Below are 144179 nucleotides of genomic sequence, written 5' to 3' on the forward strand. Positions count from 1 at the left end.
ACTCATTAGCAAAGACTCCACCAAAAAGTATGGAAGAGCTCATAGCAAGGATCAAGAAATATGCCAGAGCAGAAGAGGATACACCAGGAGCAAAGGCACCGAAGCAGGAAAAGAGAAACGGCTCGCCGAAGTGAGGCCGAGGTAATACTGGATTCAATAGACAAGAAACAGACTAAAGGCTACACAGGAAGTCACCACTGTGTTCTGGATCCTGGTTTATAAAGTACTAGAAAGGATCAAGAACCAGCCATACTACAAAGCGTCGGAGAGGATCCCTGGCGAATTTATTGGGAGAAGTCTATGGAAGCACTGTGCTTACCACAATGAAGATGGACACCTGACGTAGGGTTGTAGAGTCTTAAAGGCGTATTTAGAAGATCTGGTCAGACAAGGTCACTTAAGGGACCTAGCAGATAAGGCCAGAACGAGGGAAAAGCAGGCAAGATTACCCCAGGCACCAGCAGCACCACCTCTACTAGCACCACAACAGCAGGCAGACGAACCTCGAGTGATCAATGTGATTCACTCAAGGGTCAACGAGAACAAGGTACGTGGGGAGACTCAAAGGGTGAAGTATTTACAACATGTGTATCAGGTCCAACAAAAGAGGCCTAGGACAGACGAGTGCCAAGGACCAATGGTGTCCTTTACTGAAGCAGACCTAGACATGGTGCAGGAGGAAGTGGACAAATTGTTGGAAGCTAGAGCCATTCGGGAGGTAAACTACCCAACTTGGTTGTTGTAAAAAAGAAGAATGAGAAGTAGAGGGTCTACGTGGACTTCACCAGCTTGAATAAGACTTGTTCCAAAGACAGTTTCCCACTCCCCAAGATCGATCAATTAGTAGATGCCACTTCAGGGCATGGAAGGATGAACTTCCTACACGCTTACAGGGGATACCATCAGATAGTAATGTATCCCCCCGACGAGAAGAAGACTGCATTTATCACCCCAAAAGGGTTGTACTGCTAGAGAGTAATGCCTTTCGGGTTGAAAAATGCAGGAGCAACCTACTAGAGGTTGGTGACCAAGATGTTCATTGGCAAAATAGTGAAAATGTACATTGATGACATGGTCATGAAGACCAAAGAACCTGAAAAATACCTGGCTGACTTAAAAGCAGTTTTTAATATCCTTAGAACATATCGGCTCTGAGTCAATGCTTCGAAATGCGCATTTGGATTTGGGTCTGGTAAGTTCCTAGGATACTTGGTTACTAGAAGGGGCATTGAGGCAAGCCCAGATCAAATCAAGGCTATCCTGGACTTGAAAAGCCCAACATCGGCAAAACAAGTGTAGATGTTGACTGGAAAGGCTGTAGCCCTGAACAGATTTATAAGCAGAAGTTCAGATAAGTGTAAAGCATTTTTCAGTTTGTTGAAAAAGGCCACAGATTTCTTGTGGACAGAGGAATGCGAAGTCGCCTTGGCCGACTTGAAAAAGTACCTGGCAACAACTTTAGTTCTGTCAAATCCAGTACCTGAAGAGGAACTATTCTTATAGTTGACAATTTCAGAGCACGCAGTGAGTGCAGTGGTAATCAGAGAAGAGAAGGAAAAACAAAGGGCAGTATACTATGTGAGTAAAACCCTCCTAGGTGCAGAGACCAGGTACTTACCCCTAGAGAAATTGACACTGGCTTTAGTGATGGCTTTCAAAAATTTGAATCATTATTTCCAAGCCCACAAGATTGTGGTGTTGACTGAGCATCCCTTGAAGTCCCTGTTGTAGCAAGGAGATTTGACAGGTAGGGTAGCAAGATGGGCAGTGGTATTGGGCCAATATGACTTAGAGTTTAGGCCCAGAACGGCAATCAAAGGCCAGGTTTTGGCCGACTTTGTGGCCGAGTACACACCTAGTGCCATCCCACATCGGGCTCCGGTGAACCGCGACTTAGGGTGTCCAGGGGAACAAGAAGAGACCAGTTAGGAATGAAAAATCCCACAGCAGAGCAGAAGAAGGTAGAGAAACCAAAGCCCTGCGGCATTTACATCGGTGACTCATTCCGCCTATTTGTTGATGGAAGTTCAAACCATCAAGGAGCAGGGGCAAGAGTAGTGTTAGTATCGCCAGATGGGCAAATGTTAGAATAATCTATTCGTTTGGGGTTCAAGGCCTCAAACAATGAAGCAGAATATGAGGCACTGACCACAGGGTTAAAGTTAGCACCAGCAATGGAAGCCGACGAGGTGGTAGTCTACTGTGACTCCCAACTTATTGTGAACCAGGCAACAGGCGAGTACACAGTCCGAGATGAAAGAATGATATCCTATGAAAAAGAGGTTGTTAGACTGCTAGTTTTGTTTCAGGATTGCCGACTACAGCAGGTTAGCCGAGATGACAACAGCCATGCCGATGCCTTGGCTAACCTGGCTAGTGAAATGAAATCAGGGGAGGCAAGGACAATAATGGTTGATTATTTGTTAGGCCCAAGTGTGACGACCGGTTCCTTTTCTCCTTTTCTTTTTCCTTTTCGCTTCGTTTCCTTTTATCCACGTTGGATTTGAAATGTCCGGGAATGATTTTCTGGTTCGTATTTTCATTTGTTGTTAAATTTCGGATGTTCCGGAGGGTGCGCGGGTGATTCTGGGTTGCCGGGAGCGAGTTGGAAGTTTGAGTTGCTGGGCCAGGACCACATGTGCAGGGCCCAAGGCCGTACGTGCAGAGAGGGGCCACTCGAGCGGTGGGTGGGGCTGCACGAGCGGTCAAGCTTGGCACCTAGAAATTTCGATTCTGTATAGAGCGCACGAGCGGAGAAAATGGGCCGCACGAGCGGTCAAGGTGGGGCGCTCGAGAGGTGGAGAAGGCCGCACGAGCGGCCAACTGGGCAGTCCGTGCCCTGTTTTCTTATAAGGTTTTGGTCTGAATGTCTCACCCATTTTACACATATTACTCTCACTCTAAACCCTATTTCTCTCCCCCTTCTCTCTAGAAAACTTCCCCAAACACCAAAACACTTTGATTTTGCAAATTCTTGGGTCAAGATCTTCATCTTCTCCCTCTAGATCTTGAAGATCAAGAACTAGGGTTTCACTTGTGCTGAAGAAATCAAAGCTCTCTCTCATCTTTCAAAGCTGTGGTTTCATCTCATCTTGCTCTTCATCAAGATTTGAGGTAGGGATTTCTTGAGTTATATATATAGGTTTGCTATTTGTTGTTGATTTAAAGTGTTCTTGAGTTTGTGTTGATTTTATTGATTTTGATTCAAAATGTAGAGAGAGTTTTGAATGTGGGTTTATATCTCAACCTTTTTCTTTTATCTTGAGGGTTTTCTTCTATTAAACTCATGAAAAATGGTGTGATGGAGTTCCTCTTAGAAAATGATGATAGTTTGTCAATGATGAAAACCCTAGAAATTGGGGATTTTTGGTAAAATGGAAAATGTCTTTGAAATTACTTATTTTCTTGTGTTAAAAGGATAAATGAGAGGTGTTTCATCAATGTTTAACAAGATGGCAATTTTCTTGATGTATGAGGAGGAAGTGCTATTTAAATATTATTGCTAATACTTGAATAAGCAAGCTTGTGTGTGATAAATTGTTGGATATCATAAATGGTGGAAAAATTGTAAACATCGGGGATTTATATTTGAAATATGTCACTTGTAGTCATGGAGAGACTAATTTGTTAGGACATGTGAAAGGAGAATTGTGGTAACATGTTGATGACACATGTTAATTTTGTGGATGAACATTGAAAGGAGAATATGAGAATGTAAATGTTGGCATTGTTGTAGAGATATTCAAAATGGAGAAGTGTTATGAGGTATGAAGAAGGTTATTGCATTGCATATTACTTCATTTATCATTGTGCATTGTGAATCTAAATTGAAGAGATTTACATCATGACGAAAAATGTTATTGTGATGAGAACTAATGGAAATGTGTATGGGGTAAATACGTTGGTAAGTCCGGATAGGGGTTGTAGATGAATTTGATAAGTTGGCCTGAGTTTCCAGGGTGAAAGACCCGAAAGCTGCGTGGATAGGTGTCGAGCCTTCCAGTTAATACCGGTAAAAATGACAGTTTGGTAGTGCTCGTAGAGACTACTTACAGACACCAGCCTAGAGATTACCAGTGTCTTATTTACCGCCCCTGTTGATTTAAATATTGAAAGTTTGAAATTGATGAGATTGCATAACATTATTGAGAACATGGTGGATTTAAAATAGTGCATTGAATATTATTGGGAACATGATGATTTTGAAATGGTGAATTGAAATAAGATTTTCCTTCACTATTGGCACTTGCATGGCATCACATATGCATTTTTAACATTGATGGTATTGGCATAACTGTATATACTTTGTGAGGAATCTCTACTGGGCTTTATGCTCACCCCTATGGGAATTGGTGCAGGTAAAGATGTGGTGACCCCGCCAAGCTAAGGGCGTGGAGATGTTTGAAGAAGAGTAGTTTGACTCTTATTTTGTTGTGATATTAGTTATAAGCCGAGGGCTAATGTGTTTGGGTCCGAGAGACCATTATGTGTAACCTGGCTATTGCCTTGGAACTTGTAAGCCCTTGAGGGCCTTATTTGTTGTGATTCAGTGATTTCTTTTACTTGCTCTAGATTCATGTACTAGTTTGTAATAAATGTATATTGGCATGTGAGAATACTTTAGTAAGCATTTGGAACTATGTAAATGATTTTGGTTAATATCTCATTTTAGAAGAGGGTTGATGTAATAGTTATGTGGGATTATTTTCAGGGCGTGACACCAAGTATGGAATCATTAATCACAGAGTATGAAGCAATGCGTGTAGAGATGGGTCCAAGTTGGATGGATGCAATAGTGATGTTTCTTATGGATGACATGTTACCAGATGATCGCAAAGAGGCGCATAAGACCAAACTAAAGTCGGCAAGGTTTAGCCTAACAGCAGAAGGACATCTCTACAGAAGGTTTTTTACTGGTCCCCTTTTGAGGTGTGTGCATCCCTCCCAAGTTGAAGACTTTTTGTATGAAATACATGAAGTGCATCCCTCCCAACTTCATATAGAAGAACATTATCACCAGGTTTGGGATCCCAAGGGCAATAATAGTAGATAATGGTACACAGTTTGACAATAAGCTAATCAAAAGCTTCTGTGTAAAATACAAAATCAAGAACTACTACTCTACTCCAAGTTTTCCTCAGAGTAATGGTCAGGCAGAAGCATCCAATAAGACTATCTTGGATGGGATCAAAAAGAGACTGAAAGCAGCAAAAGGAAAATGGGTGAAGGAGTTGCCCAATGTACTCTGGGCATATCAGACTACGTCGAGAAGATCAATTAGGGAGTCTCTATTTGCCATGGCTTTTGGCACTGAAGCAGTATCCCACTGGAAGTCGGCATTCCAGGGATCAGAACCCAGGGAGTGGAAAATGCTACTAATGAGGCATTTCTAGCCCGAGATCTAGACCTACTGGAGGAGAAAAGAGAGAGCGGGAGCAGCAATTCGGCTGGGGGCATACTAGCAACAACTTGCTGGGCTTATAACAAGAAGGTCAACCCAAGAGAGTTCAAAGTTGGGGACCTTGTGCTGAGGAAAGTAGTTGACAACAAGAAGGATCCTAGGGAGGGCAAGCTAGGCCCAAATTGGGAGGAGCCTTATAGAATCATCTCGGTCGGCAATAGGGCATATCGGCTTGAGGACAGTGTTGGCAAAGAGTTGCCGAGACCCTGGAACACTTGTAACTTGAAGTTTTTCTATCATTAGATCTTTGTTTTTCAAATTTTATATTATTAGCCGAAGTAATAATAAAAATTTTAGTTTGATTTTTGTGAATTTAAAATTTGTGCGATAGGACTGACTAGTCCTATGGCGATGTTTCTGAATGAAACATGACGAATAACTTACACTTATTATATGGAAGAGTTGAATTATACTTGCATATAATAGAGTTGAACTAAGTTGGCAATGTTTCCGAATGAAACATGACGAATAACTTAGACTTATTATATGGTAGAGTTAAACTATACTTGCATAATATAGAGTTGAACTAAGTTGGCGATGTTTTTGAATGAAACATGATGAATAACTTAGAATTATTTTATGGCAGAGTTGAATTATACTTGCATATAATAGAGTTAAACTAAGTTGACGATGTTTCCGAATGAAACATGACGAATAACTTAGACTTATTATATGGCAGAGTTGAATTATACTTGCATATAATAGAGTTGAACTAAGATGGAGATGTTTCCGAATGAAACATGGCGAATAACTTAGACTTATTATATGGCAGAGTTGAATTATACTTGCATATAATAGAGTTGAACTAAGTTGGCGATGTTTCCGAGTGAAACATGACGAATTACTTAGAGTTATTATATAGCAGAGTTGAATTATACTTGCATATAATAGAGTTGAACTAAATTGGCGATATTTTCGAATGAAACATGACAAATAACTTAGAGTTATTATATGGCAGAGTTGAATTATACTTGCATATAATAGAGTTGAACTAAATTGGCGATATTTCCGAATGAAACATGACGAATAACTTAGACTCATTATATGACAGAGTTGAATTATACTTGCATATAATAGAGTTGAACTAAGTTGGATTAACCTGGACTTGCCATATCGGTAGAGTCAAGCTCAGAATAGAACTCAGTTCATTAATAGAGAAACCAAGGTTGAAACACCTCGGGAAGTCTTTGATTGAATCTGACTTCGGCGAAAGACCATAGACGCATGCTTAATGGGAGCTTAAGTGGAACATAGATTCACATTAGGGGGCAGGGAGCAGGAATGATAAATAAACTTAAGAGCTTGGGACTTGTTGAAATTTTCAGAAAAATTTACAAGTAAAAATAGGCTTAACACTTGTTGAAATTTTAGAGAAATTTACAAGTTGGAGTTAGCCGAGATGATTATGAATAAAGTATCCGAGAAACATATTACCCGAGGTGACCAACCAGGATGTCAAAACTTGGAAAAAGTGAAGTCTTAATAGAAGATAGCATATGGAGGTAAAAAAGCAATACTGAATAACACTTGTAAAAATATTTTGATATTTTTATATCCTGGAGTTATTATACAGTTAAGGTATACTTTGAAGAAATACAAAAATATTCTAAGTATGGAAGCATGAAAGGCATGAAAGAAAACAGTAAACAAGCATAGAAGAAAATAAGGCATACATTCAACATTTGGAAGAAAACAGAAGACTTCCATTAAGAAAGAGATAACTTGTTCAAGTACATAAGCAGGCACATCAGGCTGACAAAAACAAACACTGTTCAAAACAAAGGAAAAAGTACAAAGAAGAGATTCTAAACAGACTGTTCTGCATCGGCGGTTGGCTGTGTTTCGGCCTCAGCAGATAACTGGGAGAGCTTCTCGGTAGCCTTCTCGGCCTTGATCTCTAGAAGAGTCTTGTCAAGGCTCTTCTCGGCGCTAGCAACCTCGGCTTTAGGGATGCTCTTGGGGACCTCGTCTTCATCGTCTCGAGTCAAGTCCATGGCGTGCTTATTCAGAGTTGGGTACTTGGCCTCAACAAATTCAGTCTTCTCAGCCTTGTCGGCCTCAACTTCTTCATCCCCCTCAACCTCATCCTCAGATTGGCTTGGAGCGGGAGGGAATGGCATGACAAGTCAGCTCTTGTCGCCGAGGGGCGAGTCATCAGGGACAGCTAACTTCTTCAAAGAAGCCATCCAACCAAGGGCGTAACTCCAGTTGCATGCCTGTTTGACTTGCTTTTTGTATTCATCACGGATGCCAGCTACCCCTTCGGCATAGGCTTTCTCATCCGCCTCCTTTATCTCAGCCCCTTGGTAGCAAGTGTTGCTTGCAACTTGATTTGGGCTTGAAATTTCTTATCTTTGGCCTCTTTTGCATCAACCTGAGCAACCTCGGCAATATTTTTCGTAGCCTCGGTGCGGTCTTCGGCTTTCTTCAGGGCCAACTCAGTAGCCTTGGCCTGATCTAGGAGGCCTCGGATATGAGCCTCGACTTTGTTTAGTGAAGTAAGGAGTTTGGCTGCCTCCTTTGTTTTTTGGGTTAGTTCTTTCTTGAACTTATCGGTCTTGACTACAAGGGAGTGACCATTCTGGATAGTCTGCAAGAATGTGAAGAAAATTCGTTAAGTATGAAAATAGGAGTTGGAACTAAACTAAAAGTTACAAGTGTTGCCACTTACCAAGACACAGCGCTGCATTATCATCGCATAGTTTTCATATGTCGGAAAGCTCGTCCATCCGATTTTTGTCGGCTAGGAGCAGAATGGCGATGGAAATGGCGGCACCGACTTCCAGACTGTTGAGCGCGCTGTCCCCATCTAGAAGAAATCAGTCTCCGACCGTGACAGATGGAGTCCTGGGAGCGTTGGTGCAGAAACCAAAGGGATCCGAAGACCCGTCGGACCTTGGCTTTTTGGATTGTGGTGGTTTAGACACCTCGGCCTCGGCTGGCCTCTTGTCGGTAGCAGGAGTACTCTTTCCAGAGTCCGCCAGTTTTGAGATCAGTGTAGTGTCCTCAGAATCAATTTTAGTCACTATAGCCTTGGCCTTAGCTTTTTTGACTCTCTTAGGCTTTGGCTTGGGTTGAGAGGGAGAAGAGGAGGACTGAACAGTCACTACCCTAGGGATATCGGTTAGAAGGTCCTCGATGACAGCTGGTTTGCAGCCTATTTCGTCGACAGTAGTAGCAAGTGTAACTTTGGTGTCAAAGTGAATAACGGGAAGGGCGATGAGAGGATTGGTTGGATCATAGGCCGACGCCTCAGAATCTTGTCATTTGCAGCTACGAGTTCGGCCTGCTGGTACATTTGGTAGAGCGCAACATCGGCGTCGGCACTGAGATGGTGGGATTAGTTGAGCTGGAGTAGAAGTGGATGGTTTCTCTACTAGGTCTGATGAAGAAGCCTAATCTGGCCTTGGCGATAAAGCAACTGTGGGAGTTATTGCTAATGGAGGAGTCTTGTTTTGACGTGGGACGTCGAGTAACGCGGACTTGTAGGTCGGGATATAATTAAGCAGCAAAAGGGCTTTACGCTTATTAATATCCAAACCTAAAAGCCTTTTTAGATTGGAGCTGGGGAAGAAGGTCTACCGAAAATCCTTTGCTGGCTGGAGAAGAGCTGCAAAAAGAAGTGAGAAGAAGAACATTACAAAAAACACATATATATTGACAAATCCTAGTTGAAATATGATTAAAAAGGTAGCTCAGCTCTTACCATCACCCTCTTTAAACACCGATCGGTGTAGAAGATAGAAATGAAGGTCGTCGTCAGGTGCAAATTCCCAATTGCCTGAGACGATGAAGTAATCATCTCCAGCACCCTTGTTAGAGTCTGGGAGGTCGGCTATTAATTTGTAGGCAGTGGACCTGGGCTTGAGGTAGTACATGTAGCCTTTTTCAAACTTAAGGCCACATATGGTATAGCAGAATTGGATGTCGACTAAAGTGATCCTAGCTTTTTCTCGATGTGCTAGTTCAATTATGCTATTAATGACCTGATATGAGTTTACGGCAAGTTGCATGGGGTTAAGTTTGTAATAATGGAGGATTTCACGAAAGAGAGTATCAAGGGGAAACCGAAGTCCACATTCGATAAAGGCAACCACTGGGAAGGGCATGGAAACCCCATTCGGCATAATAGAGTCCTCCTCCCCAGCTAACCTAAGTTAGACATCGGCTGGGATAGAAAACTCTCTCCTAAAGTGCTCAAGTTTTTCTGGGAAATTTACCCTCCACCTAAACATACTCATTATCTCGACTTAGAGTGTTTTGGGAGAAATGTTAGAGAGGAGAAAATAGTAGGGATTGGGAACCTCGGCTAAAACCTAAGCTGGAACTGAGGCGAGGGTTTTTGAAGATCTATGGGGAATTTGTTTCAATTTTCCTAGAGAATATGATTTCTATCAATTCCCAAAACCTAAAAACAAAGGCTAGAATCTGGAAGCAAGTCAAGGAAAAACAAAAAAGAACATGATTCAAAATCAAGAAAAGCAACATTTTTCAAGAAACTTTGAGTAGGTGTGTGCGGATGTGCAAAAGCCAAGAACAGTGGCAAAATTGTTAAAGCTTCAAATTTATGAACACTATGTGTGTGCGAGAATCCCGAAAAATGTGAATAGACACAAGGATATATTGTACAATGAAGATTCAAGAACAAAAACTGATTTACAATGGCAACGAACAGCATGTAAACAGGTAATAGATACGCAACAAATCAAAAAATAAAGGATAGAGATTACAAGACAAGAAATCATGAACCTACCAAATAAAGGCTGGAAAGAAGTTCGCCGGAGTCCAATGTTGGTATTGTCTAGATCCCGGTGGTAAAAAGCTCGCCGGAAGCGGAAGTCAAAGGCTAGAAAAAAGTTCACCGGAGTCCAACATTGGTATTGTCTAGATCCCGGTGGTAAAAAGCTCGCCGGAAGCGGAAGTCAAATGAATGCAGAAAGCTCGAAAGGACGGTAATGGAGGTTTGAGGGAAATTTCATAGACAAAGAAAACTTTGAGAGAGATTGCGAGAATGTGAAGTGAAAAGATAGAGAGAGAGAAAGTATTTTTGATAAAACGTGAAAAGGCAGCAAAACATAATTAAACACCTTGGATGACGTGCTTGTTAGGCGGCGTGCGTAGAAGCGATGCAACCTGATAGCGCGTGTCAGGTATGAACTGATAAGGAAAGGACGCGAGGTAGAAACGGTTAAGAAAAACCGTGCGTGACAGCTCATGAGCAGATAAAACTCTTAGAGTTCTCGATTTAATGAAACAAAAACCTCGGCTAGAGGAACGATCTCAGTTAAGTGCTTGGTATTTGATGCCGACGAGTAATGATCTCGGTCGATGGGAAGGAATGAATTTTTAGCCGACATAGTAGTTGAACAAACGATGTAGGTTCTATCACCTCAGGATGCCGTGGTAATAGAACCAAGAGGGCAATTGTGGGGACGTATTTTGTGAGTGACATCACGTGGCCAAGGTGATGCCGGAGTGGAAGCTGAGGTGCCACGTGGTCTGGTCAAGGTGATCTCGACTAGGCCAAGGTTGTCTGAGGAGATATCGGAATCTGAGATGAGCGGATAAGGGACAGGAGTCCTAGAATAGGGGATGATCTTAGTTTGGATAAAGATAAAACTCTTAGGGAGTTTATCCCTATCTAGCTGAGAGTCTAAGGTGAGCACTGAGCCAAAGTCCATTGAAGTTAGGCTTCTATAGGGATCAAGTCAGTACTGGTTATAAAAGTAGGGCACCCTCGTGGGTCAGAAGTATGTGTGATAAACTGTAAGCAGTAAGTTCTTTCTTGTGAGTTAAGCACAATTGACTATCTTTGAGAGATAATTACTGACTTGATTGTCGGAGTGCCCCCGAGTGGACGAACCACCGCCGGATTCTTATCTTTCTGTGACAGGTTGTTCGGGCTTAATCTATTATGCCGGTGCTCTCCAGTTGAGTTTTCCTGTTTGATTGTGTGGTCAAAAATTAACACCCACAGAAAGCAATATAATGTTGTATATAATGAATATATTGTGTTTGTCAAAACTATATAGATAACTCATAGAAGTTAAATACAATTGAGAGCTTATATAATATTACCTACAACAATACATTCATCAAATTGTGCTTCCATACAAATATGTAGTACAGGATGAAATTTATAGGGCTGAGTTAATGAATTAAATCCATGAAAAAGCTATAATAAAAAAAAGAGTCAATTTGTCACTAAGAATATAACCAACTAATTTGTGTTTAGGCCAAATGGGTCCTGTTATATCGTCCCTATGGTGTGAGATTATGACATTACATGAATGCAACCACTAAAATTTTGACATAAGCATTTGATAATGTTTGTAATGTTTCTATGATCTCAAGTAAAAATGAATAATCTTAAAGCATGGAATACCTTGCTATTATCGATTTAGTCTACATAAGTATATCAATATGCTTTACAAAAATGGCCGTCTACAGATTGGCCACAAATCCCTAAGTTTTTGTTCATCAAAAATGGATACAAATCACAGAATCAAATATAGATATACATACATCTTCATCCATTCATTTGCATATGAAACTAAACAACAAAGCCGAACCGTAACATTGTGGTCAGTTCCGTTCCTCAACTAACAAATCAAAGGTTCAATTTGGTGCTAAATTTTTCCACAAAACAAAAAATTAAGGACTATTCAGCCTAACACTAATGCACATTGATTCATTGACTCAAATGGAAGAGTAAAATGGACCAAAAAACAACAAATATAAAAGGAAACCAACCCATCAAACCCATGAGCCAAAACCACAAATTCAACTTTTAAAAAAAAATTAATTTGTTAAATAATAAAAAAATCGCATTTTGTTTAATTAGACAACAGAAGAGGGCAAACCCATCAATTTAAAACTAAAATACAGGATTATAAACTTACTCGAAGACATCACCGCCTTGATTACAGAATTTGAAGCCGATTCAACAATGTCATGGACAACTTCAATTGAAAATTCTTGGATTATTTCTATTGCGAGGTTGTTAGGGCTAGAACAAAGAAGACACAACAAAAATGATTTCATTGGTGTCGTCTCGGAGGGAATGCATTCAATATCTCAATTGGTGGCTCTATGAATCTGACAATCCAAAGTGGTGGTGATATGGCTGAGTGATACAGAACTGAATTTGAAGAAACAACATGGCATGGGTTTAAAGCTACCCACTCCATTCCTTTACCTACATATATGATCTAGGGCTAAACCTTTTTTTTTTTTTTTGAACATGAAAAAAACATGCTTTGTCGGACATCACAGCATCGCGGGCTGGATAATCGGTTTATGGTCAGATTTAACTCAATTTAAAAGAAGGTATCCATCACCGAGGCACCCAATAGAGCTTAGCCACGTGCCACAGAAGAGGCCAAGTATCGATCAGAGTATTGCGCGTGGTCCCCAAATAGGGTCAGCTAGACAAATTTAGCAGGGCTGTAAGAATGGTAGAGAGAGAGAGAAAAGAGAGAGACTGAATGAATGTTATATTCAATATGTTTTTGTTACAAGGATGATGATTCTCATTTATAGAGAAGAGCATCGAAAGACTATGAAGCATAATAATTAAAGTGTGTGTAGTGTTGTTCCCTTTACATCCCTTTACAGCATTTACAGCATATAGGTGTGTGAGTGTGGTTTCTTTACAGCATATACAACATATGTATATTATATAATACTAACTTCCCTCCGTAAACTCAAAGAGGGTAGGCATCCACCAAGTTGAGTTTGGAAACAAGATCACTGAAGTGCCCAGGAGGATGAGCCTTGGTGAAGATATCAGCAGGTTGATCGGTAGAAGCAATAGAGAGAAGATGAACAGTACCACGGGTAACATGCTGGCGAATGAAATGACAATCAATCTCAATATGCTTGGTGCGATCATGAAAAACATCATTGTGAGCAATCTGAATGGCACTCTGATTGTCACAATAGAGAGAGGTAGGGCCAGAAGAAGAAACACCATATCAGCAAGGAGCTAGCGAAGCCAGAGAAGTTCCTGAGTAGTATCAGCAAGAGCTCGATATTCAGCTTCAATACTAGAGCGGGCAGTGAGGGATTATTTTTTGCTACGCCAAGTAAGAAGAGAATCCCCTAAGAAGAAACAGAATCTCGTGGTGGAGCTTTGATCCGTAGGACCCCCAGCCCAATCAGTATCAGAAAAGGCACGCAGTTCAAGAGAGGAGGAAGCAGAGTAGTGAAGGCCATGGAATAGAGTGCTTTTGAGGTAGCGAAGGATGCGGAGTAGAGCAGTATAGTGGGGAGTGCGAGGAACCGACATGTACTGACTGACAATGTGAACAACATAGGCAATGCCAGGACGAGTCACTGTGAGATAGACAAGACTTCCGACAAGCTGGCGAGAAAGAGTAGCATTAGAGAGGAGATCCCCATCGAGAGGAGTGAGACGAATCTGAGGATCAACTGGAGTAGAGGTAGTTTTGCAATCGGTAAAACCAGCACGAGCCAGAAGATCGGATGCATATTTGGCCTGGGACAAATAGGAACCAATAGAATCATAAGAGACTTCAATGCCTAAGAAGTAGTTAAGAGTACCAAGGTCCATCATCTCAAACTGACGGTGGAGAAAACGTTTGAGGTGGAGAATACCAGCTGCATCATTAAGTGATAATCATATCATCCACATACAAAAGGAGAAGAGTGGTACCATGAGGAGTAGTTCGTTTAAAAAGAGTAGAGTCATAGGAGCTAGAGGTGAACCCGAAGTCATGAATGGTAGAACTGAACGTAGCAAACCAAGCTCGGGGCGCTTGCTTGAGGCCATAAAGGGAACATTGTAGTCTGCAAACCTTATGAGGTGGAAAAGTGGACCCAGGTGGAGGTTGCATGTAGACCTCCTCAAGAAGATTACCATTAAGAAAAGCATTTATGACATCCATCTGAAAGAGCTCCCAGTGACGAGCAGCAGCAACAGCAAGTAAACTGGGAACAGAGGTAAGCCGAGCAACAAGGGAGAAGGTCTCCTCATAATCAATACCATATTCCTGGTTGAAACCCTTGGCAACAAGATGAGCTTTGTAGCGTTCAATAGAGCCATCAGAATGAGTCTTGATTTTGTAAACCCATTTGTAGCCAATCGCAGTCTTGCTAGGAGGAAGATCAACAAGATCCCAAGTATGAGTTTTGTCCAAAGCCTGGAGTTCATCAGTCATAGCTTGCTGTCAAAGAGGATTAGTACAAGCCTCACGATAGGAGGTAGGTTCTTAAGTAGAAAAGGCAACAGACCCAACAATATAATCATGAAGATGGATAGGAGGTTGAGTTACCCGGTGTGGTCGACTCATAGGACGATCGGTGGAAGGAAGAACCGGTGGAGAATGAGGTGGTGCAATGAGAGGTGAACCTTCAGAGAGAGCAGTCTGGACGGGATCAGGAGTGAACACGGGCATCTCGATGAATGAGGAACCTGTATCAAAATCATAAGAGAAGAGATCTATGGAAGGATTAGTAAACAGTACATTAGTGGAAAGTGCGGGTAAGTGAAAGGAGGACAGGGAGGAAAACATTTTGTACTCCCAGAAAATGACATATCAGGAGATACGAAGACGTTTAGAGAGAGGATCCCATCAGCGAAAGCCTTTATGTTCAATTCCATACCTAAGAAAGTAACAAAGACAAGAACGAGGTTCAAGCTTGGTGTGTTCATGGGATTGAAGCAGAATAAAGCAGGTAGAGCCAAAAACCTGAAGATTGGTGTATGGAAGGGGAGTGCCATGCAGACGTTCAAAGGGAGTTTGATTATGGATGACAGGGGCAGGAGCACAATTGATAGTATAGACAGCAGTGAGGGCAGCTTCCCCCCAAAAGTTTTTAGGGCAAGAAGAAGAGAGAAGGAGAGCACGAGTAGTGTCAAGAATATGCCTATGTTTCCGTTCAGCACGACCATTTTGCTGGGACCTGCCAGCACATGAACGATGAGGCAGTGTGCCATGACTCTGAAGAAAATAAAGAAAATCTAAATCCCGATATTCCATAGCATTGTTAGAGCGAAAAAGTTTGATGGTTTTTGAAAATTGGGTGTGGACCATTTGGGCAAATCGGTAATAAAGGTGTTTAAGTTTAGACTGAGTTTTCATGAGAAAGAGCCAAGTAAACCGGGAAAAATCATCAATAAAAACAACAAAATGACGAGATCCCCCCATAGTAGTAGTAGAGGAGGGGCCCCAAATATCCGAATGTATAAGATCAAAAGGTGCATGGGAAATAGAAGTACTTTTATTGAATGATAAAGCAGGTTGCCTGGCAAGTTGACAGGGTATACAATCGAAATTATCTGGAATTACATGACCCAATTGTCCACTAGAAACCAAAGACTTTAAGCGATTAACAAAAATATGCCCTAAGTGACAATGCCAAAGATGAAAAGGAGAAAATGACGAAGCAGATGCAGGAGCAGCGATCTGAGTAGAGTCAGAAACATGATGGTGAATGAGTTCATAGAGACATCCGTGCTTACGGCCGATCCCAATAGTCTGCCCCGTCTGAGGGTCCTGCACCAAACAATCAGTAGCAGAAAATGTGACAGTTAGACCAAGTTCACATAATTGACCAATAGAAATAAGGTTTAAGGTGAGAGCAGGGATATGATAAACTTAAGGTAAAGATAAAGAAGATGTGGAAATAGTACCAACATGGCGGACGGACAGACATGAGAGAACCATCAGTAGTATGAATTGGGGAATATGAGGAGATGGAGAGATGGAATAAAATATGGTAGAACTGGAGGTCATATGATTACAACAGGCAGAGTCAAAATACCAAGAAGAGTTACCTGGGATCACAAACAAAGCAGTAAGAGGAGGTATACCAGAAGGGGAGAGAAGGTGTTTGAACATGACCTCTACATCCGTTTAAGAAAAGAGAGAGGTAGATGGAGGAGGTGACTCAGAGAAACCCTCAGTGGCAGCAGTAGCAGTGTGATGAGACTGATTCCCAGAACGATAAGAGCTCCCCCGGGAAGAACCACAGCGAGAGGAGTGGCTATTGGAGGATGATCGAGATGGATTGCGAAAACAATCCTGTTGCAGATGACTAGAACCAAGTTTGTTGCAGTATCGGCATGATCTGACGGGCAATTGACCAAGAGATGTGTTGAAGGAAGGCCCCGATTCTGACAATAGAGGCAGGTAGTGGTCCGCTGGGTAAATGATGGCCGGTACTGAGGAGTGGCAAGAACATGGTCCACATGATGAGTTTGGAGAGTACCAAGACGAGTCTCCTCTGATAGCAGCTCAGAAATAACTTGTTCAAGAGTGGGCAATGGATGGCGATGGAGAAGAGAGGCACGTACGTGCTCAAAAGAGGAAGTGAGAGCCATGAGAAAGTGCACCAACCTTTGCTGATTATGATAGATAGTAAATAAAACAGCATCTTCTCGGTGAGGCCAAGTCGGTTCTGAAAGAGCAAGCTGGTCCCAAATAGAATACATTTGAGAAAGAAAGTCATTAATGGACTGACTGCATTCTTGGCGCATGCGGTGAAGTTGGCTCTGAAGTTGATATTGATGGGCAAGACCAGTAGTCTGGTATCATTCTTTCAAAAAATCCCAGATGTCTTTTGCAGGAGTAGTTACAAAGTCAAGCTGAAAACGACCAAACTGAAGACTGATAGAGGTAACAGAGGTATTTCGAAACCAGGTAATGATCTGGTAGTTCTTACTGTCCCATTCCTCAAGTCGGTCTTCATATGTAGCAGTAGCAGTAGCAGTAGCAGTAGCAGTAGTAGTGGTTTCATTAGTGTCTTTCACCGGTTGGGTCACATCCCCGGTGATAATGCGCCAAAGCTTCTTTTCTTTGAGGAAGGAAGACATGGCTTGGGCCCACAGAACATAGTTGGAACCATTAAGAATAACAGAAATGGGATGGAAGGTATCATGACGATCCATAATAATAGGTTAGTAGGGCGAAATAAATAGGAGCAGACCTGTGGGAGCAAAATTAGGTAAAACAGAGTGTACCAGTGAGTCCGGAAGGTCGAAAATAGCTAGGAAAGGTGTGCTGTGTAAAGATGATGTCAGCAGAGGCTAAAAATGATGTTAGCGGCGCATGTTAGCAGAGTGCAGTGAGGAGCACGATAGCATGAAGGCGTGCGGCGCACGGTAGCGGACTGGCGTACGAGTGGCGCACGGGAGCAGGTTTGGCGCACGCGGGTGCACGGTAGCGGACTGGTGCAGGCACGGCGCACGAGAGCAGGTTTGGCACACACGGGTGCACAATAGTGGAGCGGCGCACGTAAAAAGCAGGGCTGACGCCAGACGCAGACGTAAGCAGCAACAGAGGGTGCGTGAAGGCGAGTGTGAGAGTGGTGGCGGAAGCTGAGACGCGCCGAGCACAAAGGCAGCGCGTATGGGCGCGTGACGGCGTTTCTGAGGATGGGCGCGGTGCCGTTGGAATCGTGAGGAGATTCCGAGCTGTTTGGTGTAGTGCCACTGTGTACGGGACTAAGCACCAAAACTGAAAATTGCGAGAAATGTATAACTGTGCTCTGATACCATGTAAGAATGGTAGAGAGAGAGAGAAAAGAGAGAGACTGAATGAATGCTATATTCAGTATTTTTTTGTTACAAGGATGATGATTCTCATTTATAGAGAAGAGCACCGAAAGACTATGAAGCATAAAAATTAAAGTGTGTGTAGTGTTGTTCCCTTTACAACGTTTACAGCATATAGGTGTGTGAGTGTGGTTTCTTTACAGCATATACAACATATGTATATTATATAATACTAACCCAAGTATCGATCGAAGTGCAGCACCAGGTTTTCGAGTAGAGTTTGTTAGACAAACTTGCATTCCGAGGCCAAATATCGATCAGAGTGCAGCGTAAGATTAGCTAGACAAAGTCAGCATTCCATGCCTCCTAGGAATCAAACCTAGTACACCCCTAAGGAAAGGACTGCCTTTTCTACAAAGCCACCACCCCCGGTGGTAATCAAATTAGTGGTGTTTGACTTGTTAAAAGTTTATTATACATTTATTAATTACTTAAATAAGTCAAATGAAAATACATTTTGAACAAAAGTATATCGGTAGTTCTTACATTTTATCTCTTGTGTAATTTTGGTTATTATATTTTTAATTACCTTCATTTTAACCCTTAATTTTATATTTTGTATCAAATTTGGTCCAATTGATAATGTTGTTAGTATTTTCAAAGAAAATTCATCACTTAATTATTTGAGGTTAACTCACTAAGTTGAATAAATTTACAATTTTGACTCTAAAAGCATGAAATATCTATCTTACTTTTTTTTTATCAGCAAAAAACCAATTTATTGATGAATAATGAATAAAACTATACATCAATAAAGGAGATGGATGCACATGCATTATAGCAAAGTAATATGATCCCAACTAGGTTGGCACTATAGAACAAGCCCAATGATCTGTAGCATCACATCAAGTTGGTGAGTAACCAACCAAAATGCATATTTAATTAGAGACTAAAATTATCTTTTATCCTTAAAAATCTTAAGAATGAAATTAACAAAATTAAATCTTAAAGGATCAAAATAAGACAAACACTACAAGAAATTGCATTTTTCGCAACGCAACAAAATATGTTGCTAAAAGGAAAAATTCGTTGGCAAAGAGTTTTGCCGACACACAAAGCTACGTTGGCAACCCGTAGGCAAAAGTGAGTTGGCAAAAGTTTTTGCCGACGAAATTATCATTGCATTGGTAAAAGTAATGCCTTTAGCGACGAACATAGTCGTCGATAAAAGCCTTCATCCATCGTTGGCAATTTACCTTGCGTTGGTAAAAGTCATTCAAATATGATGATTGTGTGGCACTTTTCGCGACACAAATTTGCATGGGCAAAAAATATACTTTTACCAACAACATAGACGTCGGCAAAAGTAAACTTTTTGCGACACATTTACGTCGGTAAATGTTGACATTTGTCGACGATTTGTTTGTCGCTAAAGCTTTACTTTTGGCAACGACAAATTGACATTGGGAAAAAATACACTTCTACCAACACAATATGATTGGGCAAAAGTAACTTTTAGCGACACATTTACATCGGTAAATGTTACCATTTGCCAACGATTTGGTTGTCGATAAAGCTTTAGTTTTGGCAATGACAAATTGGCATTGGCAAAAAATACACTTTTAACAACACAATATGAGTGGACAAAAATAAACTTTTGGCTACACATTTACCGACAAGTTGTTTGTCGAGAAAGCTTTACTTTTTGGCAACGACAAATTTGTAGCGGCAAAAAAAATTGAAAATCATATATATTTTTTTATAAGATTTACATATTTACAAGAGGCATCCCTCAGGCACTGCTATTACAAACTAATAGCATTGATATTAAATCACCTAAAGTTGATGTGTATGCAAAAAAAACACTGCTGAAAAATATGCTTTTGGAAGCGTTGTATAAAACCTAAAAGGGTAAACTCACTAAAATACTCAAATCCATCCAAATTGTGAACCCATAGTAAAAAAAGCAGATAACAAAATGAAAACATGAAACTAACAACAACCCAAATTTGCAGCAGACCAGCATCTAGTAGCAGCCCGCTTCACAACAACATTGCAGCAGCAGCAGCCTAGCAAAATTCTGCAGCAGCACACCGACAGCAGCAGCAGCAGCAGCAGACCAGCAGACCAGTTTTATGAACTTGAGACCTTCGTTGTAACATCCTACATTTGCTAATATTTTGTTGGGAAACATAAAAGCTAGAGTAGTCCAAATATTTTTTTAAAAAAAAATCGCATGATGTGCACATTTACAAAGAATTTTACCTTTTCTCCTTCTCGATTAGGGTCCAAAAGTGGGTTCTGCTCAGAAGCTGGCAAAGCAGGTGCACCATTCCAAATTTTTCGCCACAAATTCCCATGCTCAGACATTCTCTTTGAAAGTCATCCTCGAGGAGGCCGATTGTTTTTTAACGATTCCATTGCATCATTTGTAGACACTTCTCCACTCTCTTCGAAGTCATCATTCTCCCAATCTCTAGGTGAATGCCAGTGGATAAAATCTTCAAATACAGCAGCTAGATTTGCTGCTTTGAATGCTGACATGTCTGATTCAGATTTTCACAAACATCTAGCACCAAATTAAATTTTGAAAGGAAATTAATAATGGGTTATGTATTTAAAACATTCTTTTTTTTAATAGGAAAGACATGCATGTTCACATATGATATGATCCATAAGTCCATAGCTATGAATGACGAATCTAAAAATAATAAAAAAAAAAGAACCATACAGCTGGAAAAATGCAAAAAAGATTTAACAGTAAAAGAAATTCATGTTATGAAAACAGGAGAAAAAATTTGCACATGTTCTCAAATTTTCTGTGAAACAAAAACCAAATGCAGCAAAACAAAACGAAGCTTCAGGTCATGTTTAACAAGGCTGAGAAATAGTAAAACAATCTCATTCTGTTAAAGGGGAAAAAAACATAAATATTTGAAATGCTATTGAGGGTATGCTCATGTTTTAACTGAATTATGCCCCTTAAACAAGCAGAATGGCAAAACAGGATTCTTGTAGCTGACCCCCAAGTAGTTGGGACAAGACTTTGAAGAGTTTAGTCAGCATTACATGGATTTTTTTAATTTAATTTGTTACACTAAAAAAAAGGTATTTTCCGAATATGTTTTATTTTTTTCCAGCCGAATTTGTAGACGGAAAAGTATGTATGTTCTATGATCATTTGTGGTTTTTGTTATATGGGCACCAAATGTTACGTTATGTTTGTGCATAAGTTCATGGATTTTTCAGTTTTTACTATAAGACTCTTTAACAAATGTTAAATTACTGGTTTTGGGATTCATCCAATACATTTTGAATCTAATCTGTGCCTTTTGGCACTAGGATGTAACCTTTCAACCTTGAATCTCCAGTTTTTGTCATCTTCACACCACCCCTAAAATAGCACCTCAGAGCAACATCATCTAGAACATTGATTTCAGTTTTTATAAATATGTCCAGGCTTTATGTATGCCACACTCTCTTTTCATAATTATGATATTTTTGTTGTTTCAGGTCACTTTGGTCAAGTTCGAATTTTGTCAATTCCATCCCTGAAGTTTCCAATTTCAGTCAACATGATCCGTTTGAAATGGGCCATCTAAATCATCTATGTAACTGTTCCATTCAATGTCATTTTAGTTCCCAAAAACCAAGCCACCATCACAATAAATCTACCATATCAAAATCTACCCGTAATTTTATTCCTTAAGAACTAAATCCAAACCCTCAAGACACTTCTCCAACATTCCCTCATTTGCCTGAACAAAGTCTAAAAAGCCAAATCTTAAGTTGAACAATCAATCAGATATCATTCTGGCCAACTAGGAGTTGAGGTAAACATAGAGTTAAAGAAACAATCCTCTACTGTCCTATCAATGTACTGCACACACAAATAAAATAATTACCCGATTATGTATTGAATTCATAGGGCTAACAACAACCCAAATTTGCAGCAGACCAGCATCTAGCAGCAGCCCGCTTCACAGCAACATTGCAGCAACAGCAGCAGCCTAGCAAAATTCTGCAGCAGCAGACCAGCAGCAGCAGCAGCAGACCAGCAGTAGATCCTGAAATAAGAGAGTACTCAAGAGTGTCCCACATAATTAAGAGTGTCCCACATAATTACGGAGTGGCTTACCCTTACAGATCCTGAAATCCTATCCTGTTTGCCTGGAAAATACATTCCAGATAGTACACGAAACATGGATTCAGGATTTGGTCTTATCCTTCCAGTTCGATGCATTGGAAAAGCTTTTAGGATTTCACTCCTCCCGGCAACATCAGCAGCACTATGTAAAAGAGACCAGGCTTCCCGAAAGCGAAGGAAATCAGTTTCCCTGTTTACAGAGGATAATTGGCCTGTAGCATATGGCCAACTGACAGTTGAAACCATTGCTGGTCTAGAAACCTTTTGAGAATCTCCAGGTAATGCGGGCAATGCTGAATTTGCAAGTCCATGGTTCCCACAGGGCAGAGAAACTCCCCCTGAGATAAAAAGTTCATTATTCAAGATAACAAAATAAACAATTGCTATCAACTGCAGAAAATGAGAGACTAAAGCAGACTGCTACCTGATCTGGATCTACAATGAGTCCTCCTTCAAAAACAATTCGTCTAACATACCTGTTTTAGCAGCGTAAAATCATTACATATGCCTTTTCAATACATGCACATGTCCAGCAACATGTTTAAAGAAACCCTACTTTATCAATATTATCGCAACTGTGAAAAGACAGATAGAAAACTTTAGTTACAAGTGTATGCCTATGTAGCAATGTTCAATTAAGTATGCATGTTGAAGGAACCTTGAAATAAAGGCAAGTTTAAAGCTTGGCTGCAGAATCAGTTAATTCGTTTTGGTTGTTGGGATATCATGAAAGAATTCTGGAAAAAGGGAAGTTAAGAAAGCTTGCTTTTTCACGACTAAAATCTCCTGAGAGGCATTTTCTTATTAAAGTTTAAAAATACATTTAAGAAAATACTCTATTGGAGGCATAGCCACAAACAAACACTCAAAATTGAAATAGTTAAATTCACATTTTCATTCACTGTTCCTATTACGGAGCATCACATCAATTGATGCTTTAGTTCATGGTTCCTTAGTATAAGCTTTAAAGTCCTGGGATTCTCAGTGCTTGAGACATAATTATATTTGAAACAATAGTAAGAAACAGTTTTGAGCAATCACTCTCAAAAAAATAAACTTCCTTCACACATAGAAGATCATAAGTCCATAACCCTTAGGTCATAATCTAGGAACAAGAGAAATAGCTTCAAAAAATTATAACCCCAAAACTTACTATAAAATTTTTTTGGTGTTGCATCTCAAGACATTCAAAAGACTCATCTTTCAAGGGATAAAATCCAGCGCCAAATAAAATATATGCAGATTATGCTGAAAGTGTAACATAATAGTGCCTAGGATTTTGGGATGGAGGACTTAAAAAATAAATATCCTCAAGGGCGTGTAAGTGTAATTTACCCAAATGGTTGGTGAGTGAGGAGCTGCTATCAAGTTGAAGAAAGACCTAGTTTGATTTCAGACATGAAATTAAAGCTTTTGAATGAAAAATTGAAGAAATGGAATCAGGATTCAAAAGCCAACAGCTCTTAAGGACACAAAGGCCTTTAATGAGATTGAGAGTGTTCGTAATCTCATTATCGCAAAGGGGCATAGAGAGTACTTGAAAGAAGAATTTGGTAGCATTGCAAAGATGGAGAAAACGAGATAAAACCAGAAGGCTAAGGCTTTATGGCTTAAAGAGGGTGCTGGAAATACCCATTTTTCTTAAAGAATGGCTAATGCTCATACTAGGCAAAATTCCTATTGGGGCTAGGGTGTGGACGGTTGAGAAGATTAGAACTAGTACAGAGGATTCCTATGAGGAGCTTTACTCAGATCCAGGAGGATGGGCTGGACTTTGGTGGCATCGTGACCACTGATAAGGATTGGTTAGAAAGACATTTTCAGAAGAGGAAGTGGTTGTGGCATTGAAGTCTCAAAAAGGAGATAAGCTCATGGGTAGGTTGGTGTGTGAGTATGACTATTGCCTTTTTCCAATAGTGTTAGGAAGGCATTAAATAAGCCTACATAGTTGTGTTGGGCATGATATCCTTATTTTTCGAGCATGGTGTTTCTTAGAAAAGTTTCAATGTTTTTGTGTCATTGATTCCTAAGAAAGGAGGGTAGAGTATACAAAGGATGTTAGGCCCATCTCCTTATTGGAAGGAATATAAGATCCTAGCTGAAGTTTTAGCTAGACCATTGAAGAAGGTACTTCTAAAGGTAGTGTCAGAGGAGTAGACAGATTTTGAATGTTGCTTTTGTAGCTAATGAGAGTGTGGATTTGAGGTTGTGGTAACCCAAGGGTGGTTTGCAAAGTGGATATTGAAAAAGCGTATTATCATGTAAACTAAGAATTTTTGTTATATGTGATGAAGAAGATGGGTTTTGGAGAAAGGTAACATAATTATATGCCAGTGCGAGTTTTATTGTTGGTTAATGGATCTACCGCAGGTTTTTTCTAGACGTCTTGTGTCAAGGAGATCAATTGTCATCTTTTTTGTTCACTTTGGTTATAGAGGCACAATATGAGACTTTCCCAAGGCAAGAGCTTATTATACATAGTATCTCATTAGACAACCACTATTTCTATATTACTTCTCATAGAAAGTCTGTATACACTTAACAGAACGACTTCTTCTTTGAACAGTAAGGAGGGAAACAAAGAAAAAAGAAAAGGGTCTGGTCTCTCTCATTATCCATCTATAATTCTTGATAAGAACAATTCAAGGTGGTTTTCTTGACAATTTCCTTGTGGGGCGAATGAGTGGTTCACCTAAAATATTATCTCATTTATTATAAGCAGATAACACCATTATATTTTAGATTTCATATAGTCTATTAAGTAAAGAATGAGGTATAAGCTATTTTGAGATCCCCTTTTGATGCTCATTCTCATATTTAGCTCTGTTTATCAAATATATATATATATATATAATGAAAGAGAAAAGAAAAAGATATGAAACTTTTACGTGTGGGCAAACATTTAAAAAAGTAATAAACAAGACCAACTAAAATAGTGTCTATGAGAAATAAGTCAATGAAAGGCCTACCTTGAAATAGCATCTTTTGCCACTGTACATGTCAAGTCCAGTTTGAAGAATTTTCATGTCACACCCCAAGCAACCTACTGGCCAAACAAATTGGACATAGTGGGTATACCAAGTTACCAACATGGCCCAAAAGCTTAAGCCCAAGTAATATACCAAATTAAGGTTTCATATTATAAAGAGAAGAAGAAGAAGAAGAAGCGATAGAGAAAAGCTGAAAAGAAAGAAAATGGTATGCCGATGTATCTTTCCAAAAAGATAGTTGGGCAACAATCCCCCACTCGTTAATCTTGAAAACGACAATGACTGAAGGCGTATTAAAAAATTCAACAGAAGATGAGGCTCTGTGAAACACATCCAGTGCAACAAAAACAATCAGGTTAAGGTTTGAGATTATGTTTGGAAGCAAAGATCAACACTGAACAGCTACATTTTAAAAGTTAAAAGTAAAAAGCTTACCACCTTCAATAACAGTAGATCCACTATTTTTGACGAGTTCAGAATTTTATGAACCTTCAACCACTTGAAAAGTAGAAAAAATATTTTATCACAGTACAGAGAGTTCAATAGGCTTTGCTTATGTATTTTTGTCATAATTTACTTCTTTGCCATAATTTTTGTGTGATATTCTAGAAGCATACAACTCAACATCTTATTATAAAATTTGAAAAGAAACAAAGGTCCTAGTAATGCTAAACAAGCTGATAATTCATAATTCAAAATCAATGACTACCTCCTGGAAGCAAATGTAAGAATCCGTTGCCGAGACTGACCCTCCTCATCAGTGCCAGTCACACTATTGATCAATTCCATGGAAGCATTGTTCTGGTCTACATGTTGCTGTTGTTGTGTACTCTCTCGACTGGAACAATTCAAATGCATGAAAATGAAATGATAAGCATTTGTTTATGAGATAACCACATTGACTAAAACGCACGGGCACGAACACAAACACTGATAACACTACTTTAACATGAAAAAAACACCCAGATTTTACGTCCCAAGAACTAAGTATGAACAAGCATATATGAGGGGAAAAATAAGTACGAACTAAACAGGGGTCAGATTAAAGACACAAGAAGTGAACAGGATGAAATGCCCAGCCTTATGATCATTCTCTTCTTTTCTTTTTCTTTTTTCATATCCCACCTATTTGTTTTCAAATTACTACATCACTCTACCAAACCACCTTTCCAAAATTATAATAAATCCCAAAACATGTCCTGTGGTGTGTCCAGAAATAGGACGTGTCCTCGACGTGTATCATTATTACTTACCACAACTACCTAACCAAAAATTATAGTATAATCTCCTACACAACCCGTAGGAGCAGGTACTAAACTACTGGATATAGTAGCAGCAACATCAAAGGGGAATGTAAACAAAAAGTATTGAAAATTATAGAATGATCCACTTCACTGACACATCATGGCGAAAAAGGTTCCAGCCACCACCAAACTTCAAAGCCAAACCATTGAACATCAAAATGACCAAAGAGCATCAAGTAACCCTGTCCATTATGAAGTAGCAGCTAAGTATTACCAAGATGATACAGGTAAAACCAATCATAAAGCAACAAGAAGAGCATCTTTTTTTTTTTTTTTTTTTTTTTTGGGTAAGTAAGGAATATCAATCCAATATAGATACAATGATAATGACAACAATGATGGAGATAAAGCATTCACCAAGTCAGGTCTCAATTTCCCAACCTATGTATTTCTTACATGTAGAAAGAAAGTAGCACATTCATGTGATTTATAAGTTCTAGACAGGAAAAAAAAAAAAAAAAAGAGTGGTCATCATCAAGGAAATATGTAAAAGTTTGTAATAGACAGCATCTTAATACCCTATCAACTAAAAAATCAGCAAATGAAATAGAGCAAAATGAATATCACAAAGAAATAAATAAGTCAGTTGCATCCAAACACAATGATCCAAAGGGACATAGTAAATTATAGAAAATGTGACTGAATTTTAAGTGGGGGGCGGGGAATGACCTTCTTAAGTGTTCGATAGATTTCTGTAAAATCACCGGGAGCTATCCTTTTTGTGGATGATAGCTTAGTTAGCTCAGCGACAATCTCCTTTCACTCTAACCACCTGGCAGCTTTCTAATACATAAAAAGTGGCAAAATAATTCTAAAAAATACTAATAAATTGGATTTTCCTCACATTAATCAGAAAGCACAATTACAAACTAGAAGTACAGCAAATATAAAATTTAAAAGCCAGTGAATAACATGAAAAAAAAGATTGAGAGGACTTACCACTCCATCCCAAAATCGTGTCTTCTCTAAAGGAGTCAATATATCAACAAGTTCATACTCGCCAATTTCCTGAGGAGCAGACAAACAACACGGATATCAAGTCCAAGCATTCAATGGGAAAAAACTAATACAGAAATACTTCTAAAAAAAAATTAAAACAAGCATTCAATGTCGAAATTCAGTACTATTTCTTTCAACTTCATTTCATCCATCAAACTATTGTGGATGTTAATCGATGTAAAAAAGTAAGCAATCGACATACCAGCTTGATTGGAAGATCAAGATCTGAAATGGAAAGTGTTAAATCTTTATTCCATTCTGGATTGATATACTTCCTTATAACATGAGTCTTTAGTTTCTGCGACAAATTGAATGTATCAACATCCATGTAATATTTGAAAATTAGGTAACAAAAAGTATACACATTACAAAGAAAAAATATCACATAAAAACAATTTAAACTTCCATATCAAAAACAATGCTATAACGACTTACATAATGAATGCAACTTCAATAACGGAAATAAAACACACACACACACACACCCAAAAAAAAAAAAACATATCGTCAAACAATTTTAGCCATATGATCTTGTACATAACGATTTCACAGTCAAAATACATTCAAGAAGTTTCAAAAACCTGTTTGATGAAAAAAATAAAAAAACAAATTGAAATTCTTCAGATCAAACTGAGTTTTTAAGATTAACCGCATTTGGGAAAAATCTATACAATACTTGGTCCTGATTTTTGAAAATAAATAAATAAATAAATGAATAATGACATAAATTAGAATGTCTGTAAATGACACATTTACTAACAGCAGCAAAACTCAACCCCATAAAAAAAAAAAACTTGAGTAATCAATTTTTCCCAAAATATAAAAAGAATCTAATTAAGCAAACTCCAAACCAACAAACCTACCAAAAAAGAAAAAGAAAACAATCCAAAACCACACAACCCTTCATCTCTTGTACTTGTTAGTTATAATTCACCCCTTACCATTGCCATAAATAAACCCTAAAGTTTCAAACGCTATACCTCTCTAAAATGAATTGTCTTCATAGCACATGTTCCCAATTTGCACTATATGCTGCTTTCCATTGAAATTTGCAAAACTATCTAGCATTGATGGATTAATACCAATTCTGGTTCCTCCCTCAGCTTCTCTTATGTCCAGTCTCTTATATATGTTACACACCAAGGACTAGTTAGATTAGTCATAAGATTCAACTTTCAAGCAAGTTTTGAATACCTTGATGCATAAATAACATAACCGTTGAATTCATTTCAACCACGTAACTATATATATGTTTTCATGATTTTTCTTGCATGATCGTATAAATATAAGTCCGAAATGGAAATCATACAAAATTATTTGAACCATTCATTTATATAACACCCAATTCTGATATATCAAGAAACAGGGGTAAGAGTTAGATATTTTGTAATGACACCAGGTTCAAAGCATGAGGAGAAAGTGTCTTCGAATGAAGTGTATTCATAAGCATTTTAAGTCAACGGAACAACTCAATTTTATTGTAAAAAAAAAAAAACCCAAGTAGAGCTTGAAGTGAAGAGTTTCTCAGCAAACATCATAGGAATAAATAGTCTAGCCCAAGGATATACATTTGGTCATCATAAACAAAAGAAATGGAATTAATTGACAAATAATTGTTCTCTAAAAAAAAATCCTTTCAACTATGAAGGAACAAAATGAATTTCTGCCAATTTGGGAGACACCCTAATTTTAGAAATTTCTCTATATTTTGTGGCGCCGTTGTGTCATATTGATGAACCCAAAGAAAGACTGAAGAACCAGATGGAACATTAAAATTCTACTTTCCAGTCATCCTAATAAACCATTTCATAAGTCTTTGAAGTTGAAGAAACCCATCTACTTGAAATACTAAAAACTGAATAAAGAAAGTGTACTAACTGAAAACATATTTTATTGCTATCTGCCATAGAGCTTGTGGGCAGAAGTTACATGGGGTTTCCTTGCTACTTCAAACCCCATCTCTAAAAGCCGAAGTGTGACAGAAACAAAAAATTTAGAGTTTAGCGAAAACAACATCATAAAGAACCAGACATGGAAGATTGAGCAAATCTGGCCAAATAATCTGGTTGAGGAGATGTGGTGGTAAGATTTGACACCGGTAGACAAAGATCTGAAATCGTGAGATTTTTGGTGTTTCTACAACTCCGATTGCCGAGAAATAGGTGAGATCTTTCATCATTCGCGTAATTTGAATGGCAATCGCCATGAATGGAGATCTGAGGAGCAGTTTGCGCACCCAAAAATAAAAAAATAAAAAAAAGGGTTTGTGCCGAAAACGATATGAGAATGAGGGTGAGAGAGAGAGAGAGAGAGAGAGAGGGAGAGGGATAGAAGACATACCTATGCCGTGAGAATGAGAGAGAGGCGAGAGAATGAGATGGAGCTTCAATTTGAGAGAATGAGATGGAGCTTCAATTTGCTCTTTATAAAAATAAAATTTTAAATATATATATAATCACAAGTTAATTAAATATAATTACAAGTTAATTAAAAAATGTGATTAAAAAAAATATAATCATATTTAATTAAAAAGTGATTTAAAAAATAAATACTATCACACTTAATTAAATTAGCTGTGACTAAAATATAAATTTGATTTTTTTAATCATATTTTTATTAAAAGTGCCATTTTTTTTTTTCTTCAAGTGTAATCTTTAAGAATTTTTTGTAGTAGTGAATTTTTAGAAGATCACCAAAATAAAAAATAAAAAATAAAAACAATTTTTAGCTTTTTTTTTTTGAAAAAAATTAAAACTAATTTAAGAAGTATAAAAGTCAAAAATATATTTTAAAAATTTTAAAAATTATTTATGACCTCCTAAAATATAAAATTATACAAAAATAATAAGTATTTTTTATTTTTTTGCCAAATTTGTTTTTAGTTTTTTAGAAAAAAAAAATTCAAACAAGTTTTTGAAAATAAAACCAAACATATTGAAATTGATAATCTAACCACATTCTTTGGGAAAGTTTAGATTATTTCAAATTAGCCATCTAAATTTAAGAGTGTGTTCGAGCTTGATGAGTTCATTTTGTGATCTAATTCGATAATCAATTTAATTTTACAATTCAATAACTAGAATATTTAAAAGTCCTTGAAAAGTTATAATAAAAACATAAATTACTAAATCACCTCATTTCACTAGCAAAATTTTTATCGATGAATAGTGTTATCGTCGCTAAATGTTTAATTCTTTACCCACCCCAACTTGTCGTCGCCAAAAGTAAGCATACTAATAGCGACGCTTATTCTGTTGCTAAAAAATAAGTCTCGTGACTAAAACTTTTGAAATTTTGGCGCCAACCAATAATTTTGGCGCCTAATGAATGTTATGCTTTTTTAGCGACGATTGTAAATTGCGTCGGTAAAGGTCTACTTTTACCAACGAAATTGATCACTGCGTCGCCAAAAATATAGCTTTGGCTATGAAAAATTGACATCGTTGCCAAAAGTAGTCGCCAAAAGTGCAATTTCTTGTAGTGAAAATGCATACTTTAAACACCATAAAGATAATTTATCCTTCTAAAAACTAAACTATATGACTTTGTGGGTTTTTGGGAAGTTATTATTTTAGTAGACTATTTTAGGTTTTGGCTATTTTAGTAGGCTAAAATTTTTGTGTTTGGGAAGATAGTTGGATTTTTTGTAGTTGGATGTGATATTTGTGAGAGAAAAAGTGAAATAATTATAGGTTTGATGTGACATTTTATCTTATTGGCTATTTTAATCTATTTTGTCATTTTGTGAATTTTAGCCCAAAAAAAAAAAAAAAAAAAGCCTTTTCCAAACACCCCCTTTGTTTGACAATGCAAATTTCTTATGACAAAAATTGTTTAATTGGTAAACTTGAATAAAAAAATGTAAACTCTTCTAGAACTACAAGTCAAAAAGATATCAATAAAAAAAGTTCCTATGTTCTGTTTACTATTTGATTGTGATGAAAGCGTAATGAAGAAAAAAAACTACACATTTGAAACATTAAACAAAGACTGATTCAACAAATTACAAGACTTTGGTAACATTGGCCTATTTCTGTATTTATAAATTACACAGAAAAAATGTTTTTGTTTTTATTTTTTGGCGTTTGATTGACACTTGAAACAAAAATATTTTTATTGCCTAAAAGAGAAATTTTGATTCAATAAAGTATTATTTATAAACTACTAATTTTATAATATAATGTTTGATTCACCCAAACTGAATGAAATGAAGTAGTTATTCTTTAGACTCTCTATAAAATGACTGTTCAATGATGATTTATTTGTAATATATTTTTTATTAAACCAAATGTGAGAATAAATATTATGATAGGAATGATTATTTTATTCTAATGAACCAACATAATATAAGAATTAAAATTAAGGAACCTATATTTTGAGGATTCATGAGTCCAAAGTGTGCTACCTAACCGGCCTTCCCTAAGGCTGGCCTTGGACCAAACTTAATTAATTGCAATATGAGCAATGTTATATTTGCCGAATTTTGGCTTGTTTGAATTGTCCGAATTTGTGCATGTCGGTTGTCCAGCCGGTCATCCAAGAATAATGGTGACAAATGTGGTTGACAAGAGTTGTACTGATTGTTTGGGCAGATATACGGCTTACAAAATTCTGAAAATTCGGACGAACTCAAATTTGGTGTATCAATCATTTTTGTTGCAACATTAGGTTTTCAAATGTCGCATGAGAAGGACTCCAACATGAATAATATTAAAAAAAAAAAATTCCCAAGCAATGCTTTCTATTTTTTTTTTTTTTTTGTGATTAAAAAGAATACAGGCAGTGAAAAGAAAATTACATCTTTGAAGTAGTACACAAAAAGACTGATGCAACAAAGTTGCAAGGCTTCTGTTCCCCAAAAAAAAAAAAAAACAGAAAAAAAAAGAAAGAAAGTTGCGAGACTTTTGTACAAACAATGATCTATAGTTATTTCCTAATTTACATGTCAAATTCACCCACCAAAAACTAATTTTCCTCACAAGCAACCATGGCTATGGCTGTCTGCAACTCTTGGAACCCCCTTCGATCACAAAAATTACTTTGCTTTCTCTTTTTCTTCTTCTTCAACGCAATCATCTGTTACTACTTCCTTGTAGTAATCCCTCTTCATGCAACTGCACTGCGCTTCAACTTGACTACTATTGGTCCACAACAAAATGCAAAGATAGAGATAGATCCAAGAGGAGATGCTTATGTCTCACCCCAAGGCATCCAACTCACCGCAAACGAGATCAGCACAGCCCAAAATTACTCAGCTGGTCGAGCCACATACAAAGACCCTCTTTTCCTTTGGGACAACACTTCTGGAAAACTCACGGACTTCAACACCTATTTCTCGTTTGTCATCGATTCGCAGAGAAGCGATGTGTTTGCAGATGGGCTCACATTCTTCCTTGTTCCTAATGGTTCCACTCCCAATATCATAACAGGTGGTGCCGTTGGTCTTCCAATCGGCTCCTCGCCGACATTTAGTGCAACCACTCCCTTTGTTACTGTAGAGTTTGATACCTTTCATAATGGCTGGGACCCAGTCAACATCACACCAATAACTCATGTAGGTATCAATATCAACTCTCTCAATTCTAGTTCTTATGCAATATGGAACAGTGACATAATACATGGGTCAGAAAATGAGGCTTGGATTAGTTATAATTCTAGTTCACAAAACTTGAGTGTTATTCTTCGTACTGGTTCTGTAAATAACAGTAATAGTGCTGAAAGTTCCATTAGCTTTGTGGTTGATCTGAAGACCATGTTACCAGAATGGGTTACAATTGGTTTTTCAGCTGCAACAGGACTTTTTTTTGAGAAAAATAATATTAAATCATGGGCGTTCAATTCGACTTTGCATCCCAGCCCCAGTCCAAGCCCCAATGGAGTTACTCCTAGCCCTGGAAAGAAGATGGATGAAAACAGAAAAAAAGCATTGGTAGTGGGATTTACTGTTGGCTCAACTGTTTTGGTTGGTGGATTGGCTTTGCTTGGTTTTGTCTTGTGGAAGAAAGGTACAAGAGCAAAACAAGAAGATGAGTTTGATATTGAACTATCCATGTACAATGACTTTGAGGCAGGTACCGGGCCAAAGAAGTTTTCGTATGATGAATTATTTCGGGCAACTGTAGACACCCCATTTTTGACCGTCCTCAAGACTTGGACGTCACCGTTTGAACACTTGGTGATCATCCGTGTTTGTGTTCGTCTTGAGTTTCCAGAGGTCTCGGCCACGCGCCTTGCCTCAGGATTGCTCGACTCGACTGTTTTGTGCTTGGTTTTGCACCAAACACTTGTGTTTTTGCTTTGGAGGATAGGGAATGGCTTGTTGCCCACCCCCACACCTCACCGGCCATGGCTTGAGGCCACCGGCCATTGTTTTGTTGCCATCGGCCATATATTTGGCCAGTCGGCACTATGGATGGTCGGCCGACCATGTATTTTTCCATTTTGTCATTTTTGGCTGGCTGACCACTGTGCATCTGCTTTTGCAGATATTTTTATGCCAGCTGTGCTAGCTGGCATACACCTTGCACCCCCTTCATACACGTGTATGGAGGGATTTCACTCTTGCTTAGCTAGTCTTGTAAGCTTTGCAAGAGTGATCCTTTATAAGAGGAGGGCTTCTCCTCCCTCCTCAAGGGTTAGAGGGTTGAGTTCTAGAGGTCTGGATTAGGGTTAGCCATAGTATATCTATTTTATCTCTATATCTCCCTCTCTTTGTGTATAAGTGTGTGTTTGTCCTTACTTTTGTGCACAAACACCTAGTTTTACACCTTACCTTGGTTGCTGAGGAGCCATTAGGTTGTTCTTGAAGTTTTGAGCTGGTTTTGAGCTAAGGAAAACAGCTGGAGTGCTGTTCTTGAAGGGGTCTACAAGGGTAAGAACTTTACCTTTAAATATCCCATTTTTGCATAGTCTTTTTGCCTACCTTGCATCTATTTTTGAGCTTAGTGTATAACATATAAAAGTCTTGTTTTACTTGCTCTAAAGAGTTGCTTAAGGTCACTTTGTTGTTTGGGGTTGTTGACCCCTCATAGGCCTTGTTTGGCCCCCATTTTGTGCTATTTTGGTGAGCTCCGGGACTACCTTGTTTGGGCCTCCTCACCACTGAAATCTTGAGGGATTTCAGTGGTGGAGATGGTGCTTCAAGGTCCTAAGAAGGAGAGGGCCATCCCCTCTCCTTGTTGCCTTCAATATTGGCCATTTTAGCCTTATGTGTGAGCATCTTGTTAAGACCATGTTGGCCATGTCTTAGTGGGTATTTGGTAGTATTTTGCCATATTTTACCTCTGTTTTAAATTGGTTTGGACACACCATGCTTTCTTTTCATACTTGTCTTGTAATGCCATGAAATTGCCTTAACATGTGCCTAGTGTTTAGACCACTATGCTTACTTGTTTTGGCTTAGCTTTGTGAAGCTTTTGCGCATGTTTTAGTATGCCTAAGGTCTGTTTGTGGTTGTTTTGGCCATCCATGACATGCCTTGTATAGCCACCTTGCATTTTGGCTTGTTAGCCTTGGGTGTGTGAGTGTTGAGCATGCATTGCTTGCATCATTGCAGTGGTTTAGAACCACTTAACATGTCATTTTAGTCCCCATGGGATGCTCGTATGCTTGCATTTGATGTTCCTTTAAGGCCTTAGAGGGTTTGTGTTTCATGCTCCATGAATGTGCCATTGCGTATGCCATCATGTTTAGGCCTTTAGGATGCCATGTCAATGTGTTTTTGGCTTTGTTTTAACATGCTAAAACTCTGATTTTGGTTGTTCAAATCATGCCATATTTGGTTTTGCTAAATGTAGTTCAATACCCCTTTGGTGAGCCTTAGGCCTTGGACCATTGTTGCATGCTTGGCTTGTCTTGTTTACTTGGTTTGGCACCTTTTATAACATGATTTTCAGAGCTCAGCATGCATGCCATATGTCCATGTTTGTCCCTTTTAAGTGTGCTTAAAAGCTGCTCTTTGATGCTTAAGTTTTGAACCATGTGTGCATGCATGTTTGTGTGTGTTTTGGCCTTTATTTCCTTAGCATTCGGCCACTGTTTTGGACCTAGTAGAGAGCTGTCCACCTTGGTGTAAGTCCCTCCCTTGCATGTGGTCGCATGCTTGCCTTGTGTGTTGTTGCATATTTGGCCCATCGCATGTTATGGCATGCTTGAAACACTTTGCATTTGGCATGCATTTCCTTGGTCAAGTTGCTTAAAATGTTATATGTCTTGCATACTTGCATGTTTTAATTGCATCTTGTATGCTTGTCATTAGCATAGTTGTTCCATGCCTTGCATGCTTGTTTGCTTAGGTTGAGTGCCTAGTGCACATTGCTTGCTTGCATGCTCATGTTGCATACTTAGCTAACATGCTTAGGTTGCATTTGGCATGCATGCCTTGCCTCTTGATCAAGTGATAGAGGTTGGGCCTTATGTGTTTAGTTGGTTTGCATTTCATTTGAAATCAAAATTCACAACTTGGCATCATGGGCCATCACGCATTGAAATGCGTGATTGGTGGCCCGAGTACCGAGGACCATCCTCCTTTGAGTCATGAACATGATAAGGAGGGTGTTGGTGCATACATTTGCTTGAAATGCATTGCCATGCCATGTTTTGCCCTCTGCTGCTGTCAAAACAGGTTTCTGCGGACAGATTTGGCCGGTCGACTGAATATAGTGCCGGTCGACCAATTATGGATGGCCGAGGGCTCAATAAATGGTCGATGACCATTACCTTATGGCCGGTGGTGTTCCCCCTTGGCCGATGATCCTCCACAGTGTTCAGAGAGTGTTCTTTGGGAATTGTGCAATTTTCAGAGGAGCAGAGCAGGGTAAACAGAGGCAGCTTGTGCATGGCATTGGATTTCCGGGCGAAGCCAATCTGAGCATGCGTGCATCCCTCTTCCCGAGGCCCTTTACTGCTTTCAGTAGCTTAATTGTTTTGTTAATTAGTTAAGTGTTGTATAATTTAATTAATTAGCTTGTAGGTTAATTAATTTGTATATTCTTTTGGTCCCTCCGAGCGAGGGCGAATGTGTAATAAGTGTGGGTGCGTGTGTGCATGTCTTCCAACCCCACTTCTTTCTCCCTTTTACTTACCTACTTTTGATGGTTAGTATTAGGTCATATTTAATTTAGCATCCTTATGCTATGCATGCGTGCATCCATTCATTTGTATTGCATGAACCGGGCTCGACGCATCATACTAACTGCATTTGTATTTTAATTCTAAGTTGAATACGTGTTAGCTGTAGCATCATCATATGTCATCTTAGAATAGCCGAGCCTATTATAGTGGCATCTTGCATGTGTTGCATTAGCCATCTTAACATGAACTAGGATCATGCATTTGATTACTAACTAGTTTCTGTTTTGGCACGGAGTACGATGTAAGTTTTTATGCTTTAGCATCTCGCATGAGTGTGAATGTTAACAGCATGCTTACCATGTGGCTATATGCTTATGTGATATTACTGCCTGAATGCCTGTGGGTGAAGGTTGGATTGTTTGAGTTGGAACAACTCATTGAAATCCGTGTTTTAGCCTACTCGCGAGTAGCAAATTTCAAATCATTTCCAAACAAACGGATATGCGATGCTTTGTTCCAAATTAGGCGATCCAGTCTATACTTTTGTGTTGTGCGCATCACATAGTAAATCTAGGTTAATAACCGGAATAAGAATGGTTAGTAGAGGCCGATCTTCGGATCGGGCGAGAAGGGGTGCTCATAGCTGACCTTCCCCAATCATACCCAAGTTCCCAAGCCGAGGCAACTTTGGTGATGACGGACACGTGGCCTTAGGCAAACGAGTCAGGGTTTCCTAAATTCCCCCAATAAAAAATATTTAGGTGGCGACTCTGTATCTGACAGAGCAGTCCATGTTTGGCACTTCTTTCTCAAAATCTGTTTTCCAGAATGATTTGCCGGATTTGGACTATTTGGTTCAGATTTAGAACCGTGACAATTTGAGTCCGAACTGTAGTGACCCACAAATGAACAGAACGGGACTCATCCTCCCGGGGTGTTCGGGGATGTCTACAGCAACGAATTGCTTTGCTGAGGAACATAAGCTTGGAGAGGGAGGATTTGGTGGGGTTTTTAAAGGTTTCTTAAGGGAATTGAATTCCTACATTACCGTGAAGAGGATATCAAAGGGATCAAAACAAGGAATAAAAGAGTACGCATCCGATGTGAAGATCATTAGTTGGTTGAGACATAGAAATTTGGTGCAATTACTTGGTTGGTGTCATGACAAAAGAGAACTCCGACTTGTTTATGAGTTCATGGAAAATGGAAGCTTAGATTACCATCTGTACAAAGAAAAAAGCTTGTTGACATGGGCAATGAGGTATGAAATTGCTCAAGGCCTAGCTTCGGCATTGCTCTATTTACATGAAGAGTGGGAACAATGTGTGGTGCACAGGGATGTAAAATCAAGCAATGTCATGTTAGATTCAAATTTCAATGCTAAACTTGGGGATTTTGGATTAGCTAGGCTTGTCGATCATGGAAAAGACTCTCAAACAAATATTTTGGCAGGAACTAGGGGCTACATGGCACCAGAATGCCTAATCACAGGTAAAGTGAATAAGGAATCAGATGTTTACAGTTTTGGAGTTGTGGCATTGGAGATAGCTTGTGGAAGAAAACCTATCGATCTGGAGGTTCCAAAAAATCAGATGAGAATGGTGGAGTGGGTTTGGGACCTCTATGGTACTGATAGGCTTCTTGAAGCTGCAATAGATCCCAAGATATGCCCAAATTTTGTTAAGGAAGAAATGGAATGCTTGATGATTGTTGGGCTTTAGTGTGCTCACCTTGATCACAATCTTCGACCTTCAATTAGGCAAGTAATTCATATGCTTAATTTTGAAGCTACATTGCCCATTCTCCCAGCAAAAATGCCTGTGCCAACATACTTAGCTCCTCCAATGAATGCTTCATCCTTGTTCTATGGCTCTACTACTGTTTCTAACAGCAACCAAGTCCAGTCTTCAAGCTATAGTTACAATACAATTCCTCAAAGTTCACCTCATCATCTGCCGCTTCTTCTCCATCTGCATCACTTTTGTATACATGAATACGTTGATTAATAATTATTATCAGATACCATCTACAAGTTCACTAAAAAAGTTTCTAGTAAAATATTTTAATGTATTTAGTAGTTATCAATTCTTCTAGTCAATTTTAATACTGGTACCATGTGTAAGTATGTACTGTACCTATGTATTCCAGTGTTTGTTTTGAATTTATCACCATATATATATATATATATATATATATATTTGTTTATGATTATCAAATGTTAAATATACTTAATTGGAAAATAATATAATGCTTCTTATAATAATTATAACTATATATAACATATATTTGTCAAAAGAGGATTCTTCCTTGACTACATCTGAGGTATGCAAATGGTTCAAGTTCACTTTGCCATTCAATCTACATAGACGTAGCTTGCATAAAATTTAAAACCCAAAGATATGAAAAAAATAAATAATAAATTTAAATGTTAAGCATGAACATTTGGTCAAAATGTTTTAAGATTCATGTGATTCAAGTCGTCCCTTTTTGTTTGTAATATTCTTTAATTGTATATATGCAAAATATCTGAAAAGAATGTATCAACCTATGTTTCAATTACATTATCATTCAAGCAAGAACATATTTACAGAACAACTGTTAATCAAGCTGTCTAATTTAAATATACTTTGTGTATCTACAGAACATCTTGAGTACATAATTAATTGGCAAATTTTCAATTATGTTGACTGACAGAATAATGACATTTTCATAGTGTACTGTTTCTTCTATGACTCCTCACCAAATCCTTGATGTCAAAAAGTTATCAACATACAGTCGCTCAATGGCATCACGGGCAGGTTTCATACCAGAAGAATTAACATTTGGGTTTATTTTTTGTAACAACAAACTGTCTTTGCAAATATTATTTTTTGTCATCACAAATATTATTTTTTTTATCAGCAAAAAAGAAAATTTTATTAATGCAATTTACAAAGATGAAGTCAATAAAAACACCAAGGTGCAGAACAACATCATGGTGAAGTTAACATATCCCAACTAGGTTAGAACATGAACACATGCAAATCATATGCAAACACCAAGAAAATGACAGCCGTTGGCAAGAAACCAACCAAATTAAACATGAACCGAGTACAAAAGAACACCACAGAGCAAACCCAATGGAAGAAATCATGCTTCCACAACAGTAGTCATCACAAATACTATTAGTGACAGCACGGTGATAAGTGGATGGTCACAAATAGTATTTTTGCTAATAATATGGATATTTTCCAATGATAGGCACATGTATTAGCGCTTTCCATATAGCAGCGAGCCCGCATGAATCTACAACCCCAAGGAAACCATACATTTGTGTGGGGTCATGGACATAGAAGTGTGTGTGGGTGATTTTCCGACCACACTGCCCGCTTAGTAACCAGCTGGAGAGCACTGGCAGAATAGATGGCACCTGACTGACCTGCAACAGAACTATAAGAATCCCACGGTGGTTTCAACCACCCGGGGGCACTCCGACGATCAAGTCAGCATATCTCTCAAAGATAAATAAAGTACTAAACTCACAAGCTTGAGTATAAAAAACATACCTTAGACCCATGGGGGTGCCTCTCTTTTATAGCCAATACAATCCTAGTCCCAATAGGAGCCTGGCCCTAATGGACTTAGGATTACTGCTAATCTGGGACTCCTAGTGGGATTAGGATAAAACTCTCTAAGAGTCTTATCTTAATACAAACTGAAGTCTTCTCTTTATTCTAGGACTCTTGTCCCTCATCCAGGTTGAGTTCTCTTTTCATTCTAGGACTCTTGTCCTTTATCCGCTTATCTCGGATTCCGATATCTTCGGAGATAACCTCGGCCTTGCCGAGATCACCTCGGCGTCACGACCAGAACACGTGGCACCTCGGCTGACACGTCGGCGTCACCGTGCCACGTGTTGGTACTCAGAAAATATATCCCCACAACTGCCCCTAGGTTCTATTACCTCGGCATTCTAAGGTGATGGAACCTACACTGTTCGTTCATTTGTGCCCATCTGTCCGAGATCAAACTCGCCGACCTCAAAGTTCCCTGGACTTTACTGTCCACTTCTGTCAAGTATCAAGCTTCATGCTTTCCAAGCTGCTCGAGATCACACCTCCTAGCCGAGGTTCTGGTTTCATTAATTCGTAAACTCCAAGAGCTTTGCAACTGCTCCACTCACACTCTCTGGTGAGTTCCCGATTTCCAGTCATCCATTTGACTCCGGTGATTTTCATATCGGCGTTCATTTCACTTTGTAGGTTCATAAACTTACTTTTTTAAGCTCAATCTTTCATAACTCTTCTGATTTACTTTAAATCTGTTTATTTGCCATCTGTTGCCCTCTATTTTCATTTTTCTTCAAGTCTTGAATTGTTTGAATGCCTGGCACCTGTTCTTGTCATATCCCCTTTCTGTTGCTAGCATCATGTTTGGGTCATTAGTTCCTTGTTCTTTACATACTTACTTAGTGCCTGTGTACTTGGCTTTATTCTTTGAACTTTGGCATCTTCTTGACTTCTGTTTTTTCTCTTTTTGGTAAGTCACTGTTCCTCTTGGTTTTATTTCTTGTTGCTTTCCAAGAAGCTTTGCTTCGTTGTTAATCACCATTGCTGTTTTACCCGTTGTTTCCAAATCATCTTCTTGAATACACACTGTTCACACATTTGTTGATTTCTACCACTGTTCTTGGCTTGACACATTTGTGCAATCTTTTTGTCTTAATTTCTTGATAGCTTCATCATCATTCTTGATTACGAATTACATTCTTGTTTTTGTTTTCTGTGTCTTTTTTCAGATTCTTGCTTTCAATCTTTGCCTTCAAACTCCGAGGTGCCAATCGCCAAGAAAAGCCTTGATCAAACTCTTCAGGAGATCGAGGCTGAGCTCGAGGCCGAGAAGGCTGCTGAGAAGTCTTCCCAACTGTCTTTTATATCCTGCCATTGATGCCGAGTAGTTTTGTTTTCAATTCTCTTTCTTCTTCTTCGGCTAAGCCTGAGCCGAGAAGAAAGAAGCGTTCTTCGTCGCCCTCCTGGATGAGGATTTTCTTCAGTGTCTCTTCACTCTTTTCGGCTGGCTCCTTACCGACATCATCTAGGACCTCCATGTCCTCGTCTTCAATCTCTGCCTTCCCTGGTTCCCGAATGTTGCAGGTAGTTTTTATTGCTGCCATGGAGCAATTCTTTGCCTGCAGTTGGTCTCCTCTGACTTCTTCAATCCCATGTTCTGTGGGGAACCGCAATAGTTGATACAACGTTGAGGGAACTGCCCCCATTGCATGCAACCATGGCCTTCCCGAGATGATGTTGTAAGGTGAAGGCGTGTCAATCACGACGAATTCTGTTTTGATCTTCTTCTAACTGCTCTTGCATGATTCTATACTTAGAATATTTTTCATGCCTTTCATACTTTGCCTCCTTTGTGCGATCTTCTCGGGGTTACATACCTTGGGTATAATAGCTACAAAACTTTTACTTCGGCAAGATACTGACCTGCAAACTTTTCATAAATTCTAACAAGTGTGAAACATATACTACTCAATGTTAACTTTGCAAACTTTTTCTCAAGTTTCAACAAGTGTTTAAACGGTGCTCTCGGTCTAACTTACTTGTAAATTGCTACAAATTTCAACAAGGATTAACATATACTGTAATAGGGATCAACAAGGATTAACATAACAAGTGTTAAACAATAATCTATTTGAAAATTGTTACGAATTTCAACAAGTGTTTAAACAATATACTTAGCTTTTACCTCAACTTGTAAATTGCTGCAAATTTCAACAGATGATCACATGTCGGCTTAACATTATCTTGTAAATTGCTACAAATTTCAACAAGTGTTAAGCATCATCTTTGGTTGGATCAACCTGTAGATTGCTATAAGTGTTTAGCAATAACCTCAGCTTTGCTTCAACTCGTAAATTGCTACGAATTTAAACAAGCGAAGAGAAACAGTATTCTCAGCTTAACTTCAACTTGTAAATTGCTACAAATTTCAACAAGTGAAGATAAGGAACCATCTCGGCTTAACTTCAACTTGTAAATTGCTACAAATTTCAACAAGTGAATTAAGGAATAATCTCGGCTTAACTTTGACTTGTAAATTGCTACAACTTTCAACAAATGAAGATAAGGAATCAGCTTAATTCCAACTTGTAAATTGCTACAAATTTCAACAAGTGAATTAAGGAATAATCTCGGCTTAATTTTAGTTAAGCATCATCTCGGCTTAACTTCGGTTAAGCATCGTCTCGGTTTAACTTCGGTTAAACATCATCTGGGCTTAACTTCGGTTAAGCATAATCTCGGCTTAACTTCAGTTAAGCATCGTCTCGGTTTAACTTCGGTTAAACATCATCTGGGCTTAACTTCGGTTAAGCATTATTTCGGTTTAGCTTCGGTTAAGTATCATCTCGGCTTAACTTCGCTTAAGCGTCATATTAGTTTAACCAACTTGTAAATTGCTACAAATTTTAACAAGTGGTAAACGCATTCTTCTTCTCTCTGCCCCCCCAGTGTGAACTTAAAATCCCCTTGGGTTCTTATCATACATGTAGCTTCGACTTTGTCGCCGAGGTTTAATTCAAGCCGAGGTTGTCGGCCTTGGTTTCTCTATTGATCTTACTTGGCTCCAACCTGAGTTTGATTTTCGGCCTCGCATCGGCGAGCCATTTCTCTTTTCTTGTTCCGACGTCTTTGTTCCCGGCATGTCCTCCTCGGCCCTAGCATACTTCTCAATTCTTGCCAACTTTAGTCTGATCTTGCGTGTTTTTTTTTTATCTTCTGGGATCTGAGATCTGCTCATTGTGCTATTCTCTTCTCGGACTCAGGTGCCGAGATCTTATCTTCTGGAATCTTGGATCTACTCACTCAAGTTGAGCTCTTCTTTTCTCGGACCTACTCATGTAGGCCGAGATTATGTCTTCTGGGATCCGGGATCCAGGATTTGGAATTTGGGATCTGCTCACTCAGGATGAGTTCTTTTATACTTGAATGTTATCTCCTTGGGAGCGCTCATGCCCCCTGTCTTTGCATCCCTTCTGGAAAGGTCTTCGTTCCTCCGCAGGTATCTATCCTTCCATACCTGGAGGTCGTCTTTGTTGCTTCGATCTGTTGTCTTTGGTGCGTCACCTTCTTGGCCGGCTTCTTTCACTCTGTGACTCTGGTCACGAGTTTCTGTGTTGCTATTGTCCCCTTCAACGTCGAGATCGATAGGTCTCCGACTCCCAGCAGGAGCGTTGTCTCTAATCTGGTCCTTCTGTTCGTCATTGGCCATCTATTCTTCTTTCTTTCCCATAGACGGCGCCAAATTGTGGGGGTGATTTTCCAACCACACTGCCCGCTTAGTAACCAGCTGGAGAGCACTGGCAGAATAGATGGCACCTGACTGACCTGCAACAGAACTATAAGAATCCCGCGGTGGTTTCGACCACCCGGGGGCACTCCGACGATCAAGTCAGTATATCTCTCAAATATAAATCAAGTACTAAACTCACAAGCTTGAGTATAAAAAACATACCTTAGACCCATGGGGGTGCCTCTCTTTTATAGCCAATACAATCCTAGTCCCAATAGGAGCCTGGCCCTAATGGACTTAGGATTACTGCTAATCTGGGACTCCTAGTGGGATTAGGATAAAACTCTCTAAGAGTCTTATCTTAATACAAACTGAAGTCTTCTCTTTATTCTAAGACTCTTGTCCCTCATCCAGGTTGAGTTCTCTTTTCATTCTAGGACTCTTGTCCTTTATCCGCTTATCTCGGATTCTGATATCTTTGGAGATAACCTCGGCCTTGCCGAGATCACCTCGGCGTCACGACCAGAACACGTGGCACCTCGGCTGACACGTCGGCGTCGCCGTGCCACGTGTTGGTACTCAGAAAATATATCCCCACAAAGTGGGATCCATAGAAATGTGTTAAAAAAAAACTACATGCAGTTCATCCTAAGGGGTCCCAACATTATGCCAAGAAAATTTAGACAAACAATGTGAACTTGAGAAGACTTTTGTATTGAAGTGTGTAACTATCCTATCCTAATACTGTTATGAAAGTTCACTATGTTGTTTTTGTCAGGAATTTGGATTGATTGACAAGTTATCCCCACATCAGTAATCCAAGAAGATACATTTAAATTAACAAAATAGGCATCTAATGTAATAGTCAAATCACATCACATTCACATTGCACGTAACCATGTAAAGTGCAAGCACCAAATAACCAAAAATGGATAAACATTAATTAAATGAAGGTCATATTTAGCATTAAAATAGGAATAAGAGCCACAGAGTTGATGAAAATTAGAACTGAATACAGTTTTGGGAGTGAAAGGAAAGTGATGGCTGAGAATAAAGAAACCTTCACTTAGTAATTTTGCCAAACCCCTATTGTGCAACAAAAAGGAATTAGTTTCAAAACATTTAAATAGGCATTGAGTGACAAATCTCAACATAGAGCTGGAAGACACAAGAAACTATAGATCAGAAATACTACAAAAATGAAGCTGTAATTGATGTACCTGATGAGATGAAATACTCAATGGTTTTCTTGTTAAAGAGAAAGTTTTCTGTGGTATTGTTGTTGAAACAATAATGTTATGTTTGTTATAGCATCAACAACAATGCTAGTCAAAATTGTTATTTAAAATTTTGTTTCATTATTTTAACTTGTCATTTTTTTATTGTACACTCCAACAATCCCTCTCTATTTTAAATATATTTTATTAAAAAATATTTTCTTATATTTTTTTTTTCAATTGCTTCAATATTTTTTCTATTGATTTTATTTTATACATACACCAATATATACAAAAACCTATGTGGGAGATTCTACATCACTTTTTTTATACATGAATAAGTTGATGGGAAATACTATAATACATACCTACAATGGTGTGTATCATATATTTCAGTTATGACGTTTGTGATTTTTGATTATTTTTTATCAAAAAAAAAAAGATTATAATAATTACATGTCATAACCAATATCACAATGAGTCATAATCACATCATAACTAACACCACAATAAATCATAACAAAAAACTACAAACATCCTGCAAACGTCATAATTGGGCATATGATATACATCCCATTTTGAGATTTGTATTATAGAATTTTCCTTCTTTTTAAGGCTTAAACTTAAAAATCAAAATCATTTACAGTTGAATTTTATACGCCAATTTCAGTCTCAATATTTTTTCCAACTCACAATAGGGGTAAAAGTCTACCTCCGGTCGTTTGTGTCTCATGTGAGGGGTAAAAGTCTACCTCTAGTCGTTTGTGTCTCATGTTACCTTTCATTTTTTAATGGGGAAGAGACATCTTGTTTGATTGGTAATGTAAATATTGGATCGATCACAAGACTTTTACCAAAATTTAAAATTTATTGTTGTTCTAATCTTTTGAAAAGTAATCCTTAGTTAGTATTACTACCAACATGAGTGCTAGCTAGTCCCATAAACAGTAGGACACATTATTTTGATCAAAATTAGAAGCTCCATTGCTCTCCTTCAATGACTATCTTCTTCTTCATCTTCTTCTTTCTACTACTAGTCCCTTATTGTGATGCTGCTCAGGTCTCTTTCAGCTTCACTAGCTTCAATCCAAATATTCACGACAAAGAATATGATGGAGATGCTTCAGCTTCCAACAAAGTCATCCAACCAACCTTAAACCAAAATGACAAAACCATGACAAGTAGTTTAGGCCAGGTAATTCAAACCAATGCAGCTTTGGGACAAAGCCTCAGGAAGAGCACTTGCAGACTTCAATACCCATTTCTCCTTTGTCATTGATTCACAAAATAAAACCTCATATGCTGATGGAATAACATTTTTCCTTGCACTGGTTGGTTTCCCAATTCCATTTCAAGAAGGTAGCGGTATATGACTTGTTAGCCGTGAACAAGTATTCAACCCAGCGTTCAACTCATCGTCCAATCCATTTGTGGCAGTGGAGTTTGACACATATCACAACCCGGAATATGATCCACCCTCTGATCATGTAGGTATCGACATCAACTCCATTAAATCTGTAAAAAATGTGACATGGTTGAGTCGAATTCCCTCTGGGAAAATGAACGAGGCATGGATTAGTTACAATTCTAGTTCAAAAAAATTGAGTGTTGCATTCACCGGTTATCTTGATGAAACACCACAATCCTGCAAGAGCTTTATCATATAGTTTATCTAAGCAAGTATTTTCCAGAGTGGGTTACTTTCGGCTTCACTACATTGACAGGAGTGTTAGCTGAGATACATGCTGTTCACTCTTGGAATTTTACTTCAAATATACAAATCACTCCAAATTTGTTGAATCCAACTGGTTTGGAGACAGAGTTTGCCAACCAGGATGGAAACAAAACAAACAAAAAAGGGGTACTAGCTAGATCTATTGTAGGTGTTTGTGTTCTAATTTGTGGGTTGTGCTTGCTTTGGTTTATCTTCAAGAAGTGGAAACACAACAAGGTTAAAAGGAAAGATGATCATGATTTCAATGTTTTGTATGAGTTTGAAGGCAAAACAGGACCTAAGAAGTTTTCATACAAAGAATTGGTCATTGCAACAAGAAACTTTGTGGAGTGAGAGAAGCTCAGGCAGGGTGGATTTGGCGGCATTTATAAAGGTTTCTTGAGAGACTTAATGCTTATGTTGCTGTCAAGAGGGTGTCAAAGGGGTCTGAACAAGTGATTAAAGAGTATGCATCAAAAGTGAAGACCATCAACCGGCTGAGGCATAGAAATTTGGTGCAAGTTCTTGGTTGGTGCCATGAAGAAAAAGAACTCCTACGTGTGTACGAGTTCATGCCCAATGGCAGCTTGAATTCTCATATCTTCAAAGGCAACACCTTCTTGACATGGCTAACAAGGTACAATATTGCTAAAGGTTTGGCCGCGGCGTTATTGTACTTACACGAAGAATGGGAACAGTGCGTGCTGCATAGAGATATTAAATCAAGCAACATTATGTTGGATTCAAATTTTAATGCAAAACTTGGAGATTTCGGGTTAGCTAGGCTCGTTGACCATGGAAAAGAGTCAAAAACCACGGTCCTAGCTGGAACAATGGGCTACATGGCTCCTGAGTGTGTCATGACAGGCAAGGCTAGCAAAGAATCAGATGTTTACAGTTTTGGTGTTGTTTCTTTGGAAATTTCTTGTGGAAGAAAGCGCATTGACCTCATAGCTAAAAATGGTCATGAGATGCTGGTAAAGTGGGTTTGGGAGCTCTATGGAAGAGGAAACCTTCTTGGAGCAACAGATGTGAAATTGGGAGATTTTAACGAGGAATAAATAGAATGCTTGATGATTGTTAGGCTTTGGTGTGCTCACCCAGATTACAATCTCAGGCCTTTAATAAAGCAAGCAATTCAAGTTCTTAACTTGGAAGCTCCATTGCCTAGCCTCCCACAAAAAATGCCTGTGCCGACTTACTCAGCTCTTGAGAGGATTGGGATAGAATCAAGGTTGTTAAAATCGGGATCCTACATTGGATCGTTGGAGGTGTTTAAAGGATCAGATCGTAGAATCGGATCGAGGATTGTAAGATCCTACCGAAAAAGATAAATTACATAATAATTTAATTTAAATAAACATTTCTTAAAAAGTATACACAAAATGAGCCTATATTCTATTAAAAATAAGTGAAGATATTGTAAAAAGTATAATACTCCATGTAAAATGTACATATAATATTATAAAATAGAAAATTCGATGGTAAAAGTTTTGTATTTCATCAAAAAAGAAGGTGATGAAGAAGAATTCTATAACAAAATACTTTACAATCTACATTAATGCATAAAAAGTGAAGAAAAAATATTTAACAAAGTTGGATATGAAAATAGATTAAGAACTCAAAAGAGTAGCTTAACTGAATGATAAGGTTTGTCGTTAGCATCACTGGTGGAGCGGATTCGAGTCACAAAAATAATCTCTCCAAAAATTGGGATAAAGTTGCAATCATCTTACCCTCCTTAGACTCTACTAAAGCTAAGTTTGTTTTTCCGACTAGTTAATTTTCTTAAATTACAGCAATATTTGAATGTTTGTTTCGTAGTTTGTTTTTCTTAGTCTATTTGATTCAATACTACTTATTTTTTATTATTTATTTTGATCACATAAATTAGTATTTAGACAACAAATATAAAATTTATAATAAAATATGTCATACAATACAAAACAAGGCTTGTAAATTGGATCGCATAGTATCGGATTCGGATCGGGATTCCACGATCCTATAAGATCCCATTACTAGGATCGAAAGATCCTACCTATAATAAATTTTTTACACGATCCGGATCGATTGTACTCAAATGGATCGAAAGATCGTAGGATCGTAAGATCCGGATCGGGATTCTGATAACCATGGATAGAATCCTCCAGCACTAGTTACCATATCATCTCCTCCAAGCACACTACAACCCCAGTAGTTTTGTCGTCGTAGACATAACCACCACTTGTATAAGCTGAGGGGTCCTCTATACTTCATCCTTATTCCCCTTGTGCCTAATGCACTCCAAATTCCCAATTATACGATGTGGTGGGAATCTTTAACACACATGAATCTTGAGGTATGATCGTGCAACTAAGAGTGCATTAGGTAAAGGAGAACATGAATTTAGGTAGAGAGGATCTGCTTTCATTCAAGGTTCAAGATGGTCATGATGACTTGGGTGTTTTAGGTTTTCAATGTTTCTTCTACTGTATTCAACAATAAAATACTCTGGCAGCTACCTCATCTACATCACTTTTGTAGACAAGAATAATAATGGTATGGTGAGCAAATTTGAATTTGATTTCAAAACTAGGACAATATATTTTACTGTATTTGAGCCAACTATAAGTTATCAATTCCAGCAGTAAGGTTTTATATTAGTAGGGTATATACTCTAAAAAAAAAAAAGCTGTAATTGGTGTATTTGATGAGAAGAGAGTATGAGGCCCAAAAAGAGAGAAGTCAATGGTTTCCTTGTTGAAGAGGTAGAGTCTTTAGTGGTATTATTGTTGAAGCAATAATGTTACATTTGTTAGAGCATCTTCAATAGCCTCCTATTCCCATTTTTTCTCTACTTTAAAAGTCAGAACACAAAAAAATTCATCTCCAACAATCTACTTACTCTTCATGAAATAAAAATAAAAAAGCCCTCCCTATTCAACTCTCAATTAAAGGAATTGTACTTTCACCTCCCTACATTAAGGAGGGTTTAATTACTCTCTATAATTAAAGGAATTTTTTTTTTCCTCTCATCTCTGATATTTTCTTCAAATGGTGGAAGAGGGAGAATAAAGTAGGGAAAAATATTTTTGATAAAAAATAATAAAGAAAAAATACTTAAAACATACACAGAAAAAAAAAATAAAGAGCATTATGGAGATGATAGTTGAAAAACTGATTCATTTTCCAAAATAAAAAAGACATATTTTAGCTAAATTTGAGAAAAATATAAGGAGTATCGTTAAAGATGGTCTAAGTGGTCATAGTGACTATCGTCCAAGAGAGAGAAAAAGTAATTTTGAATGTGAAAGGAATCCAAACTGAAATAGAATGACAGTGGACCAGACTTGGTTTTTTTTTTTTTAAAGAAAAACATCTTCAATCCTTACTGATTTAAAGGTTTATTATTTTTCCGTACGAGATTGCTAGCATTGGAAGCCTAACACGTATATTGGGTTTTGAAGTATGGATACTCCAAAGGCATTTATTTGGTTCAACTTATTGTAAGTTTTAATAATAAGAATAGAAATTAAAAGTATCTCTCTCTTAATTTTTACATAATTAGTTTTTTTAAAACTTGTTTTAGTTAGTTTTGTATGATAAAAATATTATTATTATTACTTTTATCAACAAAGATAAAAAGCGCTTTATTGTTAAAAAGATGGTAAGTGTAACATTATGGTCGAAAACGATACCCAAAGACTATTCGACAAATCACAAGACTTTTGAACAATTAATTGATAAGTAATTGAATAAGTCTATTTAATTTACATGTCTAACAGCATATATACCTTCAAAATCATCAAAGATTTTCCTTACAACCAACCATGGCTGGATTGCCTGTTGGCTCAATTGTTTTGGTTGGTGGGTTGGCATTGTTTGGCTTTGTCTTGTGGAAGAAAAGAATAGCATAAGAAGAAGATGAGGAGTTCGCCCTTGATATGTCCATGGACAATGAGTTTGAGGCAGGTACTGGGCCGAAGAAGTTTTCGTATGGTGAATTGTTTTGTGCAACAAATAACTTTGCAGAGGAACAAAAGCTTGGAGAGAGAGGATTTGATAGAGTTTATAGAGGTTTTTTGAGGGAATCCAATTCCTATGTTGCTGTGAAGAGGATATCAAAGGGATCAAAACATGGAAGAAAGGAGTACACATCAGACGTGAAGATCCTTAGTCGGTTGAGGCATAGAAATTTGGTGCAACTACTTGGTTGGTGTCATAAAAAAAGAGAACTCCTACTTGTTTATGAGTTCATGGAAAATGGAAGCTTAGATTACCATCTCTTCAAAGAAAAAAGCTTGTTGGCATGGGCAATAAGGAACAAAATTGCTCAAGGTTGGGCTTCGGCATTATTTTATCTACACGAAGAATGAGAGCAGTGTGTGGTGCACAGGGAGGTAAAACCAAGCAATGTCTTGTTAGATTCAAATTTCAATGCTAAACTCGGGTGAAAAATGTAGAAATTCCCTAGATATTGATTTGTGATTATGTATCAATTTTAAGCAGTAAATAGCAATCCCAATCAAACAATTAAAGACAAATCAACACAACGATTTAACGTGAAAAAACCACAATTGGAGCACCCCCAATTATGATAGAAAACCACGGGCAAAAGACATAAAATAATCCACTAAGAAGACATAAAGGAATTACACAAGTGTATTCTCAATTACCTAGCGAATCTACACCGAAATCGAACCGACGCCTATGTGCCTTTTCCAGCCCCGTCTTCACCTTGGAATTGTCTTGTACAACGTTGAATCCACAACACCGATGTTGAATCCATGACAATGAGCCACTCCAGAATCCACCAAAGCTTTAGGCTCAAATTCCACGAAATCCACCGAAGAATAACTCTCTCTTTTGTATTAAATGAAACAAACAATCCTTTGATGTATACTTCTCAAGCCATGAGTTAAACTCAAACAAACATCAAAGAAACTTGTAAAGTAGCTCCAGATATAAACCCTAATATCCAAGAAGAAGATCTGGAAGACGTAACCCTCAAAACGGATGAAACCATATATTTATAGAAAATTGATCCGCGATCTACGCTCGAGCGCAGGAATGGCCACTCGAGCGAACTGACACTCGAGTGCAGGAAGTTCCGCTCGAGCACAAAACACAACTTCCAGTACTTTTGCAGACAGTTCAAACTTCTAGAACCAAAGATTCTCCACTCGAGCGCACAAAAGGCCGCTCGAGCAGACAAACAACTTCGACTGCATTTTTGCTTTTTACTTCGGGGGCGCTGCTCCTCAACCCCACCTAGGCGCCGCCTCGGACCCACCAAGGGGCGTTGCCTTCTGGACTCCCGGAGCTGACTGAGCAGCTCGATCCTCGACATAGTCAGTGAAATGGCAAACATGAAAGAATTAACTTCTGAAACATCTCTACAAGGCGCAATTCAGGGTTGGATTCGCATCTAAAACTCAAAGTCTCACTAAAATAAAAGATCGAATACAATTACAACTGAAAGGAGTTTTGTCAAACGGGATTGCCAAGAATAAAAACCTAACATCAGGGATTTTGGGTTAGCCAGACTTGTCAACCACGGAAAACAGTTACAAACAACAGTTTTGGCAGGGACTATGGGTTACATTACACCAGAATGTCTAGTGACAGGCAAAGCCAGCAAGGAATCAAATGTTTATAGTTTTGGAGTTATGTTATTGGAAATAGCTTGTGGAAGAAAACCCATTGATCTGAAGGTTTCAGAAAGTCAGATGAGAATAGTGCAGTGGGTTTGGGACCTTTATGGTACCGGTAGGCTTCTTGAAGTGGCAGTGGATCCAAAGATATGCCTAGATTTTGTTCAAGAATAAATGGAATGCTTGATGATTGTTGGGCTTTGGTGTACTCACCCGGATCACAATCTCCAACCATCAATTAAAGAAGCAATCTATATGCTTAATTTTGAAGCACCATTGCCCATTCTCCCAACAAAAATGCATGTGGCAACGTATTCTACTCCTCCGATGAATACTTCACCATTGGTTTCTTACCTATGGCTCTACTACTGTTGATAATAATAGCCAAGTGCAGCCTTCAAGCCATAGTTACAACACAGATTCCTCCAAGCTTGCCTCATCCTCCGCAACTTCTTCTCCATCTGCATCACTTTTGTACACAAAAGTATATTGATTGAAAAAGTATATAGTCTAATATTTAAGTTTTCGAGCTGAGTAAAATCGTAGCTACTAAATATTAATTTCACAATTCTTACTATTGTTGTAATTTTTATAGGTACTAAATAATGTATCCACCAAATAGAGATGTTCATTCATAATCATCAAATGTTAAATATACATACATAGAAAGTAATATAATGGTCTCTATAATACATATAATATATGAAGTGTGCTTGTCAAAAGAGGATTTTCGGAGTTCTATTAGTACATTCCAAGTTTGCAGATGGTTCTTGTTCATTTTTCCCTACAAAGACATAACTTGTGTAAAATTTAGCACACAAAGATATATATATATATATATATCTGAATGTTAAGCACAAACAAACATTAGGTTGAAATGTTTGAAGATTCATGTGACTGAAGTTGTATATTTCTTTTTTTTCTTTTACTAATATTCTCTAATTGCATATCTGCAAAATATTTGAAAGAATGACAATGAAGCTATATTTCAATTATGTTTTAATTCTAGCTATTTATTTTTTAAAATTTTGTACATATCTACAGAGCAACTGTTAATCCAACTATTCCTTTTTTTTAATATTCTTTGCATATCTACAGAACATTTGAAATACAGAATTAATTGGCAAGTTGTCAATCATGTTGAAAGGTAGAATCTTCCCTTTGTCAATAATAAACACAAGCTTACAATAGTCTTAACAATCACGCATGGCAAAATGTCATTTTCAGTGTACCGTTTCTGTTTCTGGATGTATATTAGAATTTGAATTGTTCTTGTATGACTCCTCACTGAAGCGTTGATGTTGAAAATTCAACTTATGGTTGCGCAACTGTTATAGGCATCACGGACCGGTTTCATGTAGAAGGACCGGTAGGTGCCGTTCGGTAACATTTACAGTACCATTTTTGTTCACAACGAAAAATGTGAAACAAACAAAAAGACTACAAACACTTTTGGTATCTACATATATTTTAAAAATATGTTTTGAAAATAAGTGAAACGGGAAAGGTTAGGGCCGGCCGTGAGTTGGTGGAGTAGCTACACAAATTTTTGAAATGGGGCCCTCAATACAAAATCACATGATTTTTTTTTTTTGGTAAAATGAAAAATATATATTTTTTTTATTTCCTAATACCTATACAAATTATACTTTAATATAAATCACTAAAATTATATATTACATTTACTTGCATTGATAGATTAAGACATGAAGAAATCATTACAAAACTTAAAAAAATAAAAATATAATTTTGTTGCTTTATAATTTAACAAAATCCATAAAATAAATAAATATCTAAAATAATAAAACCAAATAATAATTAAATCAGCTACAATAGAGTATCAATTAAATATTTTTCTCTTATTTTTAGATGCAGAATTACTAATCAAAATTACATACTCTATACATATCCTTTAATTTAGATTGTGAACTTAAATTAGTTAGACTGAATGTTAATTTTTTAGCCTACAAATGCTATATATGCTAAAATTAATTGAGGGCCTCTTGATTTTGTTAAAATTTGGTCAAATCTTAATACTGTTATGAAAAATCACTCCAGCATATTTTTTTTTTTTTGCAGGGATTTGAGCTGATTGAGAAGGAGCTATCCACACTTTCAGAACTTATACTTGTAGAATCCATTGTGCTGAGAATCAACTAACAAGAAAATTTAATAAGAATCCAAGAAGACACATTTCAATGACAAAACAAAAATCTCATGAAATAATCAAAAATCACAGACGTAAAGTGAAAGCACAAAATAATCACACACACAAAAAAAAAATGATAATCCTATATTAATATTGGTCATATTTAGCATCAAATTACGAAAACGAGCTACAGAATATACGAAAATTATAACTGAACTTACAGTTTCCGGAGTAAAAGGAAAGTGATTGCTGAGAACAAAAATAAACCTTCATCCAGTCATTTTGTCAAACACCCGTGGTGCAATAAAAAATAAATTAATTAGCTTGAAAACATTCAAATAGACATTCACAAATCTTAACATAGAGTTGGACGACATAATAAGAAACTATAGATAAGAAAAAAAAAAAAAAAATTGAAACCGTAACTGATGTATAATATACTTGATGAGATGAGAGTACGAGGCCCAGAAAAAGAGAAAAATATCTTTTATTCTTATACTTTTTAAAATTTCATCAAATTCAACTAAAAATATAACAGTTAAAAATTTGATGAATGATTTGATTTATTTTTAATTTATTGAAAATTTTGACTCACTCTTAACTTAATAATGTTTGATGAAATAATTAAATCTCACTTTTTATTCATTAAATTTAAATTCGATAAAAAAAGTTTTAATAACGTATTAGAGATGTTTCTTCATGTTACGGTTACAAGAGTTTTTAAATTCGATAAATCTCACTTTTTATATAACAAGAGTTTTTACGTAGTTTACAGTGGCTCAAGAATTTTTGAGGCCCAAGGTTAATCGCAGAAATGAGACTTTATTCTATTGTGCCTAATAAAATTTGAGGCCTTTGGTAATAAAAATATTTGAGATTTTTTTAGTGAGTCTTAGTTGATTAATTAAGTGGCCTAATAGTTGAACCACTTCTGTACGTAATTTTATAGATTAATCTTTATTAACTAATACCACTATACTAGTACACACACACCCACAAAAAAAAAAAAAAGAGCTTTTTCGATAAATTCACATTTTAAGAGTTTTATTCCATCCAACCCATATTCTTTTTGATTATTCCATTAGGTTCTATTTGAGATAAGAAGACCAAAATACCATTTTCATCTACTTATGTTCCATTTAATTTACATTATTTTCTTATGTTTTAATAAGTCCTATGGGTGACATAATTACCAAAATACCCCTAATGTGAATGTTCACACCGTCAATGTGAATGTTCATATCGTCAATGTGTAGGGGCCTGGCCCATGTCGATCCTCGTGGGTGCCCGGAAAAATTCGAGTCGGGCCGGGGTGGGCCCGGCCCATTGACAATGTGAATATTCACATTGACATGTTAACATTCCCATTAATAGGAGTGTAAAATTGGCCCGCGTCCCGTGGCAGCGCGAAACTCGCCCGCGGCTCGGGACGGGCTCGGTCCGACCCGTTGACAATGTGAATATTCACATTGGCATGTTAACATTCACACTAATAAGAGTATAAAATTGGCCTGCGGCCCATGGGCGGCCAAAAGCCTGCCCACGGCCCGGGGTGGGCCTGGCCCGGCCCGTTGACAATGTGAATATTCACATTGACATGTTAATATTCACATTTATAGGAGTGTAAAATTAGCCCGCGCCTCGTCGTTGCTCGAAACCCGCCCACGGCCCGTGGGCGGCCCGGGGCGGGCCCGGCCCGGCCTGTTGACAATGTGAATATTCACATTGACATGTTAACATTCACATTGATAAGAGTATAAAATTGGCCAGCGGCCTAGGGCGGGCCCGGCCCGGCCCGTTGAATATGTGAATATTCACATTAACAAGTTAACATTCACATTGATAGGAGTGTAAAATTAGCCGGTGCCTCGTGGCTGCCCGAAACCCGCCCACGGCCGTGGGGCGGCCCGGGGTGAGCCTGGCTATTTTTTTTTAATTATTTTTAATTTTTTTTACCAAAATTTTATTATTTTCCACAAAAAAAGACACTAGGCCTCCACGAGGGCAGAGCCTTGGACCGAGCCTCGAACCGAGCCTCGAATGGCCCTTAACCGGGCTGACGGGCCGGGCCGGGCTTCAAAATGATGGCCCAGGCCCTAGCCTAGGGTCTCGGACTAGGCTCAAGCCTGGGCCCAAATAAGCCTTTCCCAGGCCGGTCCATGGGCCAACAAATTAGGCTCAGGCCCTATCCCTGGCATAAGGGTATTCGGGCTTTGGACGGGCCGATGGATCGAGCCTCTGGTCTGGCCGGTGGGCCTTGGTCTAGCCTTGAGCTTAGGTCGGGCTTGGCCATTTTTTTTTTAATTCTTTTTAATTTTTTCTACCAAAATTTTATTATTTTCAACAAAAAAATACATTGCGCCTCGGGCGGGCTGGGCCTCTGACCGAGCCTTGAATGGGCCTTAAGCGGGCCGATGGGCCGGGCCGGGCATCAAAGTGATGACCTAGGCCCTAACCTAGGGTCTCGGGCATGCTCGAGCCCGGACGGAAACGAGCTTGTCCCGGGCCGTGGGCGAGCTTCAAGCAGCCCACGGGCTGCAGACCAATTCTACATTCCTATCAATCTGCATTTTAACATGTCAATGTGAATATTTACATTGTCAACGGGCCAGGCCGGGCCTACCCCGGGCCGCAGGCAAGCTTCGGGCAGCGGGCAAATTTTACACTCCTATCAATGTTAATGTTAACATGACAATGTGAATATTCACATTGTCACGGGTCGGGCCAAGCCCGCCTCAGGCTGCGGTCAGGCCGCCCACGGGCTGCGGGCCAATTTTACACTCTTATCAATGTGAATGTTAACATGTCAATATGAATATTCACATTGTCAACGGGCCGGGTCGGGCCCGCCCTGGGCCGCTAGCCAATTTTATACTCTTATCAATGTAAATGTTAACATGTCAATGTGAATATTCACATTGTCAAACAGGCCGGACCAGGCCCACTCCGGGCCGCCCATGGGCCATGGGCAGGTTTCGGGCAGCCACGAGGCGCGGGCTAATTTTGCACTCCTATCAATGTGAATGTTAACATATCAATGTGAATATTCACATTGTCAACAGGTCGGGCCGACCCCGCCCCAGGCGGCGGACGGGCTTTTGGCCAGCCATGGGCCGTGGGCCAATTTTATACTCTTATTAATGTGAATGTTAACATGTCAATGTGAATATTCACATTGTCAACAGGCCGGGCCGGGCCCGCCCATGGGCCGTGAGCGGGTTTCGAGCAGCCACGAGGCGCGGGCTAATTTTACACTCCTATCAATGTGAATATTAACATGTCAATGTGAATATTCACATTGTCAACAGGTCGGGTCGAGCCCGCCTTGGGCCGCTGGCCAATTTTATACTCTTATCAATGTAAATGTTAACATGTTAATGTGAATATTCACATTGTCAACGGGTCAGGTCGGGCCCGCCCTAGGCCGCTGGCCAATTTTATACTCTTATCAATGTGAATGTTAACATGTCAATGTGAATATTCACATTGTCAACAGGCCGGGTCGGGCCCGCCCCGAGCTGCCCATGGACCGTGGGCGGGTTTCGGGCAGCCACGAGGCGTGGGCTAATTTTACACTCCTATCAATGTGAATGTTAATATGTCAATGTAAATATTCACATTGTCAACAGGCCAGGCCGGGCTCGCCCCGGGCGGCGGGCGGGCTTTTGGCCAGCCATGGGCCGCGGGCCAATTTTATACTCTTATCAATGTAAATGTTAACATGTCAATGTGAATATTCACATTGTCAACGGGCCGGACCGGGCTCGCCCCGGACCGCGGGCAAGTTTCGCGCCGCCATGGGACGCGGGCTAATTTTACACTCCTATTAATGTGAATGTTAACATGTCAATGTGAATATTCACATTGTCAATGGGCCAGGCCCGCCCCAGGCTCGCGGGCGGGTTTCGGGCCGCCCACGGGCCAATTTTACATTCCTACCAATGTGAATTTTAAAATATGAATGTTCACATCATAAAATTGCTAACCGTTCAAAAAATATTTATAAGAGTATCAAAATTAAATATAAGGGCATAAGTGTCCAAGAAAATAGTGTAAATCAAGAAAAAGGACTTTATGGAATAAAACTTTACATATATGGGATTAAATGGGTTAAAAAATTCCTTCATGAACTTCTTGGATTAAAACACTTCTAAATAGGATTTATCAATAATTTACCCCAAAAAAAAAATTTATATTACATTTCTAACATAATATTACAATACTAATTATAATCACACCATTTTAAATATGATCTAACTTAATATTATGGACCCATCATGAGTCATGTTGTGGGGTACAAGTCTAAGCTCCATATTCGTGTCTCCATTAGCATGTTAATTACCTTTCGTTTTCAATAATGAAGATGAAACGTCTTGGGAAAACATGATTTAGGAAAATAAATCCGCCAAAAAATAATTATGATCTAAGAAAAATCATCGATCTTCTCGTGAATGTAGTTTGAAAAGGTAGATCTGCAATTCGCGGTTGCCGTGAGCCAATGAAGTCTTGTTGGATTGGTCAATTCTTATATTTGGAATTTGAAAACAACAAAAGAGTCGATTTTCAAAATAAATGAATGTGTTCATATATTATTTTGAAGGGTAAACTACAAACACACTCCTTAGAATTTACTTAAATTACAAATTATTTTCTGTGATTTTAAAAATTGTATTATGTCCCCTAAGATTTCTAATTTCATAATAAATAGGTCATTTTATTAATAAATTATCAAGTTAATTAACCGTTTTTAATAATGTTAAAATTTTATTTCAATTAATTATTCAGATAATTATATTATTGTATAGGTGAACAGTTAGAAATTTTACTTTTTCAATTAATTCTGTTAAATAAAAAATTCTAACAGGGAGGTATTCGTAATTTTTCAAATCATAAGGAACAATTCATATTTTAAGCAAATTTCAAAAGGTACATTTGTAATTTATCCTATTTTGAAAGTATTCCTTAGCATTGGGTTTCATTGTCAATGGAAACCAAACGTCTCGTTGGATTGGCCAAAGGTCTATATCGTAATTGGACCATAACAAATACTTAATTTTTGGATTTGGATTCCCAAGTTATCATGAGAAAACGTTTGGGTTCCAATTGACATTAGTGATTTGAATAGTTTATTTTTGAAGATCCATTAAATAGAATATTCATCTAAAAATTATTTTTAAAAAAGAGATGATAACTATAATTTCAAAAATAGCTATTTATTTTTTTGTAATACCAATGTAATTCAAACATATAACTATCAATGTTCGATCATGTTGATTTTTTGCATAATATTCTACCCAATGAGTCCTACAAATGAATGGTTCAAATTACTGAGAGCCTTACAAACTGAACCGTTCAGATTATCAAGAAAAACAATCAATAATAAATTCACTTTTAGTGTCAAAATAATTTCGTGCCAAAACTGTTTAATTTTTATGTGAAAATGTTAGTCCCAGCAAGATAGTAATTCAACACTAAATTTCTAATTTTATCACTAAAAATATAATAATGACACTTTTATCAATTAAAATATTCCTTCCTAAGAAAATAATTTTATTTTTATAATCTTCATTTACCGTGTGAGGCCGAAATACTAATCCAATTCAATTCCAAAGACACCAATCAAGCAGTTGAATTTCTAGACAGATTGGACCACAATGATTCAAAGAGATGAAGCCAGTTGGCCAACGAAAAAAAAAAAAAAAATAGAGAATAATTACAAACACAGCTGCACTAGTGTAAATAAAAGATAATTCCTAAAATCTTAGAATAATAGGCAGTGTTTGATTCACTATAGAATAAATGAAATTGAATTATTATTTTATCAAAATACAATTATCACATGTTTGGTCAATGAGAAAATAATCGTGAAAGCTGCAATGCCAATTGTGGGGATATATTTTCTGAGAACCAACACGTGGCCAAGGTGACGCCAACGTGTCAGCCGAGATGCCACGTGTCTTGGTCATGACGCCGAGGTTATCTCGACAAGGCCGAGGTTATCTCCGAAGATATCAGAATCCGAGATAAACGGATAAGACACAAGAGTCCTAGAATGAGGAAGGACTTCAGCATGGATAAGGATAACACTCTTAGAGAGTTTATCTTTATCTATTGGAGAGTTCAGGATAAGCACTAAGCAGAAGTCCATTGAAGCTAGGCTTCTATGGGGACTAGGATTGAGGTAACTATAAAAGAAAAGCACCCCCGATGGGTCTAAGGTACGCAATTTATATTCTGAATAATGAGTTTAGCACTATTGATTATCTTTGAGATATATACTGACTTGATCGTCGGAGTGCCCCCGGGTGGACGAACTACCGCCGAAATCTTCTCTTTCTGTTGTAGGTCAGACAGGTGCCATTTATTCTGCCAGTGCTCTCCAGCTGAATACTGAGTTGGAAGTGTGATCGAAAATTCACTCACACAATTTGGCGCCGCCTGTGGGAAAGAAAGAAGAATAGATGGCCAGCGACGGACAGAAGGATAAGGTTGGGGACGAAACCCGTACTGGGAGTGGAAAACACGTTGACCCAAATGTGGAAGAAGATGGTCGCAATGAGGAGACTCAGAACTAGAATCACGGCAAGAAAGACGTCGGCCAGGATGGCGACGTGCCAAAGAAACCAGATCGAAGCGGATACTACAACGAGGACGACCTCCAGGTATGGAAGGATAGATGCCTGCGGAGGGACGCAGAGGTGAAAGAGATGGCAAACAAGTTGGCAGACCTGCAATCGGTCGTCAATTTTATGATGCAAAGTAATGTCATGCAGCCACCATACCCGTTGCAGGACACGCCGATTCCAGCGACCAATGCCCAGAAGGGAGGGCAGAAGCCAATCCTAATAGCCCCTCAACACACCAGAAGCAAAAAACACTCTCACTGGCCTTCCAGGGAGGTCAAGCAAGGAGAGTCGAGGAGAGAAGAGTCACGAAGGACACATCGCACTAAAGAAGCAGACCTAAGAGAACATCGGGACATTTAAAAGAAGGAGCTGTGCTTCGACACAACTCATGGAGAAAGGTCGAAAAGGGCTCACAACGAAGCTGAGAGTAGTATGCCGAAAAGACTGAAGTCGGGAGATAGCTGAGCTCCTAGGCGAAGCAAGGAAGACTTGAGAGATTACCTCAAGAGGAACCAACATAATGCCGATGCCGAAGTAACTTCACCTGTTAAGCCAAGGACACCATTCTCGGTAGAATTGGACAAATTTGAGGCGCCGAAGAGATTCAGTATGCTGAGGTTCCAAATATACGATGGTAAGTCAGACCCCAACTTCCACGTTGGATTATTCTTGAACTCAATGGCATTGTATAGTGGGAACGAGCCGTTGCTCTACAAAGTGTTCCCTTCATCGTTCGGGGAGATTGCATCAGATTGGTTTCACAAACTATCGAAGGGAAGCGTGAAGACCTGGGAAGGCCTGGCCGAGATGTTCATGGCCAGGTTCGTGACAAACAAGCTGAAGCCATTAAGGGTGGATGCATTAATGGCCTTGAAGATCAGTAAGGATGAAGGCCTTAGGGCCTATGCAAAAAGGTACTATGAGGTGTTCAACCGAATACCATAGTGTAATCAAGAGGTGGCGGTCGTATCTTTCAAGAACGGCCTAAAAGACGACTGTCCACTACGAAAATCTTTGGCAAAGACATTGCCAAAAAGCATGGAAGAGCTCATGGCTAGAATCAAGAAGTATGCCAGAGCTGAGGAAGATACATCGGGGACTAAAGAGACAAAGTAAGAAAAAGGAAACGGCTCGCCGAAGCGAGGCCGAGGTAACAATGGATTCAGCAAGCAAGAGATAGGACTAAGGGCTACTCAGGCAGTTACGACTGTGTTCCGAATCCCAATTCACAAAGTCCTGGATAAGATTCATAACCAACCCTATTTTAGAGCGCCAGGGAGGACACCAGGGGAGTTTATGGGAAGAAACCTCGGCAAACATTATGCTTACCACAATGAAGATAGGCACATGACTCAGGGTTGTAGAGCCCTGAAAACACACTTAGAAGATCTGGTGAGGCAGGGTCATCTGAGAGACCTTGTCGATAAGGCCAGGACAAAGAAAGAATAGGCAAGATTGCCTCAAGCATCAGCAGCCCCGCCTCCTCCAACACAGCAACCTAAGGCAGGAGGACCTCGGGTAATTAATGTAATTCACTCGAAGGTCAACGAAAACGAGATTCGGGGGGAGACCCAAAAGGTAAAACACCTACAGCATGTCTACCATGTCGGGGAGAAGAGACATCGGGCAGAAGAGTGCCAAGGACCAGTAGTGTCCTTTACTGAAGCCGACCTTGAGATGGTGCAGCATCCACATAACGATGCCTTGGTAGGATCCCTCCAGGTTGGGAAATGCCAAGTGAAGCGCATCTTAATCGACCAAGGTAACTCTTGTGACATCATGTACGTCACATGTTACAAGGAGCTTGGCCTTCACCCAGACGATATGGAGCAATCCAATAGCCCAATGGTTGGGTTCAATGGAACGCCGACATGGCCACTGGGAACGACGAGCTTGGAGGTGCAGGCTGGTACCAAGAAGATAAAGACAGAGTTCATCGTAATCGACACACCCTTCCTTTACAATATCATCTTGGGAAGGCCATGGTTGCATGCAATGGGGGCTGTTCCCTCAACACTGCATCAATTATTGCGGTTCCCAACAGAGCATGGGATTGAGGAGGCCAGAGGAGATCAGTTGCAGGCAAAGAATTGCTCCATGGTAGCAATGAAATCCACCTGCAGCATAAGAGAACCAGAGAAGGCAGAGATCCAAGACGAACACGTGGAGGTCTTAGAGGATGTCGGCAAGGAGCCAGTCGAGAAGAGTGAAGAAGCACTGAAGAAAGTCCTCGTCCAGGAGGGGGATGAAGAACGCTTCTTTCTTCTTGGCTCGGGCTTAGCTGAAGAAGAGAAAAAAGAGTCGGAAGCTTTTTTGAGAGCAAATATTGAGGTGTTTGCTTGGATGCCTTACGAGATGCTTGGCATTGACCCCGAGGTCACTTGCCACAAACTGAATGTTGATAGGTCGGCAAAACCCGTAATTCAACGAGCAAGAAGACCGACGTTGATACACGTCGAAGCAGTGGAAGAGGAAGTAGACAAACTTCTGGAGGCAAGGGCCATTCGAGAGGTAAATTACCCGACATGGCTATCAAACATAGTGGTGGTGAAGAAAAAGAATGGTAAATGGAGGGTCTGCGTGGACTTTACCAGCCTGAACAAGGCCTGTCCCAAATACAATTTTCCTCTACCCAAGATTGACCAGCTGGTAGACGCCACTTCGGGGCATGGAAGGATGAGCTTCCTGGATGCCTACAGGGGATACCATCAGATAGCCATGCATCCCCCAGATGAGGAGAAGACTGCATTTATCACCCCAAAAGGTCTGTACTGCTACAAAGTGATGCCTTTTGGGTTGAAAAACGCAGGAACAACTTACCAAAGACTGGTAACCAAGATGTTCAAACACCTGATTGGCAGAACGGTGGAAGTTTACATCGATGACATGGTCGTAAAGACCAAGGAACCTAAAGGTCATTTGGTCAACCTGAAAGCAGTCTTTGACATCCTTAAAACATATCGGCTCCGACTCAAAACAGCGAAGTGTGCATTTGAAGTGGGATCTGGTAAGTTTTTAGGATACCTGGTGACTAGAAGGGGCATTGAGGCCAGCCCAGATCAGATTAAAGCCATCATGGAATTGAAGAGCCCAACGTCGGCAAAACAGGTTCAAATGTTGACTGGAAGGGCCGCAGCCCTGAATAGGTTCATAAGCAGAAGCTCAGACAAGTGCAAACCTTTCTTCAACTTAGTGAAGAAAGCCACAGATTTTTTATGGACAGATACTACCCGCTCGGGTTGCGCTCGAGCGGGTAGTACCTCGTTGGTGAAAGTTCTGGGGGATGAAAATCTATGCTCGAGCGGACTGGTCTTTCGCGCTCGAGCGGGTGTGTTTTGTCTTTGTGTCTTGGAGCTCGAGCGGGAATTCTTACGCTCGAGCGGAATCAGTTTTCTGTTCTTGACGCTCGAGCGTCCTGTTATCTGCTCGAGCGGGAGTGTCGTATATCAGTTGGCAGCTGGGCATTTTAAAATCATTTTTTACATTCTCTCTCTCTCTCTCTTTAACTTTCTAAAAACACTTTTGAGAGCTCCTCTCTCTAGGATCTCCCTTCTCTATAGGGTTTGATCTAGTTAGAGTGTCTCCCTATCCTCCGACCTTTGTAAAAAGTGTGTTGATCGTCAAGGGCTTCGTTTTGATCCGAGAATCGTGGTGTTTGGAGCATTTTCACTTTCTTCTCCTTCTCCGTTAGAGCTCTAACTTCGAGGTAGGGATATCCTACTCCTCTTTATGAGCTTTGTCTTTGAATTTTAGAATTTTGATATGTTGGGGATTGTTGGATAATTTTGAGAAAGTTTGGGTCTTTGTGTAATTTTAAGAAAGATGGGGTTTTATTTATAATTAAACCTATATGCATGTTTGGCATAGATAAATGATATAGATGATGAACTATGGATAAAAGTGGAACCTTGGGGTTGCTATGCTAATTATGGGAAAATGCCCTAATTAGTTGGATAAATTAATTTGTATAATTAATTTTGAGAAATGAAGAATTGAATTGAGAGTATTCAAATTAAAAAGATTATGGGATTAACGGGTGTAGTTGGATTCATTTAATCGCTTACCCAGGTTGAATGTTGATAATATATCCATTTGGTGCATTTATTTCCTATTTAGAAATAACTGCTTTGGGCTATCGGTGGAGGATAGCCTTGATTGTTGTAGACAATGCATGATGATTAGGCAAACTAAAACTAATCGATTGAGTATGCTATCGAATATAGCGGTTGGAATAATACATCGACTTTATGTATTGATTGTTTATGTATATGATCTATGTTTATATACATTGTGTGTGTGGAAGGAGATAGGGGGTGCACTCCACGGTTTAGTGAAAGATAAGGGATCAACCTCTAAGCCGGGTTGTGTGTGACATTGATACAGCACTACAATGTGTATCAAGTGTTGATTATGGAAGTGTTTAGATTGATTTGATATAGCACTAAAATGTATATCGTTATCAATTGTGAAGTATAGAAGTGTTTTTATGTCATGTTGATACAGCACCACAATGTGTATCGTTCGTATAGTGGCTTCGTTTGGGAAGTTGCTATTTTAGTAGGCTATTTTAGTTTTTGGTTATTTTAGTAGGCTAAAATTTTTGTGTTTGGGAGGATGATTGAATTTTTTTATGGTTGGATGTGATGTTTGTGAGAGAAAAAGTGAAATGATTATGGGTTTGATGTGATATTTTGTCTTATTAGCTATTTTAGCCTATTTTGTCTTTTTGTGAGTATTAGCCTAAATTAGGCTATTTTTTTTCTTCCCAAACACCCCCAGTATGGGAGTGGCTTATGTGTTATTGATACAGCATCAAAATGTGTATCCACCATGAATTTCGAAAGTATTTTTAAGATGAGTCTTATTCTCATCAAGTTATGTGGCTAAATTTTGTGCCTTGTTTTCAAACTCAAGGGTGAAAAAGAAATGAGAAATGAAATGTAACATGGACTTAAATGTCATGAAACCGGAATGTGATATAAGTGAGTGTATCGGTGTTGACCATGTATCAACTGCTAATCTTTTAGTCATTATTCATAGCTGGTTTAGCGTATTTCTGCTGGGCTACGGCTCACCCTTTATGGGACATCATTTTCAGGTACAGGTAGCATGCCACCTCCAAGGACATAGCTTGGGAGGCTAGAGGCAAACAGAATGCTTTTGTTGTTTGCTTTCTTTTGATGTATTACATGTAAAATTCAAGCCAAGGGCTTAATATGTATTGAGTTAGTACTCTTCTTTTTGTAACCAAGTGTTAACTTGGAAAGCTGTAAGTCCGTAGGGCATTTGCTTTTGTTGTTAACATGTAATACTTTTGTAAGAACTACTCTGATTAATGGAAAGATGGTTGGTTTCTTTTATATCAATGCATATCTAAGGTGATGGGTCTTATGTATTATTTTGAGGGCGTTACATTTCAAATCCAGAACCTGGGGAAGAGTTGTTTTTGTACTTAGCAGTCTCAGAACACGCAGTAAGCGCAGTGGTAATCCGAGAAGAAAAAGGGGAACAAAGGGCTGTTTACTATGTAAGCAAAACCCTGGCCGACGCAGAAACAAGGTATCTACCCTTAGAAAAATTGGCACTGGCTTTAGTAATGGCTTCAAAGAAACTGAACCATTATTTCCAGGCCCATAAAATTGTGGTGCTAACTGAACACCCCTTGAATTCCTTGCTGCAACAAGGGGACCTGATAGGAAGAACAGCCAGATGGGCAGTGGCCTTGGGACAGTATGACTTGGAGTACAAACCCAGAACAGCAATCAAAGGCCAAGTTTTGGCCGACTTCGTGGCCGAGTTCACACCAGAATCCATCGTACACCGGGCTCTGTTGAGCCGAGGTAAACGATGTCCAAGCAAGCAAGGAGAAGCCCAGCCGAATGCAATAGAACAAAGGAAAAAAGAAAAACTCAAACCCTACAGCATTTACATCGGTGACTCCTTTTGACTATTTGTCGATGGGAGCTCAAACCGGCAAGGAGCAGGGGCAGGAGTAGTACTGGTATCTCCAGATGGAGAGATATTGGAACAGTCCATTCGATTGCGGTTCAAGGCCTCAAACAATGAAGCAGAGTATGAAGCATTGATTGCAGGACTAAAGCTGGCGGTAGTAGCAGAAGTAGATGAAGTGATAGTCTTCTGTGACTCCCAGCTCATAGTCAACCAGACAACGGGCGAGTTTGCAGCCCGAGATGAAAGGATGTCAGCCTACGCAAAGGAAGTCAACAAGTTAGTAGCCTTGTTTCAGAATTGCCGACTACATCAGGTTAGCCGAGATAATAACAGTCACACCGATGCACTGGCCAATCTGGCTAGTGCAATACAACCTGGAAAAGCAAGAACGATAATGGTCGAATACTTGTCGGGCCCGAGCATTGAACCACTGATCGCAGAGCACGAAGCAATGTGTGTGGATATGGGACCAAGTTGGATGGATGCAATTGTAGCATTCTTAAAGGAAGGGAAGCTGCCAGATGACCACAAAGAGGTACACAAGATCAGATTGAAGTCGGCAAGATTCAGTCTAACAACGGAATGACATCTCTATAGAAAATCCTTCACTGGACCCCTTTTGAGGTGTGTACATCCTTCACAAGTTGAAGATTTTTTATATGAAATACATGAAGGAATTTGTGGAAGCCACGCAGGGGGCAGATCACTAGCTCATAGGGCCATCACCCAGGGATATTGGTGGCCCTACATGCAAAGAGATGCAGAAGCATATGTGAAGAAATGTGAAAAGTGCCAAAGGTTTACACCTCTGATACACCAACCAGCAGCAGACCTAAACCCAATATCCAGTCCTTGGCCGTTTGCCCAATGGGGCATGGATCTCGTTGGGCAACTGCCCCAAGCAACTGGACAAAGGAAGTACCTGCTGGTAGCAACGGATTACTTCACCAAGTGGATAAAAGCTGAGCCCCTAGCTAAGATCCGAGATATGGACGTGAAGAACTTCATATGGAGGAATATCATCACCAGATTTGGGATTCCAAGAGCAATAGTTGCCGACAATGGAACACAATTTGACAGTAAGCTAATCAAGAGCTTCTGTGCAAAGTTCAAAATCAAGAACTAGTTTTCTACCCTGAGTTTTCCTCAGAGCAATGGACAAGTAGAAGCATCCAACAAAGTCATCTTGGATGGGATTAAGAAGCGGTTGCAAGCAGCAAAGGGAAAATGGGTGGATGAACTACCAAGTGTGCTCTGGGCATATCGGACTACGCCGAGAAGATCAACAGGGGAATCCCCCTTTGCCATGGCTTATGGAACAGAAACTGACATTCCGCTGGAGGTCGGCATCCCTGGGATCAGAACCCAGGGAGTAGAGAACGGGACTAATGATGTACTCTTAGCCCGAGATCTGGACCTACTAGAAGAAAGAAGGGAGAGAGTTGTAATTCAGCTGGCAGCATACCAGTAGCAGCTTGCCAGAGCTTATAATAAAAGGGTCAACCCATGGGAGTTTCCAATCGGTGACCTCGTCCTGAGGAAAGTCGTCGGCAACAAGAAGGATCCCAGAGAGGGGAAGCTTGGCCTAAATTGGGAAGGACCCTACAGAATCATCTCGGTACTGGGCAATGGGGCATATCGGCTTGAAGATAATGAGGACAAAGAGTTGCCAAGGCCTTGGAACACTTGCAATTTAAAATTTTTATATCATTAGAATTTTTTGTCATTTTGCCGAAGTAAATAAATAAATTTTTAGCTTGTTTATATATGTTTATACACTTGTAACTGATAACGATACATAACGTTGTTTCTGGAATACATGTATAACGAGAACCCAAGTGGAACCTAGGTTCACATCAGGGGGCAGAGAGAAGAAAAATGGGTTTAACACTTGTTGAAACTTGAGAAAAGTTTACAAGTTTAAGTTAAACCGAGATTATGTTTAACACTTGTTGAAACTTGAGAAAAGTTTAAAAGTTGAAGTTAAGCCGAGATTATGTTTAACACTTGTTGAAACTTGAGAAAAGTTTACAAGTTGAGGTTAAGCCGAGATTATGTTTAACACTTGTTGAAACTTGAGAAAAGTTTACAAGTTGAGGTTAAGCCGAGATTATGTTTAACACTTGTTGAAACTTGAGAAAAGTTTACAAGTTGAAGTTAAACCGAGATTATGTTTTAACACTTGTTGAAACTTGAGAAAATTTTACAAGTTGAAGTTAAACCGAGATTATGTTTAAACTCGCTGAAACTTGAGAAAAGTTTAAGAGTTGAAGTTAAATCGAGATCATGTTTAACACTTGTTGAAACTTGAGAAAAGTTTTACAAGTTGAAGACTAAGGTTAAACACTTGTTGAAATTTTGTGAAAAATTTTTACAAGGTGAAACCAAGGTTATACCAAAGAAAAGTACTTGGGTACTTGTCGAGGTAAATCATCAGTTTGTTTAACCGAGGTATGTCACCCCGAGAAGATTGCACAAGGATTGAAGCATACAAGGCAAACATGCAAGCATTCAAAACAAAAGAGTTGAATTAAAAGCACATCGGTGATGTAAAGAGTTTACATTACTTCAAAAAGAAAAACAAAGTACAAAATACAAAGGAAAAAGACATCAAAATCAAGACTCTTTGGCAACAACAAATGGTTGGGTCTGGATCTCGGAAGACTGCTGGGAGGACATCTCGGCCACCTTCTCGGCCGCAAGCTCAACATCAATTTCTTGAAGGGTCTGATCAAGGCTCTTGTCGGCGGGAGGCACGACCAATAATGCCTACTCAGGGGTAGCTTCCTTGGGAACCTCATCACCCTCCTTATCTTGAGTCAAGTCCAGGACTTGCTCGTTCAGAGAAGGGGACTTGGTCCCAACAGCTTCCTTTGATTTCCTCACTAGGGTCTCCTCCTCAGACTCAGATTCATCGACGGATTGAGTTGGAGACGGAGGGAATGGAAGAGGAATGACGTCGACGTTCCTAAGGGGCGAGTCCTCGGGGACTTCAAGCTTTTTTAGTAAAGTCATCCAACCAAGGGTAAAACCCTTGTTGCATGCTTGCTTTACTTGTTTTTCATAGTCCGCCGTGACATCGGCCACCCCCTCGTTGTACCCCTTCTGGTCGGCCTCCTTCAGCTCAGCGTCTTTGGTGGCCAAGGCATCCTGAAGTTCTTTTTGGGCTTGGGCCATCTCTTCCTTAGACTCTTTCCTTTGGGCCTCAAGAACCTTGTTAACGGCCTCAGCAGCACCCGCTTTTTCATCGGCATCATCCTTAGCTTTGATGGCAGCCTCGGCCTGGTCTTCCAACTTCTTCATTTTTTATTGTAAGCTTTTGTTGGCCTTTTGCAGACTGGCAACTTCTCTCTTCTTATCGGCCAGTTCTTTCCGGTTCTCAAAAGATTGTATTGAGAAGGAATGAGCATGCTGGATGGCCTGAAAGCGAAGAAGACAAAAGTTATTAAAAAATTTTCTAAGTACAAGAAAGAAAGAAAAATGACCAAATAAAGACACTCACTTGGACAGAGCGCTGAAGCATCAAGGCATAGTTTTCATATTCTCTCAACTTGGCGTTTCAGTCGAGATCGCTGGGAAGAGGCAAAGCAGTACTAAGGGCAATGCCGACATTAATGTTATTGGTGTTGTTGCTAGCCCTAACTGGCTTATCCTCCAGTGTGATTTGAGGAGCCCAGGGGGAATCCTGCTTTCGAGACCCCAATGTGGTTGCAGCGGATGACCTCGGCTTATTTGATTTTGAGGATTCAGATGGCTGGGCCTCGGCTGACCTCTTCTCGGCAGCAGATGTAGTTCTCTCACTCGAACCTAATTTTGAGATTGGCAGAGTATCTTCAGTGTCAATTTGAGTCACCTTAGCCTTTGGCTGACCCTTCTTGATCCTTTTTGTTTTCGGCTTTGGCTGGGTTGGCGCTGATTGGGCATCAACTGAATCAGGAATATCGGCCAGAAGATCCTTAGCAACTGCTTTTTGGCGGCCCATTTCAACAGTAAAAATGGTTCGTCGTCGACGTTGGCGCTGGGATATTGGGATCAAATAAGGAGCCGAGGTTGACGGCTGCTCGGCTGGATCAGAGGTCGATCCTTGATCTGGCCGAGATAAGGAGGCAGTTTGAGGAGTTGTTGCAAAAGGCGGAGACAAACTCTTCTTCTTCTTCTTCTTGGGGACGTCGGGAAGAGCTGACTTGTAGGTAGGAATGAAATTAAGTAGAAGAGGGGCCTTCCTCAAGCCTTTGCTGGGAAAGAAAGACTGACAGAAGCCCTTTGGTGGCTGAGGAAGAGCTGCAAGAAAAGTAGACATTAGAAACAAATAGAGTATTGAAGACTTTAAAAACAAGTTAGTATGAACACAGGGCTCTTACCATTGCCCTCTACAAAAACTGTTCGAGGAAGAGGGTAAAGATGGAGGTCCTCATCTGAAGCGAACTCCCAGTTCCCTGAGGTAATGAAATAATCATCTCCAGCTCCCTTGTTGGAGTCTGGGAGGTCGGCCATGATTTTGTATTTTGTGGATCTCGGCTTAAGGTAGTAAACGTAGCCTGTGTCTTTTTTGAGGCCACACATGGTGTAGCAAAACTGGATATCGGCTAAGGTAACCCTAACGTTTTCTTGTTTGGCTAAGGCTATGATGCCATTAATGACTCGGTAGGAGTTGATGGCAAGCTGCATTGGGTTCAACTTATAGTAGTGAATGATTTCACGAAAAAGGATATTAAGTGGAAGCCGAAGTCCGCACTCGATGAAAGCTACAACAGGAAGGGGCATGGAATCAGCTGTGGGCATAATAGAGTCATCCTCCCTAGCCAACCTCAGATAAACGTCGGCCGGGATGTCAAACTCACACCTAAAGTGATCTAACTTGGTCGGGGTATCTACCCTATGTTTCCACATACCCATGATATCGGCCTAATTAGGAGGAACTGGGTTTCAGAATGAAGGTGTTTTAAAAGGGTTATTAGGACTTCGGCAAAAACCTAAAGTATGCGCTAGGTAAGAATTTGTGGAAATAGTTTCAGTTTTTCCTAATAATCGTGGGTTCTACAAGCAAATCCCAAACCTAGATCTATGGAAACGAAGATTGAAGGCGCGAAATCTAAAAAACAGAAAAGCAAGAATGCACTTCAGAATCAAGAACAAAGATGGACTATCAAGAACATTGTAAGTACGAAGGGTATAAGGTCAAGAACAGTGGCAAAAGTGCAGAAAAGTTGTGAGCAGTGCGAGTATTCAAGACATGGGAAAAGAACAAAATCGTGAAATAAATACGCTCAGATGCATGATTCATGAATCAAATACTTGAGTAAAACAGCAATGGCGATTAAAAATGAGGCAAAACTCCTTGGAGAGCAACAAAAAACTGAAAGCAGAAAGAACAATGGCTTACTAGAGAATGTTAGACCGGTGTGGGGATCGCCGAAGTCAAACAACGATTGCAAAAGTGGCGAAACGGCGAAAACCTCATCGGAGGAGACAAATGAAAACGGTTATAGAGCTTGTAAGACTGGAACAATGGCATATTCAGAACCTAGAGAGAATTGAGAGCTTGGGGATACAAAAGTGAGAAGACGGAGAGAAAGGAATTGATTTTTGTTAAAACACAGAAACGGCGGCAAAGAGGTCATTAATGAGCCTAGAAGAACGTATACGTCAGACAGCGCACGCAAAAATGATTCAATTTATAGGTGTGTATCTAGTACAATCTAGTGAGAGAAAGACGCGTGACTAAAACGATTGAGTTGTTATGCACGACAACTCATACACATGAAAGAGCACTTGGAAATTTTTGTTCTGTAAAAGGCATGTCGGCCTGAATGACGATCTCAGCTCAGATATGTTAAGCCGATGTATTGACAGGAAGTTCTGATATAGGTTCCATCATCTCAAGATGCCGAGGTAATAGAACCTAGGGGGCAGTTGTGGGGATATATTTTCTGAGAACCAACACGTGGCCAAGGTGACGCCGACGTGTCAGCCGAGGTGCCACGTGTCTTGGTCATGACGCCGAGGTTATCTTGGCAAGGCCGAGGTTATCTCCGAAGATATCAGAATCCGAGATAAACGGATACGGCACAAGAGTCCTAGAATGAGGAAGGACTTCAGCATGGATAAGGATAACACTCTTAGTGAGTTATATCTTTATCTATTGGAGAGTCCAGGATAAGCACTGAGCAGAAGTCCATTGAAGCTAGGCTTCTATGGGGACTAGGATTGAGGTAACTATAAAAGAAAAGCACCCCCGATGGGTCTAAGGTACGCAATTTATATTCTGAACAGTGAGTTTAGCACTATTGATTATCTTTGAGAGATATACTGACTTGATCGTCGGAGTGCCCCCGGGTGGACGAACCACCGCCGGAATCTTCTCTTTCTATTGCAGGTCAGACAGGTGCCGTCTATTCTGCCAATGCTCTCCAGCTGAATACTAAGTTGGCAGTGTGATCGGAAATTCACTCACACGCCAATAAAAATTTACCTAATCAAATGAAATTATACATGAGAAAATGATTATTTTGTCATCAAAGTCTTTTGTAAGTAAAAAAAGATGTGGATTCTCTTCAGTCTATAATTTGGATTGGAAGGCATTGTTTGGGCTCGTGGAATAGACCAGCCACCAAAGTTTACTTGGTCAAAGAAGGGTACCCACACAGATAGTTACAACAATACTGGGTCTTCTAAATGACCCTATATGGAGTACCTACCCCATACAATAACATAAAAAATGTACTCTAGAAACAATAAACAAAAGACTTTAACAAGACTTCGGAACAATGAATGACCTATTTCCTATTGTTGTTTATTAATGTATATGTCAAATTCACTCATCAAAGATTTAATTTTCATCACAAACATTCAAGGCTATGGTTGTCTACAACTCTTGCCCTTAGAGCCCCCTCCCATCACCTATTTTGCTTTGTTCTCTATTCTTCTTCTTCTACTTTCCACTTCATGCAACTGCACTGAGCTTCAACTTCACCAATTTTAATAAAACATTTCAAAATAGCGCCATAATAGTAGAAGGCCAAGCTAATGTTTCCACCCAAGGCATCCAAATCATCCCTCCAAAGGAAACTTGGAAAGCCGGTCGAGCCACATATAAAGATCCTCTTCAACTTGGGGACATAGCTTCCGGAACACTGGCGGACTTTAACACCCATTTCTCGTTCATAACTGATTCAAAAGGAAAGTTGACTTTTGTAGATGGGTTCGCATTCTCCCTTCATCCTATCAATTCTACTCCTATGAGCGCATATGGTGCTACCATGGGTCTTCCAATCTTGTCAACTTTCCCACCCAAAGCGACTTCATTTGTTGCTGTGGAGTTTGATACCTTTCCAAATGTTTGGGATCCACCTGAAACTCATGTAGGTATCGATATCAACTTTATTACATCTAATGTTACTTCAGTATGGTACACTAACATAACGTATGGGAAAGAGAATGAAGCTTGGATTAGTTATAATTCTAGTTCAAAAAATTTGAGTGTTGTTTTCACCGGATACAAAGATAATAACATAATTGAAACTAGTCTTAGTTTTTCGGTTGACTTGAGGGAGCACTTACCAGAATGGGTTACAATAGGCTTCTCAGCTGGAACAGGAGATTTGTATGAGAGTCACATTGTTAAATCATGGTCATTCAATTCAAGTTTCCAAATTGATGTGCCAGCTAGTCCTAGTCCAAGTTCCAGTTTCATTCCAAGCCCCAATGCTACCTCTAGCCCAAGAAAGAAAGGTGGAAACAACAAAAATGCTCTAGTTGTGGGGTTGAGTGTGGGATCAGCTGCTTTGGTTAGTGGGTTGGCTTTATTTGGCTTTGTCAAGTGGAAGAAAAGTAGAGCACCAGCAGAGAATGGGGAGACTGCCCCTGATATGTCCTTGGACGATGAATTCGATGCAGGTATCGAACCAAAGAAGTTTTCATATGCTGAATTGTTTCGTGCAACGAATAACTTCGCGGATGAACATAAGCTTGGAGAGGGAGGATTTGGTGGAGTTTATAAAGGTTTTTTAAGGGAAACAAATTCCTATGTTGCTATGAAGAGGATATCAAAGGGATCGAAATAGGGAATAAAAGAGTATGCATCTGAAGTGAAGATCATTAGTCAATTAAGGCATAGAAATTTGGTGCAACTACTTGGTTGGTGCCATGACAAAAATGAACTCCTACTTGTTTACGAGTTCATGGAAAATGGAAGCTTAGATAACCATCTCTTCAATGAAAAAAGCGTGTTGACATGGGCAGTAAGGTATAAAATTGCACAAGGCTTGGCCTCGGCATTGTTGTATCTACATGAAGGATGGGAACAATGTGTGGTGCATAGAGATGTAAAATCGAACAATGTCATGTTGGATTCAAATTTCAATACTAAACTTGGGGATTTTGGATTAGCTAGGTTTGTCGACCACGGAAAAAATACACAAACGACCATTTTGGCAGGGACAAGGGGATACATGGCACCTGAATACTTAGTTACAGGCAAAGCTAGCAAAGAATCATATGTTTACAGTTTTGGAATTGTGGCATTAGAGATAGCTTGTGGAAGAAGACCCATGGACCAAAATGTCGAAGAAAGTCAGATGGTATTGGTGGAGTGGGTTTGGGACCTCTATGGCACCAATAGGCTTTTGGAAGCGGCGGTGGATACGAAGATTTGCCCAGATTTCAATCCGAAGGAAATGGAATGCTTGATGATTGTTGGGCTCTGGTGTGCTCACCCGGATCAAAATCTCTGACCTTCAATTAGCCAAGCAATTCATGTGCTTAATTTTGAAGCTCCATTGCCCATTCTTCTAGCAAAAATGCCTATAGCAACATGTTTAGTTTTTGTAGATGATGATGATCAGGTGAACTTGGAGGAATCTGTGTAATATAAATTAAAGAAACCAAAAATAATTTCTGCAAAATATCTAAAAGGATGTCTGTCAAGCTATATTTTAATTATGTTGTAGTTCATGTTACTCAAGTTCTTTGTTTTTACAAATCTTCATAACAATTGTTAATCTAGCTGTCTCATTTTGAATATTCTTTGCATATTAAGGCTTGGTTTGGCATACACTATAAAAGCCAAAAAGTCAAAAAGTTACTCAAAAAGTCAAAAAGTTAACACTATTCACTAAAAAAAATATATTAAAAAAATAATATCCACATAATAATACAAATAAAAAAAAATACAATTAACAAGGTATGACGTGATGGGCTCGTCAGTGACTGAAAAAAAAAAAAAAGGGAGTAAAATATTCATTAAATTGGATGGTAGAGCTGGGCCCGTGGGGGCCCACCATGGGTCCCGTTTTGGTAATTTGAACCGTTCAATATGTAGAACTCGTTTAGTACTATATGCCTATAAAAAATCACGTCTATCGGATATCGCTAAATATATGATCAAATCAGCTTTGTATAAAAATGGATGGTGTTATAGTTAACAGTTAACAAAAAAAATTAAAACGATCAGATAGCTATCGATATCCAATCAATGTGATTTTTTACAAGCATATAGTACTCGACGAGTTTTACACATTGAACGGTTCCGATTAGCAAAACGAGACCCGTGGTGGGCCCCCATGGGCCAAACATAACCGACCAATTTATGCCCAAAAAGTAGAGAATCAATCTCCTATACACCCACTGCAGCGCTGCTTCCAACCGTACGGCCTACACCATTACTTTATTCCCCTATACACTTATTTATGCAATTTTTTAATACACATATTTCCATAAAAAGTCAAAAAGTTAACCCAAACATCAATATTTTTTTCCCTCAACTTTTTAGTCCAAAAAGAAAAAAAAAATGCACTTATTTAGGACACCCCAAACAACCCAATATGTATCATATGCAACTTATGGTATTTGTGAAATTTATTATCACAAATATCATAATTAAATCCTTAAAAATATTCATAATCAAACAATATATGAGATATAACTAAAGACGTTTTAAATCATAACTAAATTAATATTATAATTACTATCACAATGAGTCATAATTAATACCACAATATATATATAATCAAGTCATAACCAAATTATTACAATAAGTCATAACCAAATATCATAAAGGTTGCAACTGAGGCATATGGTACACAACCCAAAACATAGAATTTTCCATTTATATATATAATTTGGATTTTGGGTTGCTTTGCTTGTTTGGTATCTTTGCCCAATTCCATTTTAATTTAAATCAAAATTTTAAATTCTACTCACACCAAATTAAAAATATATTGTTCAAATCATAAATTTTTTTTTACTTTAGATTCGAATGGTTCAAGTTGAGCCCACCTAAATTACTAATTGAACCTACGGCTGCGCAACTGTGATTGGTAGTGACAATTTTTATTTTTTATTTTTATGTACATCGGAAAGGAAGTGATTGGTAGTGATATAATGCGCCGATTTTATAACCGAAAAACCAGAAACATTTGGGCTTGTTAATTAGAAGCTCAATTTTTTTCTTCCTCTGGTCAACAATAAGCAGATATATAGTATTAATAATTTGTACAGATAATATTAAGTATAAAAATTTGAATAATATTAGGAACTAAGAAAAAAATATTATGAAATATTTCATGAAGATTTTTCATTCTTTAATGAGTGTGTGGTGATTTATTGTATGTGTAATTTAACGGTAGAGGATCTTTCATGATCATCTTTATGATATTTTTTTCATAATATCCCTAGCATTACTTTAAAAATTTAGAGTTAAGATTCTCGCTGAGGTAACATGACACAATTTGAGGGATTTATAGGATTAATTAAGGGTTCTATTTCAATAATCTAAACTGTTTATTTTTCTAAAATCCACAATGTATGGTATTCATAAAAAAATTAATTCAATTTAATAATCATAACTTTTATTTTATTTTATTGTATTTATGTCCAAAAAATGGATGATAAATATACTTTTGCAATAGGCCATTCATTTTTTTAAAGACAAATGTGATAAAATAAAAATGTTATGATTATCAAATTGTCCTAAAACTTTTCATGAATGTTATACATTATGAGCTCTACAAAATAAACGGTTTAGATTGTCGAACCGAGACCTATGTTGGGACCTATGAGTCCCTCAAGTTCTATCTTGTTGAAATCACAACATGAGAGAAATCCAACCCAAAAATTTAAATAGTCATTTCAGTTGTAAACTTTTGTAATTGACCCGATGAGTTTTAATTTATTTTTTTGGGTAAATTATATTTTAACCCTTGTGATTTGTCTAAAGAACACGAATTCCCTCTCTACTTAATACCAAACTGTAATAGAAGTAATAAAAAATTATACATGCCCCTAAATATTTTACACTAAAAAATTTCATTTGATTAATAGTCTTCGTATCTCTCTCTACCTTCTCTCTCACCGTGAGCACCATATCACCACCCACCACATTTTAACACCAAACCCACCTCCATCATTCATTTTCACAACCAAGTTCCATCACCACTACCTCAAGCTCCACGACTACCATCACCGCAAGCTCCGTCGTCACCACTGGGCCATCACGACCATCATCACCCACCTCCATCAAAACCAAGAACCACCTTTCACAAAGTGCTATAGATGAAGTAGCAGAAGAGGGAGGATGATGAAAAAGAAAGAAATAGATTTGGAAATGTTTATTTGGAATGTGTGAAGTTGGTTTCGGACAACTTTCGGCATACCGAAACCACCCATTTTAGAAACAAGTGAGAAAACAAGGTGGCGTAGGATGAAGTACAAAGCAATGTGAAGAGATTAGTGAAAGAACAGGGTAAAACCATGAAGAATCGAGAAAATTATAGAGTCTGAAAAATGGGCCGAATAAATGTAGGAAACGAGAAGAAAAATCTTATTTTTGGTCAATTTTCAAAGCTCCGATAGTACGCGAAAAAAGCGGAATGAGGCTTGTGTGGAGTGATACGAAAACTAGACAGTGAGATAAATTCAACAACATAAAAATGAGGTAAAACAAAATTATGACAAATAAGATATAAGGGTTTGAATTGGTGCATTTGAATTTGAAAATCTGATATTTTCGGATCTGTTCGTGCATGCGGTTTGGAAAAGATAAAGTGGGTTTTGTTCGTATGAATCCCATCAATGCTATTTCAAAAATCTAAACGCTTACACCTGTTAATTGTTTGACTCCATGGGTTTGGTTTGTTACTAATTTGAATCACAAAACAAATGCAAATAGTGATGGTGTTTGTTGGTAATGGGTGGTGATGGTGTGATGAGAGAGAAACAAAAATAATGAAAATAGAGAAAGTGGGTTAGAATAATTTTTAGAGAGAGAAGTGGTGGTGATAAGAAATATAAAGGGAAAAGAGAAAGTGAGTTTGAACTATTTTGTAGAGTTGGTTATTGTAATACCCCTGTTCCGTAATATGTTAATTGGTCCTTAACATGATGTGATTATGTATTTTGATATGATTTTGTGTTCCACTATGTGAAAATATGTGGTTTGAAGTTCTATCTGTTCACCGTAGGAATATCTGTTTGAATAATCAGCTTTGGAAATTTAATTGAGGGCCTTATCGGGCACAGAACCCGAAATCGATTACGCCATTGTAGTTGGCATAATTTTTAGAGCCTACGGTGAAATTTAATTGAAAATTGATTCTGGTCAATTTAAACTAATTGAAATGATAAATTAAGTACCCCATTATTTTATATTATTATATTGACTTAGTGGGACTTAATATATTTGAGCACTACACCTTATTTCTCTCCCTTAGCTTATTTTGGCTGATTCTTGAACTCAATTTGAGAGGGAGAGCCGACTATAGGGAGGGAGAAAGAGGGATTATGCAACTTTGGTCTTGAAACTTGGAGATTGGAAGTCTAATTCAAGATTTGATCATAGATTGTGAGGATCAAGCTCCTAGGTGAGTGATTCTTGGATTATAATTGTAATTTTGTGCATGTCCAAGCTATCTTGGTGATCAAGAACAAGATTGTAATGAAGTTGAGTTGTGTTTGTTGAATTGAAGCTTAATATGTGCATGCATGTAAGAAATACTTTGAAATTTGCATGTTTGAGCACAAATGTGTATAACCCATGTGAAATATTAAAGGAAACTCATGTCTTGATCACCATTTGTGTTACCTAAGTTGAGAATGTGGCTAATCCATCACATGCATGTACAAATTGAGAAGATATGAGCTTTGAATGCATGAAAGGGTTACATTGGTAATGAGTTGGTGGAAAATGAGCCATGCATGTAAATAAATTATGAAATTGAGCTTCAATATGTTGTAATTCTATGTTTGTACCATGTTAGTAGATGATTATGTGAAGTTTGGGCCGAAATCATGCATTTAGAGCCTTTGAATGTCGAGATGAAGCTCAAGAACTCAATCTGGAAAATCCAGATTTTCGATGTACGCTCGAGCGGGTGAAGTGCCGCTCAAGCGGAGAAATCGAGCTTCCAGCATTTTCTGCAGACATGCTTCCCGCTCGAGCGGGGAAGTTGACGCTCGAGCGGGGAGCTATGTAGACAGGCAGTTCGCTCGAGCGGCCGAGTTCACGCTCGAGCTAGAATTGAAGGCAACCAGTACTTTTGCAGACCTAAGGGTCCGCTCGAGCGGGGAAGTCCACGCTTGAGCGGGGACCCTATTTTCTGAAATCCTGTTTTTGCATTTTGTGTTCTGTTTTCCGTTCTCTTTCACTTGCAAGCACTCTTAGGCATATGTTAAGCATTGTAAATGAGTTAATGAGATAATAATAAAGCCTAAAGAGGAATATGTGAATTAGAGAACGGATTGAACTGTTAGTGACCCTTTTGTGTTCATGAAATGTGTAGGGTCGAGCTCCAGGGCAAATCCACAAGCCGATCACTGTGAGTAATATCAATATTTGAATGCTTGCGAATGTCCAATTGTTTACCCCCTTTTAAGCTTTATGAATTGCTAATTGGGATTGTGGACGTAAGTCTGATATGATTGCATGAATGGACCAAAGGTCGTTTTGATGTGAATGAATGGACCAAAGGTCGTTTTGAAATGAATGAATGGACCAAAGGTCGTCCTGATATAAATGAATGGACCAAAGGTCGTCCTGATGTAAATGAATGGACCAAAGGTCGTTTGACACATGTGAGTGGGCCGAAGGCCGTTTTGACATGAATGAGTAGGCCGAAGGCCGTTTTGACATGAACGAGTGGGCCAAAGGCCGTTTTGACATAAATGAATTGGCCGAAGGCCATTTTGACAAAAATGAATGGGCCAAAGGCCGTTTCAACATAAGTGAATGGGCCGAAGGCCGTTTTGCCACGAATGGAAACCCAAATGGGCCAAAGGCCAGAATGTTGGAACTACAGTTACTTGATTTGCATTTCGTATAGTCTTATATATTTGCTAATTAGAAGTATGAATTGGGCCCAAGGCCGTTTGGAGCATGTTGTTCTACATATTGTGATGTAACTGTCATATTTGATATTATTCACTGGACTATCGCTCACGCTCATTCATGTCTTTGTAGGTGAGCCAAGAGAAGTTCAAACCCAGCCCCAGTGAAGTCTGCCAAGAATAACATGAGTTTGGAGAGTCAGCCTTATGTCTCACGCACGAGACTCAACCTTGCCATTCTGTTATGTATTTCCATTTTGTCTTGTTGGCAAGGATCTTGTGTATATCGGTATGTAGTTGTGATATGGGTTGACTCAGTTTAGATGATCCTGTCTGTAATGAATTTTGTGAAACTGTATTTTTGATGTGGGTTATTAACATATCTGAGCATGGTTTGTTTGATGTGCATATAAGCACGGCTCTATGGACAAAGTTTTCAAATTTTTGCTTCCGTTTGGCCCCTTTACTCTGACAAGTTACGTCTGTATCGGTCTGAGGCCGTAGGTACTCACAGGATTACTGGCCGGTCATGTCCTTAACCCATAGGGGCGAGTTTGGGTCGTGACAGTTATGGTGGTAATGTTGGTTGGTTGTGGTTTTGCATAGAAGGTGATGGTGGTGAGTTGAGAGGATAAATAAAAGGTAATGGTGGCGGTTTTGCATGGAAGGTGATAAATGTGCATATTTATATAAAGAGGGAGAGAGAAGGGGTGTTTTGCTTCAAGAGTATAATGTTTTTGATGGGAGAAAGTGTTGCCTACGATTGCACTACACTTTTATGCTCACGTTGTGTTCAAACAAAAGGATTTGCTAGAAATTACAGTTTGGTATTAAATTTAAGAATTTTAAGTGTTACAAATGAAACTACAGGAGGTTTTGTGTTTTTTCGGTAAACCACATGAAGTTAAATGTAATTTATCCTATTTTTCTTAAGAAGAGATAATTTCAACTTTGATTTTCTTTTTGAAGTATTTCTCCGAGATTGCTTCAAAAAAAATATGAAAATCCATAATCAAAATTATAATTTTATCTCAAATTATCACAAATCATAATTCCTAATTATAGCACATCAGAATTATCAATTTTAGCACAAATCACCACAATTCACAATTTGGACACATTATTATATATAACATACAACAGATTCTTAGTTCAATAACCTGAAAGTGTCACAAAATAATTCTTCTAGTGACATTTTTTTAATCTTTTAACATTTTTAACAAATGTCATTGATACACATGCCATGGTAATACTAGTGGCACTTCAGTGACATTTTTAAGTGCTACTACGTCAATACTAAAAATTTTTACTGACTTTTGAGAGCCTCAAATTTTTTTATTTTTTATTTTTTATTTTTTAATTCATGTAATATTAGTAACTCAAAATTGAAGCATAGTCTAGCCAGATTATCCATTAATTTCACAACAAAACACATAAACACAAACCCCCTCCCCCCCACCAAAAATATATATATATATAATAAAATTAAATTAAATTTTGAGGGTTCAAATCTTATTATAGAATGTATTGGGTCAAGTTTGTAAATAACAAAATCGTATCAATTTGATTTCTAGTGCAACACATGGACCTCACCCGACATAAATTCAATAACAAATACAATTCTCATTCGGGATACATTCGAGATTTGTAAGGTGGGGTTCATAACATTTTTCCCCAAGTTGTGCCTTGAATTTAATTTTAAAATTTATTGCTCTTTTATAATTTGAGAACTTTACTTATGAATCTAGTATTTTTTTTAATTGTAATTATTGAATTCATTTCTCTTTTATATATATACATATATTTAATTTGAGGACTTTGCTATTAATTTTGATTTGTGCCTTTAATATAATTTTGTTGCTTTGATTTTTTATTCTAATATATAATTTTGTTAATTTTTATTTAATTCAAACTTTGTCATGCCTTTGTTTTGTTTGGATCATATATTCTCTTCAATTGTTCATAAATTTTTGTGGGTGCTCTTTGGATTATGGATTTAATTTCTATTGAATTTTAGATAATCTCTGTGAGTTGAATTTTACAATCAAGGTTCCTAAAAAGTATATTAATGAAAAAGAAGTAAAAAGTATAAAAATTAATTTAATCTCAAATGGGAGCTCTAAATAAATTTTTTAGTAGCAAAAATAAACAGAGAGTTCAAGTTCAGTTGATAATGAAAAACATATTAATGAAAAATCTGAAGATTTTGTGAATGAAGAACCTAATCAAAATGAAGAATTTAATCAATGCTTAAGGGGTCCCATTTTAAAAGTTTGTTTTGGGTTCTAAAAAACTCAAGGCGAACCATAACTTCTCTGAGACTATGGGGTGTTTGGTGACACTTTTTTTAGCCAACTTATGGTTTCTGGTTTTTAAAAAGTTATTTTGGACTATTTGGTTAAACTTATTTCAAACAGCTTCTGATTCTATCAACTTATTTTAAGTCAAAAAAGCTGATTCTGAGAAGCTGCTCATCCCTTGCTTCTGATTATCAGTTTCTGCTGTACACATGTTAATTCACGATTATACTCTTAAATTTTTTATTTTTTATTTTTTTAAAAATAGAAAAAGACCCAAATGGACTATAAAATATTATTATTATTTTTTATGAGAAATGTAGACAAATAGTAAATAATAAAAAATAAAAGTTAATTGAAAAAACTACTTTACAGCTTATTTAACAAATACTATACTCAACAACTTAAATTTATAATCCAACAGGTATACCAAACAGATTTATAATCTGTTTTAACAGGTACACGAAACAGGACCTATACCATGGGAGTTAAGTGAATTTTATTTTATTTTTAAAAAATTGAAATGGAGGAATTATTAAAAAGAGATTGGAAATGAATAAGAGCCTCTTCTTGCCGTGCCCAATCTCTACATTGATTTGTGACTCTGCACAAAAGTCCAGCAAATATTCCACTTAGAATTGGAACCATATGTATTTTTCAAAACATAAAAACACAAAACTAAAACAAAAAATCGAAAGCAGACAGCATAAATTAGAAATAACAAAAATAAGCATAAATTACACTGTTGGTTTTTCTAATTTTAGCGAGATGCAATTGCAATAATTTAAATTTTATAATTTCAATTATGTTTTAATATTGTACCCTATTTGTCAATTACGGTTAGCATTATAGACGAAAAAGCAACACCTACGAAAGTAGAAAGACCACATGTTTTCTTGTAAAACTATTAACAGCAATTAATAGAGAGACCATATTGAAACCGCAATTGAAAATGTGAGATTTATATAGGAAAGCAAAGGTAAAATACAATTATTTATCAACAAAGAAAATAACAATGTAAAGACACTTTGGTTTCTTTACTTTTAATTGTAACAGTCAATTTCTTACATTTTAAGTTAAGTTGTAATATCAATCTACCATTAAGAATATTAATAAAAATTAAAAATGAAGAGACCAAAGTGAGATTTTAATAAAAGTGAAAGTATTAAAGTGAGTTTTTTTTTGAGAGTGTAAGAACTCTAATGATACCAAAAAAAGTATTGGCACTTTTAATTCATATGACAAATTCCGTCAACTTTATTAACAGTAAATATATAGAAGAGTAATATTATAACTTGATTTAAAATATGAAGAGTTGAATGTCACAATTAAAAATAAATAATAAATAGATCAAAGTAAAATTATAATGAAAGATAGAAGTGCTTTGAAACAATACAAACTTGGAAAAGTATTGTTATATAATCCTAATCTATTAAATTATTATTATTTTTTTAATTACTAAATAGTTCAGTTCAAAAATTGAGAAAGGTTGTTACAGCATCCTAACAGAGCCCTTAAATCATGTCCTTATCTATTTTAGCGGGTTGAAGCTCTCTTATGTCACCACATCAACTCCAAGATTCTAAATTGTGTATCGGGTAACGTAACGGTATCGATCGCGGAGTACCGGTATTGGTTGTATCGATTAGTACGTATCGGGAATCGAGTGTTGCGGCGGTGAAATTTTAAAAATCATTTCATAGGTTTTTCAGCTTTTTTCTTTCCCGTACCGGTCTGAACCGGTGAGTATCGGCCTATCGCGGCTATGTCACGGCTTATGTAACTGTTACAGACCGATACGTACCGGGACTCAGCCGATACTCCTGCAATTTTCAATCTTAGTGGTATACCGGCCTGTATCCGTCGCGGTACTCCATTTTTTCGATACGTATTGGCCGATACGTAGCGTATCGGCCGGTATTTAGAACTATGATCAGCTCCCTTATACGCCACCTAACTAATATTTGCTACAGTGACTCTCTATTTGTAGAGGAGAAAAGCTTCGTAGCTCGAAACTTTTCGGCTCGATTGGCTCGAAAACTCAGTCAAATATATTTTTGTCATATTTTCTCTCTCTTCGCTCTATGTTGAAAAGAAAAGAAAGTGAAATTAGAAAAGAGAAATGGGTTGAGGTTTGATTACCAATAAGACAATGCAAAGAAGAGAGGAAGAAGAGGAGAGAGAGCCACACCATCTTCAACATTTTGATGAGTAGCAAAGTTGATTGAAGCTCTATTGTTCTCTATATGTATGTATATATATATATATATTGTGTGTGTGTGTGTGAGAGAGAGAGAGATAGAGTTGGGGAGGCTGAAGGCAAGTATCGAAGTGCAAAGCAAGTTAGGAAAGAGGAGTAGCAGAGTTATTAGTGCCTAATTTGTGGACAAACTTTTTATGGTGCACTCTACAAAAACCTTGCTTGGTATTGTTGTACGTTGCTGGTTAAAGCCTGAAACTGTGCTACCTTGATAAAATTTTTAGCCAAATCATCTCTGTAGGTAGTAGAGGATAGGTTCAAACAATTGGAAGAGAAAGAGGGTGAGACATTGATTTCTCTCTCCAAACCCCACCTAGTGAGAGAGTGATAAATGTTCTTCACAGATGGGAGAATCAAACCCATGTGGTGTTGTTGATTTGTGTTGCAGAGGATGGTGTGTCCGACAACAATGGTGGTGATTTTGGTGGCTAGGTAGTGGGCTAACACATGGGTTCTGAGCCATGTCTCGGCCACAATCACTGAGTCGATCACTACTCACAGAAACACCCACAGGAACACCTGTGTGAGACAGTGATTGAAGGACCATTGGAGATGGGTCATAGACAGTTAGGTGTTATGTTTCCTTTCTTATTTTTTTTTTCAAATGAAATGTGTGGGGTGTGAGAGTTGAGTTCAACACACGCCCACAGCAGATAGAAAGTCAAATTCGGGCCATTCGAGCCTTATGCTTTCGAGCTATGTGGCGGAGCTGATTTGTAGAGATAGGGAGTCATTGTAGCTTCTTCATATCTTACAGTGGTCGTCCATCTAGATGTCCCAAATGAGTGATCTAGCCAAAACTTACTTCGCCGGTTGTCCACCCAGTCGTCCGGCCGGTCGACCGCCCCTTAATCACTGCTTTGCTCTATCCATTCTCAAACCTTAAATGTCTTCTGCAAAAAAAAAAAAAAAAAAATTGTATACGTACAAGGTGAAGTTCTTAAATCTCCATAAACAACCCCCAAGCTCTAATAAGCCAAACAATTGAAGGTTATATATAACATGTATTGTCACTACAGGAAAAGGGAGATTTGGTGGCGTTTTTTTAAACGTCACTGTTATTAGTATTTAATGGCGCTTTATAAACGCTGCGTATTCTATTAAACAAAACGACACCGTTTTATAATGGGAGGCATTTAAAAACGCCTCCAAATGCGGTAGCCACACGCGCCTCTTTTTTTTTTTTTTTTTGAACAAGAACACGTGCCTCCTTTTGTGAAACCTTATTTTGAATCAGAGCCCTTTCTCTCTCTCTCTCTCTCTCTCTCTCTCTCTCTCTTTCTCTCTCTCTCTCAACCCTTAATACATACGCACAGATCTCTCTCTCTCTCTCTCTCTCTCTCAACCCTCTCTAAGCTCCATTGAAGATTTAGATCGAAGCTCCATCGAAGTTTCAGATCTAAGCTTCATCGAAGATTCAAATCGAAGCTCCATCGCCTATGATTTCGAAGCTCCATTGAAGCGATTTCGAAGATTCAGATCTGAACTCTGACCCCTCGATTCCTCGCATTTCAACCTCCATTGAATAGTCTACTTTGTTTCTGAACTGTAATCGGTACTCTCTCTCTCTCTCTCTCTCTCTCGCTCTATTTGTGGTCTTTGGGAAAAATGAAAAATTACTGTATTGGCATCAGGCACTAGTTATTTCATTACTTTTTTTAGAAGAAGAAACTATGGAGAATGAGATATTAATTCTATTTTTCTATTAGTCAATTCAATTTTGATGATATTACTCTCTGTTGGCAAATTTCCAGCTCACATTCTTTTGCATATGTTTAATGCTATATATCATATATATGAAACCCTTTTGTTTGTGATTGAAATCATCTGTCAAACATTGATCGCATCATCTGACGTAAATGATATGAGATTCAAAGCTTTGCAACAATAACATATTGAATCACAAGAGTAGTGACAGAGCTAGGCTGAGAACTAGAAACATTCTCAACCAGCATATGTGAACCTATTTAAGTCAGTTCCTTGGTTTCCTCAGGTATAGCTGCACTAACTCCAGGAGAGGCTCGAATTAAACTAGCATTTTTGCTAAAGTATTATCTTGAGGTAGAAATAGTGGTTTAGCCAAACTATTTTATTATTTATTTTTTGCATTAACTATAGGTACTTTCATTTTATCCTCAGGCAATCTGTAAATTGCAAGAGGACCAACACCAGCTTCTACTTGAGTGGCAGACTTTGAATCTAACCTTGCAAGTACTCATCTTTGCATTTAAGAGGTAATGCCTGCTTTCCTCTTGTATTCTTAAGGATGCAGTTTTGAGATAAATTTTAGTGACTTACCAACAGCTAGGATAGCAGAATGTAGCATTGGCTTATCTTAGAAAATAGATCTCTCAACATTTTCTAATTATTAATATAATAACTTCAGTTCATTGGTTTTTTTTTCTCTCTTTGTAGTTTTCTTCTTCATAACAAAAACAAAAAGAAAAAAGTCTTCAAAAGCTTACAACCAGAGTTTTAAATATTAGTCAATATATACTAAACTAAATCAAGACTTAAATTTTTTAATATTTATTAATATATTGGTCAATATTATTTGATATTAGCTCATATAATAGTATTGTTGATACTAGTACATATTCTAAAATTGTTATTTAAAATCACCATAACTCTAGAGCCATTCAGTGCTTATGCTCAGTAATTACTTGATACATATGAAGCATGGACTTTATGTACTCGGGATTAACAAGGGCCAAAAAGTTAGGAACATATAAATTAATCAGAGAGGTAGACAATCTTCTCACATGAGTCTTATATTTTTGTGATTCTAGTTATTAACGTGGATAACTATGATTGTGATTGTGATTGTGATTGTGATTGTGTTTGGGATTGTGATTCCTCAACTAATATGATTGTGATTGTGATTGTCATTGTGAATGTGATTCCTCATTTGGTGGCTGCTCTTTGGTGTTTTTTGAATTATCATCATCATCATCATCATCATCATCATCAGAAGTATTCAAGCTTTGGTACACTTATTAGTTTGGGTAGTGGGTTTGAACTTCCCACATCCATGCGTTCTTGCCAAAATTATTCTATTATTGATTGATTTGAGAGAGCAATGTATTTCTTGAATCAATCATAATCTATCAAGAGCATTGTAGAAACTTTTGGTTTCTTCATTAATATGCTTCATACTAGATATGCTTTTAGTATGCTTGATAGTACTAACTTAGATTGCACCACCGAGATGCAATCATTAATGGTGCATGCATGCATAAATAGCCTTACACCCGTCCAAGAATCTTCATTAGAGATACCTAGTCATCTTTGGTGAAGCTCTTCTTGGATTGTCCAATTTGGACTGTTCAGGAGCACAAGTCTGTATTGTAATTAGTAGTTTTACTGCTTATAGTCCATCTCGTAGAGATTTCGTGTAGTAACTCCTTGTGTTCTCCGAGTGCATACTAGACAAGGTGTAGAAGTACACCTAGTCTATGTCGTGTATTTGGAGAACCATGGGGAGATGCTACCGAAATTTCGTTAGAGATGAACAGAGCGGTATGAGCTGCTTTTTACAATATAGACTGTGCATTCCTGAATGGGAAAGTAGGATGAACCAACATATTGGAGACCAGTGAGAGGTGAATGATGTCATATTGCATGCATTATATGGTACTTAATTGAGGTTAAGATTAATTAAAATGGAACGGTAATTTTAAACTTTGTTGATTTGGCAGTGACATTTGTAGTGTAAGACAGAATCAGATGGATAAAAGTTAGATAAATCAGCATAGGTTGCACCCGGAATACATACAAGGGGTTAAGAAATTTATTAAATTTGCATGCGAAAATAAGCCATTGTTGAATGAAGTCACATGCCCATGTAAATGGTGTCGTAATGTCAAATTGGTGGAGAAAGGCCTCTTAGGGGAACATTTAATTGTATCATGCTTGGTTAATACCCTTTTAGTACCTGGTTTTCTTTAAAATATCCTCTGAATTGTATTATGCAACAATTATATGTAACACATGCACATGCACATTTACATTTTCTTGCTATTGCAGTAGTATATATATATATATATTTAATCAATTCTTTGGCCCCGTTTTTGTTTTTTTATAGGTCCTAGCTCAAGTCAAGCCACACAAAAGCAAACAAAGGGGTCCCACATATGTGCATGGTCAATGGGGTACTTCAGATGATGGCGTTTTAAAACTTGTTTCAAATGAGTTGAATCAAGTAGTTGACGGATACACACCCCTTGCTTCACATTTGGGCGTTTTGGCACGAGATGGGAGTCTTGCACCACTTACTTTTACGACTTGGCATTATGTCCCACAGCAAAATAAAGATAACATATGGAGGGAGATAAAGGTAATATAGATATTTAATATGAAATAAGTTGAAATGCATATTACAATTGGATTCCATATGAAATGCATATTACAAGTGTAGTTGACATTGCATATTACAAGTGTGTATAATTGTAATGCAGGCTCATACGAATGCAGATGATTCCATGAAGAGAACAATAATGACTTCATTTGGGAAGAAATTGAGAGATTGGAAAAGTCGTGTGAAAAATATGGGATACACACCCTTCAAGAATGATGCAGAAAGGTTGGCTCATCGACCGGATAGAGTACATGAGGATCAGTGGTAGGCCTTGGTCTACTATTGGGGCACTCAGAGTGCATCGGTGCAATTTTATTTATGTGAAAAAATGTTTATATATGATAATTTTTGATAATATCTCAAATGAATTTCATATTTAACAGAAATCAAGTAAGAAGAATAGAAAATTCCGAAAGAAGAAGACACTGCATCATAGAACAGGCCGAAAGCCTTTCCCGGTAGTTCGAGTGGAGGTAAAATTAGACATTACATCTTGGACATATTTTGAAATTTGTTAAGTTTTTAAGTTAAACAACTTATAACTTAGCTAGCTCAACTGATAACTAAACTAAATCAAGTTTAATACGTATAAGATTGAAAATTGAAATTTATTATTTTTAAAACTCATCTTCTCATCTTTGTCTTACATGTTTTGTTTTATCTATCTTTTATTTACAGGAGACAAAAAAAACAATCGGGTTCCTGCTAGTCGGCCACAGGTGTGGATGGCCGCATACATGAAAGATGGTACTTACGATAGTGATTCAGTTAATGAAGTTATGGTATATGATATTACTTTATTGGACTTTCAATATGGTTTATATTGGATGCTAATTATTGAATTCAAAATTGCAAACTCAAATGAATGAGCTAATGGAGCACATGGAGGGATCTTCTTCGGACCCTGTTGCATTAAATTAACAGATTTTCACACAAGTTATGGAGCCGGAGCGACCTGGTCGTGTTTGGACAATTGGATTGGGACCATCCCCCACCAATGTTTTTGGAGGTAGATATAGGTAGTCACAAGAGCATAATCAAATCTTCCAAACTCGAGTTCAAGAACAAGTTGAAGAGCAACTTCAACGGTATCAAATGCAGTTAGAGTCGAAGATAAATGACGTAATGGAGAAACAAATTCAAGCTATATGCGTAGATTTTCAGTCACGAATTGATATTTTGGAATCACAATTGCAAGCTGCGGGCGTGCCCGTTGCACCAACTGTTGCACCCTCGAACCCATTGCATAGGCAGCAGGTATTTTCATTATTTTTATTTGTTATTACTTTAAATTGCCCAGAGCTACTATACAACTTAAGCCTCTTATTGAATGATAGGTTGTTGATTCACTTAGTAGTCATCCCACTGTTCGGCCAATGTCACATCAACAATAATCTCATGCATTTTCATCCCAAGAGGTGAGCAATCATTTAATCAAAGTTTTTTTGACAATACAATATCTTATTAATTAAAATACTTGTTGTTAGGACCCTTTGTTGTCAAATTCCATGGAAAAACCTAAGTTTGTACTCATATTGTTTTTTTCCAGTTTTCCAGTTTTGGTCTTCCCGCTCGAGGGGGGAAAGTGACGCTCGAGCAGGGTTTGCACTCTCATAGCATCTCTGCTACACCTGAAAAAATACTGGATGTTGTGATTCTACGCTCGAGCATGCAAACTTCCGCTTGAGCGTGAACCCTGTATGAATCACGAAATATGAAGTCTCTGCTCGAGCGGGCATTCCCACGCTCGAGCGGACCGTGCGATCTCAGATACTATATATTCGTGTGTTGGTCCAATTCTAGGGTTACTTCTCCTAGATCTTGTTTAAGGATTTTAGGGTTTTGTTTGAGGTTTTCTTCTGGAGTCTTTGGTGAGTTTTCCTTGATATATTTGAGAGGGTTTGTAACATATGATCTAAGATACATACATCAAGGAGTTTGGTTCTTCATAATTAAGAGAGTTCTTCTTCGGTGGATTCTGAAGATCCAAACGTGGAGTTTCAAAGGAGTTTGATTCTGTACGTAGTCGTTGATTCGACAAGTGAAGTTGTGGATTCAACTTCGGATTAATCAGTTCCATGACAAAGGCTTGGTGAAAGAGTTATAGAAGGTTCGAAGACAAATTGGATGAGTTGGGTAATTTGTTTGTTATCTTTGTAATCTTTCTTTCTTTAGTAGTGGATTGATTAGTGGCGGTTCGCCCGTGGTTTTTTATTACAATTGAAGGTTCTTCAATTGTGGTTTTTCCACGTAAAAATAGTTTGTGTCGATTTATTGTTTATTACGAAAATAACAATCTAAATCACTTTCGTAAGTGCTTGTTGATTTAGATTGTGTGTTTTGAATAATTGGGAATTGAAATATTTTAATCTTGATCTAATCACGAATCACTTAGGATTTTCAATTGGTATCAGAGCCGGTCACTCTTTTTTTTTTTATCAAAACTATAGGAGTGTGATTTTGTGTGACTAGTGATATGGATTCTATTCGTGAAGGTAACTCGACCCATAGACCTCTTTTACTCGATAGTACAAACTATTCTTATTGGAAAGCTCGTATGAGAGCGTTTTTAAAATCCATCGATGAGAAAGTTTGGCACTGCGTGATCTATGGGTGGAGTGAACCTATTGCCACCATTGATGGTGTTGAGATTCCCAAACCCCTTGATAAATGGGACACAACCGATTATCAAAATTTGAGTTGGAACAGCAAGGCTCTTAATTCCCTTTTTTGCTCCGTCACACCTGAAGAGTTTCATCGTATATGCACGTGTGAGGTAGCAAAAGAGGCTTAGGGCATTCTTGAAACAATTCACGAAGGCACTACTTCTGTCAAAAGGTCAAAGCTTCAACGTCTCACCTCTGCCTTTGAAACCCTTTTATGCGTGATGTTGAGACGTTTAATGATTTCTATGCAAAACTTAGTGACATTGTGAATTCCTGTTTCACACTCGGTGAGAAAATCCCTGAAGCTAAAGTTGTTGGAAAACTTTTGAGGTCGTTACCGGAAAGGTTCCAATCAAAAGTGACAGCCATTGAGGAGGCTCAGAATGTTGATACCCTCAAGCTTGATCAGTTGGTTGGAAATTTGTAGACTTATGAAGCCCACCAGATTTCTAAGAAAAAACAAAAAGATAGTGTGGCTTTCACTAGTGCTCATGAGACTGTAAAAACTCCGGAGACTGAGTTTGATTTAGAGTCTGAGATGATGGCTATGTTTACTAAACAGTTTAAAAAAATTTTGAAGAAAAAGAAGCCTAATTTCAGAGACCCTATTTCAAAAGACAAGAGTAATGAAAAATCCAAAACTTTTCCACCAAAACTTGCTCCTAAAATTGAAAAGAAGATTGTAAAGGGGCAAGGGGTCAAGTGCTATGAATGTCAAGGGTTTGGCCATATTGCCCTTGAATGTTCTTTGAAAAAGAATCGAAAGAAAGTCTACACTATGACTTGGGATGATTAAAGCGGGTCGGAGCAAGAACTCGAAGAACCTGAATCCGGAGAAGACGGGGATAGTGCTTTCATGGCATTTTGGTCCACTTTCACTCAACCTCTTCCAAAGCCAACGGAATTAGCTCGTGGTTAGAACCTACATCATGCTCCCACCTTTGATGGGAGTAACTACTTGTATTGGAAGATCAGAATGAGGGCTTTTCTGAGAGCTTTGAAGAAGATACAAAAAGTGCTGACAATCCGAGCAATCAGCGAGCCCTGATTACTATTCGTGGAGCAATTTCGGATGAAGAACAACAGTGGGTTGCTCACTGCATAAAGGCTAAAGATGCATGAAAAATTCTGAGCCAATTTCATGAAAGAGGAGATTCACCTTCATCCAGCAACTTTCCTACCCTAGTTGCTAGACTGGATAAGGTCAAGGAGAATGAAGAGCAAAAAGAGGATGATGAAACATCAGAAGACAATGATGAGATTAACGGTGATGAACTTCAACAAGCTTACGAAAGCTTTACGAGGAATCTCTGAATTTGTCCAAAATCAATGACAAACTCTCTCTCAAGCTCAAAGCATGTATAAGTAAGAATGTCAAGCTAAAAGGAGAACTTGTAGCAGCAAAGCAGAATGTCATCAAGATCTCAAGTGACAGGCAAGACCTATGTGGAAAACTTCTATCCTGTGAAACTGAAAGGAATGAACTTCTGAAAGTGTATTCCACATATGAAGAGAAGCTTGAAAGCCTTAAGATGTCACAAGCTACATTGGAAGAGATAGTCTGTCAGAAAGATGAAGAACTCCATATTTCTAGAGCCACAATTGCCATGTGGGTCTTAACAAATCTTTAGAAGTCATCCTCGGGTCTTAACAAATGGGTTGTGACGAAAGTGGGCTAGGCTATGGTGTGACAGCTACAAGGGACAGGCCTCTACTTCACATGACCTGAAGTCTCAAGCAAAGGAAAAGCTGAAGGTAGACCAGGGTCATCCCTCTCTTTATTTACCTAAAGGGAGTAAGATCAACAAAAGGGAGGTAAAACCTGTTTTTATTTGTCATCACTGTGGTAGGTATGGCCACATTCGTCCTCATTGCTTTGAACTGTTTGGTAAGGTGTCTCAAAAGGGTAGAAATTCGAACACTTTTTGGGTTAGGAGACAACCTTACATGTCTAGGCGGAATACCAAGATTCATAAGGGTGTTCACAACGCCAAGACATTTACCAAGACCAAAAAGATTTGGGTAAGAAAAGATGATTTGACTTGTTTAGTTGTTCACACTGCTCTAAAAGTACGTGACTCACACATGTGGTATCTTGATACTGGGTGCTCTCGTCACATGTCCGGTAATAAATCCTACTTCACCTCCCTTGAAAAATATAAAGGAGGAATTGTTACCTTTGGAGATGGCAGCACTTCTAGAGTCATTGGTAAGGGCTCTATAAGTGTTGCTGGTCTTCCCAAGCTGGAAAATGCTCTACTTGTTGATGGTCTTAAAGAAAATCTTTTGAACATTAGTCAAATGTGTGATTCCATCATGAAGTATTGTTTTCAAAAAATAAATGTGAAATTTTGGATAAAAAGGGAAATAATGTCTTACATGGGGTTCGCACATCTGATAACAGCTATGGGATTGTTACTACTAATGATCTCACTTGTCATTCTGCTATCATAAGTAACATTGATTTGTGGCATCAAAGATTAGGTCACATGAATTTCAAAGACCTAACTAAGATAGCCAACAAAGAGCTTGTGAGAGGAGTACCTAAACTGGGTAAGAATTTGAACCATGTGTGTGGACCATGTCAACTTGGAAAACAAACCCGTGCCTCTCATAAAAAAGTGAACAAGTTTACAACAAACATCCTCATGAATTGGTTCACATGGATTTAATGGGTCCTACACGCACTGAAAGCATTGGAGGTAAAAGATATATTTTTTTAACTGTTGATGATTTTACTCGATTTTCGTGGGTAAATTTTTTAAGGGAAAAATCTGATACGTTTGATGCTTTCCAGGCCTTAGTCCTTAAAATCCAAAATTAACAGGGTGTTTCCATTGGGCGTATCATAAGAATCTGAACTGATCATGGTCATAAATTTGAAAACAGTTCGTTTTCGGATTTTTGTGATATACATGGAATCAAGCATGAATTTTCTGCACCTATTACACCACAACAAAATGGAGTGGTTGAGAGGAAGAACAGAGTTGTTCAAGAAATGGCTAGGGTCATGCTCCTTAGTAAGAAACTTCCTCCAAAGTTTTGGGCTGAAGCCCTAAATACCGCTGTTTATGTCATAAATCGCATGTATTTAAGGCCTGACACTTTACAAACTCCATATAAATTCTGGAAAGGTTTGAAACCTAATGTTAAATACTTCAAAACTTTTGGGAGTAAGTGTTACATCTTTAAAGATATAGAGCCTTTGGGCAAATTTGACTCCCGAAGTGATGATGGTATTTTTCTAGGGTATTCAACCACCAGTAGGGCTTTTCAAGTCTATAACCTGCGAACTTCTTCTTTAATGGAATCTATCAATGTGGTTATAGATGACACAGGTTCACCTACTCCAGCAACAAATGATGATGACAATGGTGAGTCTCCAATCCTGGATACTGAACCACAAAGTCAAAGAGAAGCTGAGGTCCAAGCACAAGAAGTTGTGACAGCACCATCCTCACAGGTAAGTTCAAGTCCAAAGAGTGCACAAAGAAACATCACTCCTGATGCTTTTGTCACCGCAAGTCTTGAGTTCAAACCATCAGCAAGGGTGAAATTGAATCATCCAGCTCAACAGGTGATTGGAAGTGTATCGGATCGAATGAAAACCCGAAGACAGATTCGGGATGAGGTATCACATATGTGTTATGTTTCATTAATTGAACCTAAGAATTTTAAAGAGGCCTTGCTAGATGATAGTTGGGTCAATGCTATGCATGAAGAATTAGGTCAATTTGAACGTAACAATGTTTGGACTCTAGTTCCCAGACCTAGAGACATGAATGTGATAGGTACCAAGTGGATCTTTAAAAATAAATCTGATGAGAATGGTACTGTGATTAGGAATAAAGCCAGGTTGGTTTCTCAAGGCTACACACAAGTAGAGGGTGTTGACTATGATGAGACGTTTGCCCCAGTTGCACGTCTCGAATCTCTTCAAATTTTACTTGGTGTTGCTTGTTATCTTGGTTCCAAATTGTTTCAAATGGATGTGAAAAGTGCTTTTCTGAATGGGTACTTGAAAGAAGAGGCATATGTTGAGCAACCAAAAGGGTTTGAGGACCCTAAATGTCCTAATCATGTCTACAAGTTAGACAAGGCTTTGTATGGGTTGAAACAAGCCCCTCGGGCTTAGTATGATAGACTTACCACCTTTCTTCTTGATAATGATTTTCAAAGGGGTAGTGTGGATAAAACTTTATTTGTGAAACATACTAAGGCTCATATTCTTGTTGCTCAGATTTATGTTGATGATATTGTGTTTGGATCCACTGCTGATCATCTTGTGAAATATTTTTCAAATTGTATGACACATGAGTTTGAGATGAGCATGATGGGAAAGTTGTCTTATTTTTTGGGTCTTCAAATTAAACAGTCTCCTTCAGGTATGTTTGTCTCTCAGTCTAAGTATGCCAAAAATCTTGTGTTAAAGTTTGGTCTTGAGTCTGCCAAACATGCACGTACTCCCATGAGCACCAGTCTTCACCTTTCCAAAGATTCCTCTGGTATTGAGTTGATCCTACCCTTTATAGGAGTATGATAGGGAGTCTTCTTTACCTCACAACCAATCATCCTGATATTGCATTCAGTGTAGGTGTCTGTGCCCGTTACCAAGCCAGTCCTAAAGAGTCTCATCTTCTTGCGGTCAAACGCATCATCAAATATGTTAATGGGACATTGGGGTGTGGGGTTTGGTTTTCTACAGATACTACAACTAAAATTGCAGGTTTTTCTGATGCCGACTGGGCAGGGTGTGCTGATGATAGGAAGAGTACATCCGGCGGGTGTTTTTACCTTGGAAATAATTTGGTTTCCTGGCATAGTAAAAAGCAAAATGCCATCTCTCTTTCGACTGCTGAGGTTGAGTACATTGCTGCAGGGAGTTGTTGTGCACAAATGCTGTGGATGAAGGAAATGCTTCATGATTATGGGATAGAACAGAACTCTCTCACTCTTTTCTGTGACAACACAAGTGCTATAAACATTTCAAAAAATCATGTCCAACACTCTTGCACCAAACACATTGATATCCGTTATCATTTTATTCGAGAGTTAGTAGAAGAAGGCCTTGTTGTTCTTGAACATGTACCCACTGAGCATCAAAAAGCTGATATTTTTACAAAACCCCTTGATCTTCTTCGGTTTGAGTTCCTTAGAAAGACCTTGGGTGTAGTGCTCAGTAACTAGGGTGTTTCCTATTTTTTTGAAGTGGGTGTGAGTGGTTGGCTTATTGTACTTGGATGTGATAATCTCATTGTCATTGAGTCCTATTATCTTTGCATCAAAAATTTATATGAACTCTGCTCATGTTGCTTACAGGATCTCATTCTTCTTTGTACATAGCTCATTCTGAATGCCCATACTCATTTACTTCATGATCTCATTCTGTACACATCATTGAGATAAACTGTTGCAGGGGTTTCTGAACAAGTGATCAAAGTTCTCTATGGACCACTAACAGTGTTTCTTGTACTTTTTTAGAGGAAGTGACCTATACTAGTATATCATGGGTGATGTTAAGTCTCTTAACCATCTACCATCTTTTTTTCACTTCCATTGTTTCTCCCTCAGTTCATTGAAATTCAGGCATTAGGAAAAGGCTACCTCAGAGGCACCAACCAGGCCATCCTTGCTGATATCATTCTTCTCTGGTTTGGTCTCCATACTCTTAAGCGTGCATGCCACCAGTGAGTGCCCACAAGAAAGAAAAGTTCAAAAATATAAAAAAGGGGGAATCATTGATTGAGGGGGAGCCTCCGTGTTTACTCAACAAATACCCCATGATTCCTAGTGGTTTGACTTTTCTCTGTGATGGCCCGTTACTCTTGTCGGAGGTCCAGCCATCCGATCACTATGAGGATTAACTCTAGCTTTGTGACTCTCAAGGATTGCACACACACGCATTCTATTTGTGAGCTCTCATGTGTGTTTTTGAGTTATGCATTCTTATGATGCTTATGGCTTTGATTAAATTCGATCTGTCTAGTTCATGACCTGGTGCTTCAAATTTTTTCTACAAGTTTTCAGGACTCATGATTGATGGATTCTTTTATCCTAGTGGTATAGTCATCCACTTGGACTCCCCGCTAGTTACAGGATATCTTAGTTGTTTTTTGTTTAAAAAAAAAAAAAAAAAATTTGTCCCCGTTCGAGCGGACATTCGCACGCTCGAGCATGGTTTTACATCTTGCAGCATTTTGCACCTCTTTTTACAGTTCTGCGAGGGTTGAATTGGTGCTCGAGCGGATCTCTACGTGTTTTGGCTCACGCTCGAGCGTTATACTTCACGCTCGAGTGGACTGGTTTGTTTAAATTCTCCCTCCTTCGACCTTTCAGTTCATTTTTCCAAAGTGATTTCTCTCTCCTAGGGCTTCCTTTGTGATTCTCTTCCTTGGTGTTTTCTTGGTGATTTTCATGTGTTTACACACCTACGGTATGTCTCTCACCTCTTTCTCCTCTATTTCTTTTGTCGTCCTTCTGTCCCTTTGATTTACTCGTATTTGTTCTGCTTGAGTTGGTTTTACAGTGTGTAGATGGGTCTATTTTGTTTTTGTTCTTCATGCTTAGGATTTTCAGTTGATTTTGTTTGTTTCACTAAGGTTTAGTTTCTCTCTCTTCCATCTAGGGTGAGTGATTTGGGTTTTTTGCTAGTTTTTTTTTTTGGGTTTCCATTGGGGATTTTTTGTGCTACATATATTGCTATATGGTTTTGTGTTTTTTTTCCTTGCATTGCTAATTGAGTCTCTAATCATGTTGGCTTCATGTGTGCTTGATTGATGTTTCCTTAGCCCTGGTTATCATTACATTTCTCTTATGCTAAGGTTCTTGATGATTTTGATGCTGCCTTGTTTACCATGCTTCCTATTTTACTACATTGTTGCATCATAGTCTTATTTCCTTGCCTCATGTTGCTATATAACATTGTGATACTAATGTTTTGTGCTGTCTCTATTCGTTTATTTTTGGTCTTGGGTTGGGGGTTGTTTGTGTTGTTTTCTGTTTTATCTCTCTGTCTTGGTTTAGTCATGTCCACCTTCAAAAGACGAAAGTCTACTGCCCCTCGCCCTCCTTATAACACTGACAGCTTTTCACCGGTTGAGAAAACCAAGTTGTACCGCGAGTCTTATCCAGCTCGCTCCATTCATCTTGAACGTAATGTTCAACCCTCCAAATTCGAGTCTATCCCTATCCGTTCACTGTTTGATCCCTTGGGTGGGGATAATGTTCTTTTATTTTCTAGTTCACAAAACCTATCTTGGGTACGAGAATTCTACTGTAACATGGATAGTCTTGACAATATTGGGCCCTTCTTCAAGACTTGGGTCAGGTCTAAATCCATTACTGTTACCACTGACCTTATTCGAGAGCTGTTAGTGATTAGTGAAAGATTTCCCATCTTCTATCCTTTTCTAGTACGCCCTACTTGTGACTTCGATGAGGTAGCCCATGCCTTATGTGGTTTTCCTCGTTCTTGGCCTTCCGGTTCCTTGATCAAACAGAATGAGCTTCTCCTACAGTTTAGGTTGCTCAACCTTATTGTGTGTGCCAATGTCATTGTTACCACCCATAGCTCCAAAATTAACCAGGACCAAGGGGTTTGTCCTTCAGTGCCTCGCTCAAAATCGTTCCATAGATCTTGCCACATTGATCATTCAAAAGATGGTTGCTGCTTTTGAGCGCAACAATCTTGGTTTACCGTATGGGTGCCTCGTAAATCGGCTTCTCGCCAAGTTTGAGGTCCCTACTTTCGATGAGGATGAGTTTGCTTCCCCTTCCCGGCCTTTTACCAAAAAGACTGTCTCCCAGAGTCAGTCTCACATTCGGGGGGTTTCTTCTGGTCTAGGTCGATCTGGTGCAGGTACTAGTGATGCTGCAGCCATGGCCGAAGAGGCTGAGTATGATGCTGCTGCCGCCAGCGGAGATATTGGTGAGGCGGACCAGCCCCCTCCAGTTCGTACAGTTCGTGGCCAGCTTCAGTCCTTTGAGAGATCTGTTGCTTCCTGGTTTGACCACCTCGAGGGACGGATGGATATCTTTGAGGCACGACTCACGGATCTTGAGACCGCTGCAGATACTCGGTTCAGCGCCTTAGAGGCTTCTTCACAACGCATTGAGGACTCCGTGGCCCAGTCTTCTTCTTAGCTGGCTCAGATTCTGTCTTTGCTTCAGACACAGTCCCAGCCACCTGCTCCCTGATCTTTGCTGTTCTGTTCTATTTCTCTTATTTTTGATCCCTCCCGGACAAAAATGGGGAGTGGTACAGTTGTTTGTTTACAGTTGGTACAGTTGTTTTTGGTTTATATTAGGTACAGTTGTTTTTGGTTTATATTGATGGTACAGCAGTTTTACTTTTGCTTATATCCTTCCTTGGTACAGTTTTGTTGTCAAATTCCATGGAAAAACCTAAGTTTGTACTCATATTGTTTTTTCCAATTTTCCAGTTTAGGTCTTCCCGCTCGAGCGGGGAAAGTGACGCTCGAGCGGGGTTTGCACTCTCACAGCATCTCTGCTACGCCTGAAAAAAATACTGGATGTTGTGATTCTACGCTCGAGCGTGGAAACTTCCGCTCGAGAGTGAACCCTGTATGAATCACGAAATATGAAGTCTCCGTTGGAGCGGGCATTCCCACGCTCGAGCGGACCGCGCGATCTCAGATACTATATATTCGCGTGTTGGTTCAATTCTAGGGTTACTTCTCCTAGATCTTGTTTAAGAATTTTAGGGTTTTGTTTGAGGTTTTCTTCTGGTGTCTTTGGTGAGTTTTCCTTGATATATTTGAGAGGGTTTGTAACCTATGATCTAAGATACATACATCAAGGAGTTTGGTTCTTCATAATTAAGAGAGTTCTTCTTCGGTGGATTCCGAAGATCCAAACGTGGAGTTTCAAAGGAGTTTGATTCTGTACGAAGTCATTGATTCGAAAAGTGAAGTTATGGATTCGACTTCTGATTAATCAGTTCCGAGACAAAGGCTTGGTGAAAGAGTTACAGAAGGTTCGAAGACAAATTGGATGAGTTAGGTAATTTGTTTGTTATCTTTGTAATCTTTCTTTCTTCAGTAGTGGATTGTTTAGTGGCTGTTCGCCCGTGATTTTTTATTACAATTGAATGTTCTTCCATTGTGGTTTTTCCACGTAAAAATCGTTTGTGTCGATTTACTGTTTATTACGAAAACAATAATCTAAATCACTTTCGTAAGTGCTTGTTGATTTAGATTGTGTGTTTTGAATAATTGGGAATTAAAATATTTTAATCTTGATCTAATCACGAATCACTTAGGATTTTCACTTGTTCTGATTAAATATAGGTTCACCTTTCAAAGAAAGAGAAGAAGAAGAAGAAGAAGAAGAAGAAGAAGAAGAACTAACAAGGTAAAAGTACTAACATCACTAGTTTTCAAATAATCTACAAATAATTAACTCAATTGTGGCATTGACGTAGCCGTAGGTGTAACAATTTAATGGCAACTCCTCAACCTGCAAAGTGTTCACCAATTCTAACATTCACACCAACCAAATCTGAACATGCTGCTTATTTAAGCTGATAATAATATTCATAAATCAATAGTGTTAATGACATGTTAGGCAAATGCTTTTTTGAGTTGAGAATGATGTTATACAAGTACTTATGTAATTTTACGGCTCTAAAATAGTAAATTAAATTCTAAGAACAGAATCAAGAAATCCAGAACTAACCAAACCAAACTAAACCTTGTGTCCCAATCAAGTGGGGTCAACAGCACCTGCATGAATCTTTTTTTGCCATTCTACTCTATTAAAGAATATATGCTTAGTTAAATTAAAGAAGTTCAAATGCACTGTTTTAGGGATGACATGGGTGTTGCCATATTCAATGGAAGAACTCTTTGTTTTTTGGAGTTCTTGTTGCCCTAAAAAGTCAGATACGAAGGCTTCACAGACTGCAATGTTATGTTCTATAGAACGTGTGGAAGGAGCACAATAGATCTTTCAATGTTATGTTCTAATAGTCCTTTCTTTTTTTAAGTTTTTCATTTATTTTTGAAATATGTGTGTTTGGTGCAGATTCTAATTACAGTAGGACTACTCCTTTCTTAAATCATATGTAAATTGCTTGTCATTTTTCTCCCCTTTTTTCTGAATGTTATTTTGTCTGTCTAAGTCATTTTTCTCATATTGCAACTATAGAACTTGTGACCAGATCTATTAAAGTGATGATGGAATGAGGTTGTGAAGAGGTATGTTGCCAATATAAGAGTTTTATGCCTTAAATTATAAATTTTATTATGACAATTAGTCCTTCTTGCTTTCTCATCTCTTTGTGCCTAAAGCTGAAACCGAATATTGTTCTCCAGGACACTGTGAGAGAGAGAGCTGATCTATGACTTAGTAGAAGAAAATCTTGGATTCTTTAACTCTATAATGGTTAAATTTATTTTTTTATATTTTTTTTTGGGAAGGGGGGGGGGGGTTGTTTGAATTTATATAACACTTGCTCATATACATTGTTTTTAAGTATCAAGTGGCTTTCACAAGTATGGTTTATTCTTCTTCTCCTACATTGTGTTTGGAAAGTATCTAAGAAAAAGAAACAGTGTTGTGAGAATGTCCAACACACATTAGCAAACATGGTACTTATTGCATCTTAGTTTATCTATGTAGTCCTCAATTTGCTAGATAATTATATACTAAATTTTCCTAGGTGGAAAACATACTCAATGCTATAAAGAACTAGATAAATTATGTTGGTACAATTAGTTGAGAAATTAGTAGTAGTTTTAGATTTATGCAAACTATAGGGCAGTACCATAGATTTTTCAATTGGAGGATACATCCCTTCTTTGAAGATGTATTTTCAGAATAATTATGAATTAGGAAGAAATATGTGAAGACAAAGAGCGTGAGAAACCAAGACAAGATTAAGGGAAGCTTTAAGATAGGCTTCACTTGCACTTTTATTGCGATATTTAAAGGCTGAGTTGTAATATCGTAATGGTGTTATTTTGGGTTGCAATTGTGGTAGTGAGAGGAAAAAGCTGATGGAGAAATGATGTTAGGGAAGGATTCTAGTAGGAACTATTATTGTGGAGTATGAAGAGAAGGATTTGAGTGGGTTGAAGTTGGAGCGCAGAGTTCTTTGGAGTAATCTCCTATTCTAATCAATTTTTGCCTACAAATGAAACAATGTTTTGGGTGAACCTTATATAATTATGTGATTTCAATTTTAGGAATTTTTTGTTTGGAAGTAGGGATACGTTTCTGGATAGAAAATATGTATTTCCATTCCTTAGTTCTCTAAAACATTTTCTTTCTGACTATAATAACTGTTGTGCCAAATTGCAATCTCTATCAAGTTCATTTCTATTGGGTGTAGATTATTCAATTTGTGTTTATTTTGATGAATCTGATTGCAGTTTATGTTCTGATGCAAGCATGTAGACTAGTGATGACTACAGCTTCTATGCTAAAACATGATTTTTGGACATATGTTAGTTTGTGGTTAATGTTAAAACATGATTTTTGGATTTTGGATATGTTATTTTGTGGGTAATGATGATTGGATATTAATTGAATGAGAAACTGAATTAATGCTTCATTTGTTATTTGAATGGGAGTTATTGTTTTATATCTTAGTTTTATTATAGGTATTTGAATGGGAGTTGGATATTAAGTGAACGAGAAATTGAATTAATCAATGGAAGTTATTATTTTATATGTTAGTTATTTTATATTTGTTACAAGTATTTGAATGGGAGTTGGATATTAATTGAATAAGAAACTGAATTAATGCTTCATTTGTTATTTGAATGAGAGTTAATATTTTATATGTCAGTATTACTACAGGTATTTTTTTTTTAATTCAATCAAATAAAATTAGCACAATTTCAAAAAAAAAAAAAAATAGAGGGGATATGAAGGCGTTTCTACAAATGCCTCCGAAACCCTAAATACTAACGGTCATATTTTTTAAAACAGATACGATGGCGTTTCGAAAACGTCGCTAAATATCGTTGGTGACATCAACGCGTGTATTGTAGGACATTTGGCGGCGTTTTTTAGAACGCCTCCTATACTAATATCACGGCGTTTTTAAAACGTCACAAAACTATAGCGACGGCCGCATTTTCGACGTTTGGTACTAAACGCCACAAAATGAATTAGCGGCGCTTTTTATAGTTATAGCGGCGTTTTTTAAACGCCACTAAAAGTCCAATTTCCAGCAGTGTGTATAGATATACATAAGCAGGAATAGAGGGAGAGAGAGAAGCTGGGTGATATATATATATATATATATCAATTTGTCAAAGACTTGATAATTCCATCCAGAGTGAGTGTGAAGAAGAGAACAATTAATATCATTGTGATGATCGTTCCATCCATAATCATCTCACACTTGTTTGATAAGTTCCATAAATGTCTGTTTTTTTTCATTAGAGGATTGTCTCAGAAAAAAAAATGGAAATGGAAAGCCAAGAAGAAGATGAAAAAGTGAAAGAATAGGGAAATAATATTTTAATAATATTTTAGGGAAATAATAGAGAATTTATTGAAAAAAGTACATGAAAAAGTGATTCTTAAAATTAATTAATGAATTTTTTAATAATATTTTAAGATAAAATTTAAGTAAATTGTTGGATACTCTTACATCTAGAATGTACGTATTAGTTACCTTTCGTTTTCAACATGGAGGAAACGTGTCCTTAGATTAGTCAAGTCAATATTGGAGATTGGATCACATAAAAAGAGTTTTTTGATTTTCCAAATAAACAAGTGAATGTTATATAATGCTCCAATGCTAATCTTTTGAAAAGTGCTTTCCTTATCATTTAGGGACAATTGCTGGATAGTAGGGTGGCCCAAGTCGATTGCTGTCACAAAATCTCTAATTTTCTATCTGTTTGTTAGATTGGTGGATTGTAAAAAAATTAATCCGTATCTGCCTGCCAATTCGGTTGATGTGAATTGAGCGGATTGATGGATTGGCGGATGGATGCGAATCGGTTTGGCGGTTTAAAATTTTATAAATGTTCAATATAATTCAACTTGTGCACTTCCTTAAAATAAAATAAAAATTTAAAAAAAAAAGGTATTACAAGCAATGACTTAAAAAGATATTACAATCACGGCATGTCTTATCCAAAGAAAGAAAGTTTGAAACTTTAGAAAATTACAATCACTGCATGCCTCATCCACATATTACAATCACAACATGCATCTGTTAGATAATGTCTTAATGGGACCACATAATTAAATGTGGTGTTATCATTTATAAGAAGCCTACAATTTAAGTGATTCAATTTAGTTAATAGGCTTAAGGGTATATGTGTTATGGACCTAATGTGTAGATACTAGTTGAGTAATTTCTATTTCTATGAGGGGCAGAAATAGAAATTAAAACATATTGGTTAAAGTTGGTTTTCATGCCTTTTGAACTTCCACAACCTTTCAGTTTTGAAAACCAATTACAACCTTTAAAAGGTTACGGTCCCTATTCCTTCCCAAGGTGAAAAAGAAGAACACTGCCATTTTTCTCTAAATCCTCTCAAGGAGAAACATAAGGCACCAAAGGGGAAAGGATTAGAAGGCAATAACATAGTCAATATCAAAGGTTTTATTGACAATCAGACACTTCCGTTTAACCGTTCATAAATGGATTCAGGTATGTCATTTTGTCTTGATTTCTTGATAATACACATGGTAAATGATCCAAAGTGTAAGGTTTATGTTCTAAAATTTATGTTTACAAGTGGTATCAAAGCGGTTATATCATGCGTATTATCAGAATAGATATGTTTTTATTCATCCTATTTAGTTTCCTGGAATCAGATTCTGTTTTTTGTATTTCTGTTTTTCCCTCTGCTGCAAATTCTGTTTTGTTTTCTGGAAATGGATCACATCATGTGTTTAAATATATATATATATATATATATATATGTATGTTTAGAAACGGGGCCTCAAATGGATATATTGCATGTGTTAATATATTTATATCATGTATATATTTATTTTTCATGAGGTTTAATTGGTTCTTGGGTGCGTGTGTGGTTTTTTGTATAACGGGTTTGGTTTCTGCACTGTTTTTCATTCAATGTATGAAACAAAGACAAAACCATGGTTTCTGTAAATCAGAATACCATTATGTTCTAATCACAAATTGATTTGGAGTTTTTTTTTCACTTGATACATGTGATTTGTGGTTTTAAAAAAAAAAAATTATTTTTGGAACCGTCAATTATATATATATGTATATAATTGGGATTGCTGCAGATTATATAACATATACGGGGTAACAAATTTAGAAATCTTTAAATTTAATGTAATTTCATACAACGTCTACGGAAATTTAATTTTCTAATGTTCTAAATATAAGTCAATTCAAACAAGATGTCACAAAAGTGATCTCTCTTGTCTAGATTGTTTTATATAGAATGTTTTGAAGTTCATGTCTGTGTATCTCATGCGGGTATTTATCGGTCCAAAGACATGATTAAGACTTGGCAGAATTACACACACATTTTGTGGTGATAAACATGTGTCAATTGTCAAGGAAACCTAATGTGAATAATAAATCCATCAAAAGATAGATTTGTTATTTGACATAACTTATTGTCAATGTTTGATCATTACAACAAGAATACCACTTACAGTTAATATCACTACCCAAAGGCTTGGTATTAATGTTGTGCTAGGTATCTTGAGATGTTGTCATTAAATTAATTTATTTAGAGATTATCTGTTTGGTAACTTAATGATCCCACAAATAGGTCAATATTTGAGATGGGAATTGCAACATTTTTTGAGGATGTTGAGTTTGTGGGAGAAATCCAGTTAGAGACATTGTCTTTGAGGAGAAGCAGGAGTAATCCCACTTCCTACTACTACTTTTGACCAATCATAGGTTCCTATACCTGTCATTGCTCGAGAAGTAATTTTGGATCCTCAACCAGACAATGTTGTTCAAGATAATATAGTTCAAACCCCCATTCAAGATGAGGTAATTGTTCCTGAGGAACAAACTCTACAACCTCAACCTCAAGAATCTGTGCCATTAAGGCGATCCACCAGAGAAAGGAGATTTGCATTTTCAGATGATTATATTGTATATCTCCAGGAACATGAGGTAAAAAATGGAATGTCGAAAGATGATCCAATCAACTTTCGTCAAGCCATGGAAAGTTCCAACTCTCATAAGTGGATAGAAGCCATGAATGAAGAATATAAGTCTATGCAAGACAATAAAGTTTGGGAACTTGTCTCATTACCAGTTGGTGCGAAGCCTGTAAGTTGTAAAAGAAAGAGTGCAGAGTGGACAGATTTCCATAGAGCACATTGGGACAAACTCCATGATAGCGGATCCACTTACGAAGGGACTACCACCCAAGGTCTTTCATGAGCACACTACTCAGATGTGTGTTGTTCTATTTGAGAACATTCTGGTTTAGTGGGAGTTTGTATTTATATTACTGCTTTATGTCAGCCTTGAGTTTTATCTATGTAATTAGATTAATTTCTGCAGAAATGAAATATTCAGTTTATTACGCTCTGTTACGTATTGTGAAGTATTGATCTCAATAAAGTTAAGTAGGACCAGTTGGAAATAGGCATGTATGGATCACATCACATGTAATTTCCATGCTACGCATCCATGATTGATCTATGTCATTTAGCTGTATTAGTATACGTGACCATTGGTGGGTCGAGTTACGATTGATGTAACGAAGACCGCTTTGATCCTATATTAATATAGTTAATGGACAAGATTGTTTGGATACCCTCAAGTTATGATAACAAATTTCTGAGCTCACTAAAGTTAAGCACATTTTTCAGGATACATATGTGGTCCAGTGGGAGATTGTTAGATAATGTCTTAATGGGACCACATAATTAAATGTGGTGTTATCATTTATAAGAAGCCTACAATTTAAGTGATTCAATTTAGTTAATAGGCTTAAGGGTATATGTGTTATGGACCTAATGTGTAGATACTAGTTGAGTAATTTCTATTTCTATGAGGGGCAGAAATAGAAATTAAAACATATTGGTTAAAGTTGGTTTTCACGCCTTTTGAACTTCCACAACCTTTCAGTTTTGAAAACCAATAAATAGAAATTAAAACCAATAATGGTTAAAGTTGGTTTTTGTTAGGTTTTATTCTTGGCAATCCCGTTTGACAAAACTCCTTTCAGTTGTATTTATTTTCGCACTTTTATTTCAGTGAGGCTATGAGTGTTTAGATGCGAATCCAACCCAAATTGTGCCTTTCAGAGAAGTTTGTGATGATAAAGCTTTCAAGATTGCCACTTCGCTGATTATGACGGGGATCGAGCTGTCCGATCATGTTATATTTTTCCAGTTTTTCCATTTTTGGCCTTCCCGCTCGAGCGGGGAAAGTGACGCTCGAGCGGGGATTGGAAGCTCTCAGCATCTCTGCAGTCGCCTGCAAAAGTACTGGATAGTGTGATTTGCCGCTCGAGCGGCAAAATCGACGCTCGAGCGTGGAGCCTGTATGAAATCACAGAATTTGAAGTCTCCGCTCGAGCGGGGAAAAGGGCGCTCGAGCGGACCGCGCGATCCCAGATTTCCAGATTTGATTAAAGAGTTGGTTTTCTTCTGAAATTAGGATTGCTTTGGTTTTCTATAAATAGTTGGTTTTCTCCCAACACTAGGGGGACTTCTCCAGATCTTATTTTTGGATCTTAAGGTTTATATCTGGAGAGATTTTGCTAGTTTTCTTTGATGTTTTTATTGAGTATTCAACTCATGATCTAAAGAGAGTACATCAAAGGTTTGTTTGTTATACACAAAAGAGAGAGTTATTCTTCAGTTGTGGATTTTGAAGAATTCGAGCCTGAAGCTTTGGTGGAATCCGGAGTGGCTCATCAGAAAGACAATTCCGTGGTGAAGATGGGGTTGGAAGAGGCACATAGAGGTTGGTTCAATTAGGCGTTGTGGATTCGCTAGGTAATTGAGAGTATACCTGTGTAATTCCTTTAAATCTTCTTAGTGGATTGTTCTTGTGGCTGTTGCCCGTGGTTTTTTGATCACAGTTGGAGGTGTCCAATTGTGATTTTTTCCACGTTAAATCGTTGTGTCTCTTTGTCTTGATTGTTTGATTGAGATTGTTATATTCTGCTTAAAATTGATACATAATCACAAATCAACATCTAGAGGATTTCTAGATTTTTCAATTGGTATCAAAGCAGGTCGTTCTATTTTTTTTTTTTTTTTAAAAATATATATTTTCTTTTAGAACGAGATCTTGTTTGATTTGTGATAATGGATACAATTCGTGAAGGAAATTCTATGGTTCGACCACCCCTACTTGACGGATCCAATTATCCTTTTTGGAACGATCGGATGAGATCTTTTTTAAAATCTATTGATGAAAAAGTTTGGCAATCCGTCATGAATGGGTGGACTGAACCAACAATTACTGTTGATGGAGTTACAATCCCCAAACCAATTGATCAGTGGGACACAACTGATTACCAAAATAGTAGCTGGAATAGTAAAGCTATCAATTCTCTCTTTTGCGCTGTCACACCTGAAGAATTTAGTCGTATTTGTAATTGTGAAGTCGCAAAAGAGGCTTGGGATATCTTACAAACTATTCATGAGGGCACTCCTTCTGTTAAACGCTCAAAACTTCAAAGGCTCACATCTAGTTTCGAAAACCTTTCAATGAAAGATAGTGAGACCTTTGATGAATTTTATGCGAAGTTGAGTGACATTGTAAATTCCAGCTTCAATTTAGGTGAAAAAATTCCAGAATCCAAAGTTGTGGGAAAAATTTTGAGATCCTTGCCCGATCGGTTCCAACCAAAAGTTACGGCTATTGAGGAGGTTCAAGATGTTGACAACCTCAAGCTGGATCAGTTGGTTGGAAATCTCCAAACTTATGAGGCACACAGGAATTTCAAACAGAAACAAAAAGATATTGCTTTTAGTAGTGCTCATAAAGTTAGAGAGGATTCTGATGAGGATTGTGATATAGATTCCAAGATTATGGCTGCTTTTGTTAAACAATTTAAAAATCTTTTTTGAAAAAGAATCCTAATCTTTTGGAATCTACTCATTCTCATAAATCTAAAGGCAAAGATAAATTCAAAATTAATTCTATAGCCAAGAAGGAGAAAGGAAAGATACAAGGAAACTCTGAAAGACTCCAATGCTATGAGTGCCAAGGATTTGGCCATTTTGCTCAAGAATGCCCCACTCGTTTGAAGAAGAAGAAAGCCCTTGCCATCACTTGGGATGATGAATCTGAATCTGATGAAGATGAAAGTGACAATGAATGTCAAGGCGAAGAGGGTCATAAACAATTTCTAGCTTTCATGGCGGCTTCTGAAGCTGAAGGACAAATAGATTCTCCAAAGAGGTCAGTTGAGAATATCACTGATGATGAATCCTCGGAGAGCGATCATGAAGAGCTTGAGCAAGCCTATGAAAAGTTGTATAAGGAGTCTCTTAAGTTATTCAAATTGAATGACAAACTCACAAAGAAACTCAAAGCATGTGAATGTGAAAATGTCAAACTTAAGGAGGAGATTTCCGAGGCTAGGATCAATGCCATCAAGATAGCTAATGATCAACAAGTTCTTTGTGCAAAACTGTTGACTTGTGAGACGGAGAGGAATGAGCTACTGCAAACCCATGCCATGTATGAAGAAAAGATTGAATCTCTTGAGATGTCACAAGTTGCTTTGGAAGAACTAATGATCAAGAAAGAGGAAGAGCTCAAGTGTGCTATGGCTACCATTGGTCTTTGGAACAAAGGATCAAAGACTTTGGAGGATATCATTGGGTCTCAACACATGAGTTGTGACAAGAGTGGCATTGGCTTTGGTGGTAAGAAAGAGCAAAAACAGAGTGCTTCAACATCTCATGATACAAGAACTCAAGGAAAGGGGGGACAAAAGATTCAACAAGAGGAAAGACTTCTCAAACTCTCTAGAGTTGGTAAGGTAAAAGAAAAGAAGGTACACCATGTTTTTATTTGTCATCATTGTGGTATGCATGGTCATATTCGCCCTTATTGTTATAAGTTGCATGGGAGAGTGTCTCAAAAGGGTAGGAATTCGAATACTTTTTGGATTAGGAGACAACCTTACATGTCCAGGCAGAATACCAAGATTCATGAGGGTGTTCACAATGCCACGACATTTACCAAGACCGCTAGACCTAATTTTGTTAAGATCAAAAAGTTTTGGGTGAGGAAACTTGACTTGTGTTAATTTGTTTATTTGTTTTAGCTTTTGGGTTTTTTGTGTCTTGCTTTTAATAAAAAAAAAAAATGTGTGCTTGTTCATTTTTCTTGTCTTGCTTTATTTTTAAAAAAAAAAAGAAGAAAAAAATCCCAAAAAGATTTTCTTAGTATGGTTTTGCAAGCTTGAAATTTTTGAGTGGTCCTTGGTACATATTGGAATTGATGAGAAAACCTATTACATGTTAATATGTGTGTGCTTTCTGTGGTCATTACTCATTTTGGAGTGTGTGTTTTTTGATTAGTATGTCTCATTCTGTACACACTCTTGGATTAGCAAATTTTGGAGTCTTCCACCTTAGTGATTATTTTTTATGGACTTCTGGCATTGTATCTTTTGCTTTTCTAGAGGAATTGACCTATACTAGCATATCATGGGTGATGTTGAGTCTCTTAACCACCTACCATCTTTTTTGCACCTCCATGGCTTTCCCCTTAATTCTTTGCAGTCTAGCCATGAGGAAAAGGCTACCTCAGAGTCACCAACCAGGCCATCCTTATTATATCCATGCTTCTCTGGTTCGGTTTCCATACTCTTGAGCGTGTCAGCCACCAATGATTGTGCAAAAGAAAAAGAAAAAGAAAAAGAAAAAGAAAGAGAAGTAGACAAAATATGCAAAAGAAAGAAAGAAAAAAATGTGCAAAAGAAAGAAAGAAAAAAAAAAGAAAAAGATTCATTGATTGAGGGGGAGCCTCCGCCTTTACTCACCAAATACCCCTTGATTCCTAGTGGTTTGACTTTCCTTTGTCGTGCTTAAGATTCTCTTGTCGGAGGTCCAGCTTTCATATCACTACTAGGATTGAATCTAGTGTTTGTCGAACTCCAAGAGTCACACACACACTTTTTATCATGGGATCTATGCTTTTCACATGATGCATCACTTTCTTTCATGAGGAATTTTCTACAGACTATGCACATTGTGTTTTCTTGTAATGGTGCTTCTTGGATAATCTTATGTGTTTTAAGGTACTAATCTAAAATTCGTTACTTGCTCCACCATATTATTTTTATCGTTTTCTTCTTGTTCACTGTTTTCAGTGTTTGTGGTTGCTTTCAGTGAGGGGGAGTTTGGTTCATCTTGTTTTGGCTTGGTAAGGAAGTTTGGTTTCTCTTTGTAAGAGTTGTTTAGCATGAACACTTTGATATGTTGGCTATATGTTTTGCTGTTGCTATGCACTATTTGTTTTTTTTTTGTATGTTCATGGTATTTACATCGTCATATCCTTGCTTGTGTGGTTTATGGTCTTGCTTTTGTTGTTTGAAAGTTGTTTTTCATGAGTCTTAGTTTTTATCTATTCATGTTTTCCATCTCATGTTTCAAGATAATCGTGTCATATACTTTTTCATATACTCTTGTGGGACTAATAGTTGTTTTGGAGATTGTGGCACTAATAACTGTTTTGCAGATCATGACCTTGAGAAAGAAGTTGATTTTGTTTGCTGTAATGGGTTGGGGTGTTTAGGATTTTATTTGTTAGGTGTGTTTTGTCACGGCATTGCCAAAGGGGGAGATTGTTAGGTTTTATTCTTGGCAATCCCGTTTGACAAAACTCCTTTCAGTTGTATTTATTTTCGCACTTTTATTTCAGTGAGGCTATGAGTGTTTAGATGCGAATCCAACCCAAATTGAAAGAAAATATATATTTTTTTAAAAAAAAAAAAAAATAGAACGACCTGCTCTGATACCAATTTGGGTTGGATTCGCATCTAAACACTCATAGCCTCACTGAAATAAAAGTGCGAAAATAAATACAACTGAAAGGAGTTTTGTCAAACGGGATTGCCAAGAATAAAACCTAACAGTTTTCATTCCTTTTGAACTTCCACAACCTTTCAGTTTTGAAAACCAATTACAACCTTTAAAAGGTTATGGTCCCTATTCCTTCCCAAGGTGAAAAAGAAGAACGCTGCCATTTTTCTCTAAATTCTCTCAAGGAGAAACATAAGGCATCAAAGGGGAAAGGATTAGAAGGCAATAACATAGTCAATATCAAAGGTTTTATTGACAATCAGACACTTCCGTTTAACCGTTCATAAATGGATTCAGGTATGTCATTTTGTCTTGATTTCTTGATAATACACATGGTAAATGATCCAAAGTGTAAGGTTTATGTTCTAAAATTTATGTTTACAGCATCATCCACGTAAAGTATTACAATTTGTGGTTCTTAAAATATAAAAACAATTCAAACTACCAAAACCATGAACAGAGCAGTAATAGAGATTGTATGCCTATGTATTGTTATATCTATATCTGTTTTTGAAAACAAAAACCAACCAACATATATCATTTTATTTATTTATTATTTTTAGAGTTAGATTTATAAATCAAAAATTATAGATAAATAATACATTTATTTTTTTCAATTCAAAAAATATATTCAAGTTGAAAACTCTTTTTCAACAGAATATATTCAATAGAATATTTAAACTTTTTTTCAATTGAAAACACAAACAGAATATCTAAACAAATTGAAAATACAAAGTCTTACAAATTACTAGGGGTGCTCACGGTTTGACGGTTCGGTTGCGGTCAAAGGAACTTCAAATCCGTCATCCGTTCAATCCGCAACCGTCCGCTCATCATCATGCATCTGTGCAAAATGTGGCGGATCAGATCGGTTTGGTCTGTTTGGACAGATCGGTATATCCGCTGCTCACCTCTACTGGACAAAAAATTAATTACTTAATTAATTAGTGGACCGTGGTAGTAGAAAAAAGTTAATTACTTATTAATGAAAAAATTTGTAATATTAATAATTAATATTTATAATGTTTATTATTATTTTATAAATTTTTTTGACACCCACTGTAGCAGTGGTTGACGTAGACGTACAAATCTCGTTAGTAGTGGCCAAATTCTATACAAGTAAAAATTGACTGTAAATTAAGTTTAGTACAATTTTACCAAGGTTTCATATGTATGTTGTATTAATATTCACTTTATAAACATAAAAATTGAACATTATCATTAAATTTGCAAATAAATTTTTTAATCAATATCTAATAATCATTAATAAAACAAAAAGTATGAAAATTGAATTATAAAGTACTTTTTACACTTGTACAAAATATTTTTTTTAAAAAAAATGATAACATACAAATAGGGATCATAAGTAGCACCAATTTGAGCCATAATTGTGGTAATCAAAAATCACAATGAATCGTAACTAATATCACTTTCAAATATAATCAAACATCATAATAAGAGGTAACCAATTTGATTTGATAATTTGTTGGTCTCACCGACACAATGATTTGTAACTAAACATCAATTTAGATCCTAATTTACATACTATATATACTATTAATATTGTAGGATAACTGTAATTGAAGATTGGAAACAATCTGAGGCTTCGAAGAATTTTTATTTTTATTTTTTTGCAGGGACCAATGCTTAACAAATTGTAGACGAGAGCGGTAAATGCATAATATTGTCTAAAACTTTGAAATAGTTTGCAGGGGCAGTGCCCCCTTGCCACCCCTGTCCACCATTGCACTGTGGTGTAATTTCCGTATCATTTACTGCAAAGGTGTACCACTAGCTGCAGTCACAAACAATGTAGACCATATTATTGTGAGGCTTTTCTCAAAATAGGCCTAACTACTAAGTTATTTTCCAAACTAAGTATAGTTTGGCCGAATTTCTCAAAATAAACTGAAGCGTGTTTACAAAACACGCTTTCAGCATGTTTTTGGTCCAGACGGATAAAAAAAATAAAATCATAAAAGCATGGTTAGAAAACACGACTTTAATTAATAAAACGCTATTGCTATTAGCATTTTCATCTTGAAGTGAAAGCGCGATTTCGAAACACGCTTTCAAGTGAAAGCGTGATTTGTAACCAAGCTTTTAAAGCAATATTTGACTCTCCAGCATCTGAAATTAATAAAAACATGTTTATTATTATTATTATTATTTAAGTGATTTCTCTTCAATCCACATTCTATAATTTACTCAGTCATCTTTCAGATTTCTATATATAAATTATTCATACAAAATATCATATTGATAAACAATCTTAGCTACCAAATTTTATTATTTTAATATTTAAAAACAAATTATCTAATTTTAAAATTATGTTTTTCATCCATTATTTTAAAAAAATGATAAAATTATATATATGATTATCAGATCAATTTGATAAAATATTTGTTCATCCACCATCTGAAATTAGTAAAAAACTGTTTATTATTATTATTAGTAGTATTATGATTGATTTCTCTTCAATCCACATATTATAATTCACTCAGTCATCTTTTAGATCTCTATATAAAAATTATTCATATAAAATATCATATTGATAAACAATCTGAGCTACCAAATTTTATTATTTTAATATTTAAAAATAAATTATCTAATTTTAAAATTGTGTTTCTCATTCATTATTTTTTTTTTAAATGATAAAATTATATATACGATTATTAGATCAATTTGATATTTACATAAATAATTTATACATAAAAATTTTAAAAAATAAACAACATGAATTGTCTAAAGAGTAGTGATTAAGAACTCTAAAACTAGAGTTCTGATTTAAGCTCTAATGATGTGGCATAAAAAAATAAAAAGAAAACCACAAACAAGCAAGCATAAACATCATATCACATGGTGCGTCCCACCAATAAAGCTCCTCCTAGAGCTCTAAAATTAAAACTCTCAATCATTTTTGTTGTCTAAATCAGATGTGTGACCATACATCTTGCAATAAATGAAAGTAAAATTAAAATGATTGATGACGCAGTTCTGACACTGTCACACTATTATTGAACGAGAGAACTATATACAAGAGTTAGAGAAAAAAACAATCAACACATGGAGGGGTATAAATAACACTTAAATTCTCTTTTTTCTACCTAAATGTAATCCCCTTATTGAAAAATTCGAAAACCCAAAATGAAGAGATTCTCTCAACAACTTTCTGAGTAGCCAAACAGTACCAGTTGGTACTCGCATAATGTGTTATATTATGAATTTAAATAAAAAGAAAAACAATGTTTAAATAGTACATCTTAATGTGTATGTAGAAGAGAAAAAATTGAATACACTCATAATTTAATAATACATATTAATGTGTAAACATAGAAAAAAGAGAGAAAAGATTAGGTACACACCTAACATTAATGTGTGTTTGGGAGAGGAAAGAGGGAGAAAAAAAAATGCTAGACCCCAAATATTTTACCAAATGTTCTATCAAATGTATTACATGGGTATGGGACCCACATCATGTGGGTTCCATGTGGGTCTCACACCCATGTGAAACATTTAGTAAAATATTTGGTAAAACATTTGGGATCCGTAATATTATTCAGAGAAAAAAGATTAGGTACACACCTAACCTTTGACATAGTGCACAAAGTGATTGTCCCGAGACTTAACTCATAATCTCAAAGATTATTAGATTAAGATTTTACCATTGAATCAATGATCACCGCTTATGACTTTAAAAATATGAAAGTAAAAAAGCATATGATAAAATATAAATTAAATATTTGCTTAATTTACCTTATTATTTTGTTTTTTTAAATTTTTATTTAAATTTATAGTTCAAATATAATTTAAAAGAGATCGATGATGGATAAAAATAAAAACAACAAATAAAAAATTAAAAATTAAAAAAGAAGAAGAAAATAATGGCTTCGAGACACGCACCCTCCCCAGAGAACATTTCGCGCAGTTTCAGAGAGATTTTCTTAAGACTTTTCCCAAACTAAGCTCCTATACTAATTTAATTCCCAAACTAAGCCTACTTTCGCGGAATTTTCTAAACTAAATATTTGTTGTTCTCTTAAGTATTTGTTGCCAAGAAATATTTAAATAAAACTTCACACAGTATATACAAAGTATCTAATTTGCTAATTACTACTATGAACAGGGAAACAAAATAAAGGTATGACTATAATGCTTATAACACTTCAGAACGACATTGCTAGTTCAAACATAAGTATCCCACAAAAATAATTTGTGGAAACATTCAACATAACATAGTACATAAAATAAAGCGACGAGTACAATACTTAACAGTTATATAGACAAATATTAGACAAACCTTTCACAAACTTATTGTCGAAAGAGTTATTTTAACATAAACAATATATAATTATAGATAACCTAATATAATTTAGTAGACATATAGGCGTCTAATCCTCACTCAAATCGGCAATCTCAGAGTCTGAACATTCTAAGAGCTCAGGGTTAGAGAGAAGTGCAGGATCCTCCTTGATAGCCTTGATAGCCTCACCATTTGATGTTGTTCCATTCTTCTTGGCATTCGACTTAAGTATAGATAGTTTCATATCCTGGGCTGACCTACGGTGCATTTGAGAAATCTCACGTCGAAGTCTTTCACATAGTCGATCAACATTATCTGGATCTTCCTTTTGGATCTCAACTGAACGTGTTTTCGGCACCTTCAGTCAATTTTCCTAACATAATCTTTCCATTTGCACTCCCTCTATAAATAGTGCAGGGCACTTCAGAAGTGTAACGTCTACTAAACCATATCCTGTTTGATTATCAGATGGATCCTCCAGGAAACCACATGGATCTCGATAGTACTTGGGCAGGACAAAATGTCGCTTCCCAAACCTATCATGATAGGCACAAGAGGCATCTAACAAAGCAAATGGTGTTATATCTTTAGCATCGCCACTTCCCCTTCCCATTCCTCTTCCTCGTCGTGAACTCTCACCTCTGTGATTCCTACCCCCTGCCATGAATCTATACTCCATTTGATTTTTTCTCAATAAATGAATGATAGTTTCCTAGGGCGAACTGAGTGGAAAGGTTGTGTGTTTACCATCACTCATTCAGTCTTTTACATAGTTGTTTGTCAGGACTATTGTCATGTAGTCGTATTAATATGACTTAGATGAGTTCTGAAATGTGAGGAAAAAACAAAGCATCTAAGTCACGCAGTACAAAGTCACATGCCATTAAAAGCCCACATATTTATGAGTAATAAACAATCAATGTTAAACATGCCCCACACAATCAGTACTTCAATCGTCACTCGAAGGTGAGTACTCACTTTTTGAAGAAAGAACAATCATCCGTACGCTGTTTACTGTGGCCATGTGAACTTGCCCATTTCATTGAGTCCTTTAATTTATTACGTCTGTTAAAGTCACTGCATCACTACATCATTGAGAAATGTTAGACGTATCACTGCGACGACTTTGATGAGACTACTCACCGTATGAAAAAAGTAAGAGGTCGTACCATAGCTACTGTGCCCATGTGAACTTTAGCAATTCATAATGGGATGAGGGGGTGTCAGAACAAAATAACAAAACAATTAGACCCTTTGTGTTTAAAAAGCCACCCTATGCAGCTTCAAATAAATTCATAAACCTTGAAGAGAAAATATTAAAGAGTTGGAATGTATTGAAGATTAATTAATAGTAGAGTACTTATAGATAGGTTTTTGGATGTATAGAACTTGAAAGTGTTACAGATAAAAGCTAACCTAGTATGTAGACAAGAACAACACAGACTTAAATCAACACATAGTTAACTTGAAATTAAATTGGTTAAATTTCTCCAATTAAATTAAATTAAATATGTAAGGTGAAAAGTGAAATTAAATATATTGTCAAGGCAAAATAAATTGAATTATATTTGTAAGCGGAAAAGTGAAATTAAATTTCTAAGCGGATTTGAACTTTGCTTAAAACCTTCAGATATGCACTGAATAGTCAATAAAAGTCGAAGTGACAACTCCTATAAAGTTGATGCATAGTTGTTCAGATTATAAAGGTTGACGTGACAACTCATTTACAATAATTTTAAATATACAGCTACCATGTGAACTTCCTGAAGTATCAGTACTTCATTGTCGGCATGTGAGTTTAGAGTTTATAAGACATGAATACTTGCGTCCATCTCCATTTTGAATTTGTGCATGTTGCAACAACTGTGCATATATGGTATAAATATTGCATCATACCACAACAAAAGTTTTATAGATATATCGAGCGATATCATCATAAGATATACGATGGTTGATCTATATTCAGCAATGGGTCGCCATTAGGTTGCAGTTGGAGATGAATTTCAATACCCATTAAATCTAAATTTGCGTTACTCACATGCCGCCGTCAATGCCATGAGAGCTGAGTGGGAATTTCACGTAACTCGAGCAAGCGTTCTCGTTGAGCTATGTCGTGAAGTTAATATTAAATTTTATCGCCGGTTAGCCATGCATATGCCAATTGACACTCCACAGTTGTTGCAAAGGGCATTGCATCGAATCCACGACGAAGTTAATCACATGACCCAACGTTTGCAAAGGTCGAACTAATGAAGACCGTAAATGAGCGTGCCGACGATGGGTTAATGGATGATGCGCACCAGTACTTCACCTGGAGCATGGATGCTATGTATGAATCTAACATTGAGATTTCAGATGATGATGATAATGAATGAAATTGTTTGGATGAATGACCAAACCATTTATCTTGTAATGGATTTCTGATGCTTATCCACGACTTATCAATGAAGAGAGAAATTTCAATAGTTTTTGAATAGTTCTTGTAATTCTACGAATAACAATTACCTTTGCTTTCTCTCTGTCATTGTTATTTTGAAGAACGCTAATTGAACTACGCTTTCATGATTTTATGCATTATTGAAGTGGAATATAATGATAATACTGAATGAACTTGGTTGCATGTATGACCAAATGTTTTCATTCATTGTAATGGCTTTGCAATGCTTATACAAGAGTTATCAATAGAAAGAGAAATTCGTAACAAATCTTGACATATGTACTTATAAATGTAGTGACTTCATAAACTTCAGCTTCATATAACAAATAGTTAAAATACATCCATAACGTAGATGAACAACAACATTGTCTTACACCCAATAACGAAGATACGACACAACATACAAGCATATATGAAAGATAAAGGTGTTTGATTTCTCATTCCTTATCTGACATGTAGTAGTTAGAGAGATATTTTTCATTATTTAAGACATTATTTCGCTCAATCACTGTCAATTCTCTGTTGCTTGCTTCTGTCATTTCAGTGGCTAGCTGAAGCATGAAATGTCGACATCTGCGCATCAACATTCTGTTGTTCTCCTTCTTAATTCTGCTAACTGCTTTTTCATAGTCACTCACATTTCGTCTAGCCATGGTTAATGAACGACGATGAGGTACCAGTGCCCCAAAGTTACGTAGATTATTAAATAATTGTTCTTTCTCCGTTACCCTACACGCCCATTCTACTTGGATACCAGTATAATAATCCTTCGAACTCGAGTACTTTTCGCTCTTATAGTCATAAGTAAATGGAGGTAGTAGCCACACTTTTGGATTTCTTTGACGGCGTGAACTTCTTGCACCTCTTGAAGACACTGTTCATATAAATAAAAAAAAGGAATCATAATTGTAGATATATTACTATTGTTATGACTTGAACAAACATCATACTTGGGGGAGCGCTATTTATAGACATGCAAAAAAGATGACATCGTGATGATAATTGAGATGTTGGGGTACTGTGGAAGAAGTGATACCCGTGATATTATTTTATCTTATTCATTTCATGCAACCCTGAGTAATATGTTGTCTGTGACTTTGTGTACCCGTAATGCAGTCACTTTGGCAGACTTAATCGACATTCAATTCATTATAGTTTCTTTTCTGACACCCCTCATCCCACTTTGACAAGCTCAAGTAACATGGCTTGTTTTGGTGTCGCAGTGAGAAGTCGCATCGAACATGCACTTGCAGATCAAAATTACAATTTCATAAAGTTAGAAACGAAAGTAGAAAATGAACGGACGTGGTTGTCAGATAAAATAATAATTGTGGGTCGTCTTTTTCACAATGCAATCCCTTCATATTCGAGCAGTGAGTTGTCAAATTAATCAGTAATGCAGTGAGTTGTCACATCGCCACAATAAACTATTTTCTGGTGCTTGCTTTTGTAATACACTAAGTAGTCATTTCGAACTGACGATTTCAATACAAATTGGTGTTTGTAAAAAATTATAAATTAAATCATAAAATGAAACAGGGGCTTTAATTTTCTTTGTTTTAAAGCAATATTGTTCATAAACAACTATGAAACAGAGTGCAGGTAAATACACAACCTTCCAACTCACTTCAACCTACAAAACTATCGTTGATTTTTTCACCAAAACAATGTTCAAAACAAAACAAAACAAAATAGTTGCCTTTATGACACATGTCATCGCACTACAAAACAAAATAATAAAATGGCCACCTGATATGTAAAGAAGATTGGCACTACAGCCTATATTTTATCTTATTTTTACTTTACGAAACTTCATAGTCATCCCCTTTTCTCCTCTTTACCTTTTCTTCTTGTTTTTTTATTGGGTAAATTACACTTACCTCCCTTGAGATTTTTGACAAATACAAAAATCTCTCCTATAATTTTAATAATTATAGAAATCTCCCCTATTTTAACTGATAATATCAAGATTCTCTCATTTTTGTACTATTGTCCACCCAACTAACCGAAGCTGCTGATGTCATCAAAATAAATACTGAAATGCCCATAATACCCTCAAGTGTCTTGAAATTCCAATGAGCTAAGTTACATGAGATAAAACTGAATTTATTTTCTTAGTCACAGACAACATTGTGAAACACACCCACAGTCAAGTAAGAAGATGTAAAACATATACCTCAGTCAAAAACTTCTGTTGGTTGGGGTTCTTCCAATACTGAGGAGAGTAAAGTTAAAAATACAATCTCAAGCCGGGCATGAGAATGAGTCACCCACTAATATCTGAAGTTTTAATAAAAATAGTGAGTCCAATGGTGGCAATGAGTGGACTATTAAAAAAAAAAATCAAATTTTGAGGAACGGCACAACGTCAAAGGTAAATGGTTGAGGGTCTAGTAGAGGGGGTTGGGGTTCTTCGAGTGAAGAGGGCCACAGTAAAGTTGAATTACAGTCACATATAGGATGACAGAAAGATTCACCAAGCAATTCCTGGAAGAAGTTGAGTAAGAATAATGACCACAGTGATGATGGGAAGGAAAGAATGGGGAGTTGGCGAGAAACAAAATTTGGGAGCTGGAGAAACTATTTATTATTGAAGACGAAATACTGGCTTCATTCCAAATTATAGAGAAGCTCAATTCTCTTTCACAAATAAGAAATTTTTTCTTCATAATTAAACTTCCATTAATTAATAACCTGTTCATAGTACCAGATGAACCTGTTCTGCAAGCTCGTAACCCAGTTGACATGTGGATAGAAGAGATAATTGGGGGTCAAGGCCTACGGTGTCCAAACCAAGTGGTTGGTCTAATTGGGGAGCTCATACAGTCTAGTAAGAAGATGTATAACATGTAGCTCAGCCAAAAACTTCTGTTACTTGGGGTTCTTCGAATACTGAGGGGAGTAAAGTTGAAATACACTCTCAAACCAGGCATGAGAATGAGTCCCGCACCCACTAATATCTGGAGTTGTAATAAAAATAGTGAGTCCATTGGTGGCAATGAGTGGGCTGCTGACAAAAATCAGATTTTGGGGAACAACACAACGTCGAAGGCAAATGGCTGAGGGTCCAATAGAGGGGGTTGGGGTTCTTCGAGTGAAGAGGGCCACAGTAAAGTTGAATTACAGTCGTAGACAGGATGCATAAAGATTCACCAGGCGATTCCTAGAAGAAGTCGAGTAAGAACGATGACCACAGTGGTGATGGAAAGGAAGGAATGGAGGGTTGGCAAGAAACAGAATTTAGGAGCTGCAGAAACAATCTCATTTGCAAGTTGTTGGTCCAGTTGGGGCGTTAATCTATTCTATTATTAAAAGGGAACACCAATTTTGGTGTCATGAAGCCTGGTTTAGAATTTTTTTTCTATTTTTCCTAAAATGACCATAACTTCTTAAATAATCTATTATTTTAAAACTTATATCAATTTGTAATTAAGGGTCAAATCGTAAATTACTAACTCACTAAATAACTTCCACTTTTTCACTTCCCACAATTCACAAACTACTGTGCAATTCCACGTTTCACCATCTTCTTTTTTTATTTTATTTTTAATTTTAAATTTATAACAAACTACTGTGTAAGTTCCACATTTCACCATCTTCACTCTATTCAAAAACTAAAATTTATTTATTTATTTTTCTTTTGGAGAAAGAATATTTAAGTATTCAAGAACTTTTTCTTTCTTTCTTTCTGCTTTTTTTAAAAAATTATTATTATTATTATTATTGCTTTTGGTGAGGAGAAAGATTATTGAAGAACATTGCAATCTTATAGTTTTGTTGCAAATTGATAGAGTGGTTGTTCAAAATATATATCTACTGCTCATCTTGCACGGTAAGTGTATTATTGTTAATTATAATTTTTATCTTCTTCGTTAAAAAATTTCATTATGTAATCAGGTTTTTTTGGGGGAAAAAAGCAGAGTATTAAAAATTTGTGTGTTTGTTTTCTTAATTTTTTATGTGTGTGTGCGCATGTTCTTTAAAAAAATCAATGTTCTTAAAATTTGTATTATATTATCAGGTTCTATACCTCTTTTTTTTGGGGGAGTTTTCTTTAATCTTAAATTTGTGTGTGTGTGTATGTGTTTAAAAAAAAAAAAATTGTTCTTAAATTTTCCATTATTTTATCAAGTTCTTTGGGAAAAAAAAGTACAAAATAAGAAATAAAATTTATTTATTTATTGTGTTTTTTGTAAAGAAATAATTCATTGTTCTTAAAATAAAATAAAATAAAAAAACTGTTTAAAAAAATATATATTTTATTATTGTAAAATGAAAATCCATATGGTACCAAATGCAGCACAACTACAGCAGAAGGGCGTGAGAGGAGCGATGACTCACAATGTCGTCCAAGATTTTGTCCACTTTCTTTAAAACAGAGCATATTTTTTCCTCTTTTTTTTTTCAATCTCTTATGTATATAATCACCCTGTTTAAACCCATTTGCACCATTTTCTTTCTCTTAAAATTTTTTTTAACTGAAACTTTTTTCTCTCTTAATTTTCTTTTTATTTTATCTATTGACGCAAAATATATTAGTTAATAACTACGTATTCACTTTTTATGAGTAATTTAGTCATATTGTTTGATCCATTGTGACATCAAGATTTGAATATTTGAAGTATTTAGGAAAGCCTCAGAATAAGTAAGAATCAAAAATTGTAAAATTCTATTTTGGAAGAAATAAATATAGCACATTTACATCCTCTGTACAAGTTTGATTTACAAAAATTATAAATAAAAAATACTATACACTCCATATCACACCCTCTAATGCCCTAACTTGCCCCCAGACCCACAACCGTGGACCTCCCTCATTGATCTCCTGCCATAGACTCTCTGAATATGTGGCTCTCCTAATCGCAAATGTGGATCCTGTGGCGCTCCCTCTCCTGTATGTGGCCCTCCAGCGACTGCCTGTGGAGCCTGTGACTGTGACCCGCCCTCTCCTGCTTGTGCTACCATTGATCCTCCCTCCGGCACAACATTGGATACTGCTGTGAGCTGTGAAACTCCCTCATCTGGTGCAACTGTATCACGATCTGCAACTGGACCTCGACCTCTACCTCTGCCCGCACCACAACCTTGGCCGCAACGTTCGCCACGACCATAACCTCGGCCTCTCCCTCGCGCTCTGGGAGGGGCCTTAATATAGACCTCATCCTGAGCGTGGGAGATGTCAGTGAGAATTGCATCATGTGTAGTCGTGGTCACGGTCGAACTAGTCCCCACAAAAGTAGGTGTATGTAGTGTGGGAATATGTGATGTACATGTATCAACTCAAACACTACATACACCTGAACTGTGTGCTGGTGGTAACTGGGTAGGTGGGGTAACAATCTCATGCATGTATCGGGAAGGTGTTCAATCAGGGTCAGCTACATAAGGTATGCAAGTATGCTGGGTGGGATGTGCATGGAGGGAATCTGGAGATATGTATGGGGTAGCATGCGGTGGGGTCACTGATGTCCAAAGACCTGATGTGGCCGGTGCTGAAGTGGAAGGCATTAATGTGTCTGGAGCAGCTGCTGCACTCTGTACACCATAGTAGCCAAAATGTAGACGATCTCCCTGATGGGCATGTTGTATCGCCTCGTAAGATAAGTCTCAAATTGGCCTACAAGGCATGCTATCCATCACATCTCAATAGGGTGTCCTCAGCCAAGTGATATGACCTCCCAGCTCAAACCACCTAAATAAAAATTCAGACGTATTAGGCTACAGTTGACTGAAAGTAAATCAATTATAATCTTAATAATTATCTGACATATACTATGATACTCACCAATGCCTCAAGAGAAGCCCAACTCCCTGATATCCGGACTCAGACAGGTAGCTCGAATTATCGACTAGTAGATGTGTATGCCGTTGATACCACACAATGTAAGGGTCAGACGACAGGAGTACCTCATCACTCCGGTCAGCCTATACGGTCGTGTCCCGACGGGCATCCCACTGCTATATATACCGCATGTAAAACTGACTCCAGTCAATGCCAACTTAACCACGCCTATTAGTTGAATGCAACTACCATTCGGTGTCGAACCGGTCCGGCACGGACTGGACCCGACAAACTGTCTGAGGACATGATCAGGGAGATGCCACTCAACCACGTCAAAACAAGTAAGTGGCACTCTTGCCATCCATATCTCCAGGCCTAGTCAGTAGTAGTCTGGCAGCGTACTGAGGACCCCAACATACGACTACCATATAAACTACAACAATGACAAGTATATTAAAATTCGCTCGTGAACTCAAAACATATACAATGAACAAGACAACTAAAATGCAATAAATTTCAAACCTCCCCCTCGATCATCCGGTCGAACTGGCCTCTATAAACGATGACTGCATGGGTCGATACGACCTCCTGGCTGAAGTCAAGTCTCCGCCGGGTGCCTCGAGGTCTGGGTGGCAACTGTTGCACTCCCTACCCCATGGAAAGCTCCCCAGGCGCAACCACTTGCCATCTACATGGGGCAATGCGAATCAATCTCTTCCACACTCAAATCTACAATAGTTTGGACCCAATTACAATACTGATATATGTTATACAACATGAATTGACATGTACTAAAATTCTTACTAACCTGTAGCAATACAAGTGGTCCTCTGATCTCCTTCGCACCCACCTAAGTCACTCAACACAACATCTTATACAAGCATGCCAAAGCCGTGCCACCACAGTTGTACTCGCCGATCTCGTTGATGTCTCTTAGTAGTGGCAAGTACATAAGCTTGGTCATGTTTTGTGACTTATCAGGGAGAAGTACCCCCCAATAAGCCACAGAATATATGCTCGGGCATGCTGTCGTACCAACTCATCTGGCACCTACTCTGGAAGAGGACCAAAATGTTCGGTTAGCCACCTCACCCTCAGTCTACCTGCTTATAAGTTTGCAGGTATAGGTGCTACTCCCAATAGCTCACCACATAGCGCTATCCACTGGTCCCTCATAAATGCTGGGTCAATACCAGTAACTACTCAACCGTCAATCTGTAGAACAGATAGGATAGATACATCTTGCAATGTGACCGTGGCCTCTCTGATCAGAAAGTGGAATGTATGCATCTCTGTGCGCGACCTCTCGGCCAAAGCAGTGATGAGTGGGTGGTCCAGTCTAATAGGACCGATATGGTAGACACCATAGAATCCTGCACGTAGTATATACTGCAGGACTCTATGGTCCAATGGATGCTCCCATAGGCCAGAATCTGCCCGGCGGCATGTCAACGCTGCCTGTGCCTCCTCCTGCATAACAGAATGACTAGTTTAAATAATAGCATTATCACCTAAGATACAACAAAAAGAAGGGTATTTTAATTGTAAGCGTAAAGTCTAACAAACATTGCATACCGGATGCGCCTATATACTGTCGGCCCAATGTGGATAAATGAGAAGTGAGACCTCCTCAGGTAGATGTGCCGTGAAGCCTGTACAAGTGAAATACTAGATCATAACAAAAAAAAAAAAAAAAAAAAACTCTAATTAGTCCATAAATTACGATTTGTAAAAGGAAAGTATGCTCAGCTATTTCAAAATTTAAATGTGTGATAATATATATGGAAGCAATTCACTAAAATGTAATTATTTTTTATTTCAAAAAACTCTATTGGTTAACTATAATTTAACTATAACAATTAAACTCTAATTATTCCATAAATTACGACTTCTAAAAGAAAAATATGCTCAGTTATTTTAAAATTATAAATTTGTGTACCACTAATATGGAAGCAATTCACTAAAATCTAATTATAATCATAAAAAAACTCTAATTATTCCATAATTTATGATTTTTAAATATATATATATATATATTTGTATTTTAAGATTTAAAATTATGTGTCATTAAATATGATAAACAATTCAATATCTAACGTTATCTGTGTTATAATTAATATAGAAATATTTTTCAAAATTATTTTAGGGCCTAAGTTACATAAGCTTAATAATGGCCATGAACATAGTGCAATAACATGTGGATAGTTTTCCTAAATAAAAATTTGCAAAAATTTGAATGGGAAAATTTTGTTTAAAAAATAGGTTGATGATTACATTTATGGCATATTTGGAAAAACTTAATTATTGATTTTGTAATGCTAAAAGTTTCAATAAAGCATAAAATTTTTAAATTACATAAATTTATTCATAAATTTTAAATGTGAAAAATGCTTGGAGTATTTGAAAATATTAAATTTATTCATAAATATTAAATTTTCAAATGGTAGAAGAACTATTTGATTAAGTATCGAATTTTTTAATACACATTGTCAATCAAATACACAATACAAAACTTAGGCCTATGTGCTACAGTTAAATTTTTTTGCATACATATTTACTTTAATTTATTTGTTTAGTATATTAGTTGTAAATTTTTTTAATATAAAACAATTAAAATATATAAAAATTAAAAATTAAAAATGATCTATTTAGAGTTCAAATTAAGAAAAAGACTTTAGGGTTTGCTAAATGTTCAATTGGTCTAACCTCTAAAACATTAGTAAATATAATTAATCAATAGTTTAACATGGGGTCATTTGCATTACAAGTTAAAAGTTCACATGGGCTATCCAATTACAATCTCACAATTAAAAAGGGCAACCATTTTACAATTTCATAATTTACGAAACTCAGGTAAGCATTACATAGTCTTCATTGACCAAGCCTCGCCGGACGTGTCCTCCTGTCATGACCTGTCTGCTGGCACTCACTGCAACGAGCGGTCAAACGCCTATCTGATATATCCATCTCATTCAGAATACGGGACATAGATTTACGACCCCGTTTTACTTCTCGCAGATGAAGTGCATTAGGCATTAAGGTCCACTGCGAATCATCCCAAAAATCTTGATGCAGTATTGGGTTGAATTTAGTTTCCCAAACCCTCATGTATACAAGAAGCCTATATACTGGATCAACATACTCGAATGGATTGTCACCGCATTCAGACATAACAGCGAGCATATGAGAACATGGATAGTGTCTTATGTCGTATTTGCCACAACTGCACGTGGGTTGATTCATGCGCACAATTTGTGCATAGCAACCTCGTTCATGGAAAAAAGATGTTTGCACCTCAAATACGCGGCGGGGCCTATCAAAAATTATTGATACAAACTAATAAAGTTCATGTTTTTAGGTGTAATTAACTTCACAACATAATAAACACAATTTAGTTTACATTACAAACTAACCTGTCGTACGATATCAGTTGGAAAGTATTTCCTCTTGCAATGCTCTCCTTGATAGTTTTTTGCATCTCTCTGGGGTATTGGAACTCATTCTGTGCATATATTTCTTCTTGGGCACCCATCTCGTCAAAATATTTTACGAGCCGTTGAAATGTAAACTCAACCATAGCTGAGATAGGTAGGTTCCTTGTACCTTTCAAGACACTGTTGAAGCACTCTGCGTTATTGCTAGTCAATACCCCTACCAATATCCACCGTCATACGCAAGGGCCCATTCCACAGGATTCATCTTGTGGACCCAATTGATGGCATCTTGGTTAATGGCCTGTATCTGTTCTAAGCAGGCATTACACTTTTGTCGTTTCCTGTTTTCCACAGAAGTTGTTTCAGCTCCTTATTTTTAAACTTTGTGTTGAAGTTACTAAAAACATGTCGATGGCAGTGCCGATGATATCCAACAAATTAGTGCAAGGGATTCAGCCAATGCCACCTCACAGCAGCTAAAATACTCCCAGCTCGATCAGATATCAAAGTCACTCCCTATCAGTTCATGACAATTTGTTCCCTGATATTTGAAATGAAGAACGACCAAGACTCCAAACTCTCCGTGTCGACAACAGCAAATACAAGCGGTAATACTTTGGGTGTGTTTGGTATCGTTTACGTTTTCAGTTTATATTTAAAAAAGATTTATAAACTGGTTTTTGTTTATTTTTTGTTTATTTTTAGAAAAACATAAACTACAAACGTGTTTGGTAATTTACAAAATTTTAAAAAAATTTAAAAATAAAAAAAAGAGTGAGAAATGGCAAGTGGTGGCAAGTGGCGGCAAAAGACAGTGGTGGAAAGTGGTGATGGTGGGTGGTGGGTAGCTGGTGATGGCGGGTGGGTGGTGGCGGGTGGGTGACGGTGGCGGGTGGTGGGTGGTAGCGAGTGGGTGGTGGTGGTGGTGGTGGTGGTGGTGGCGGGTAGTGGTGGCAGGTGGATGGTGGATGGCGGGTGGTGGCAGGTGGGTGGTGGTGGTGGTGGCGGCGAGTGGTGGGTGGTGGTGGCAGGTGGGCCGCGGATGGTAGTGGTAGTGGTGGGTGGGTGAGTGGGTGGGTGACGGTGGCGGGTGGTAGGTGGTAGTGAGTGGGTGGTGGTAGTGGTGGTGATGGGTGGCGGGTGGGTGATGGGTGATGGTGGTGGTGGTGGTGGGTGATGGTGGTGGCAGGTGGCTAGTGGTGGTGGGTGGTTGGTGGTGGCAAGTGGTGGCAGGTGGGTGGTGAGTGGTGGTGGAAAGTAGGTGGCGGGTGGTGGTGGCGGGCGGTGGATGGTAGTTGCGGGTGGTGGGTGGTGGCGGGTGGATGACAAGTGGGTGGTGGTGGCGAGGGGTGGGTGGTGGTGACGAGTGGGTGGCATGTGAGTGGCTGGTGGGTGATGGTGGCAGGTGGGTGGTGAGTGGTGGTGGCAAGTGGGTGGTGAGTGATGGTGGCAGGTGGTGGTGTCGAGTGGGTGGTGGGTGGTAGTAGCGGAAGATGGTGGTGGAAAATGGTGGCGGGTGGTGGTTAGTGTTGGGTGGTAAAAAAAAAAAAACTCAAAACTCAAAACGGAAACACATTTTTTGTGTTTTCATTTTTTGGCCATATTTATAAACTGAGACCACTGATTTATAAATCAAAAATTTTACCAAACAAGTTTTTATTTGAGTTTTTTTAATTTTTGTAAATATAAACAAAAAACTGAAAACGTAAGTGTCACCAAACGACACCTTTGCTATTGGTAGTGACGATCGTTGCGACAAGCAACACACTAGTGTATTTGCCATATAAGAATGTACCATCTATGGTTGTAACAGGCCTACAATGTCTGAATCCATTGATGACAGGTTTGAAAGACCAGAAAACAAAGTGGAAGACGAGCATAATGGTTGTACCTCCAGTATATCTATGCTTCCATTGAACGATGGTGCCATGATTAGATGTCTGCAATGCATACATGAATTTAGGCAATTGCCTATATGATTCATTCCAATCCCCGAATACCATTCTAATTGCCTTTGACCTTGTATGCCACGCCTTCTTGTATGATATACTGTAGTTCATGGTCTTTTTGACATTCTTAATTGGCATATGAGGTTCATTCTGCATATGACAATCAAATATGAGTTGGATTATTTAGGTGTGCACACTATAAACAAACATATATATATATATATATATATATTTTTTATACTCACCGCAACTTGTCATAAAAGATGAGAAGCAATGTAACTGGAGTCAATATTAGTGTGATCCCTATTCATTCTTGGGTATAAACAATGGTGAGGACCCTTGTACTGCTTTATTTCAAAAAGACTATGTTTCTTATTAAGAGATGTACGCAACCACCACTTGCAATCATGCTTGCAAGCAAACACCCAAAGGTCTCGCTTGGAGGTTACAACCTTATACTCTCTATTATTTATTGAGTGGTACAATTTCACAGCATGTACAAGTTGTTTCTTATCGACAAAAACCATCCATTTGTCCAACTCTGCATTTTCAGCGTTCCAGATCCGGTTACGGGGAACGACATCACGGCTACTCATGTCAAAATCACCAGCCATGTGAATGTTCTCACAGAAAGGGATTTCAGGTCTAGGTGGGATGGAGACATTTTCAGGGTCAACGGGGCCGTCAGCATCATCTTCTTCATCATCACCATCGGATTTTATTAGACATTTCATTTTCATCATCGTCTAGGGAGACATCAAGACCATACATGTCATTGTTAGCAATATTGTCAGCAAACTGCACATAGTTCACCATTTCCGCCATACTCCCAGCAACTTCAACTGGAGTGGTATGATGGCTGCAAGTGGGCATGTCACGCCCCAATTTTAATTACACGGAAACATTACCAAAAGCCTGAAATTTAGGTCCATATTTTTTTTAACATTTACAAATATCTATTACCCTTGAGTAATAGAAACATATTAGTACATGTCCTCTCTCATGATGAATACAATAATAATAATAATAATAAAAATACATGACAAGCTCCCGCTACGGAGTTACAAATAAATAAATACAAACATCAATGTTTAATAAGATTACACATAAGAGGTACAAGAACTTCCTAGCTCTCCAACCAATCAATCCGAAGTCTCTTCCTGTAAGAAAATGAAACAACGAGGGGTGAGCACAATTGCCCAGTAGGAATCTCACAGTTCAAGATCAATAACCATCCTATAGATAGAAATGATCATGCATGTAGGGTGATACCATATAGTAGGTGACGTTTTGTAACTCCAAAATATCATATGTAGAGTACTTTTTTTTTTTTCTCTCAAAATTTATTTGAACATTTAAAGAAAACCTTCAACCATCAAAAACTATCCATTTTCATTAGAAAACCATAAATCGTTTTTGAAAACAACATGTTTAAGGAATCACATCATTTTATATTTATTAACCCATTCCAAAATATTCCTTCTTAAATTTCCATCTTAACATTTTTTTCTTTTTATTCTCATTCTCCCCTTTTTCTAGTTACATTTATTATAACGTCATAACCTCAAGTTCAAGTTCCCTTAATACTCCAAAACATCCCATATACATGCTATTTCCACCAATCTATTTATAGTTGTTGTAACCCCTCAATGTAAAAATCCAAATCTCTTTTATAGTCAATAATTGTGATCCTACACTCAACTCCTACTTATCTAACCACTACATCACATCAACACTTGCGTTATTAACTATAATTCAGCATATCACAACTACATCATATCCACATGTGCATTATCAATCATAATTCAACGTATCCCAAGGATAATAAATTCTTTAGTTCAATTTCTCAATTAATCATAAAGCAAAACTCTTAAGTTTCCCTATAGATACAAACAACCCTGTGAGTTCTTTATCACCAATTCCTTATCCAATTACCATTTCATTATCCATTCGTTTCAAATAATTTCCATAAACATTTCCATTCCATACCAATTTACACATCAAATGGTAATTTCACAAGTTCATCACAAGTCACATATATCATCACCGACCTCAACATGTCACAACACATTCCACCTTTTGCCGACTTGACATGGCGGCATAGCGGGCACCTAATTCATAGCACATTCCACCTTTTGCCGGCTATTATACGGCGGGAAGTGAACTCCCAAAAATCATTTTCTCAAAAACCATATCTTTTTCTGAAAACCATTTTCAACTTTTTAAAAACCATCTCTCACATTTGCCGGCTATTATACGGCAGGACGTGGGCACCCCAAACATTTTCAAAAACCATCCATTTTTCCACTTTTGCCGGCTACAATACGGCAAGACTGTGTGGACACCCAAAAACATTTTTCCACTTTTGCCGGCTACAATACGGCAGGACTATGTGGACACCCAAAAATATTTTTCCCACATTCGTCCAGCGATAAGCCTAGACAGGGCAATTGGACACCTTGAATTCAAACCACCCCCACATTTACCGGCTATTATATGGATGATTGTGGGCATCGAAAAACCATTTTTCAATTTTTAAAACAATCCCCCACATTTACCGGCTATGATACGGACGGTCGTGGGCACCGAAAAACCATTTTTCAACTCCCCACGCAGGTACCAACCACAACACAACCCAACACAACTCAATTCCATACAACACAATTCAACCCACTCAACACAACATAACCCAAAACAATTCACATAACAAACAACAAGATTCAACACAACCATTTCAACACAAAGCTCATATCATCCATGCCATTAGTAATTTCCTTTCCCCCAAGTTTGGTTCACATTATAACATAATTTAAGACATCAACATTATGAGTTCAATCGCAACTTTCACATACATTTCTCAAATTCTTTAAAATTTCAATTAAACTTGTACATGTGTAATTTAACACCTCAATTTCATGATTCTACTATTAATTGAAGCAAAACCATTAACCATCTTCATAAGCCAAACTAGGGTTTTTAAGAGAAATTAAAGCTTTTCACAAAAACACATTTTATTCCAACCCTTTTATTACTTTTACACCCAAACTCAAGACCCAAGATAATAACCCAACAAATAAACCCAACTCTTTTCAAACCCTAACCCCCAATCTCATGATTCATCACAATATGCATAAAATGTGAACTTTTGTATTTATATAAAGAAAATACCACAAATCTATCCATAAACGAGGGTATTGAAAGAGAACTAGAAACCCCTACCTCTTGAAGTCAAGAGATGACGACCCAAAAATCAATGGCGACAAAACAATGAACCAATCGGACCAAAAGGAAGCGCTCGACGAGATCTACACTCTTTCTCAGAGGACCATGGTGAAAAGATCACTCCATGTGAGTAGATCTAGAGATCTAAGTGAAAAAGTTTGAGTTTCAGAGAGAGAGAGAAGAGAACTCACGGTTTGGGAGAGAGGAAAGAGGAGAAAAAGTGAAATGAAATATGTTTGGAGCCTATTTATAGTAGTAGAGAAGTAGCCCTAAGGTCAATAAAATAATAGGCCCAAAACCCCTCAAAAGTAGGGCCCAAACCAGCCCAAAAAGTTAAAAATTACACACAAGGGTCGACCCTTCGGGCAGAGGTGTCGACCCTCCAGGGAGAAAAGCAATCTGTGCAACACGCAAGGTGTCGACCCTTAAACAGGAAGGGTCGACCCTATTTTCCAGCAACCAACACACAGATTTTGAAATATACAAGGGTCGACCCTTCCCAGACTGGTGTTGACCCTTGTGAACAACAACAAGAGGCAGGTGTTGACACCACCAAGTCTGGTGTCGACCCTGTATTCCAGCAACACTTCCAGAAACTTCACCAATAGATAAGGGTCGACCCTTAGGAAGGCTGGTGTCGACCCCAGAATAGAATTTCTAAGTTCCCAAGGAACTTTTTGACGAGAACAAGCGCAAACAAACAAACCCAACGAGTTTAAATCGGATCACACTCCTTCAAAACCAACATTCAACAACTCCAAAGACTCCCAAAAATGAAAATGAGGGAATTAAATACACTCTCCAATGGATTAAATGATGCGGGTGTTACAGGGCACATCTTCTGTGTTATTTTGAAATTCATAATCATATCCACCACGCGAACTTGATTCCGCACCATGGCCCTCAAATGTCTGTTGTGTGTAGCCCACTGAATAACGTTGATCTAATGCATGCATAGGAGACCGAAGCGTTGTCGTGTCAATCTCCTGTGTAAGCAATGTAGTGAAGGGACAAGAATCCATCTGTGTCATATTCAGGACATTGTGTACAACCTCTTTATCAATGTACACTTCCAAACAATTTGGTGGTTGGAAACTTGCACCGATACTTAATACGGTGTTCAACGTCTCATCGTCATTGATCGGTAATATCTTGTATTTGCTGATTGTTTGCCACTAGCGATAAGGATATCTACATTTGAAGTTCAATCGGACACTTTCGCTGTAACTTGCCACCTTGGACATGAACATCTCATCCAAATTGTTAAGCGTGGTGCCAAGTTGCACCCCATATATCCCTTTCGGCTCAGCATCATATGACACACCTTTATCGGGATCCTGAATTATGTTTCCCCCCAGTAGAAGATAATTGGAACACTCTCCATACACTTACTTCAATGAAACAAAAAACATTAAAATATCATCAATATACTTATATTGGATTTTACTTCTAAAAGAATTATATGGATTTTAACTCATTCAATTACAATTACTTGTAAGTCAAGAACTTTATTTAAGTAATCATTAATTGTAATCCAACAATCATTATTGATTTTTTAATTAAAATATGAGTTAAAATAATTATTATGTTTTGGATTTTTTAGCTTTTTAAGGAAAAAAAAAAACTTACAACACATAAAGAATATTGGTTTGTTTTGACATAAAATAATTTTTTTTAAATAATTACATATTTTTTATTATTTGGTTAAATTAAAACTAAGTAAAATATTTTTTTGTCACAGTCTCTAAAATAACTTATCGTTACAAATTTTGTAAGTCAATTTTTAAGAAGTTACCTACCTTTGTAACACAGTGATCTTTAGGCAAATTACACTTCATATCACTTCTTTCCCATTGAACTTAAATTTATAATACTCCCCCTCCCCCTCCCTCTCTTGTTTATTAATTTTTTTTTTCTTCTTTTCAATTTGGAGTTTAATATTCAAGTCTAATTAACTTCAAATTTTAATTTTTCATGTCTAGCAATCGTAATATTTTTTGGAATCTTAATATCTTAATTTTGATTTTATCATATATTATTTCAAATTTCTTTACAGTTTTCATAAATAAATCAATTTTCTAAATGTATTTAGCCTAAGTGTTGATTTAGGTAGGAGAAATTAAATTAATTATAGAGACATTATTTTTAATTTTATCAATCAATTTAAATGTGATTGGTTCATGATAACTTTGAAACTTCTTAAAATTTAAGAATAAATTATTGTTTAATATGAATAAACTTATGCAAAAGTCCCAATTCTTGCTATAGTTTTTTCTTCAATTGAAAGATGATTTTTTAGAAATATCTTCAATTTATAACATGAGTTCATAAATTAAATTGTGAAGGTTTAACTGATTGTAAAAAAATTATATAAAATCAATGATTAAATGACACATGAGTTTTTTATATTTTTATAAACTCAAAAAATTGAAAACATTGCCTACGACTATGCATAATATTTTTCAGAATAATATTTCATTTCTAAAAAAAATTAAGGGTGATGCACCAATGAATTCCAAATAGTGATCTTATGAACTGTTTGATCATTTTTTTTATTATTTTTATTTTTTTATGGACCCAACGATCTGATTCTAGTATAAATTACATAACGGCCAAGTATAAATGCACGTGTGTTCTATGTTGAGAGCAAATGTGGATTTCCTCATAATGTTGAAATTACTAAACGTAACGCTTCAAAAAAAACTTCTTAATGTGTCATTAAAAGCCCTATACAAATATTGACACGAAACCATTCATAGGGGCACCCATAACTTTCTAATGTGTCTTACTATTTTCATATGGCAGCAATATTGATGATAATCTATTTTCAAAATTCATTAAGGCTCTAGAACTTGACTTTCATGACAATGCCAATGAACTAAAAATCTGTTTTTTGTATTTTTGATCCCAAAACTAAAAGATATCTACAAGGTCTAGTACAATAAGAAAGTTTGTCACAAAAAAAAATTATAAATTTCCTTAAAGATAGTTTTAATAACATAGAACATGAGACTCTCAATCAAAACCATTCACTAGGTGTAAGATTCTTAAAAAATAAAAAATAAAAGTCTAATAATGTACCATGTGTTCCATATATCAATGAAACAACTTGCAACAACTAATAATGAATGGTCATTCTAACAATTAGATTAGGTAGTACATAATTAACTAAAGCTTAATTGAGGATATAACTTCGTGATGTAGGACTAGTGTGTTGAACACTCTCCTATTAGTAGTGAGCCCAAAACTAACATGTTGGGAGGCTATTGTGGCAGATTTGTAATTGGTTTTAATGGTTGAAACCGTTACCAAAAAAATAAGGGGTTAAAGATTTGTATGGGGTAACAAAAAGGTTAGATTTAGAGAATCCAAACACGATGTCTTAGGGGCTATTTGGGGGTTATTATGGACAACATGAACAATAACTTAGCTAGATAGTTTAGTTTTTTTTACAATCTAGAGAATTGGGGTTAAGCAAATATGATACTTCACGCTACGATAGGGGCTAATACAAATCTAGATTAGTAGTTTTAAAGGCTAAAAGTGCAAAAATAAATAAATAAAAGAAAAGAAAAGAAGAAGGAAAAGTCTAGAAAATTGACATGTAGCTTGCATATGTTATCTCAAATTTTGATTCTATTCGGATTTTAATTTGATTATTATGTGTTAGTTAATCCGGGATTTTTTTAGATAGGAGTTAATATTTTTTTAAAATTAATTTTTATATGTTTTTTTAATATCCTTCTCAATTAATATTATGGTAAATCTATTTAATTTTTCTTCTAACATAATTGCTCTCAATAATAATTTTAACAATTTTAATTTTGAAAATTTCATTTCAACAAGAGCAACTGTTAAAGCATTGTCAAAATACATTATAAGCGATGCAAACATTATAAGCTTCTATTTGAAGTCATATGTCCCAACTTATTTTGAATGCTTTTGCACAATTGGGTGTTGTATATCTGTTGGGCTTGCATTTAGTATTGACACCTCTGTTGTTGGGTATTTTTTTATCTCAATTTGGTTTAAGTGATTTGGAGAGAAAAGAAATGAAATGGGGAGAAATAGATTTCAATCACTTGTTTGAATTACCAAATAGGAGAGAAATGAGAATAAATATCTATTTTGAATCTCTAGAGTGGACAGATTGGGAGAGAAATGAAACTAACTAAATACTGTTTTGTTTATAATACTAAAACTAGCCTTTTAGATATAGAATAAACTACATTTTAGTTTTTGACCGAATTATTTGGATGTGGCCAGCCATTCAGATGAAATGTAATAATAACGATATTTTATCATAAGGATAATTTTATAATTTACTAATATAAATTTTTTTTTGGATTCACATTACAAAATTTATCTGAATAATTCACATTACAAAATTATAACTAATAATTTATCTGAATAATTCACATTACAAAATTTAAATTATTTTTGTAGATTCTTAAAAAGAGTAATGTTATGGTGATCATGATTTACTAAAATGGAACTCATTATTGTCTTACAGATAGATAGATACATATTTCTATAGATATAATATATAGTTTTTTTAGTTAAATATGAATCAAATTCCATGTTTAACTTAGCATTTGAAGATTATTAATTTTTTTTTTAATTCCAAATTTGATATGGCTTAGATACTATTACAATTTTACTTATTATTAGTTCAATGTTCCAGATTTGAATTCATAGAACCCTAGCCCTAACCCAATTTTGTTTTCCCATGACATACAAAAAATGAATATGTAACATAAAATTGAACAAGTTAACACTCGACAAGCTTAATCAAACGCAATGCTAGAGACTCTTACAAACTTGAATCCATTTGTACCAAACAATCACAAAATCCATGTCCCAAACAAACACATAATCCATTTGTACCAAACAAACTTGAACATCAGGTTGATAGTTTGTTCAATCAATAATAAGATTAAGAAAATATTATAGAACTAAATATATATTCATGTATAAAAGAAAATTAGTAAGAGATTATATATTTAAAAAATACGTATATTATAAAAAAATTATTAATTGAACACACAATCAAGTTGTGTTTGAGAAAGACTAGCTCTTCACTACAACAAAAATAGTCTTTAGAGACGAAAACTAATGACGAAAATTTTTTTTGTCACTAAATACATATCTTTTAATGACGAAAATAATATTTCATCTCCAAATGTATCATTTTTTAGAGACAAAAATAAAATTTCGTCACCAATCTAAATCATAATAAAAAAATTACGTGACGAAATTATTTTTCGTCATTATTTATATTTTTTTTGTCACCGAAGATTTTCCTGCTAATTTTTTTGGAGGGAGCCAAAATTTTGAGACTTTTGGTGACGAAAAAATTGGTCACCAATTATAAAATTATTAATGATGAATATATTTTTATCACCAATAATTTTTAATATTTTAACATCATTTAGTGACAAAACTATTTTTGTGGCCAATATTTTTATCTTTGGTGAAGAAATAATTTTGTCACCAATAACTAATTTAGTCCCTAAATATTTTAGGGGGGAAATAAAAATGTATTGGCGTAATCGGTTCTTCCTCTTCTCAAACACACAATAACTTCTCCATCAAACCTGATTTCACACACACACACACCTTATACTCATTCACACACAGAGTTTCCTCACCGCCGCTGCTACCATTTCATCGACTCACCGCCGACAGCCTTTCCTCACCGCTGCCGTTGGTTTCTCCTTCCCTTGTTGCCGATCGTTGGCCCCTCATTTCCTCACCACCGCTGCTGTGCCGATTGGAGAACCACCACCGCTGTTAGTCTCTCTCTCTCTCTCTCTCTCTCTCTCTCTCTCGATGCTCCCTCTGTCTAATATTTTCTTTCTCTAATGTATATGCTTTGTATACATATAAAATATATATATATATATATATATGTATATATGTATATAACTTCAGCAGCCGATATCACCATTTCTCAATTTTTTCTGGGAAGGTTGATCCCCACCTTTCATTCCTCAGTTTCCCTCTCACTGGTTGTAGATTTTTTTACATATAAAATATATATATAGGCTGCATATTTTAGGCCTTTTGACAGGGGCAGTTCATTACATGTATTAGAGGCCATGCCTCTTTGACTTCAATTTCAATTTGACAGTGGCAGTTCATTCCTCAGTTTTCCTCAGCCTTTTGACTTCAATTTCGATCCCATCTACTGCATATATATAGGCTGCATATTTTAGGCCTTTTGACAGTGGCAGTTCATCACATGTATTAGAGACCATGCCTCTTTGGTCTCTGTAGTAGTAGTAGTAGTTGTAATGTTATGTTTAGGTAGTATCAAGTATGCTCTTGCACTAGCTAGTATGTTTTTAGTTATGTTTAGCTGTTGATGTTCAGCTTGGAAGGAGACAGTTTTGTGATCTCCTCCATTGTTTTCATCCATCGCGAGCTCTATGTTGTCATATCAATGGAGTGTTTGATGTTGCCTTTTTTATCAACTATGAATGGTTTGAACCATTTTGCATAATTCTTGTGACTGGTGTTTGATGTTTATTTTCTACCCACATTGCTTGCGAAGTACTTGTATTGAAAATCAAAATGTGTTGCAATGTCAAATATTATTAAAGATGAAGTGGAGTCATATGTCTAACACCGAATGGTTTGAAGCAAGATTGTAGAACTCAATTCAACAAGTGGTAACAGAATTATATAATTATGGTGTAAATCGTGGGATCACCATAATGAGGAAGGGAATTATATAATCTTGGTTGAAATCTTGGGATCGTCACCATGAGGAACGAATTCTTCATCATGAGGAAGGGATTATTCATGTACATGCCCCTCTAAAGATAAGTCCACATAATTTAATGTCAAATGCCATAAAAGAAATATTTTTCCCTAATTAATTTTAGGTAAGATGGCTTTGTATGAAGATAGGTGTAGACGTCCCCGAACGCCCCGGGAGGGTTAGTCCCGTTCTGTTCATTTGGGGTCACTACAGCTCGGACTCTTAAATGTCACGGTTTCTAATCTGAACCAAAGAGTCCAAATCCGGCAAATCGTTTTGAGAAACTGATTTTTGAAAAAGTAGTGCCAAACATGGACTGCTTTGCCAGATACAGAGTCGCCACCTAAATATTTTATTTTGGGAAATTTAGGAAACCCTGACTCGGTGCCAAAAGGCCACGTGTCCGTCATCACCAAAGTTGCCTCGGCTCGGGAACTTGGGTACGATTGGGGAAGGTCACTTCGTGAGCACCCCCGCTCGCCCGGTCATAGACCGGCCTCTATTAACCATGATATCAATTTTTGAAAACATTGTGAGTTCTTATTCCGGTTATTAGCCTAGGTTACTATGTGATGCACACAGCATACAAGTATAGATCGGGTCGCCTGGATCGGAATGAAACATTTCATGTTTGTTTTTGAAAATGGTTTGCTACCCGCAGGTAGGCTTGAAACATTTGATGATTTGTTCCAATTTAAGTAACCCGACCTTCACCCACAGGCATTCAGGCAGTTATATCAGACAAGCACATAGCCTCATGGTAAACATGCTATTCATGGCAGCACTCACACGCATGCAAGGATGCTAAAGCATAAAAAACTTACCGAGTACTCCAAGCCAAAATAGACACTTATTAGAAATCATGCATGAATCCTAAGTATACAGAAATGTCTAATGCAACACATGCAAAATGCAACTATAGCAGGCTCGGCTATTCTAAGATGGTATATGAAATGCTACAACTACCATGTATTCAATTTGGAATTGAAAGTACGATGCAGTTAGTATGGTGCGCCGAGCCCGGTGCATGCAAAACATATGAATGATGCAAACATGCTGTCATACTGTATGGTAATTTAAACATGCCCTAATCTAACCATCATAAGCGGATAAATAAAAGGGAGAAAGACGTGGGGTTGGAAGACATACATCACACTCACCCACACTTATTACAGTTATGCCCTCGCTCGGAGGGTCCGAATAAATAATACAGTCCAAATATTACAGTCCCGAATAAAAGAATATTACAGTCCAAAATATTACAAAATCCTAATTAATTAATGAATTAACTAAGAAAGCAGGTAAAACTGGCATGCAAGCCAAGGACTGTCTTGCTTCTGATGGATGATGCATGTCCGGATTGTCTTGCGCGGAAATCCACCGGAATGCCCCAATTAGCCTCTGTTTGCGCCTATTCTTGAAATGCGTGCCAAGCCTCGGAAGATCGCTGATTCTTGATTTGCTACAACAGAGAGCAGGAAAGGGGCATAGCAATGTATTTGCACAGATATATGCATGTCTCGATCCTCGTGCCACCAATCACGCATACCGAGGCATGATGGCCGAGGAGTCGAAATGCACAACTCAATATAGAATGAATGCACATGAAACTACAGTTAAAACCTAACTCCATCATGGATAATCCAGAGTGTCGATGACTGGGGAATTGAGGCACATTTCGTCACTCGGAGTACGAAATGTACCTTGTTTCCCGTGCCCGGGCTAACTCCTATTCCGAACACGATGCAATATGCATGATATGCATGAAATGCAACTAAGATACAGTTTAGCATGCACAATGCTATGAAAATGAGATGCCTCGAAGTGCGTGCACTCGGGTACGCAAACTGAGAAAATGGGCAGAATGTAATCTGAGATACAACCTAGTATGTACTATGCTATGAAAATGATACGCCTCGAAATGCGTGCACACGGGCACGCAAACCGAGGCGATGGCAGAATGCAATGCAAGATGGCTAAAATGGCATGAAAAATGTGATATGGGCTTATACCAACATGAATGAGCCTCAGCCACACTCACATAGGATACCGGCGGATAAAAAAGAGGTGCCTCGAAATGCGTGCACACGGGCACGCAAACCGAGGCGGTGACAGAATGTGATGCAATGACATGAAAATGTGATATGGGCTTATACCAACATGAGTGAGCCTCAGCCACACTCACATAGGATGCCGGCGGATAAAAAAGAAGTGCCTCGAAATGCGTGCACACGGGCACGTAAACCGAGGCGATGGCAGAATGCGATGAAATGGCATGAAAATGTGATATGGGCTTATACCAACATGAGTGAGCCTCAGCCACACTCACAT

At 37.5% G+C, this 144179-nt stretch overlaps 1 protein-coding gene, 2 long non-coding RNA genes and 4 pseudogenes across 15 annotated transcripts; 6 read left to right on the forward strand and 1 right to left on the reverse strand.

Moving 5' to 3' along the window:
- Window positions 1-19700: 19700 nt before the first annotated feature.
- Window positions 19701-29854, reverse strand: LOC114287884 (uncharacterized). 13 transcript variants are annotated; one of them, XR_014347343.1, is made up of 14 exons: window positions 29762-29835; window positions 29453-29637; window positions 28402-28543; window positions 27624-27719; window positions 27362-27430; window positions 27092-27205; window positions 26518-26604; window positions 25828-25956; window positions 25098-25174; window positions 22553-22604; window positions 22120-22466; window positions 21887-22048; window positions 20247-20550; window positions 19701-20144 (listed from the first exon to the last, which is right to left on the reverse strand). It is a non-coding gene; the product is annotated as an uncharacterized LOC114287884 (long non-coding RNA). The 13 variants fall into 13 exon arrangements; XR_014347346.1 differs by lacking the exon at window positions 29453-29637 and having other exon boundaries at window positions 27092-27194; window positions 29762-29841; XR_014347344.1 differs by lacking the exon at window positions 29453-29637 and having other exon boundaries at window positions 29762-29841.
- Window positions 29855-32408: 2554 nt separating this feature from the next.
- Window positions 32409-38486, forward strand: LOC114264440 (L-type lectin-domain containing receptor kinase IX.1 pseudogene; annotated as a pseudogene).
- Window positions 38487-45793: 7307 nt separating this feature from the next.
- Window positions 45794-48134, forward strand: LOC145804283 (L-type lectin-domain containing receptor kinase IX.1 pseudogene; annotated as a pseudogene).
- A 2491-nt stretch (window positions 48135-50625) lies between these two features.
- Window positions 50626-52710, forward strand: LOC145803918 (L-type lectin-domain containing receptor kinase IX.1 pseudogene; annotated as a pseudogene).
- Window positions 52711-72372: 19662 nt separating this feature from the next.
- Window positions 72373-75125, forward strand: LOC145803919 (L-type lectin-domain containing receptor kinase IX.1-like). The gene is made up of 2 exons (XM_082897303.1): window positions 72373-72556; window positions 74260-75125. The coding sequence occupies exons 1-2, from the start codon at window positions 72373-72375 to the stop codon at window positions 75123-75125; spliced, it is 1050 nt and encodes a 349-aa protein (XP_082753429.1).
- A 117-nt stretch (window positions 75126-75242) lies between these two features.
- On the forward strand, window positions 75243-75794 carry LOC145803920 (L-type lectin-domain containing receptor kinase IX.1 pseudogene; annotated as a pseudogene).
- A 14346-nt stretch (window positions 75795-90140) lies between these two features.
- On the forward strand, window positions 90141-90599 carry LOC145804284 (uncharacterized). The gene is made up of 2 exons (XR_014345913.1): window positions 90141-90274; window positions 90396-90599. It is a non-coding gene; the product is annotated as an uncharacterized LOC145804284 (long non-coding RNA).
- Window positions 90600-144179: the final 53580 nt, after the last annotated feature.

Source organism: Camellia sinensis, chromosome 12 (genome assembly GCF_055761805.1).
Source record: "Camellia sinensis isolate YWXY chromosome 12, ASM5576180v1, whole genome shotgun sequence".
NCBI lineage: Eukaryota > Viridiplantae > Streptophyta > Magnoliopsida > Ericales > Theaceae > Camellia > Camellia sinensis.

Coding starts and splice junctions, on each gene's coding strand:
- LOC145803919 (XM_082897303.1), top strand. CDS start 72,373: ATGGCGATTAAAAATGAGGCAAAACTCCTTGGAGAGCAACAAAAAACT. Junction 72,557..74,259: donor TGAAAACGGTTATAGAGCTT/GTAAGACTGGAA, acceptor TGACTTTTGTAG/ATGGGTTCGCATTCTCCCTT.